The 136,127-nt window shown below is 41.4% G+C and overlaps 1 protein-coding gene across 1 annotated transcript; it reads left to right on the top strand.

The window, feature by feature from the left end:
- Window positions 1-51,450: 51,450 nt before the first annotated feature.
- On the top strand, window positions 51,451-115,637 carry LOC124795370. The gene is made up of 3 exons (XM_047259376.1): window positions 51,451-51,678; window positions 93,656-93,833; window positions 114,815-115,637. The coding sequence occupies exons 1-3, from the start codon at window positions 51,558-51,560 to the stop codon at window positions 115,038-115,040; spliced, it is 525 nt and encodes a 174-aa protein (XP_047115332.1). The 5' UTR covers window positions 51,451-51,557; the 3' UTR covers window positions 115,041-115,637.
- Window positions 115,638-136,127: the final 20,490 nt, after the last annotated feature.

Raw genomic sequence — 136,127 nt, 5'->3', positions numbered from 1 at the left:
GCTGGGCTCAGATGTTTCAGCAGACCATCAATGTGTTGCTTCCAGTTTAACCTATCATCAATGGACACACCTAAAAATTTTGAAAATTCTACCTTAGCCACAGACTTCTGTTCAGAGTCTATATTTATTACTGGAGTTGTGCCATTTACTGTACAGAACTGTATATACTGTGTTTTATCAAAATTTAAAGAGAGTCTGTTTGCTGAGAACCACTTAATAATTTTGTGAAAAACATCATTTACATTTACATCACTTAGTTCTTGGTTTTTGGATGTTATTACTATACTTGTACCATCAGCAAAATGAACTAACTTTGCATCTTCATCAATGTGGAATGGTAAGTCATTAATGTATGTCAAGAACAGTAAAGGACCTAAGACCGAACCCTGTGGGACCCCGTACTTGATAGCATCCCTAGTTTGAGGAATCAGGTGTTGTTTTAACATGTATGGCTCTGTGGCATTGTACTGCATCTGCAGCAGCAATTTGAGCAGCAGTTGGCACCTCAGTGACACAATAAGCTGTTACAAATCGGTTACTTCAAGGACTGCTCCGATCCAGACGCCCCTTACTGACCCCAGATCATCGCCATCTGTGACTGTAGTTGTGTCAAGCGATAGCTCATTGGAGGGCAGGGTGGAGCTCCGTTGCGTTCTCTGATTAAAGCTGGTTCTGCCTCATTGATAGTGATGGCCGTGTGTTCGTTAGGAGGAGACCAGTTGAGGGTCTTGCAACCTGTTTGCGTACTAAACACTCTGGAGTTTATGCGACAGCAGGAGCACTCTCGTGGTTACCCCACGCATCCTGATTGCACATTTGTACGTTAGTCTGGTGATTCGACCTGTTGTGCTGCCATTCATGAACAACATAACAGGATAAAGCCCGCCCACATACCGCTCTTGTAACCACACATGATCCGCAGAGAGCCTACTCGATCACCACATCTGTCTCCAATCGAGCACATAAGAGACGTCATTGGACAACTCCAGCGTTATCTACAAACAACATTAACCATCCCTGTATTGACCGAAAAAGTGCAACAGACATGGAACTTCATCCCACAAACTTACATCCGGCACCTGTACAATATAGCGCATGCACGTTTACATGCTTGTATTTAATACTCTAGTGGTTACGATTGTTAATGTACCAGAATTTCACATTTGCAGTGGCTTATCTCGTGTTTCATTAAACTGTGAGGATAACTTAAATATGTCACCTACACAAACGTATTCCCGAAATTTCATTACCCTACCTTCATCATTTTTTGGCATTGCAATTTTTTGCTGTCAGTATACCGAAACTGTCAGCAATCTGTTGCATAAAAGAAATTTTATTTCATTAACTTCTTTCCAGCACTTAGTGCCCTTCTTCAGAAGCTTATAGCTATCACATCATTTGTGATAGTTATAGCCTTCTGAAGATGGCACTAAGTGTCTGAAACATCTGGTTTCTGATAACTTCGATATACACAACTACAGTGGCTGAAGATGAGTAAAACACTCATTTGCTACAAATACACACATAGATTACGAGGGACTCCTCCCAAGTATTCAGAGATAGGGGAACTCAGGGCGGAACGGGATACTTAATGTTTAACAATTTCTATAAAATAAGGGAACACAAGGAAACACTTCTTAAAGTGTTTAAAAAACACCTTGTAATGTAACCTAATGTACCTTATTTTAAAATCACTTAAAACAATACATTTTGCATTTTTTACCATTTTTCAAAGAAAGTCTTTCATATTTCACGTTCCGCCCCACCCACGGGGCAGAATGGGATAAGCGTATTTTTTGTTATATTATTGCATAAACGTTGAATTTGAATTACGAATATCGTATTAAACTACGACAAAATGTTGCATAATAGGCAATTCAAACTAAGGAATGTGTAATTTAAACAATTAAAAAGTCATTCTTCAAAATAAGAAAATATTTTAATATCATTCTGAAAAATGTACAATGCTTAATAACCACCAAACCACTAACTACTAGCCCTTTCGACAATAGTCACAAATCAGTATTTCCTCTTCATCTTCACTGTCTATGCCAGCACATGAATTGTGTGCCCACTCTGGCATGCGACCCAGCCCTCATTAGAAACGGAGTAGAAGTCCCCACAGTAGAGACACTCAGCATCATCTCTCTCTGATTCTCTCTTCTCCATCACTTCTTCCTTTTATTTTTCTTAAGGTCTTTGATGTCCTCTGTTTTGGGTTTTTGGGTGTACGGTTTGATATTTTTGCCTTAAGTTGCACTGCACCTGATGTCCCTGTCCTGATGTTGTTTATATTTGTACACCCTCCTCCTTTCTGTAGGCCTAGTTTACATGCGACAGCATTCTGCAGTTCCTTCTTAGAAGGAGAATCTGTTAATATGATGGTTTTTCCTTTTCGTCTTGTAGTCCGCTGAGTATTTTGACAGATTAGTGGGATTGGAATGATAGCCTCAGGCGATATCTGGAAAGCTGAGCTGTTCAGCGAAAGTAGCTGGTTGGGAGAGTCTGGTATCCATGAACATCCAGGTTTGGTTTGCTTTCTACTTGCATCAAAATATGACGGAACAGAATGGGACACTATCCCATTCTGCCCTGTTCCGTTCGCCCCAAGAGCACTTTTGAGGTTAACAACTTTAATGGAGTGTAATAACTAATGTATTTAAATGCATTAAATAACTAAAGTATAACAAATGTCATGCACTTCAAGGAAATGTGTCATTTTAGGGTATACAATTAACAATTAACAGCTTACCTGGCGTTGGAATTCACCAAATGTTAGAACAACGCAAGCCGTAACGGGACGGACAACAATTCACTTAGATTTCACATTTCAAACTAAATCAGAATGGCTGCCCTCACTTCCCTTCCATTCGGAGAAATTGTTACATGCACATACAGCTTGTTGCAACACTGTCCAGTCCAGAAAAGAGCAATTTCCCATTGTGCCCCGCTATCCCGTTCTGCCCCGAGTTCCCCTAATGCTGGTACTCCAGGGGTAGCATACCAGATTGGAAATAAAAACGTCACCAGTCCGTGATTCGAACTGCAACATTGCTTAAACTTTGAATAAAAATAATCAGCAATGGCAGCCGAAGATTTCCGGCATGAGAAGTCAAAGACAACAGAGCAGCGAACAGCTGTTCAGGGCACTCTCTGGCCCATGGAGGTAAGAATAAGGGGAGATGGCGCTACGTATCCCAGCCGTACTACGTTTTGAAGCCATGGGGGCGTGGCTCGCTGCCATGACACTCTGACCAAAACATTGCCAGTGTGTTGTAGCGCTGCGTGTATTACAGTCGCTAATTGCACCATATACGCATGTAACGTCATCAGGTTGGTTGTTTCAAAGTTTTTGTATAAATAAAATCTCGTAAAGGCGGAATTCCGCGTTTCTTCTGATTAAAAATAGTTTTTAATGTAATATTACGAATAACTAGCCTTCAATGTAAACGATACAATTTTGTTAATTCAGTAATAAACGTGTATCACAAACTAAATAATAGAAACTGAAAACTAAGTTAGCTATATCCTCCCTCCAAAGCCTCATAAATACATCTTGTTTGTAATACGTACTGGGACATTTCAGTTACGTTACACTACTGGGAAACACTGTTCATTACCACCAATATTTACTGAAATACGGTACATAGAATGGCAAATCTACACAGTGTCCTGTTTAGGCCTATACTTTACGCCAGTTAATGTAGTGTTAGCTTTTAATTTGGTACATGATGAAGACAAAGTGAGTTACTCAACACTTCGATTATCGACGATACGTACGTATTATACTGAAACGTGAACTTGAAAACTAAGAATTTAATTCTTTGAATTAACACATCTTTTGCAAATGTTTTGGGTGTGTAGGGAAAACTGATGGTACAGCATTTTCTCGGAGCCTTACTGTTGAAAGGGAAGTTCGGTCTATGTCCTCTTCTCGGAAATGCTGAGAACATATGGTGCTCCATTTAGATGCACGCCAATTCGTCCTCCTCACAGCATTCTCCCACAGAGCTTTCCGACTTTCATTTTTAGGAAATCTAAAATCATACAGGAGAAAAACACGCTATAGTACAAGTACCGATGTAGCAAACGTTCATTCACAATGAAGTTGTAAAATCACACTTAACGAGACAACTTACACATGAAATGTAATTCCCTTCGATTTCGCATCACAATCAGAACGATTCGTACATCCGAACACCACACAAGTCACCATAATAGCGCAAAATCCTTCCAAAAGCGAGCGACAAGACCATGAACACAAGTTTACAGCAGCAATGTTTTGGTCGGATTGAGATGGCTACCCTCAGCTTCACATAGCTTCACAGCTGTGACGTCACGGCGTGTCCCTCTATTCTTACCTCCATGCTCTGGCCCTTGGGATGGGAAACTGCCGCTAAAGGCGGAAGAATCAACAATGATCAACCGCATGAGGGATGCAGAAGGCAACAGATACAACTGTATTAAAGACACTTAACGTGTATCCTCAGGACATGTGGCCTGTAATTGAAAAAGTGTCATGATGATCTCTCCATTGGCAAAAGATTTCGGAATAGTCCCCCATTTGGAACTCCGGGAGGGGACTGCCAAGATGGAGGTGACCATAAGAAAAAGATTGAATAACCAACGAAAGGATAAAGTTCTACAAGTTGCAAGTTTGAATGTGGTAGGGAAGCTAGAAAATCGGAAAAGGGAAATACTAAGGCTCAGTCTACATATAGTGGTCATCAGTGAAATGAAGTGGAAAGAAAACAAGGATTTCTGGTTATAATATGAGTGTGGGGTAATATCAGCAGCAGCAGAAAATAGTAAAACAGGTGTAGAATTCGTTATGGTTAGGCAGACAGGAAAGAGCGTTAGTCACTGTGAACAGTTGAGTGACAGTCTTGTTCTCATTAGAAGCGACAGCAAACAAAACAACAACGATAGTCTATGTAAACATGCCAACGTCGCAAGCTGAAGATGAAGAGATAGAAAAGTATATGAGAACACTGAAGGGGCAGTTCAGTATGTACAAGGAGATGAAAATCGAATAGTCATGGAGGACTGGAATGTAGTTGTACGGCAAGGAATAGAAGAAAGGGTTATGGGAAATATGGGCTTGGTAGTAGGAATGAGAGCGGAGAAAGACTAATTGAGTTCTGCAATAAATTTCAGCTACTAATAGGTAATACTCTGTTCAAGAATCACAAGAGGAGGAGATGTATTTGGAAAAGGTCTGGAGATTTCAGTTAGATTACTTTATGATCAAATAGAGATTCCGAAATCAGATACTGGACTTCAGGCGTACCCAGCGGCAGATATACACTCAGATCACAATTGAATAGTGATGAAGAACAGGCTGAAGATTAGGATACTAGTCAGGAAGAGTCAAAGTGCAAAGAAATGCACTATGGAAGGCCTAAGTAATGAAGAGATACGCTTAAAGCCTATAGATACTGTGATAAGGAATAGCTTAGTAGGCATTTCAGTTGAAGTGGAAGAGACATCTCTAAAACTGGCGGTCACTGAAGTAGGAGAGAAAAACGTAGGTACAAGGAAGGTAACTCGAAGAAACCATGGGTAACAAAAGAAATACTTCAGTTGATCGACGAGAGAAGGAAGTACAAAAATGTTCAGGGACATTAAGGAATACAGAAATACAAGTCACTTAGAAACGAAATAAACAGGAAGTATAAGAAAGCTTAGGTGAAATGGCTACATGTGAAATGTGAACATATCGGAAAAGAAATCATTGTCGAACGGACTGACTCAGCATATAGAAAAGTCGAACCCACCTTCGGTGCAATTAAAATCAAGGGCGGTAACATTAAGAGCCCAAAGAGAATCCCACTGCTAAGTCAGAGTAAAGAACAGATATGTGGAAAGTACATTGAGGGCCTCTACAGGCGGATGATTTTTCTGATGACGTGATAGAAGGAAAAAAAGGATTCCATCAGGAAGAGATAGGGGATCCAGTATTAGAATCAGGATTTAGAAGAGCTTTGGAAGACTTAAAATCAAATAAGGCAGAAGGGATACACAACATGCGGTCGGAATTTCTAAAATCATTTGGGGGACGTGGCAAGAAAACTATTATTCACGTTGGCGTGTGGAATTTATGAGACTGGCGATATACCATATGACTTTCAGAAAAACATCATCCACACAATTACCAGGATTGGACGAGCCGACAAGTGCGAGAATTATCGCACAATCAGCTGAACAGCTCACACATCCAAGTTTCTGATACGAATAATACACAGAAGAATGGAAAAGAAAATTGAGGATCTGTTAGAAGATGATCAGTTTGGCTTTAGGAAAGGTAAAGGCGCCAGAGGGGCAGTTCTGAGGTTGCAGTTCAATCCCACAACCACGAATAAAAAGAGACAGACTCTAGTCTTTCGGCAATTTACGCATATGTCTAGTACCAACATACATAGTTTTATCAATATAAAAATAGGTAGACGCGTCGCTCCTTGCTGCAGCCCATGGTTGATTGATCAGATATGTCCTGTAGGTAGTAACATCTCGGGGTGAGGAATTCTCCAAACTCGTCACCAGGGATCGTAGAGCAGAATCATTTCAGACAATAGCAGCAGTAAGTCATGCTTGATCCACCACTTCTTGAATGTCTGTAAGGGAAAAGTCCACTCTGCCACCATGGAAAACAGCAGGGCCATGGATAATGTTGATGATTAGCTGCACACAGCTTAAGTCATTGACGTTCTCCATGGCCCTGTTGTTTACCATGGTGGCAGAATGGACTTTGTCCTTACAAACATTCAAGAAGTAGTGGGTCATGCATGGGTTACTGTTGCTATTTTCCGCATTGATTCTGAAGATAAATCAGGACACCTTCATAGGGTTTGTCGATATGGAAAAGAGTTCGACATAAGTAGTAGGGAGATGGGCTTACGACTCCACTTTTGATATCAAATTGATACGCAAACTAATTAAATTGATCAGTTAATCACCCCCACCCCTACCCCCCTCTAAACACGCCCATCTCCGAATGACGTCACATGTTTTTCTCAGCCTGCATGTGGGCCCCAGCCCCCTCTCCCCCAACCTATCGTATTGGCGGGAATATCGAATTTTGGCGAGAATTTCAAATTTTGGTGGGAATTTCTTTGTCCCAGGGCTAAGCTGACATCCCCTCCCCCTCTCCCAGGAATTGACAGGAAATTAAAATTGGCAGCATCCTTTCTGGGACTCAAACTCTGGTCCTCCTGGACAGACAGCCTAAGTGGACCCCTCTAACACAATTATACCGCCAGAGGCGCTGGGAACTGACAGAAAATTAAAATTGACAGTACCCTTTCTACACTCGAACCCTGATTCTACTGGACGGAAAGCCCAAGTGCAACGCCCCCCCCCCCCCCCAACACATGGATACTGTCCAGATGAGGAAGAGGAAGGTTAGGTTAGGGTACTTTACTTAAGAAATTGATGCAAAGATCGGTCCTAATTATGTAATTAATCACAAAGATCAAGCCTAACTACGCAATTCCACGCATAGCGCTACACAAGGACGGCATAAAATCGCAATTAAACTCAAAAACTGACGATGCCATACAACTAGAGTTATCATGCTGGGAAAAAATTTCGCAATACCACTCGGACCTCTACCCTGCACCTACAAGCTGGCGGGAGAAAGGCAGGGGTGTAAGGTATTATATTTATTCTTTTTGGTGGGAAATACATTCATCTGACAAGATGCTGTTGTTGGATAGAGAGGAGTTTAAAAAGTGTATTACCTGTAAGTAAACAGTATCTATCGCTGTTTGATGTCGGAGTTCACTACAGACGCCTACTTAAAAACAATCCTGCAGCCCAGGTAATCGAAGCCAATACAGAGAAAAACGCATCACAGTTCCAATTACACTTTAAAATTGTTGTGAAAAGAACCAGCACTCGTAATGAATAGGTCATAATGCAGCACATGTACGGGGGAAAATCGTTGTGCTAACAGACTGCAAAGGGGAAGGTAGTTGAATTTGCGTTCTCCTTGTTGTACAATCACAAACTGCGGAAAACCCAGGTCCTCTCCCTCCCTCCCTCCTACCTCCCTCCAGCCACCTACTTGTAAGACACATGCTTCTTCAAGAGGCCAGATGCTCCACAGAGCGTCTCTCGCTCCCACTACCACTCCTTTACGCACCAAGCGTTCCTCTACCTTCTGCAGTCGCTCGCGACACACGGCCTGCCTTGAGGCAGCGCCCCTTAGCACAAAAAGGAAATTTACCAGCATAACTCCACCCACCTGGAGAACAGTCCAGCTGGTCCGTAGCACTCGGCTTTCCACTATCTGGCCGCCGCCTTAAGGCGACGCTCCTACGCCAACACAATAGCGTGTATAGTCAACTAAACAATAGGAGATAAGAGGACGGCTCTCCAAGTGAAACCTGTTCGTCTAAAGTATAGTGACACAGACGCCGCTAATGGTTAGGGGGCGCACCTGCGGCGGCGACCTGATACAGACTAGGCAGGCCCCCAATGCCTCCAATAGGCCTCTCGTTCTGCGATGGGAAACACCTACATCTACATCTACATCCATACTCCGCAAGCCACCTGACGGCTTGTGGCGGAGAGTACCTTGAGTACCTCTATCGGTTCTCCCTTCTATTCCAGTCTCGTATTGTTCGTGGAAAGAAGGATTGTCGGTATGCCTCTGTGTGGGCTTTAATCTCTAATTTTATCCTCATGGTCTCTTCGCGAGATATACGTAGGAGGGAGCATACTGCTTGACTCCTCGGTGAAGGTATGTTCTCGAAACTTCAACAAAAGCCCGTACCGAGCTACTGAGCGTCTCTCCTGCAGATTCTTCCACTGGAGTTTATCTGTCATCTCCGCAACGCTTTTGCGATTACTAAATGATCCTGTAACGAAGCGCGCCGCTCTCCGTTGGATCTGGTACAGATCCCACACTGCTGAGCAGTATTCAAGCAGTGGGCGAACAAGGGTACTGTAACCTACTTCCTTTGTTTTCGGATTACATTTCCTTAGGATTCTTCCAATGAATCTCAGCCTGGCATCTGCTTTTTTGACGATCAACTTTATATGATCATTCCATTTTAAAACACTCCTAATACGTATTCCCAGATAATTTATGGAATTAACTGCTTCCAGTTGCTGAACTGCTATATTGTAGCTAAATGATAAGGGATCTATCTTTCTATGTATTCGCAGCACATTACACTTGTCTACATTGAGATTCAATTGCCATTCCCTGCAACATGCGTCAATTCGCTGCAGATCCTCCTGCATTTCAGTACAATTTTCCATTGTTACAACCTCTCGATATGCTACAGCATCATCCGCAAAAAGCCTCAGTGAACTTCCGATGTCATCCACAAGGTCATTTATGTATACTGTGAATAGCAACGGTCCTATGACACTCCCCTGCGGCACACCTGAAATCACTCTTACTTCGGAAGACTTCTCTCCATTGAGAATGACATTCTGCGTTCTGTTATCTAGGAACTCTTCAATCCAATCACAGAATTGGTCTGATAGACCATATGCTCTTACTTTGTTCATTAAACGACTGTGTGGAACTGTATCGAACGCCTTGCGGAAGTCAAGAAACACGGAATCTACCTGGGAACCCGTGTCTATGGCCCTCTGAGTCTCGTGGACGAATAGCGCGAGCTGGGTTTCACACGATCGCCTTTTTCGAAACCCATGCTGATTCCTACAGAGTAGATTTCTAGTCTCCAGAAAAGTCATTACACTCGAACATAATACGTGTTCCAAAATTCTACAACTGATCGACGTTAGAGATATAGGTCTATAGTTCTGCACATTTGTTCGACGTCCCTTCTTAAAAACGGGGATGACCTGTGCCCTTTTCCAATCCTTTGGAACGCTACGCTCTTCTAGAGACCTACGGTGCACCGCTGTAAGATGGCGGCAAGTTCCTTCGCGTACTCTGTGTAAAATCGAACTGGTATCCCATCAAGTCCAGCGGCCTTTCCTCTTTTGAGCGATTTTAATTGTTTCTCTATCCCTCTGTCGTCTATTTCGATATCTACCATTTTGTCATCTGTACTACAATCTAGAGAAGGAACTACAGTGCAGTCTTCCTCTGTGAAACAGCTTTGGAAAAAGACATTTAGTATTTCGGCCTTTAGTCTGTCATCCTCTGTTTCAGTACCAATTTGGCCACAGAATGTCTGGACATTTTGTTTTGATCCGCCTACAGCTTTGACATAAGACCAAAATTTCTTAGGATTTTCTGCCAAGTCAGTACATAAAACTTTACTTTTATTTAACGTCAACAACTCTTTCCTGCAATCTGTTAAAAAAAGGAAAACACAGTTGCAATGATAATAGTTGTCCTCTTTCCATAAAAATAGGCAAAGTCCACTTTCTTCTTATTTTGTGACGTCCACCGAAGTGCACCGATCACAAATGATCAGCAGAGACATGTCCATCATGTGTGAAGTCAGGAAAAAAAAAACTTTTTTGCCGTGAAAATAACCGATCACCAAAGAGTGTCCTCGTTATCTCGAAGCAGTCATCAGAGTAAAGGAAAAGCGAAAATATAAACTCCAAAGAAAAATAATCTATGTTAAGCAATTTCTTTCAGCTTTTTGAACAAATTACATGACCTGAACTTGTCTCTCGCGTTCAGTGTCTGTAAATAAACCGACATCCACGTGTGTATTGCAAAGATTTCAGACAGTCTTTCACGCCATTGGCTTACATGTCGGAAAAAAGCACTTTCATTTTACGTTCGACAACAAGAAGCTATAATTCGAGAGGACGTAACTGTTTTGTACACTGTGGCAGGCCCCCTTTCACCAGTGCTGTACCATAGCATACTAGAGTTTACGAAACAAATCGTGAGAGCCTGTCTCATCCAGTGTAGGTGGGAGATTGAAATTTCGTTAAAAGATATCGCCACAACGAAAAAAAAAGAAAGAAACGCCTGTCAAGAATCATTCCGCGGTGCCCTAGCCATTTCGTCCACCCACCAGGTGGCACGTCATTGATATCAATTTGATAGGCTAAGTAATTAAATTGACCATGAGAGTCAGTTTACATGGCTAGTAATTTTTCTTTTTCGGTAGTCAGATTACACTCACCGGGTAGGTCAAATGGGAATCCATGGAGGGAAGACGATGTTCTTTTTGAGGAAGCTGACTGCAGATGGATTCTACAGCCCACACCATATATTTCGCGTAAGAAATGCACTATTAAAAACACCATCGTATCGACTATGTTACCATCACCCCGCATTAAAAGTGGTCTTGAGTCTACAAGCACACCCACGAGTAGCTGATATTTTACGCTTTCGGGCAGAAACGCTGTCTGCGATTTGGAATCAAGTCTATCCATTCTACCACGTACTTGGGTTGGGTTTAATGATTACAGCCACTGGTGAATCATATTCGTACCACTCTCATATCTCGAAACGAGTAACTTTTTTCAAACCTATCTGCTAAGGATTCATACAGCAAAAACTCCAGCGCTATTTTTTATACAGTCCCTCTGCATGTTTGTCGTGATTGAACTCGCTTCCACAGACCAGTGTAAAGTTTCATCACCTGTACTGTAGAATGACCATATCCAACACACTATCAGTCTAAAGAGATGGTCCCTGTATTGTTCCTTTATAAACAGTTTAATACATTGTTTTTTCTGTTGTAACACACCCAATCAGTGGACACCACCGTACTCTCTGTTTTTTCTACAAGGACTTAGAGATCTATGTCAGCTGTAGCTAAACAGACATTAACACGTTGCGATCCTCTGGCTGTCACAGAAAGCTGAACATCGCATGGCATAAACTGTACAGCTACCATAACACAGGCTGGCAGAACTAAAACACAGAGGCGACGTTTCTCATTCACAAAAATGTGGAAGACGTCGCAACATATGGAAACTGGAAGAATTTGCGGTATTGTAGAGCGCTTCCCACAGCTATTCGACAGAGATGACCTTTACATTTAATCTCATCTTCCGCATCGCCAGGGTAGCGGATGTCTCATTGTTCCATTTCTAAAAGCATTGTTCCTTCATTTTGTAGTCATGTACATGATTACTGTTCCGGTGTTGACCATCGCCGGAAGGTGCTGTTCACAACACGCGAGGGGCAGTACAAATAAAAAGAGGTATTGTCACTTTCTTGATCAAAAAGACATATGGAAATGGGACCAGTCTGTGGCATTGACGAACGCTACCAAACAACTCTATGGAGGTGGTGACCTCTACATTTAATCCCATGCTCCACAGCGACAAGTAGCACATATCCAGTGTACCTCCAAGGCTCCCTCCATCTCAGCCGACTGATGTCAGTCAATCATTAGGTAATCATCAGCGTACCCAGTGGACAGTGAGAATGGGAAAGACACCATTGACGTGGGAAGATGTACTATAATACACACTGCAGTTGATAGCGAGAACAATTTTACCCATAAGTTGGAGAGAGCTATATCTACCACATTCTGCAACCCACGTAGAAAAAGAGCGAGCTGAGTTAATACTATAGGACCGTGTTTCAACCACTCCTCGGTGGAAATGGGAACATGTTGTCGAAGCTCCGCCACCTGTGTACGATGTGTAAGATCGGCACCAAACGAAGCCTGCTCCTGCAACATGATGTAGTATAAAAAACAGTATGAACAGTTATGATGGTGTTTCTTATCGGGGAAATTAGGAAGACTCAGCATCATACAGGTGCTGCAGTCTGAAGCAGATCCGTGTTCCTCATGGTCCATTCACGTCTATCACTATTAAATATTTATCCACTGGAGCAAGTGGCCAGTGATCGACAACGCTTGCCCAGACCGGTGTAAAGTTTCATCACCTGTACTGTACGAGAACCATCTCCCACAGGTAAATCAGTCGCAGAAGAGGGTCTCTGTTTCGTTGTTTGATACACCGCTTTTTCTGATGTAAAACGCTTTGTACACTACCATACATTTTGTTCTTTACTTACGCCACGACTTCGATGTCTGTGTCAGATTCTAAACTGACATTAAGACGTTTTGGTCCATTGGCTACCCTCAGACAACTAGACAATGTGTAAATCATATTGGTGCTGCTGGTCCCACAACACATCCACACGCTGGGTGGTTGAAATGAAAGAGTCACATCATAAGGAAACTGGAAGAGTTTTGAGGCATTGTGGAGCGTTTCCAAACTGCTGTCCAAAGATGACTGGTGACCTCTACATTTAAACTCATCATTTACAGTGATTGGATAGCTGATGTTACTGTGTTCCATTTAATTGATTCCTTTTATTGCTGCCATGCACGCGATCATTGTTTTGGTGTTAGCCATCCCCAGAAGGTGTTGCCTCCTCCACCAAGACTCTTTCTCCATTTCTGTGTGTATGCTTGTGAGAGCCTTTGAGTGTGGATGTCTGTGTAAATATGTATGCCTGTGTGTAAATATTTTCTGTTTTTTTTTCTAAATAAGTACCGTAATATCTCGGCACCACCATATAAGTAGTACATGCTGGAGAAAAAAAACTATAAAAATTATTTAAAAATATGCAATGTATATACTATATAAAAGATTTAAAAAATTGAGCCAAAATCATCAAAAAGTTAAAAAATGTAAATGAAGGAAAAGAAATAGTTTACTATATTTCACACATTTGCACTTCATTTGCATGTGTCATTGTATGAGTGCATGTGTAAATAGATTAGTTTTTAAGTTTCACCTGCCGCTAGCTATCCAAATCATACTAATTTTAAGTATGAGTTCTACCCAGTTCATTTTAGTGCAGCTGTTTGGGATGAACATTTTAGGGCCATCCGCTTCAGTGTATTATTAAATTATTTCAGCTGCTTGAGATGGAAAATGTTTAGAGCCACCCAGTTCAAAACATAAATTAAGTCTTCTGTTTGGGTGGAATTTCAATAGTAATAGTATTAGTGTAAGAGAAACTATACCTCTGCAATAGCTGTCAGCAGTATTGCAATTTACAGCAAAAAAAATTTTTTTTCTCTCAGTACTATTATTTTTAAAAGCTAAGAACTGCAAATAAAAAATTTCAAACAGTAACAAGAACTGTGAATTTAAGAGCAATGTTACCTTGTGTATTGTAAAAACAACAAGATTTGTGGATGCAAAGCTGTATTACTACTGTGAGTATTTATGTCTGAATAAAAAATTGTTACTCGTTACCATACGTCTTTGTTGTTATTTCACAAATCCCTACCCTTACAAATGAATTTTAAAGTCTGTGCAAAATGCACAAGATATTAGTTTAAAGTATGAGGGAGGTGATGTTTAAGACAGAGGAAAACAAAATACGGGGGTTGGAACTTAAATAATGGCAACTATTTATTCACAACCGATTCAAAAGAGTTACATGTTTGCACCTGTTACTGTCATTCAAAGTAGTCACCAGCCATGTGTAGTCCATATACTGTTAGTAGAGCCTGTTCTGTTGATGGTGCGAATGGAGCAGTCTACTGCCGGTCGAATCTCTGGAACAGTTCTGAAGTGAATGCCACGAAGTGGTTCCTTCATCTTTGGAATCAAATCAAAGTCACAAGGACTTAAGTCCGGGGAGTGTGGTGGATGGTACAGTACTTCCCAGACCCATCGATCAAACAGAGCAGCCACAGCTTGTGCTGTATGTGCTTGCATATTGTTGTGCAAAATGATGCATGGGTTGCACAGAAAGTGTCACTGCTTCTCTTGAAAAGTTGTTCTCAGGTGATGCTCCAAAAACGAATAGTAATACTGTACATTGACAGTCTGCCGTGGAGGAACGTAATGTGTTAGGATAACACCATCACAGTCGTACACGAGAATCGCCATAACTTTAGCCTGCTTCATTCGCACCATCAACAGAACAGGCTCTGCTAACGGTATACTACCCCTTCCGCATTGTTGGCAACAGGTTCTACACAACGCTGGTGACTACTTTGAAGGACAGTAACAGGTGTAAACATGTAACTCTTTGTATAGGTTGTGAATAAATAGTTCTACTGTTTAAGTTCCAACCCTAGTATATGTAATGACTGCATGGGATTTCGCTTATCATGCTGTATGTACAGGTTTTTGAAAACAGGAGGCGCGTGATCGTGTCTGCCTCCAAAGACATGTAGCAAACATGGCTGCAATTATATCTCCTGTGCTTGAATAAAGCCACAGACATAAGATCTGGGCAAGGCTACGTACTATCTAAGTAGGAGCTAGGTAGAAAGAAAGAAAAACACAGAACATGAGGAAAAAATTCATTTATTTTCATTAATCCAACTTAAAAGTAATTTTACATTTCCACAAGCAGACACCACACCATTTTCACACATCTTCTTCTTCTTCTTGTTGAGCTTATGGATAGCAAGATACCAGTAAAATTCCAGGTTTGGAATAAATGCAAACTTGAAGATTCGCTGCATCCATGTGTATCCTCGCCTTTGACATACATGATGGTCTCAGGATGATCGAATGTTCGAATTGACGTCATCATTTCTTTATAAGGTATGCCAGGATCATCCCAATGGAATCAATGAAAGAAACATGTTAGCCACTTTGCACTCTTCTGTGTTTTAGCACAGTTCACATGCTTGAAAGGCCTCGGTGATGCAATTCTTGCTGAGAATGTCTCTATTATACCAGCATCTTCTGTGTATGCTATGAGTGCAACATCTTTAAATACTGTAAGGTATATGCAACAAATATTTATGTAATGTAGCTACAGCCAACATTGCCTATGTTCGTCGGTGAAACTGGACTTGATAAGCAACCTGAGCTATCAGTAATCGAAATCTGACCTGCATAACAATGTGTGCGTGTTGTATGAGTGTTAGCCCTCAACAGATCGATACATGAAAAATTTAAAACTAACATTCGGATATGCTATCTGATTGCGAATTTGAATATGAATTTTCAAGTGATGCAGAATCTGACTTGTGAAATGGAATTTACTGGATTAGAGTACATGACATGTTGTGGTGTATCAGTATCTCTGCTTTAGCCCTAAGTTTTGCACTCACCTCTTCAGATGACTGTTTTTTTCCATCTGGTTTACAGAAATTCGCAGCAGCATGTAGCAGCAGCGGCTAAAGCTTATTGTTACTAAGAATGTATTTAATAAAAAGGAGTTTGATTGGGTCCTGTCAACTACTAAATAACTTTTGATAATGGGTTGATTTAATTAATATTGCAGTGTTAGGCTCACGATTGTTATTCCAAGTTTGCAAAAATCCCATGGTTTGCTTGTCAGTGAAAGAAGCCTCATTATTTTCCAAATAATAATAATTATTCTCCACATCTAAATAATATGCTTTGATTACTAAATGTTAATGTAACTTTGAAATTGAAATAATTTGTTAATCTGGCACTCAGTCATTATTGACACATATATCATTTGTCATTGTCATTATTAATATTTGTTCATGGTGATTCTGAAGTTTTAAATAGCCTTAATTAATGAAATTCCTTCTCAAAAGCTATTTAGTAGTTAACAGGACCCAAGCAAACTCCTTTTTATTAAATTCATTCCTAGTAACAATAAGCTTTAGCCGCTGCTGCTGCATGGTGCTGCAAATTGCTGTAAACCAGATGGAAAAAAGGCAGTCATCTAAAGAGGTGAGTGCAAAACGTAGGGCCAAAACAGAGACACTGACACACCACAACATGTCGTGCATTCTAACACAGTAAATTCCGTTGCACAAGTCATATTCTGTATCACTTGAAAATTCTTGTTCAAAAACGCAGTCAGATAGCTTAGGATTCATTTTACAAGTTTATTTGTTCCTGTTGTTGTTGTTGTGGTCTTCAGTCCTGAGACTGGTTTGATGCAGCTCTCCATGCTACTCTATCCTGTGCAAGCTTTTTCATCTCCCAGTACCTACTGCAACCTACATCCTTCTGAATCTGCATAGTGTATTCATCTCTTGGTCTCCCTCTACGATTTTTACCCTCCACGCTGCCCTCCAATACTAAATTGGTGATCCCTTGATGCCTCAGAACATGTCCTACCAACCGATCCCTTCTTCTGGTCAAGTTGTGCCACAAACTTCTCTTCTCCCCAATCCTAGGTGTAATAGGTGTTCCTGTAGTTTTTCATATTCAAATACATAGTCAGTTAGCTTATCCATATGTCAGGTTTAAGTTTTACATGTAACAATCTGTTGAGGACTTAAATGACAGTGAAACTGACACTCATACAACACGCACACAGTGTTATGCAGGTTAGAACCCATTTACTGATAGCTCAGGTTGCTTACACAGACGAAAATTTATTATTTAAAAGTGGAAGGACAAAGGAAATTGTTGTGGAGACAACAGTGACCACTTCCTTTCACAAGGTAGTAAATCTGTTTCTCTCTTTAAAGGAACGCTTCAGCGTGGATTGTGACGTATTTACGAGCCCTCAGCTGCCACAAAAAAGGTGAACTAGTACAGCGTCCTAAGCTGGGCGACGAACTCCTGCTAATGCCTTTGGCCTTGATCGACCTTGTGGCCAGCTAAAGAAAAAAAAGCTAAAGAAAAGCTAAAGAAAATAAAATAAAAAGCTCGCTGTCTCTTGAAAACTTATTGTGGCATCGTAGTTTCTTTCCTTGAGTGGGTACTTGTTGTTAACATAATGAAGAAAATACATCTTAAAACTAACACATAATACAGAAAATATACATAGAAGAATACACTTGAAAATACACAGCTTATTCAATGAATGGTATTATGTGTGAAATATAATGGAGACCTTTACTCTTGTGAGTACATAAAGTTTCCAGTAAAACCGCATTGTCATGAACAATGCAACGAATGTGATATGGTCCATTGTACATCAGGAAAAATTTCTTACTACGAGAGAGATGATGGCTCTTAACCAATACCTTCTGATTAATGGCAAATTTTATTACTCTGATCCTTTTAGACAGAAATTTAATTCTTCATTCTGCTGCCTCTCTTATTTTGTAGAGTGCAAGATTTACAACTTCTCTGTGCCTTAACTTCCTTGTTGCCAGAAAGGGTAGTATTTCCATGATCCTATCCAGTGGCTGTTAAGTTCTGAGAACTAGGATGGGAGGCAATGATGTGGAGTCATGTGGTAACTCGATTATTTGAATTTCAGCTTTAGCCCTCCTCTATAGTGTGCATGAATGATATATGGTGGCACTCTAAATTTATGGTGAGGTTTGACCTGGAACTTATAATTAAAGCCTTTAATGGTGACAAGACGATAGGTGAAGACTTCAGCATGATTTGTGCATCGTCCTCTGGCCATGGTTATGCGCTTTCTACTTTGTCATGGATTATAAGATCTATTTCTATGACCTTATTAGTGTTCTGCCACGAATCATATTCTAAATTTAATTCGTCACAGATCCTAATCTGTGAGGTGTAAGGATTTTGTTCTCTTAGAAACATAGACAATTAGCATCTTCCTCTTGAGGAAAGATCCATTCCTCAAATTGTAGACAAACAAGTTTACCCTCTATTTCTGGTTCTACTTCTCCTGTGTTGAAGTTTATGTGCCCTAAATAGTCTACACCTAAGATCGTTTGAGTGGACAGGAGGGGCACAATTAAGAAGTTTGCTGAAAGACTATGACCCTGACACTTAAAATCTATGATCGTTTGTCACCTCACATTTGTGTCTTTTGCAAGGAAAGTATTGGACAGTCTGCTACTTTACAACACTGACTAAAGATGACGTGATTTACAATGGAAATAGGACTGCCTGAGTCTAAAACTGCTGAAAAATTGGTATCCCCAACAGAAATTCATATAATTGTCCTCTAATAGAAAATCCCTTGGATCTTCGAAGAGTACAAAGTTTAGTGTTGTAGTGTCATTGCCGTTTCTACTATAATGTCCTATTGCTACTGGCTGTGCTAGTCACAGGATTTGGTGACCTCATTTCAACAAATTCACGCAGATTTTGCTGCTTTACATCATCGTTGGGTTGCCAATCTGTTGTTGACGGTGGTAATTGTTTTCTGTGAAAATTGGGAGCAGAATTATTATGACTGTTACTCTAATTAGACATTGCCCGACCTCGATATGCGTTGCCATGACTATCAGATGGCAAACCACATTGATTGTTGTAGCTATCTGTAGATGGTTACCACCATTGAGAAAACTATACTGATTTGCATTATTATAATGCATGATCTGGGGAACATTGCTTCCCTAGAAACTGTCACTTATAATTGTTCTTTCTATTACCGTTGTTTCTAAAATTTTTCTTACCATTAAAGTCTCCATTCTCGATATTTCCATTGCGTCTGTTTCTTTGGAAATTGCGGGTTGCCATTGAATTGTTGACTGGGCACACTACCTTGATCATAATGTGTTTTCTGATGGTTTTGTTGTTCGAATTTTTGCGCTTGTTAGGACTAATGTTAAAAGCTTGCTTCGGCTGATTGTTATGTGAAAACTGTGGGTTCTTTGCAAAGTGTTGCGAATAATCTTGTTGGTATGTATGATTTTCGTAATTATAATGGTCATCTGAATGGCCATTGTTACCGTTCTGGTTCACAGAAGCTTGCATTTGCTGATTATTTCTACTTTTGCTATTATTAGAGCCGTGCCTATTGAAGTGATTGTCATCATCATCTTCTAGCTAGTTCTTGCAAAAGATCTGTGAACTCGTCAATATCGTCTTTGCATCTGCTAGCTACAATGAAATGTTTTACGTAGGTGGGCAGTTTTGTTATGCAAATACCGATAAGTTCTACTAGACTGCTCAGATTACGTACTGGTTTCTACGCACCATGTCCTCAAAGTACAATGTTGGGGTGGTAAATTCCGATCTTTCGAACGGTTTCTGGTTCAACATTCTCGTTTTTACGCGTAACTGCGTTGTGGGAGACCACTATGTCGTCAAGAAGGCGTGCTTTAAATCTGCCTTGGGAACTAGTTCACCAGTGATCGCTCTTTTTTGGGAACCGTTTATTTTTACTCGTTCACCGTTCATTGTGTTTGGTATATGATTCTTATGAAAAATTGAAAATTAGTAGCATAGGTGACTGAAGATGGAAGGCGCCAAGAGGGGACACTTGCCTCCCCCCTAGAGTACATAGGTTTTATTCATAACAGAATTCTCACACACTTGTAATTTTCGCGATTCTGCAAAACATCTCGTTTAGCCAACTGTAGCGTTATGTGCCCGATCGCAGTGAAATAATACTGTATAAGGTGGCGCACGAAAAACCGGCCCCGAGTACAGACTGCTCGCCAATTACGCACGATTTGTTGTCCACTACGAGCAGAATAGACAAACATGTTATAATTAGACAGTGAAGAAATTAAAAATAAGCTCATGCAAACAACTTCGAAACAATAGTTGACGACTGGTAAGCGACAATGAGCAGTCTAATACTCGGGGCCGATTTTTCGTGCACCCACCCTGTATCACTGAAATAATATTGTAGGAGTATTCTCTTTGCAAAATGTGACACCACACACTCGATTATGAAGTGCAGGCTTCATTCGTTTGTACGTCGGTCTGCCTTCCGTAACAATGAACATGCTCTTTTACCTTGGATAAAAAAAAGACGGAAAATGGCCACTCGTGTGTGCCGTGCCGACGTCCTTTGCATGTGCAATAACAAAAAATCTTGCCTTTTTACAAGTATTTCTTCTACTGTTTATAGAAATAGTGAAGTAAGCTGATACGCCGTTTTGTTACCTGAAAAGATGTACGTATTACATGCCACGTAATTTTTATGTAGTTTACTTAATTATAAAATACGTGTTAATTAGCGGTCGTGGACGCTGAATAGAATACGAAAAGAATCAGAAGTTGAGAGTTCAAAAAAGGTTTGAAATAAATCTAGAATGGGCGTGCGAAGCGAACGAAACGAACAACAAGAACTCAATACTGAACTATGAGTAGTCGGCAGAGGAACTGCGACGAGTGGCCACGCGAAAAGGACTATAGTTCAATTCTTTTATCTTGGCGGTTCGTGCATGCCCGCCCAGACGCGGGGGACTGCTGCGTTGCCAGTTGCACACGCCAAGAGAAGCAGCGCCATGGTATAGTACGCAAACTTACGTTTAGGGGGGAGCGCGCAGTTTATGAAGTAAAGCCACCACGGCCGCATTAACCCTTTCGCTGCTGCAGAGACGTGCTCCCCTCATTCCGCGCCGTGCGTGATTTTGCCGTCACTGCACTGCTGTGCAGATACATGGTGTTCCGACTGCTTTGACACACTTTATAATTCGATTTCATAAAAACTATTTGGCCCAAAAATTTGATTTTTACACATCTTCTAGACTGATACTTTCCCCCCATAAATGACTTAATTTTGTTTCGATGTTCAACGCAGTTATTGTGCAGCATTAAATGTAGTAAACCATTGCACGCAATTTTGAAGAGTTTGCAGAGGTAAAAGTCCATAGCGTATACTTTCCATATGGTCGATTTCAGTTGCCACTAGAAATTTCAAAAAATTACATTCAAACGAATAAAATTCATGAAGTAAGACACTTCGATATTGTTTTTCAATAAAGAAAATATTAAACACCAAACACGGTTTGAACTCAAAACCTTTCACTTAGCATCCCAACACTTTAACCATTACGCTAACACACCTCATGATTCAATGGTGTTCCTGGAGGACTTTAAAATGTTACGCAAAATACCGACAAAAACTGTTGGTATGACTATGAATTAATCACGTTTCCTCGAAGTACAATAGGAAATAAACAATTACCGCTGTTCTTTATTGCGAAAAATCGGTTAGTGAGAATGATACAAATACCTCTCCTTGCTATCGCCTGAATTAGGAGGCTTATTGCTTCTTTGGTTTAATTAATTAATAGAATATGAAGCAATTGGTATAAAGAATGCTTTTTCCAAACTTTCTATAAAAGAAAGTCTGCCATCAAGACATTGCTTTTGTTCAATTACTTTATTTATGACTGAAAGTTCCTTAAACTGAAGACACTCTGTGCTCTGCACTGCAGTCGAGCTCTGGAAACATCGTTTTCTGTTCATTGGCTGACTGTGTTTTGTGACGTCAGATGCGCAGAACGAACCTAAACTCGGCCGCCGTCGTAAATGACGCGCACTTTAGTCCGGCCGAGCGAGACCGAGACTGACGGGAAAAGGAACGCTGGAACGATACAGGCAGACGTGCCGTTCCGGAACGAGACCAACCGTTTCCTGTTCCTGGGAACTATAAGTAGAAAGCCGCGACCCTGACCGACGCGAACGGGACCGAGGCTGGATCGAGATCGACAGTTCCTCGTTCCCGGGATCTATAAGTAGAAAGCCGCGACCGATGTGGACTACGAAAGACCGTTCCTTAGAATTCGTTCCATTCATCTTGTTGAACTGTTGCTTTGAACCCGTTAGTTCGCGAACGGCCCATGTCTAATCGGCATTGTAGCGCTATTGAACGCATTCTAGAAGCCGGCTCATTTTCCAAATAAGAGCACATGAATTACAACTTGTTTGCAATCGGCCATTCAGGGGGTAAGGCCGGCCCTTGCGTATATTTCTTTACTAGCATTACGAAATATTTTAAATTTTCGTACCTGAAGGAAGAGTTTGTAATCGATCCTATCGTCCCTTCTTGGTTCAAAATCATGAAGATGGAATCTCATCGACTGTTCTGGTTGTTTCTTATTGTAATATTCAGCTTGATACACACTAGTGCAAATGCATTCTGAATGAGGCTGTACTCTAATATTGTCGCCTATACGGGCAACGGGTATCTAACCACTGACGCAATCCGATTGCTGCGTAATTTCACAATCTGCACTTCAGCAGGAGCTGGTACTTTTTCAGTGTGAAGAGTTTTTCGTTCTAAAGAATTTAATCTACCTTTTATTTTCACGTTGATGAGCACTTGCCCTTCCTGCACATGTTTCATTTTTAAATACTCCTCTGTTTGGGAGAAGTGTACAGGAGCAGTGACGTCAGAGCTTGCGTCTACATTGTTGGACAAATCTGTAACTTTTGTTGTTAGGTCGTCAGTTTTCTAAGAAATTGTGCCTAGCTGCTCTACAGAATCTGTTTTGGTGCAAATTTCTGTAATTTTACAGGCATTTTGATCGCAGTGCTGCTTGAGATCCGTGATCAAAGTGCTGAGTACTGCTACTTTAACGGCAGTTAACACATCCTGTTTGTGCTTTTGGAAACCTGTCTCAATCCTTAAGAGTCTTTCTGTCTGTTGAGTTTGCACATTCTCAACGGTATTAATTTTAGTTTCTAAAGTCTGCACTTTAGGGAGCAATTGTTCATGGAGTGTTTTCGTTAGTTCATTCAAGATTGTTTTAGTTTACGTTTGCGACGTATTAATCTGCAAGATTTGAGTTTTCACGCCTTCTATTATTGTTTGTGTGTCCTCTTTAGACTCGGGAACATGGTTTGTGTCACTTGTTGGAATTTTGTAACCAGGACTTGTTGGCACATTTGTGTATCTTGTTGGAACTTGTTAAACATGGTTTCTTACAGTGTCTGCAATGATTCATTCGTACCATATTGAAAATTTCTGTTATTTGAAGCCGTCTGAGACGCTGCTTGTACCTCAGAATGACTTACGGAACCTGAATTTACTATGGCTGAAAAGATGTGACGTGATGTTCCACTGTGCTGTGATACTTCACTATTTGCTAATTCGGCAGTGCTTTTCTGCATTGCCGCTGAGATCATCCGTTACGTTGTTTGACACTTGTAATGGGGCAGTAGAAACTTGTGTCTCATTATTTTTTGTGAACATTTTTCGCTTCAGTCTCTGAAGGCTGGGAAGGTTCTGGACAGATAAGCTCTTCATTAGCGCTGTCTGCATTTGGAAGTTCCCTGAGGCCCCTAATGCGACTAGCGGATCTCATGTTGTGAGCCATCGTTAGTAATAATCAGAAAAGAATGACAGAAAATAATTTCTCACCAACGAATCTATCTCGTTACAAAATCACTTACAAAACAGAGATAGTGAGTTATGCTAACGCAAGATAAATTGACTGCCACTTAGCATCATTCATGTCACACGGAAAAAAGAATGATGTTCGTAACTCTCAGTCCTCGACAATGACTCGTGAAATATGTCACACGCAATTCTTATAATTAACATAGATGGACAATAATACACAGTTATTGCCGTAAAAGAAAATACATATATAATTAGTAACAAGGCAGCCCAGCTGTAACCACTGTGTGTGTAATGTTGATCTGACAGCGTTTTTACAATTTCCAATAGTGTCGTCTAGCAACAGAGTTCGCCATATGTAACGTATGTGCAACTAATTCGCAACAGCAGCGGCTAAAGCTTATTGTTACTAACAATGAATTTAATAAAATGGAGTTTTCTTGGGTCCTGCTAACTACTAAATAACTTTTGCCAAGGGATTTCATTAATTAAGTCTATTTAAACCTACACAATCATCATGAACGAGTATTAATAATGACAATGACAAATGACATATATGTCAATAATGGCTAAGTGCCAGATGAACAAATTATTTCCATTTCAAAGTTACATTAATATTTAGTAACCACAGCATATTATTTAGATGTGGAGAATAATTATTATTATTTGGAGGATAAGGAGGCTTCTTTCACTGACAAGCAAAACATGGGATTATTGCAAACTCGGACTAACAATCACAAGCCTAGCCCTGCAGTTGCTTTTTCGCTATGCTTGCGAATTGTACCTACTCCATCTTCAAGCGTAGTTAAGCCATTTAGATCTCTCCTGGCTATATAAATGAAATCAGGCCTTGAGTGTGCTAAGATCTGCCATCACCGACCTGAGGGCAGCGAGACAAGTCTTCTGCCTCCGAATTCTCGACCGATACTCTACTTCCACTCTCACAGACAGACCTCACCTCACAACAATGCGCTCCCATGTTTCGCCCTCAGATTGTTACTTTCGATATGTGAGTGCTTACACAAGGGAAAGAATAGCGTCAAGTTGGCTATGTTGTTTTATGTTCTGGAGAGTTATGACACACTCCTTACAATACGAATTGTCTACACTCATCATCAGGGAAACCTTGAATGTCGGCAACGACCTTCACACTGCAAGTTATCATAGTGAAATCCTCTGGGCATGCCACAGTACTTGGCCATTTATACAACACGCTGTACAACACCGGTAAGTGGTCAATAGTTAATCACACGGTCACGTAGAACTAGAGCATTCACTGCAGTGTGTTCTGGGAAATTTGATGAAGATACACAATCGATATGTACATCTATTAGTCCTGATTTAATTATCTCATTCTGGTTAGTACAGCCTGTCTCGATGACTGATGCCAGCTCTTGAATTTCCGTGGACTGAGTAGGTATCCTTCCTCTTCAACACCTTCGTAGTAAGAAGCACTGAACCTCGCATGCATGTCAAATGCTAGACTGTATATATTCTGATCCCACTGTAGCAGTAAACTGTCATGCGGACAGAAATACGGAATTTATGTAGTCTCTGGCATTACTTAGATTACAGTTGTCAAATAGGGTGGAATCATTTGCTAAATTCCTCCTTCTATTGGTCTGGAATGCAAGTATGATGAATCTTGGTGTTTCCAGCTGCACTTAGGTTCTAATAGCCCATGTTTTTCTGTTCGCTGTCGGTAGCACCGGGTACTCAAAAACCTCTCATGAGCGGAAAGTTAATGGCAGATATGTACCGGTATTCAGAACTTTTAAAAGCTTCAAACGCTCCTCGTCTCCCACAGTGATGTGTGGCATTTTCCACATAATTTTACTGATGATGATCTGATTCTCCTCTTGAGCTCCTTGACTGTATGAGACGCTATCTGTTGCGTACCGTACCAGAATAAGTTCCTGTTTAGCATTCATAATAATTCCAGCATGTCCTCAAAGTACATTACAAGCATTTTTTTAGGTATGCATGCAGTAAATCGGCGGTACTCTTCTGCTGTTCTGCCCACAGGCTCGTCTGTGATACATCCTGCATTTTATAATCCATTCAAATCCTAAGGTAAAGATGACGCATATGTTTTAAGGGTTGATGCTATGCCAAGATTATGTGTACTATCAGTCTCTATCCCATTAAGTTCATAACGTATTTCCTGGAACAAATGTGCCAAAGCATTAAGTGTAAGCCTTGATCCCACTGCATGACTACCATCCTTTTTCATAAAGGATCCATCCAAATGTATGAAACTCTTGCATGGAAGAATTAAAGCGTCTTGATGGTAGATAACAATCCTAATTTCATCGTTCTTGTTAAATGTCGTTGAAGCATAAGTTTTATGAGAGAAGTATTCCTGGCGTATGATTCGCTCGTCATATTCCACTGGGTGAGATACGTTGAGCGACGACGGCATAGCGAGGTTTCAAGTCTGTTAATTTAAGAAACTATTAGTTCGCACGTGTTATACCTTGCGGTTCTGCTGCGAAGTGCTATGCTATGCGTGGTGTGCGCTGGTTTTATACCTTACGCCCCTCTTCTCGTAAATGTTGTCGTACAATGATTTCATCACCACGAAAGTCAACAAGTTGGTTATTCTGATCCACAATACGCAGCTCCAGATAGTACAGTGTCTGAAGTGTCACTGGAAGGTATATAGCGTTGGTACGAGTCTCAACAACCTTATACCCTGTTCCAACTGATGAGAAGAATCCGTAATTTGAATGAACCAATCTATCGTTGAGATCTGAGTTCGTTGTAATGTTACACTCAACACGGATTGTACTGTAAGGGAGAATATCCACTGCCTGATCAGATTTGTAAGATTTATTGGGACCCGTCTTCAAAACCTGTCCCTTTGTGAAACACAGTAGTGAGCCTATCAATCGAAGCATTCGCCGTCCTTATTTCAGATTTAAGTGTACTGGTGTTTGTAAAGAGCTCAATCCCTTTTCCAGACTGTTTTAAAACTTCGTTTATATTGTCAATATCGTATGCACCAGGTTCAATTTCTACAATTTCTTCTTTACCATTAATTTCCAGATGAAGTTTATTGTTAGCCTCCGTGATATTTGGGATGGTGTTGTATGTCTCCAGTCCAGTCAGTGCGATGCTTCAATCTGTTATGCTCAAATAAATTGGTGGGAAGTAATTCGCACATAGTACAGACGATCGTTCTTTTAATGTCAGAGTGTACGACATTGCATCCAAACACCGACTGGTGAATGAGTGCTTAATACCCAACCTTATATATCATTCGTAATCGTCAGGAAGAACATGATGCACAGATGACCACACAGAAATGTATTAAAATCTTGGTAGCGTCGATAATTGTAGAACACATGTCTTCTGCCTGTGAAGTATCATTGTAATTCTTCTGGGGGTTGCAGGTCGCCGAATGAGTCGAAATAGTAGGCGTCATTTGTATTTCTTTTTTTAACGTGTGCTACCCAGTGAGTTCCAGGCCCTCCTGGTACATCCAGATTCACAATTCCGCATTCTTCTGATTTCTACATAGTCTTCGGTAACGTATGCCGCATAAACACACCTCGGAATGTTGAATTTCTTTGTAACAAACTTAAGCAGATCTGTATTTGTAAGCGCCCTGTCTGGTATGGCTGCTAGGGGACTTTTTTGTTTGTGATGAGACGTAGTCTTTTCTTGTATGGTTTCAAATATAGCTCTTTTCCCATGGCTGCTGTCTCCATCATGTGGTTATGTCTTCGTGCCTCCTGCACTTGCTCCTGACAGCTTTGTTCATTCTTGACTGTCCTGGCAATAGCCAGTAAACCCACCGCTGAGAGACCGGCTATGGCACGAATGATGAAGGGAATAATTCCACCCAACGCCTTGGGTACTGGTTGAACCCTGGGTGGTTTAACAGATATTTTTTCACTCCTTTCTGCTTCAGGGCGCTTTTAGCTTCATACAACGCTGTCAGGATGCAGTTTATCATGCACCCTTCGGTTTTCATCTTCTTCCTTAGCGCCTTACATGCAGCGCTCATAACTTCGCTGTCCTTCTTCACACCCAAGTCCAACTTAACTTTACCACACATAACTTTTTCTACTGAAAATTATGCAATGCGTTGACCTGTACCAATATCCTTTCTCATACGTATTGCCTTAGCTTTATCACCTAAAATTCGATCGGCGGTGTGATGATCTTTATTTGCTGCGAAAGCGATGTCGTGTTGGATACAGGCTTCGTCGAGTAGATTTATCCCCTCAACACCGCGAGCCAATCGTTTTTGAAGTTTTGTTCCAGGTCCACACTAGTTATATCCAGGAATGTGTAATTCGACTGGCAATTTGTCGAGAATACCGCCTCCTCCTCTAATGCGTGTCCTATCACGCATGTTATGCTACTGAGGTGCTTGTGGTCTGCGCTCCCTGTTATATAACAAATCATTAGCGTCGATCTAGCTGTTTTGTGATACGGGAAAATCAAGCCATTTAACCAACGCTCTATTCCCTCGACGCCGTATGACCCTCTCTACGAGGTACACATCTGGTTCCGAGCTCTTCTGTAACTCTTGTGTGTAAAAGTATCCTGCACTATCAGTACCGCTGCTGTCCTTTAACAGGTAGGTTCTAGGATTCGTTCTGTGCAGTTTGTAAACTGTGAATATCTCGGTTGACCAGTTTGGTACATATGACTTCTCAAATATTGTCTTGTGTTTTGAAATACGTACTAAATCACTTACAAGAAATTGCTGTTTGCTGGGATCTACCATTTTAATACGATTGTATACTGTATCTAGAAGTCTATTATCACGAACATCGATTGGTCTCATTTTTATTGTGCGATGTTTGGTTCAATAATATTGCGCAAATATTTGCGGGAGGATATCGATCCATCAGTGTGAGCCACGAAGATTAAACTGCATCCATATTTGGGTTTTCACTGTTCTGTTCGGACGTTCCACGATACTCGCTTATAGGTGGGTGAACGTCGAGTAGTGATGTATTCCATCAAGGCCATGAAATATTTATTGTAAAACTCCTCGACGTGATCTGTTTGAAGGTTGTCTGGGGTTCGGTTCGTACCCGTCTGCAGCAATCCATCAAACACATGCGCGACTTCCTTCCCTGTTTTCGCTTATACGGGTAATGCCCAGGCATGTTTAGAATAAGTATCAATGATCATTAAAATATATTTGAATCCGTTATTCATACGTGAATGTTCCCTTATGTCGATAATGTCCGCTTGCTACAGGTCGCCCAAACCTTTAATCATAACATATCTTCGAGGGTATGTTTTGTATGCTGGTTTGTGCAGTTCTCGAACTACCGTCTCCACACTTATTCGATGAAAACTCTCTCTCTAAGCTCAGAAATTATTGAAACAAATTAATTCGTACGAGCTGCATTACCAGCGGCAGCTGATGCCATGAGCAGTCGTAGCCGGTCTATTAGCTCATTCGGGTCTTTGTAATATACAGGGCGTTTCAAAAAGAAAGAGCAGATTTCAAACATTTATTTCTCAAAAACTACAAATGATAGAAACACAATTCCAACGGTCCTTCACTCAATATGAGTACCAAATGTTACACAACAAATATCAAAACTGTACCTCAATATGAGCACCATTTGTTACACGACAAATATCAAACCGGTATCTCATTTCTTGCCACACACGACGCAACTGGTCTTTAGTTACCGAATTCACAGCCGCAACAATTCGATGTCGTACCTCTTGAAGAGTAGCGGGCATAGGTGGGACATAAACACAGTCCTTTATGTACCCCCACAAATAAAAATCGCAGGGAGTAAGGTCTGGTGACCTGGGAGGCCACAGACGATGACATTGATCTTGTGCTCCTGCTCTTCCAATCCACCGTCCTGGAATGGTGTTATTTAGGTACCGTCGTACAGGTTCAGAGAAGTGTGGTGGGGCGCCATCTTGCATGAAGATGAAGTGATTTGAATCTTCCTGAAGTTGAGGAAATAGCCAGTTTTCTAACATGTCCAGGTAAATGGTTCCTGTGATAGTTTTCTCCATGAAAAAGAAAGGTCCATAAACTTTGTTTACCGAAATTGCACAAAAGACGTTAACCTTTGGTGAGTCTCTTTCATGTTGAATAACGTCCCTCGGAGTTTCACTCGCCCAAATTCGTACGTTATGCCGATTAACTTTACCAGAAATGTGAAACGTTGATTCATCTGAAAAAATTAATCGTTCGGCAAAATTGTCCTCTTCCATGTCCTGTAGAATTGCAGTTGAAAATTCGAACCTTTTGTTGTGGTCGTCAGGACGCAATGCTTGCAATAACTGCAGTTTGTACGGCTTCATGTGCAGACGGTTACTCAGAACGCGCCATACCGTTGTTTTAGACATGTTTAGTTCGTGACTTGCCCGTGTCGTGGATTTTCTAGGGCTCCTTTCGTAAGCTGCACGGACACGCTCGACATTTTCATCCGATGTGCGTGGACGACCCGTGCTTTTTCGCTTGCAGATGCAACCATCTTCTACGAATCTGTGATGCCACTCATAAATTTGCTTATGACGAGGCGGCTGTTTGTTGAATTGACGGCGGAATGCACGTTGCACACCAACAATGGACTCTAACTTTGCAAATTGCAGCACACAAAATGATCGTTCCTGTGGTGTCGTCGCCATTTTCCTACAAACAAACGCCAGCGCCACTGCGGATTTGCATGGAACTTCTGCGCGGACCATTGAAAAACTTTGAACCTTTCTCTGACAAGAAACGTTTGAATTGTGTTTCTATCATTTGTAGTTTTTGAGAAATAAATGTTTGAAATCTGCTCTTTCTTTTTGAAACGCCCTGTATATACTGCGGGAGTCGATTGCTCACTCTTTTGTGTTGAATGTCAATGCCATCACCACTGCTATTTTTTTCACCATCCAAAATTGTTTTTATAATGGATTTGTATTTCACATTGCTTCGACTTTTTGCATTCTTATGCAGATCAGACAAAAGTAATATTTCACGATACATTCCCAGATCTTTAGGCGAATAATTTACAGTTTTTGTGGGTCTTAGGAAAATAAGGTTCAGTAGACCAGGTGTTCTTTGAAATTGTTTATCACCGATCTCTATCGTTTTTTCATTTAAAGTTATAGGCTGTGTGCCAACATATATGGCTTCTCACCACTGACACCGAATTTTTTTTTTTTTCTAGCGTCGCTGTAACGATTAATGAAATCGGCAATAGCGTCATCGTCGTCGTGGAATTTCGCTGAGAGTTCATCGAGAGATTCAGTAAATGGTTTAAAGGTTTCTCGCAGTGTCTCCTCCCGCTTCAAATACCGTAACCTCAGCAACCGTAACTTCTAGCGAACGACCTTCCTTGCCTCAATGACTTTATGCTTAGTCGACATCTCGGCATATATTAATCGGACTTCTGTGCAGCGTGAGGTTTTATATATCCGTTTTTCTTCTTCGTATGCTGCTCACCCCTTCTCGGTAACAGCTATTTTCCCTTCAGTTAAGTTGCCTATTGTCTTTTCAGTTACTTTAACCCATTTGCACAATGTCCCATTCTCAATGACAGCTATTCCCCTTTCAGTTAAACCATTTACTTTCTTCTCGATTGCATTAACCAGATCATTCAGTATATTGTTCAGTCTCAGAAGGGTTTGAGAATACTTCTCTAGTTCCTTGAGTACAACTCCAGCTTTCTGTACGAGAGTTTGAATTTTCGCGTCCATGTACAAGCGAATGTTTTGTCTATGTACACCAATCCTATCAAATTGAGCTCCCGGCATGCGTGCAAATTTATCCATGGTGATGCGTATAGTGATGTACTCACCTTTTTGCATAGCTGTATACTATAGGAACTCCTGGAAGTTCCGTCTGTACCTACCATCATTCAGTTTTCTTGTTTTACCAATAACGAGAAACCCATACTGTGATTGATTCCAGCAATCTGCACATATCTTTACAAAATCATTGAACGACACTTCGGTTCGAACATGAGCCCAGAAAATGTGTTTAAAATTCAGATTGTCCTGTTTGAATGCTATTATTATGTTTGCATTATCCCTCGCCAGCTGTTTTGGTTTTCTGGAATATTCCTGACTCAGATAAAATATACGAACAGCCATAGGCGACCGAAACAGAAATATCGCCTAGCTTGATCTTGGTTTTCCGCAGCAACATCTTCGAATATGAACACTGTGTTTGGCTTTACTTTTCCCGTTGGAGGGATATCGCTGCGCTCACTGACTGTCGTGTTTGTCATACCATCTACACCCTGCAGAATCTCTTGCATTAGTTGGTTATTGGGCTAAAACAGTGTTTTTGAAAATACACATACATGCTCAAAGCAGACTCCATCCGGATGTGTTAGCAGAACATTTGTGTTGCCGCATTTGGATGAACCTGCAATTATTACACGTATGCTGTCGGGAAGGAGTGCGCCAGTCTTCTTATTCCAGTCTTCTTGCACACCGTCACAGCTCCAGTCGCTTACCACAAAATCTTGATCCTTCACCCAGCCTGCCATGATACCTACTACGTCAGGTACTGGCATGCAATGGGCTTTTACAGATAATTTAGTTAAATGACACAATTTTCTGTTGTTGCACGTTTCCAGTGAAAATACAGGGTCAATAGCTTTAGTACTTGCTATATAATAAGAGGTAAGAAATAAAAAACACATACATGGTTATATACTTTTTTATTCAGTAATCATATACAGGATGCACTACATCAGTTCTTTCTTTATCTTAACGCCAGTACAGAATATAGAAAATAAAGCCTTCTTGTAAGCACAGAATTCAGCATGTGTTTCTCTCAAATTTATTGGCAGTACATTAGTTTTGGCTGGCATCATACTGACCCAATGTTTGAAGTAGTCTACACTATTCATGCTTAGATACTCTGCAGTGTCTCTATACACAGCTTTAACACAAGGCAGCCATCTGTTAATTCTTTCCAAAACAATGGATAGCACCGTCTGTAGATCGAAAAAGTTTTGAATGGTGGAGTGCTGTAGATAAACGGATGTGTCACCTAATTTCACATGGAGTGCAGAAGCATTGTACACTGTTGCAATGGATAGAGTTAGAGCAGCACGGTAAATATCCAGAGGAGGACGACTCGGGTGATATTCGGCGGTCAACTGCTGCTTGATATACGCTTTTACACGACAGAGTTCATCCCATTCCACCTCAGTAAACCGCACTTTAATACTTTTAGCTGCATTCTCGATCTCTATCACAGTATGCCAATCTCTGTCTGTGGTTCCTTCTAGACAAATATCTAAATGTTTTGAACATCTAGCGGTTAAATTATACGCTGAAGAGAAGAGTAGTGGTGCACAGGGCTTAATTGGTATCTTCTCATCCACTACATCCTCACTCCACGCAGTATCACTGGGATATTCTGCGGTGGGGCGTATGATGGAGGCCGGTAACGATCTGCGTCATGCTGATTAGGGCTCCCAGTGCACTTCAGCGAGTCAGGGGCAGGCTGGGTGTCTTCAACTGACAATAACAGCTGATTGTCCTGCTCCATCAAGTTGACCAGGTGCGCGACAGGATCCCAGGATGCTGCTGCTACTGCAGGTCCCGATGGGCTGAGACACGTCGCTGTTGCAGACCCCGACAGGCTGGAGGATGTCGCATCCACTAATGAACAAAGAAGAAAAACCGTTACAAGCGATGATAGAGGCACAAACACCCTCACATGGCATTAAAGACAGACATTAAGGAGGGGGCACTTACTGTTGTGCGGCTTCTTCGTATTCCGCTGCTGCCGTGGCTGGATGGCAGTGGACGATCTTGACTGGTGCTTTATTCTGGGTGACTGCAACTGTGGCTGCAGACGACGACGACGCACATGATGGAGGGGTGAACCCTCAGCTGTGAACGAAGTTCTAGCGCTTTTAATGCGCTTCTCCTTCTTAATTGGTGTGGTGAGAATGTGGGTGTGACATGACGGGTGTTGTTGTCCTTGACTGTTGTGCCGGTTTTTTTTTCTTTCTTTTTTTTTTATATATATATAAAGTTGAAAGGATAGTGAGAGTGATAGTATAAGAAGTGGGAAAACGAATGGCCCAATTGACTGGCCTTTTTTTTTTTTTTTTTTGAAAGAAAACAGGACAGTAGAAGGGACAGTAGAAGGGTGGGGGAAAACGAACGGCCCATAGACTAGCCGGGGCTTACGAGTACGTTACAGGATTAAAGAGAGGAGGAGGAATAGTGAGAGGTAGTGAAAACGAAAGGCCATTGTCCTGGCCTCTTCTTCTTCTTCTCCATAGCGGCATCTTGATGGTGATGGCAGTTAGTCGTGGAGTGGTGGGTTGGGGGGACGGGGAGAGAGAAAGAAGTCAGAGGGTGACAGATGAAGGAGTGAAAGAGGAAAGGCCTGTCGTGAATTAGGCCGACAGTAGGGATTGGGGTGTGGGGTGGTGGCGTGTGGGGGAGTGGATGACATGACATGTTGGGGAGGAAGGTCTATGGTGTGAGAGAGTGATTGTCATGAGGTGAGATGGCTATTGTATGTGAAGTCATGGGGGGCGAAATAAGAGGTCAGGCCATCGGGTGGTGGCTAGACGGTGAACGCGGGTACCCAGGGAAAGGATTAAGGGATTAGGAGAGAGACGGGTTTGTTGGTAAAAGGAATGGGCTGCGGAGAGGATGCAGGTACGAAGGAGCGGCACTTCAGCCAGGAGGTGGAGCTCGTGGGTTGGGAAGTCGAAGGGGAGGCGGAGGGCACGCCGGAGAGCCCGGTTCTGGACGGTTTGGAGTCGGCGGAGGTGGGTGGGGGCAGCATTGCCCCACACCACCACCGCGTATTCAAGGATGAGACGAACAAGGGAGGTGTACAGTCTAACAGCAAGGTGTGTGGGGAGTGAAGAGGTTGGGTTGATGAGAGGGCAGAGCAGGCATAGCTGCCCCATTGCCTTACGACGCACTTCGTCGATGTGGGGGCGCCAGGTGAGGCGTTGGTCGAGGGTAACACCCAAGTACTTTGCAGTACGAGTCCAGGGGACTGGGGTACCAAGGACCGTCACCTGAGGGAGCCGTATGGGAATACGGCGTCAGCAGATGATAAGGGCTTGGGTTTTGGAGGGATTAAATGCCAGACGCCAGGTCCTAGCCCAAACGGTTAGGGAATCTGTAGCCCCCTGAAGCCGCTGTTGAAGAACTGCCGCACTCCGAGAACGAGAGAAGAGTGCAGTGTCATCTGCGTAGAGAGCTAATTGTACCCTCGGCGCAGAGGGCAGATCGGCTGTAAAGAGGGAGTAGAGTAGCGGTCCAAGTACCCTGCCTTGTGGTACTCCTGCTCTGATTCGTCGTCGTGTAGATTTCCCATCTGGGGTCCTGACATGGAAGGTGCGGCCTTCCAGGTATGTGGCTATTAGCCGTACATGGGACACTGGGAAGCCAAGGGAAAATAATTTGTAGAGCAGCGCTTCGTGCTAGACCAAGTCAAACGCTCTGGACACGTCGAGGAGTATGGCCCCAAAGTACTCCCTACGTTCTATGGCGTCCAGTGCCTCTTCTACAAGGCGCAGGAGTTGGTGAGTGGTTGCGTGTCCCTGCCTGAAGCCAAACTGCTCATCAGGGAGGACTCGTTCTCGGGCAATGTGGATGAGCAGTCGTTTAAGGTACAGCCTCTCGAACACCTTGGAGATGGCGGGCAAGAGGCTGATGGGGCGGTAGCTGGCAGGGGAACGAAGATCCTTCCCAGCCTTGGGTATGGCGACCACTTCAGCATGTTTCCAGGCAGTGGGATATTGCCTGGTTGAGAGGCTGCAGAGCTGCTGGGCCCACCTTATATTTCCATTGTATTCGGATGCTGCGTTCCTATTGGCTACTACCAATTTCAAGCGCCTTTACTGGTATAATTGTGAACTATATGAGTTGTTTGGTCCTCTGGATTGGAGGCAGATGTCTCTTGTGAGCTGGAAAACGGACTGTGAATTTCAAAAATAGCTGGCAGTTATAAGAACGGCATTTGTCTGCCTGACTTACAGAATGCGTCTTTGTACCATTTTGTTGCATAGCCATTATCTGCTGAACAGTATTCTGCTGAACAGTATTCCTCTTCTTCTTCAAGCACTCCTTTCCAGTCTGCATGTAGGACACTATGGGTGCAGTCCTCGTCGGCAGTAATCTTACAGGTAACATGACTGTTAAACTCCTCCCAGTTAGACACCAATAGCTCTTCGATAGAACACATTCCTCACAGCCGCGAGGTTGGTTTGGTGGAGGGGAACTTGATGGGGATGAGCAGTTGCTCTTCAACAGTATATATCGCATATATGAGTATGCTGTGAAGTTAATTAGCATCAACTGGCTGCCTCTTCCGTTTTGGAAGAGTGAATACTTTATGTGGAATACCTTGGCAGTTGGCAAATGTGCATGAGTATGCATCAGTTGCGACATGTATCTTGGCTCCATCCCTCTGCATTGTCGCAATCTGCTGAACTGAATTCTTCTGCTTCTTTCTTCAACACTCTTCCATTATCATAGTCTTCCGTTCTTCATGTAGTGAACTGTGGCTACAATCTTGCTCCGAATGTGTAAATGTAATACAGCTATCGAAATTTGCTCTATCCTTCACATTCATCTCGTTGATCGAACACATCATGATGCTTCCACAACGACAGCTCAGCATAGACTGAAAGTATCCCACCAACTCTGGTCACATGAGTTGAGAAAAAAGTTCACACTCAAATATGTATTTCCCATCAATTCCCAGGTGAGTGGGTGGGTGGGGGGGGGGGAGGTGACGGGAGAGGCACATCAGCATAGCCCTGGGACAGTGAAATGTCCACCAAAATTCGAAATTACAGCCAAAATTCAAAACTCCCACTAAAATTCTAAATTCCCGCCAGTAGGGTAGGTTGGGGGGAGGGGGAGGGGGAAGGTGAAGAGAGGCGGGAGGGTGGAAGGGGCCCATGCGCAGGCTGAGAAAAACACGTGACGTCATCTGGGGCTGGGGGTGGGCGTATTCGGGGGCGGGGGCGTGGTCGGGGAGAGGGGGTGATCGGGGGCAGGGTTGATTAATTGATTAATTTAATTAATTTGCATATCAATTTGATATCAAAAGTGGAGTCGTAACCCCAAATCCCTACTATTGACGTATTTTGTTGCAAGATATTCCAAATCCTGAGGAAATAGGGGTAAGCTATAGGGAAAGATGGGTAATTTGCAATATGAAAATGAAGCAAGAGGGCACAATAAGAAGGGAAGACCAAGAACGAAAGCAGGGATTAAATGGGGTGTAAGACAGGGATGCAGTCTTTTGCCACTGATGTTCAATCTATACGTCGAAGAAGTAATGGCGGAAATAAAAGAAACACAGATACAAAAGATTTACAAGTCTGTCACTCTCCAATACAATGTCTATTCATATATCTTGAGCGCTGGCCTCTATTAAAGTCTGTAAATATTATGAAGCCGGAAAACGCACAAAAAATGGGTCAGTGCATGAATGTTAGAATTTAAGTACACCCGCCTCTGGATCTCCAGAGAGGGCGTGCTTGCATATCATTGGCAGCGGCGTAATTGTTCGTGGGAGCGTCGAGTGTCGAAGTACTGTATCCTGCCATTACCGAGCAAGCTGTCCGCAGCTCGTGGTCTTGCGGTAGCGTTCTCACTTCTCGCGCACTGGGTCCCGGGTTCGATTCCCAGCGGGGTCAGCGATTTTCTCTGCCTCGAGATGACTGGGTGTTATGTGTCTTTCATCATCATTGACTCGCAAGTCGCTGAAGTGGCCAAACACCCCGCATGGGGTCTCCCGGCCAACAGTGCCGTACGATCATTTCATTTCACCAAGTAAACAATTAAAACTTCAGATTTCCTCAACATGTACACATCTAGTTAAAAAGTACGATAATAATGTATGCGAATTTTAGGAGATATAACCAGAAAAGACGTCATGATGAACACCATCTGAGTCAGTATTACATCTACATGAGAAAAATCATAGAATGATCTTAGGGTTACATACATGATAATTTTAATGAGTCTGTTCAATGCAAATTGCCTCCTTTACGTATCAGGAAGGTATAATTATTCTGTATTTCTGTCAGCAAGACAGTCAGATCCTATAAAGATGTAAAGCCTTTCTGTGCATTCTTATATTTATGTTCAACGGAATTTCCATATTCTTAACACTATAAAAAAAACCCACTGAGAAGCTACTGTATCCCATACTTGCTTGCTTACTAAAAGTAGACGGTCATCTAACCTACATGTAGTTCATGGCAGAGCTGCTAGCATCGCTGTTTGGTGCTCATGTAATCGATTTCTGTGTTAAATAATTAAAACTATAGACATACAGAGCATAGCATTACAACCAGTTATCGACTTTGACCATATGGAATGTACACACAGCCAGACAACTTCTCTGGAGGATGTCAGGTTAGACCTCACATCAGTCAGCTATGGTATTCATAGGACAAACAGAAGATTGCATCACAACATGGCAATATGACCACCAATAGCAAAAGCTTTTTTTTATTAATGATGATTATTCACTGTAGTAGCAAAAATCCATCGGCTAAGGTCCATGATGGCAACAATTCCAGTTCTAAATTACAGTTCTAAATGTGATTAAACTTGCGCTACAATGTGTGCGCCATGATGTGGATACACCATGATCATGGGGTTGGAGGAGAGTGTGGGGTCCAGCAATGACATGCAACATGCATAGTGCTACTCTGCACACAAAAAACGCCTACTTAGCAGTGTATGTTCATTAATGTATCAGTCCTTATGTCTATAAAAAATGCGAGAAGCAGGTTCCAAACCTGGCAACTATAGTGCAGATTGTGATAATGCAACCCAGCATGGAGGGTCCCAAATATATGGATAATTTGGATATCATTTTAAGTAAGTGTAAGACAGGTATTTCTATAATATGCGTCATCTAGACTTAGGTCCTCAGTCTACATTTTATGCACCCACTGTAGAAGCAGTAGTAAATGGCTCAGAATACTTTATTCTTTATATAAGCACATATCAGCAGCACAAGTTTATGTAATCGATTCCCATATTAAATAATTAATAGTTATTGACAGATGGATAATATTCTGTACACATCATACACAGTTATCAGATTATCCACATTGATAAAAAAAATATCTTAGTAAAGACTCCACATGGCAGCACTTTTGCTTATAACATCTAAGTGTGGTTGTAAATACACTCTTTGATGTGAATACCACAAGGCTGGGGACAGGCTGGATCCTGTTACGTTTTCTGTATGCTTGACGGCATACTAACAGAGGCAACTTTAGAGCAGGAGAGTAATTGCTTATAATTTGAAATAATAATAATGATAACGATAATAATAATAATTATTATTATATATCTCTCTCTCCAGTGGCACTGTATTTGTGTCTAGAGCAGTAAATTTGCCATAAATGAGAGAGAAAATCGAAAAAGGCTTAAATGTACGATAAATGGGTTTAAAAATTAGACAAACGCCAAGCAATAGTATTAGGATCTAATCTAGTTCATGTAGGTAAAAATTAAGCTATCCACATTGTCCACAGAGTCCCTTTATATCATCTATCAGCAAACTTGTCATGGTTTCATCTATAGTAACGTCAATGTACAATCAATCCACATTACACTGCATCCAAATATTTCTTTACGAGTCCAAATACGTATTACTTGAGACTAACAGTTATTGGATGAGGAATGTCACAGCATTCAGAACAAAATACAAAATAACACTGCTGTTTCCCTTCTCTCTCTATCTTCTCTCTCTCTCTCTCTCTCTCTCTCTCTCTCTCCCACACATACACACACACACATACAGAGCAAGAGCGAGAGAGAGAGAGAGAGAGAGAGAGAGAGAGAGAGAGAGAACTATTGGCAGTATGACAATTTCTTATTGTCTCTCAAGAACGCACTATCATTACACTATGGTGGCTCTTAACCTTTAGCACAGTTCTCCATCAGTTTGCAGGCAGATGTTATCATGATTCTAATAGATCACTCATCCATTTAGCTTTCTAGGAAATTATCGAAGATTTATACAATACTTTGATGCAGAGTCACAACATATTCAGGATGTCTACTTACTCCCCCAAGTGTCAGTTATGTAAGCAGACACTTACGTTGAACTTAGCTCCATTATTAAGCGTCCGTCACCATTCCGCTTTTCTGATGCACGACATGAGGAATGGATGGAGTACTGCCAGCAGCCAGAGCAGTATTTTCAAGTGTATAACATATCAGGTGAATTCAAAGTTATGTATAACTCAATAAGCCTCACAATAAAGACCTAGATTATGTAAGAGGATATTACGTTGAATGTAGCTACATTTGCGATTAAGTTCAAATTTTTACCTGCAGCAAAATATACAGATGTGTTCTTGACAGATACAGACCAGTATCTTCTCATTGACTCAGGCCCTAAAATAAGCACAATCCCGAAAACAGGTGCCGTGTCTCCCACTTTAGGTTCTCTTCCCACATCTCCAGGCAGTGAATAATACACCTACCGAGCTGTATGGGATTACCACCTGCACTATCAACTAAGGTCTGGAAACACTGTATAGATGGGCATTCATTGTGAAAAATGTAGACGAGCTATTGTTGGGCACTGATTGTGTACCTCATTTCCATCTGTGGCCCAATTTAAAGGAGGGGATACTTCACAACAGAGATTTTGGTAATTCAGTTCTTGGTATTAACCACAGGTTTCTACTCCTCCGATATCGACAAATTCCTCATTATCGACAAAAGGGCTTCAAGACATATACTATTCAGCAATTAAACAGCTGGCTATGGTTGAGCAGATATGGCGGCGAAACCTTTGTGATACACAACTTTTTATGTCACAACAGCATCAAACTAGGTGAAGTTAAGCTCCAGGTGTCATTTTTAAGGATTAACGCAATTTTCGACACCAAGCATCCTCCATCTTCCGATCCTCATCTCCATGGTATCTTACAATCTGCAGAGAAACTGCAGTGGCTCTTCCAAGGAAGATAAAGAATTTGACTACCTGGATGAGAGAGTAATTCTAACCTGGTTAGAGTTGGATGCTGAGAACTCTGGAGATAATGAGGAAGTAAAACGATTATGTAAAGAAGCAGTGCATGATATTCACAAATGTATCACCCAGTTGGAATTGTCGGTTACTACATCTACTCACCCCAACCATGGACTTCAAGTAGTAACCACAGAGCATTTAGTGTGAATCACCTCACCCTCCCACTGTTATTAGTGTTTTGTTTAGTGTTTCGACATTCTCTACATGTTGTTGCATTAGGGACAATACGATCTACAGAGTAAACACTTCTGAAGGACTTCAAGTCTTCCACAAAGCTCAAAACCTAGTTCTAGATAAGATACATGTTGATAAAGCAACTACCAAAGAACTATAAGGACCTAGTGTGACCATCAGATGGTGAATCGGCCTAAAATGGATGGCACATACAGGATGTGTGGGGCTATAGCGTTTTGAACCCTCAAACAGTAACAGACAGATATCTGATCCCTAACATCTACATACATGTATGTACTCTCAAACTATTATACAATGCATGGTGGAGGATACCACATAGCACTACTAGTCTTTTCCTTTCCTGTTCCACTCGAAAACAGCGCAAGGAAAGAAAGAATGTCTAAGAGCTCATATATTTTGGTCTTCTGCCCAGTGGAAAAATTTGAAATATTAGTGAACAATGCCAGTTATGCAAGAAAGAGATTACAATCCAGGGACACTCAGTGACATGAGATGGATTCAGTCTAATGCGAGAACATATAGAATTTGTCAGACAAACATCACACTCTACCACATTCCGTGAACTTTGAGGATTTTTTGGGAATGGTTAACTTTTATAGGAGTCACACCCTTCATGCTACAAAACTTCAGGCCTGCGTAACTAACACTTTGGCAGGTTAAACTACTTGAGGTGCTTCTGCAATGGCCTTGAAGATGCAACATGTATTTGACATTTTTGACACTGTCAAAAAGTGACTTCACAAAACCATTGCTCTGGCATACCCATCACCTTTAGCGTAACTGTCCATAATCGTGGATACCAGTGGTACAGCAATCTGGGCAGTTTAGAAACAAAAACCGAAAATGGCCAACATCAGCCACTTTGATTCTTTTTGTGAAACTTACTGAGTCACAACAACTATGATCGGCTTATGCCCAGGAGATTTTGGCCCTGTGCGAAGCCATAAGTATTTCTGGGAGGTTATTGAGAATTGTCTACTTATCACATTTACCAAAACATGTGACATGCAACCCCTGTAAGAATTGCAATTCTCATAATTTTTATCATCGGTATTACCTTGGACCTTTTACTTCTGCAATTTACCACATCAGCAGGGCAGATAATACGGTTGATGACTATCTGTCATACATTATCGTACTTAGAATGGTGATAGATTTCAGTGATCTGGCAAAGGAATAAAGGAAGGATCGAAAGATGACAGTGTTCTTGATGGGCAGCGCTATAAAATTAGTAGTGAAAAAGAACTGATCTTTAGCACAGCTTTGCACCAGTGACGCAATACTTTACAAGGCAAATTATGTCCACTGGTCACAGTTAAGTTTCACAGAGCTATTTTCAATAATGTACATTACCTGTCACACCTTGCCGCTTGCCCACCTCACAGTTAGGGACTGAACGTTTCATGTGTCCAGTGTTAAGGCCAATTGGAGGAAGTGAGCCATGCTCGCCTCAGCTAGCAGAGCAGATCATGCCTTCCTACAACATGGAAATTAGACATTCCAAAACGAAGACTACATTACATCCACTTGGGCCTGATGGGACCACTACCAGAATCGCATGGTTTCTGATTTATGTTACCAGCTACTGATAAATTGATGTGCTGGGTAGAAGGAAATCCATTGATGGACATGACGACCAAATCGACTTCTCTTGCCTTTGTACAATTGGAGATTGCATGTTTTGCCTGCCAGTCTTCAGTAACTAACGACCGGAGCTGACAGTTCAAAGTATCATATGTGGTTTTCAACATTTTAGAACTACAACAAGTCACCTGCAAACTTAAGGACTAGTCGATCATCAGTACCATACACTTCATGCTGCTCTCATGTGCCATTCCTGACCCTAATGTGTATTGTGGGCATACATACCACTTGCAAAGAAGACTAGCAGGCATCTTCGGCAGAAATTTTGGATAGCAAAATGCCTGGCTCTTTCCACCGAGTTTTGGCTTCTGTCTCTATATCTGGTGGGCTGCGAGTTATCACTTTAGTGACTAAGGTTAAACAACATATCGCTCACATCCACGCACTTCTTTCTCAGGCACACATCATGCAACTAGTATTTACCCACAAGATATTGATAGATTGTAACCACGTAATTCTGTATGATGAAACTATCTGGGCAGCGCTGCATCAACCGTATTCCACGTCTTGTAAAGTGTTATAGTGCGGTGATCAAACATTCACTATTTTGCTTAATGGAAAGCTCTCAGTCTTCTCCAGTCAAAGCCTTAAGCCACTATGGGTATTGCTGGATCAAAAAAGTGACGAAAGACTAGCCTGTCAACAAGACAATCTCACATCTTCCTCTGAAACATCGCACAATGAATGGTCTTCTTATCTGCTTCCCTCCCCCAAATGGAGAGAATGATGCACTGAGATCACCACTTCAATGTAGTGCCGACACCCCCCCTCCCCCCCACATTGAGGGAATGACTTAGCAATGTCCTTAGTTGAAGACTGCATAGACACCCCTCCCACCTCTTGCTGGCTGGCTCCCACGGACCCTGCCATTCCTGCACAAATACATTCAGGGATAGTCATGCTTCTACCTTTCCCCCCTTTGGTGCTCTTTGCATGGAGACAACGACCTTAAGAAGTCATTGTAATTACTGAAATTATGACCAATGACCATAATTTGTTTCTTGATGTCTTTGCCTTTGAGCTCTTTGGACTGTACATATTATGCTATCTGAGTTAAACATATGTGTACTTTGATGACTTTTGTTTAAGCAAATAAAGATGGTTAATTTCGTATAAATGCAAGCACAGAATTTCCCAAGGATTACAACACTGTATGGCCATCTTCTTAAATAGTAATTTAAAAATAACTAGGAACAATGTGGGTACGTTACCAAAAAGTATTTTGCTCTGCCGACACAGGTGACTGGACAGTATCAATTAATTAAGTCATGTATAAAAAGACCTTGAATATGTAAGTGGATATTATGTTGAACTTAGCTACATTTGTGATGATCTCCAACCTTTTCCACACAGCAAAATTTATAGATCGCTAATCCAAAGGCAAATGAGTAACCTGATTAAGCTTAATTACAAAGATGTTAAATGGAAACTAGTGGGAAAAACATCTTGCACATTTTCAGCCTTGTATGATGCGACAAATGAAACAATACTGACAGGAGAGAAATTACATAAGATAAAATTAAGTCCCATACAAGACTACAAACTGATAGATGCCATAGCTCGCTGATTGATCTACATCTACATCTATACTCCGCAAATCACTGCGAAGTGCATGTCGGAGTATGTCGCGTTGTACCATTTATTAAAGTTTCTTTCCATCCCATTCACATATGGAGCACAGTAAGAAAGATTGTTTGAATGCCTCAGTGCATGCTGTAATTATTCTAATCTTGTCCTCACAACACCTATGTGAGTGATATGTAAGGAATTATAGTATATTTCTAGAGCAATCATTTAAAGTCAGTTCTTGAAACTATCTTAGTAGACTGTCTCAGGTTAGTTATACCTATCTTCAAGAGTCTGTTAGTTCAGGCTCTTCAGTATCTCTGTGACACTCTCTCACAGGTCAAACAGAGCTTTGACCATTTGTGCTGTCCTTATCCACATATGTTCAATATCCCCTGTTAGTCCTATTTGGTATGAGTCCTACACACTTGAGAAATATTCTAGAATGGGTCGCATGAGTGATTTGTAAGCAATTTGCTTTGTAGACTGATGGCACTTACCCAGTCTTCTACCAATCAACTGAAGTCTGCCATCTGCATTACCCACAACTGAGCTTATGTGAAAGTTCCAGTTTATATCCCTACAAAGTGTTACCCTGCGGTATTTGTATTAGTTGGCCGATTCCAACTGTGACTTTTTGCTATTATGGTCACAGGATACTACGATTTTTTGTTTTGTGAAGTGCATAATTTTACATTTCTGAACATTTAAAGTAAGGTGCCAGTTTTAGTACAGCTCTGAAATCTTATCAATATCTAACTGAATATTTATGCAGCTTCTTTATAGATAATTGCCTCATCTGCAAAAAGTGTGAGGTTACTATTAATATTGTCTGAAAGCACACTTCCTTGGGGCGCATCCAAAGTTACTTCTGCATCTGATGACGATTCACATCCAAGTTAACAAGCTGCATCCTCCCTACCCAAAAGTCCTCAATTTTTCAAATTTCACTTGATACTCTGTATGGTTGACTTTTGACAATAAGCATAGGTTTGGTACTGAGTCTAATGCTTTTCAAAAATCAATATATACTGCATCTACCTGACTGCCTTGACGCAAAAGTTTCTGTATGCCATGCGAGAAAAGTTTGAGTTGGGCTTCACCTGATATATATCTTCAGAAAGCGTGCTGATTGGCATGGAGGAGTACATTCTGTTCAAGATACCTCATTATGTTTGAGCTCAGAATATGTTCTAAGATTCCAAGAACTCAGTGTCAAGGATACTTGTGCACTGTGGCAGTGCAGTCATTGATACAGTGCAATTGATATATAAAACTACTGATTTTTTATCTAATTTTCTGAACATATTTATATTTCTGCTTGTTTTAGTTGTCCTTTGTACTTTGGTAATCATTGTTGTCACAATCACGTCACAGTTGCTGTTACCAGTATGAGTGTTGACATCAACAAAGAGGTCAGGTTTGTTTGTTGTCATTAGATTAAATGCATTTCCATCATGAATGGGGTTCTGAACTATCTGTTGTAGGTAGTTTACAAAGAAGGCCTTTACCAATGTTTCACAGGATATCTTATCACACTCACCTCTAAAAAATGTAATTTTCACACTTTATTGTTGGATGATTAAAGTCTCCACTGATGATTACTGTATTATTAGGGAACTGACTTACAAATGAACTAAGATTTTCTCTTTAGGTTTTCAGTTACATCAGTAGTTGAGTTTGGTGGGTGAGAGAAGGATTCAATTACAATTTTAGGCCCACCCCTGATACTGGGTCTTGCCCAAACAGTCTCACATGCTGATGGAATTTCTACCTTGGTGGATTTGAGTTTCTTGGCTACTATGACAAATAACCACCTCCATCTCCTAGTAGCCAACCCCCTTTCGACATACACTTAAAAACTTTCGCAAAAATCTCACTACTGTCAATTGCAGTTACAACCAGCTGATATGCTGTGATAATATAGATCTGGAAATGGAGAAGAAAAAAACTGGCCACTATCGCGATGACATCTGAGGACGCAAGACATTTAAAAGATGTAATCCATTGCCTTCCCAGAAACAAAGAACAACAACACGATATGGCTCATAGGACAATACGTAGGCGACTCTTTCTCCTCACTCATAATAGAACAACAATGCAGGAATACCTACAGAATATCGCAGAAGAACATTATGTCGTAAAAGGACAGCCTAACTGCAAGAAAAGGTTCCAAAACTGTTTCCGCTTGACCTGTTCAAGCTAATACAGATGAATGTATATACGCAAACATAACACAAAAGTTTATGGTCTACATCCTCTTAAGTTCCAATATTTCGTTTTAAGCAAAATATTTTTAAATGAATTATTCACAGAATTGTCATCAGAAGTCTATGAACAGTACTGAGAATAACACAGTTTAGTGAAAAAATGGTTAGAAACGAGGGTTACAGAGTGGAAGGGAGCAGGTTTGCGTGCTTCTATATTCTGATTTTTCTTTAGTCTTCGCATTTGTAACGGATTTTGTGACTATCTTATTAATGTAATAGAAGTATAATCTGTGGTGTGTGCGGTGTGTCAGCAAGATGGCGGCCAAGTTGAAAGTGCATGATGTGCCTCCACGAAAAAACGTAAATTTCGGTAGTAAAAGGAAAACGTGTGCAAGTTGTAAGACTGAAATACAGAAGCTGAACGAACGGCTATCCAGTCTACAGTTTACAATAGACGCTCAAAAGGTGGAAATAAGTAAACTACAATCTGAAAAACGTGAGACGCTAATGAAGAGACTCGGTCTCGGGAAAATGGAAGAGAATGACTGAAGGAAGTTGTACTCAGAAGGTAAAAGATGCGAAAGACAGTGAAAATTTAGTGCAAAAAAACTCTTTTGAAGTGCTTTCTGCCGTGGATTCAGTGAACACGTCGGAAAGGGTTGAAAAGTTGGAAAATAAAGTAGGCAAACCGTTGCTCGTTGTAAGTAGGTCAAACAGCGAAAATACTGCGTCAGGAGATATTCTAGAAGCTCCGAAAATAAGTGCGCACACCTACACTACCATAGACTTCAATGCAACAAAGGAAACTACGTTAAAAAACGTATCTCCAGCGAAACTGCGAACTGAAGAACATCTAGAATACGTGCGGCAAAAAAACAACACTAGTAGGTGAGAAGAAGAATCTTAAATCCTCCGGTTACAAAAAGTGTGAAACACAAAACAGTCTGTGTGTTAGGTGATAGTCACGGCCGTGAAATTTCTGCAATGTTGATGAGACCATGTAGTTTCAAGGCATCTGGTTTCATAAAGCCAGGGGCTCCATTGAGTGAAATAACGGACCTTAGAACACCAACTGACGTAGCTAGTTCGAATAAAGAGGATTTCGCCGTGTTAATAGGAGGATCAAACGACGTCTATAGAAACGAGACACACAAGGTGATTACAGAAATGAGGAAATGGTTAAATAATTTAACCCACACAAATGTACTCATTGTGAATATCCCGCATCTCATGATTTACCACCCTGGTCGTGTGTGAACCGCGAAATTAATGTTGCAAACGAGTGTATCACTGAAATATGCACTAACTTTAAGAATGTCGATTTTGTAGACTTAAACAGATTGGAGCGAGGGTTCCATACAGTCCATGGACTTCATTTAAAAACGCCAGGAAAGAAATTACTAGCCGAAAAAATATGTACTCGCATTTCGAAGAAGGGTGAAGAAAAAAGTATAAGTGACAAACAAACAGAGATTAAGAAGTGCTTTAGCCGAGTTCCAAGCTGTGCCATCGGCCAAACGCAAATTACGAAGTGGTTTAAACCGATTAGGCAAGAAACAATCAATCAAGTCGTCAGCCAAACGAAAATTACGATATGGTTTAAACCGAAGAGGACAGATGTGGATGAAGCAAGACTTATACAAGCTCCAGAAGTTAACTCACCTGCTGATTGCCACCAGCGAACAGGAGCCACACACAAGAAAGATACAGCACATTTTTTAGGGTAAGTGCTGTATTAGAAATGCCATTAAATAAAGAATCAGAAACCGTTTCAACTAAAGTTACTAAGTACCCAGATTTTGCTATACTACACCATAACGTTCAGTCACTCACAAATAAAATTTCCATGTTGGAAGGACTACTCCAGTATGCACTAAACATAGACATAATTTGCATTACTGAACATTGGCTACGAAATGAAGAAGTAAAATTATCGTCAATCTCAGGATATAGATTAGCAAGTCATTTTAGCCAAGAGTTTTCAAACATGGTGGCTCTGCTATCTTAAAAAGTTCTGTGATGTCAGTAAAAGTTATATTGACTCAAATGAAAAAGACTTTGAACTTTCCATTACCAAACTGCCAGAGTTTAATTTCATAGTTATTAACATATATAGAGCACCAAGTGGAAATCTGTCAGTCTTCATGAATAAACTAGAGGTTCTGCTGAACAAGATCAGTACACTAAATATGAAGATAGTGCTTTGTGGGGATTTCAATATTGATTTTTCAAGAGACAGCAGCAGCAGAGATGCTTTGATAAATATAACCAACACATTCAATATGATCCCCACAATACACTGTCCAAGAGGATTAACAGAATGCACAAATTCCATTATTGACCAAATATTCATCTCAGAAACAACTTACAGATTCACAAGCAGAGTACTGAGCATGGGTTATAGTGATCATGAGGCACAGCTGCTGTGTATAGAAATGCCAACAAGTAGTAGCAGTTCTGGAAAAGTAGTTGAAAGAAGAACCTTTTCTGCAGATAACATTAGAATTTTTAATCTCGTACTGGCGAAGGAGAACTGGGAAAGCATCGCGACTCAGAACAATGTTGATAGCATGTACATGAGTTTTCAGAGCATCTTTCTTCACTATTTTAATGTAGCATTTCCAAAAGTAGTAAAAACAGTAAAACCTAACAATAATAAGCAATGGGTAACTAAAGGCATAAAAATTTCCAGTGAGAGAAACAGATTTCTGCAGTACTCTTGTAAGAAATATAGAGTAACCCAAGAATTTGCAGATTATTCAAAAGCCTACAAAAGAATCTATGGTAGAGTAGTCAAAGAGGCAAAAATTATGTGGAATGACAATTTGATAAGAAACTCAACTAATAAAATGAGATCCACGTGGAGAGTTATAAAGAAAGAAACTTGTAGTTCAGTGCCAAAGAAAATGACTGTGTCATTAACACTAGAAGGCTCAAAAGTCACAGACCCAAATTCAGTGTGGAAAAATTCAATGAATACTTCACCTCCCTAGCTGAAGTCCTTATTCAAGTACACTGTCAAGGACCAGTCCCAAGTTTCTCCAGCAAGTCAGTGACCCTCAATGCTTCTATGTATGTGTATGAAACAAACCCCAATGAAATTATAAGTAAAATTAAATCATTAAGCAATAAAATGTCAAGTGGTCTTGATGAAGTACCTGATTTCATATTTAAAAAAAATGTGCTCATCACATAGCAAATTTTCAACCTCTCTTTAAAAACTGGTGTATTCCTAGATATTTTTAAAACAGCAAAAGTTTCACCACTGCTAAAAAAAGGTTCTTCTGAAAAAATATCAAACTACCTACCCATGTCACAGTTAAGTTCCTTCTCAAAAATTCTAGACAAACTCTTCTATGACAGGCTTTTAAGTTTCATAAATAAATATGCACCTCTTACAGTAGAACAACATGGTTTTAGAAAGTCTAAATCTACACAGACAGCAATTTTCGAATTCTTAGATTGCATTTTAAAATCCCTTGATCAACATAAATTAGCTGCAGGTATTTTTCTAGATCTATCAAAAGCCTTCGACGTCCTGGACCATAACATTCTGCTCGAAAAATTAGAAAGACGAGCAGTAAGAGGTATAGCACATAGCTGGTTGTGTTGGTATCTAAAAAACCGCAGGCAGAAGGTATCACTTCAGTATGAATTCAACAAAATGAATAAAACGAGAAACAACTCCTTTCTTTCTAGGGAATTACCAATAAAATATGGTGTGCCACAGGGCTCAATCTTAGGTCCACTACTCTTCTTGATTTATGTAGACGACTTAGTTGAATATATGAGTCCTACAAAAACTGTCTTGTTTGCTGATGACACCAGCATATTGCTCACTGGATCCAGTCCAGAAACTTCGCGGTCCACAGCAGAAAGTTCTATGAAAAGACTTTCTGAGTGGTTCACAAAAAACAAACTCATTATAAATACTGAAAAAACTGTGTGTGTCGATTTTCATTTAATTCCTCCAACTAATCAAATGTCTATTCAAGCCCAATCAAAAAATAATGCCCTAGAAAATGTAAAAGTCACAAAATTCTTTGGTCTTTGGGTTCAGCAAGACTTAAAGTGGGACACACATATAAATAACTTGTGTAGAAAACTATCATCTGTGTGCTATGGCCTAAGAATTTTAAAGGTTACAACAAGCAAAACAACAGTACTGCAGGCATACTATGCACAGTTCCACTCACTAATCCGATATGGGATCATTTTCTGGGGATACTCAACTCACAGTGTAAAGGTTTTTAGAATGCAAAAAAGAGCTTTAAGAATAATTTGTGGCCTTAAAAAGATGGAGTCCTGTAAATCCCATTTTACTGAGCTTGGTGTTCTAAATGTTCCAAGATCATTCATTTTTGAAACTATCTTGTTCACTAGGGACTACCTCCTGAAAACAGGCAAACTACTACAGAACAAAAGCGTACACAGCTATAGTACCAGAAGGGAATCAAATATACATCAAAAATATCACAGAACAACCACCTATCAGAGGAGCAAAATTAACATTGGTGTAATACTACATAATAAGATACCAGAGGAAATAAAAAATACTACTCATCCACTATTTAAAGCTAAACTAAAGGCATTTCTAATAAAGCACTGTTTCTAATCTGTCAGAGAATTTCTGAATAAGTAACAAAATTAATTGTAGTAGGTACCTAATTTTAATTGCTAATACTATGTATTATTGTAACTTAAGTTTGACCTGTCCAATATCAATTGTACAATTTGCGCTATATGATAAAACTGGACCAATAAAAAATCAAATCAAATCAGATATTGGATGTTATTTACACTAAAAGCAGTCTCTCTCAAGACTTCATTCGGTTTTGTAACTTCAGTCTGATTAAAAAACGACTGATTAAATTGACATTTATATTCTTCCCTGTCACAAATATTTGGCTTTTTATCAGAATATGTCGCGATTTCCGAGAGCCCACTCAAGCAAGCGAGAAGCTTGTTTCTCTCGCGACTTACTGGGTCGAGTGTTATCGTCTTTAATGGTCACGTGATCCTGACTGCATAACAGATCTTTGTATTCACGGAACTTCATAGGTGCGTTTGAACATGAGAGCGCGAAAGTGACGGAAAGAGCTAAAGGTCAACAATAAGTGTTAAACATAAAAACTGCAATTTGAAAGCCATATAGTAATTAATGGGAGAAGCAATGATGGAAACTGGAGCGTTGACGGTTTATCAGTGCAAAGAATGTAATCATATAGTAAGTGACAGTAGTGTGCGTGTTAGTGAGAACGGGAAAGTACTGGTATTGACAGGTGAGTCAATTTACGTTGTCTGGAAGTATAAATTTTTCTTCCTTGACATTACTGTTTATTTGCTCGTAACACTTTACAGCACCTTAGATGAATATAATGTCATTTCTAAAGGCTGTGTAAGAACATCCCCTATGTTCATTTACTGTCACCGGTACCATTTTTTGACGATTGTCGACATAGCGTTGTGAGCAAGGTAAGGGTTGCTACACACTGTTGCCAGTAATCATTCGCGTAGAGATTTGTGTGCACATTTATGGATTTTGAATTCTACGAGTGCCTCAGATAACGTAATTTCTGCGAAATTTGCATGTGTAAAGAGAAGCGTGTTTTATATGTCGTGCCTTGTTTCCCATTAATTTCGTTACATATGATGTATATATTTTCACTGACGTTCGGTTTCGAATGAAAATTCATGTCGATTTTCGAAAAGTAGATTCGTAAACCTGCTGTTCTTAAAATTGAAGTTCGTTTAGTGATTTGCTCTGGTTCCATGCAAACACTTCTAGCCTATGCATTCAATTAAAGTGCAGTGTTCGATGCTAAATTATACGCTTTTGTTATTTTTGGTTCTTACTGCCAATGTGTGTCTGGTGGTATTTTTTTTTTTTTTTTTTTTTGCTTTGATTTTGGTATTGTGTTGAAACGATGCAGCTCGGTAGAGTTAAACAAACACCACCTCGGACTTGCCAGTACCAGACGAAACTACATCAGAAATCAAGGCCGCGTAATTGCAGTGTACTTCTGTGATGTCAGTTTGCGGGACAAAGTGACACAGAAATGATTGGTTTAAATGTACGGAAACATATGACTGAGCACTTCACAAAACTCAGAAAAATAGCATCTTATAACATCTTTAATGGATTACAATTGTAATCGGTGAGCTCATACAAATGCCATGTATGAATAGAACAAGATGTGGGGATATGTAATGGAATGGAAACATGCTCACTTGTAGGTAAACCAGTTGGTAGACTTCAGTTTATTAGGATAGGGCACTGAGAACTGCAGTCAGTCTACAAAGTAGACTGCTTATAAAACACTCGTACAGTCCATTCTAGAATGTTGTTCTAATGTGTGGGACCCATACCAGATAGGCTAGATCTAACACAGGATATTGAACGTATCCAAAGAAGGGCAGCACAAATGGTCAGAAGTTTGTACTTCTCTCCAGAGACCTCATAAAAATGCTGAGAAACTTTAATTTCAGACACTTGAAGATAGGTGCCACTTATTTTGTGAAACCCACATAAAGTTTAAAGAACCAGATCAGGCCTAAGTGAAAAATGTAGGAATGCAACGTACTTCTGCTCCTAGGAATCAAAAGGAATTTGTAGTTTTCATTTCAGTGTATAATACAATACAAAGTTACATTTTGAATCCAATAACCAATGAAATTTTTTTTTTAAACCACAGTCAACTTAGTGTAATTGTTTAGCAGTATGTTGAGAGAGCAGTACAGTATACAATATACTTGAAAGATTTTTATGCACTACTGATCCACAATCAAATTATTGAGCATGCTCTGTAGGCTCTGCCACAGGAAAATGTTGATTTATTTATTAATTTTTTTTTTTTGAAAAAGAACTTTGTCAGTATTTTATTTGTTGCAGCATAAATGTAAGCTACAGGGTACGTATTTAACATCAATAGAGGGCTACCACGAATCTCTCCAGTTAGTTGTGTGTGTATAATTGTTTCTACTTTTGTCAGAAAAATCCACAAACTGGATAATCTGCACTGGCTAATTGGGAAAACAACTAGATGAAATGCTATGCCACCATTACTTTGCCAAGGAATCACTAATTCCCCTCCCTCCGTCCCCCAATTTCTCTACAAACTGACAACTCTCCCATCAGATAACTATTTTCCTAGAGCAAAAGTTATACAAACTACAATAAATTTAAAAGTCTGACTCAATTTGAACCAACAGTACATTTTTGTCTGTTGAAATGGCATTAACAGGAAGGATAATAAGAAACAATGTTTTACTTATTGTAGGTATGTGAATAGGTTGGTGAAGGCATGATTAACTTTGTAATTGATTTGGAGGTGTAAAAGTTACAGAATTTTACACAGACAGCTGCCACCTCTGACAACAATGATGACATTAATGTGGCAGAGCACCAGGGTGAACTGTGCCTGGATGACAGATATGGGTATGTTGTTCCATGCTGCTGAAACAGTACATTAGAGTTGATCAACTGTAGTGACTGGTGAGTGTTGGATGCCAGTCTCTTGGCAGTCAATTACCAGATGTTTTCAGTGGGTGAAAATACCTGGAGAATGCGCTGGCCATGCCATCAGTCGAATACCCTCTGTATCGAGGTAGACAAGGCAACAAGAGCAGTGCGCTGTCTTACTTTGTCTTCGTGAAAGTTGTTGTGAAGGCTTCAAAGATAGGGCACACCTATTGGCTACTGTCTAAATTACTGTCTATGAAAACCAGATTTGATTGTATTGTGCACAAAGTGAGCAGTGGTGTTCTTAAAGACATGGAGTCCACCCCTACCGCCACTTCCTCCTTTCAGCTAATAAAAAGATGTACCACCACCACATCCAATATCAAAGCACCAAACAAAAAATAGAAAATACACACCAAATAACACCCCCCCATAATTCAACTGACAGCCATCTTTCCAGCAAGCTTCATGAAGCCTTGAACAAGGCAGTAATTCTTATGTAAACTCTCCCAGCCAGGAAATAAGATAGAAAAGCAGAAGAGGACCTTCTGTCCCTCCCAAAAACATATTTAACAGCCTCCCCTGAGCCAAAGCAGCATTTTTCTATTCATTTTCCATGTGAACATTTTACTTTCCCCCTTCCTCTCCTCTAACTTTCTCCTTTCATTTTTGACTAATCTATGACCCCAGCATTAGGCCTTCATGTTAATCTGCCTGATCCTTATGTAATGAGTCAGATCTTTTACTTTCCTTGCATCTATCATTCTTTCAGGAAATTAAAATCTAATTCCTGCTTGTGGGTTCGACTCACCTTTTTTCTGTTTTCAAAATTTTGTTGCTAGTTCATGTCATTTGTGGAAGGGCACTCTGTCTGTAGTGCAACATCCACTTATGGGTCATTCCATGTCAATTCAACCAATTTGAGAAAATGTTCCAGTTGGTAATCTCAGATTTGGCTGAAATTTAGCACACCAATGCTACCAAGTGTGGAACACTCATGTGCAAAATTTTAAGGTCCCCTGCCAATTAATTCCAGAATTACGGCTTGTGAAAGAAGGTGGTGTGACCTGGAAATTGCAACCCGCATCTGGCAATCTTATCTTCAGACCCAACTTCAGGTCTTAATAACTTCGGAACTATTCCGCACAGTCCAGTTAAAATTCTTACAACCCAGTAACATCCATTTAGAGAACACACTCTATGAATCAAAACACCAACATATTTCTGAGGGAAAATAAAAAATTCCAAAATGTGATTTAAAAAATGTAATACTTTAAAAGGTACATATTGTAGGTGCCCTCTATGCCAAACGAAATTCACTCAAAAAGTTGACAGAGATGTATTTGGTTACGTTTCTTTTAACACGATTTAGCAAGTAATAGTGATGATGCAGAGAGCTTGTTTCAGATAAAGCTGCAGCAATTGTTGGGAACCATTAGGCAACAGAAAGTTAAACAGTGGTAGTTTTCAGGGACAGAATGAGGCATTTTTAGGTGGGAACAACAAAGGAAACAAGCAACAATTACAGGTTACTCATGTTTTTAAGACTCTAGTTCAGACTGCTCAGTACTGTTGTGGAAAGTCAGTATGGAAGCAGAAGAGTGTACTAGTGGTGCTTTTGTTCAAATACGTTGCAGTATTGGTTGAGCACAAACATCTGAATGTCATAAAACAACATATGGAACAAAATGTGGCATTCGCTTTGTACAGTATAATCTGGATGAATCGGACCAAGATTTGTTGCTATGGAGATCCGGGATACACCCTGTGGGCCCAAGAAGTACAGTTACAGCGGGTCGACAGAAGTGTCAGATCTCACGCGTTGGCTTTGACCCGTGACGTAAGGGTGTTGTGGTGTGTGACGTCATTACGGTGCGGAGTTTGGGTTGTGAGTGTGGCGTTTTTGTAGATGTCGTCGTGTTGTGGTTTGTTGTGCCCTCTGGTGGTATATTCAGGGTTTTCGTTTGTTTGGTGTATTGGGCTCAGTTTGATGTTGCTCTGTGGCAAGTGCTGCTTGTGTATTTTTGAAGCGGAATTTGTATCAGTGAGTTAACGGTTTTGTGTGAAGGTTAATGTAGTGATGATTGCTGTACGTCGGGTGGTTTTGTTATTAAGTTTAATCGGTTGTGGTTTTTTGTTCAGGAATGGATATGAAAGACAAGATCAATAGTTCTCGGTTGAGGACTATGATGGGGGACACAGCTTTAGAGCTGATTAAGTTCCTACAGCTTTTCGGCTTAATTGCCGAGGTGGTGAAGTGCGGAGTGTGCCGTGAACCAATGAAATTGGTTAAAGTTCCGGCCTCTCGGACCAGGGACGGTTATATGTGGCGCTGTCGCAAAGACGATATATGGCGTTCCATACGCCGCGGTACCTGGTTCGAGAAGTCTAGGTTGGGCATGCGCGAGATTGTGCTTGTTACATATTATTTTTGTTATCGATCCCCACAGAGTTTTTGCGCGCATGAGACTGGTGTGAGTGAGAGGAGCGTTTTAGATTGGTATTCCTTTTGTCGTGAAGTGTGTTCGGAATTTATTAAGTACAGGGGTAAGTTGGGGGGCATGGGGTTGTTGTGGAGGTGGACGAGTCACAGTTTGGGAAAAGGAAGTATGGGAGGGGGAAGTCTGTGGCTGGTCTTTGGGTGTGGGGGGCTGTTGTTCCGGGGGGGGGGGGGGGGGTTTCGGAATGTGTTTTTAGGGTTGTGGAAGGGAGGTCCAAGGCTGAATTAGTGGGGTTAATTGAGGAATATATAGAGCTGGGGTCGACAATAGTTTCTGATGCTTTTTCTTCTTATAGGGGGTTGGGTGAGAGGGGATTTAATCATTTAGTAGTGAACCATAGTTTAGAGTTTAAGAATTATGAGACCGGGGCTTGTACTAATACAATAGAGGGGATGTGGGGGGCGGTTAAGTCAGTTCTTGGGAGGGGGAAGAGGCGCTCTTCCAGCCTTCAGTCTCATTTAGATGAGTACTGTTGGCGGAAGAGTGTCCCAGAGGGCTATTGTATTGTTCGGGTTTTGTTAACGGCTGTGGGTAAAATGTATAGGCCGAAAGTTGTTGGTTAGGGTGATCTGGGTAGGTGGGTGGATGGCTGTGGCTCAGGGTGGGGTGGGTGGTTTATTTTGTTGTATAGTATTTGTTAAGGGGGGGGAGAGGGGGAGTGAGTTTGTTTTTTGTTTTAGTTGTGGAGGATCTATTTTGTTGAAGTTTTTGTTGAGTTGTAGTGTGTGATTGAGATTTTTTTTTGTGTGTGTGTGTGTGTGTGTGTGTGTGTGTGTGTGTGTGAGAGAGAGTGATTGTGGTGCCCAATCTAGTTTGTGGGGCTGGAACTTTCTTGTGGTAAGTTCTCATTTTTTTGTTTTTGGCGTACGTGTTGTGTATTGGACTATAGGGAAGTGTTTCATTGAAATTTGTGGCTGTGAAAGTTGGTATTGTTATTGGGAGATGTTTTTGAGTTACATAGGTCAAGGGTAGTGGTTGATCCTAATTTATGGGATCGGGAGCTGCTGTAGATCTGTGTAGGTCAAGGGAAGTGTTTGTTCGTAATGTTTGGCGGTGCATTTTGATTTTTGTATTGGGAGATGGGATCGGGAGTTGCTGTTGAGCTATATAGGTCAAGGTAAGTGTTTGATCCCAATTTATGGGATCGGGATCTGTGTAGGTCAAGGGAAGTGTTTGTTCGTAATGTTTGGTGGTGCATTTTGATTTTTGTATTGGGAGATGGGATCGGCAGCTGCTGTTGAACTATTTAGGTCAAGGGAAGTGTTCGATCCCAATTTATGGGATCGGGAGCTGCTGTAGATCTATATAGGTCAAGGGAAGTGTCCGGTTCCAGATAATATTGTGTTTTGTGGTATTTGGTGAGTTTTGTGATGTAGATTTTTTCGTCGTTTTGCATGGTTTTGTATGGGGGTGGGTGGCTAAATTTGTTTATATTTAGTTTCTCCCCACCCAAAAACCCCCAACTTCCCATGCTTGTCCCATTAGAGTCATTAGGCTTTTTGTGAAACGTGCATGTTTGTGTTTTTCGATGTATTTTCGTCTTTATGATACATATGCAATGATTTTATATCCGCCATATTGGAATTGTCGTTTATGGTTGTTTCCGCCATATTTGTGACGTCATGGGTCAAAGCGGACGGGTGGGATCGGATGCTTCCGTATTTCCGTTACAGGAAACTTTAGTGTTTATCATATGAAAGTGTTTCTGGATAAGTATTCTTTCCTACAAAGAAGTTGTTTTGATCCATTTCGGATTCATAAGAAGACAGTGAAGTGTAGCCTCAGAGAAATTGATATAAAATCAGTATTGAAAGTGAATCAGTGCATGGGACTTAACATGAAACCAGGACTAAAGTTATGTTCCCGGTGTGTTACACTGCTTATAAATGAAGAATATTCTGATAATTTACATGACAGTGGCGAAGAGTATCAGCCACCTACAACTACAGCGGATGAGCAATTAAATACTTCAGTGACTGCTCTTGGTTTGTCTCCCATGAAGACACAGAAAGTTGGGAAAAGAGACAGGCCCAGCTATGGTAGAAGAAAACTACAAGAAGCACATATGGAATTAAAACACAAAATAGCTGACACACTAATGGTGGAAGAGGAAGAACTATCGGCTCCAAAGGAACAGAAATCATGCCAGAAATGATGCGATTTGGACAAAATTGTGTTTGATTTGAAAGAAAAATGTGCCATATCTACACGCCAGAAAAAGTAGTTATTCTTACCCTTGCACCTTCCAGCTGGTCTATTGACTACACTGCAAAGGAATTCAGTGTTTCTACATACATGGTAAAGCAAGCTAGGAAAATAAAAGCGACCCAAGGAGTGCTTCCACAACTTCAGAAGGCTCAGGGTAAGCAATTGAGTTCAGAAATAAAGGTACTAGTGTTGTAGTTTTATGAAAATGACGACTATAGCTGAATAATGCCTGGGAAAAAAGACTATGCAACGGTGAAAATGGGAAATGTATCTGTACAGATGCAAAAAAGACTGTTGCTATGCAACATATCAGAACTATATGTAGAATTCAAGGAAAAGTATCCTAATACCAAAGTAGGTTTATCATCTTTTTTCAGTCTTCGGCCAAAATGGGTTGTGCCTGTAAGTGCAAGGGGCACACACAATGTTTGTGTATGAGAGATCCATCAAAATGCTAAGCTGATCTTTGCTGCTATAAAGGATTCTGGTCGTGATTACAAAGGTACAATGAAGCTGCTAGTGTGTGACATCAGTTCCTACCAGTGCATGATACTCAGGTGTGAAAAGTGTCCTGGTAAGGCAAATCTTGCAGAAGACATGAATAACAAATTGTATGGTGAACTCCTTATGGATGATGATGATGAACTTGTTTCTTATAAACAATACACACACATGGATCGCAGAAGTCTTGAAACAGAGCAAAGTACAGTGGAAGATTTTGTTGAAATGTGTTGTCAAAAAACGGACAAACTGACCACACACAGCAACAGCACAATCGGCTTGTCTCCAGTTTCGTAAGGATAATTTGAAACAAGATGAAATTAAAGTAATACTAGACTTTTCTGAAAATTATGCATTGATAACTCAAGATGCCATCCAAGGATGTCATTGGGACGACAGTCAAGTAGCTCTCCAGCCATTTGCGATTTACTACAGAGGTGAATCAGGTGATGTGTCTGTCATGAACCTGTGCATTTTTAGTGACCGTTTAATTCATGATGCCATTGCAGTTCATGCCTACATTCGCACTGTCATGGCATATGTGAAAAACAAGCTGCCTCATACATTTTGTGAAATACTTCAGTGATGGGGCTGCTAGTCAGTACAAAAACTGTAAAAATCTCAAAAATTTATGCATGCATTACCATGATTTTCAGATTCACACAGAATGGAAATTTTTGCAACAAGTCATGGTAAAAATTTATGTGATGGTATTGGTGCTACCATTAAGCGCATGGCATCAGGAGCTAGTCTGCAGCACCCTACAGAAGGTCACATTGTAACACCTCTTCAATTATTTACATGGGTAGAGAAAAATATCTCTGGCGTACAATGATTTTATGTTTCAAAAGATGAGGTGAAATCAGTCGAAGAGTTGCTGAAAAGCAGACTAGAACACGTTAAAACTGTTGCAGGCACAAGGAGCCATCATCACTTCTCTCCAACGGACTCTGACCTTGCGCAGATGATCAGACTGTCCAGTTATAACTATAGGTTCATGCACAACCTGTATCTTCCCAGTATGTCTGATTCAGGATACAGAAGCAAAAGCAGCAACATACACCCAGGTTGCTATGCTATTGCTGTTTATGATGACAAATGGTACTTAGGATGTGTTGCAGAGTGCTGTGAAGCAGAAGGTGATGTATTTATGAACTTCATGGCACCAGCAGGACCAGCAAGATCATTTCATTGGCCATGTTTGGCAGATAGGTGTTCGATTCCTTTTGAACATATTCTCATGACAGTTCCAGTTCCTACCACAGTGTCAGGAAGACAGTACAATTTGCCACTCAATGTACAGAGTACAGTAGCTGAAGTGTGGGAGAACTTCTGTTCGAAACACAATAGACTGGTTTTTAGCAGTTAAGGTGCAGTAATCATTAATGATAGGTTGTGTTAATCTGTCTATATGTTGTTGCTTAGTGATCAAACAGTTGTGGGAGAGGATAAGAAGAGGCAGAACAGTTTACGATATGTTTTTACAAAATTGTGTTGTGGAACAATGGCCACATCACCAAATGCATCTGTCAACTTCCATTGTACGCAAATGTCTTGCAATAAAACGGTGAAATTTTGAGATATATATCATTATGGTCTACTTATGCAGTGTGTAAAATTTGGCTTGGATACCACTTGTCCCTTTTGTGCTACCACACTTAAAAAGTGTATGGTTTTCAGGTAATTTTTCAAATTTTTGTATTTTCGTGTGCATGTAACTCAGTTTTTGTGACTGATATGGGCATGATGAGTTCTGTGTGTGTTTAGGCCACATTAAGTTTGAGTGAATTATATCTGGCATAGAGGGCACCTACAATATGTACCTTTTAACATATTACATTCTTTTAATCACATTTTGGAATTTTTTATTTTCCCTCGGAAATATGTTGTTGGTGTTTTGATTCATGGAGTGTGTTCTCTAAATGGATGTTACTGGGTTGTAAGAATTTCACTGGACTGTGTGGAATAGTTCCAAAGTTACTAAGACCTGAAGTTGGGTCTGAAGATAGATTGCCAGATGCGGGTTGCAATTTCCAGATCACGCCACCTTCTTTCACAAGTCATAATTCTGGAACTAATTGGCAGGGGAAACTAATACTTTGTACCCGACTGTTCCACACATGGTAGAATTAGTGTACTGAATTTCAGTCAAATCTGAGACTATGAGCTGGAGCCCCCGGTTAAACTGACATGGAATGACACTTATGCGTCCTCAGTATGTACAGAGCTACACTTGCCAAAAAAGCCAACACTGTAACTAGGTCTATGTAGTGTGGTCGTCATGTACCCTGTAGCCCCCTGGCGATACAGAGCTTTCACTGCCAACGTAACCCAAAAAGCAGCGCCCCTTAAAGGCATCCGGACTCTGAGCATTGACTATCAAGCTAGGCGGCGGATGTTACTGTGGCTGAGTGGCATGCATAGGGAGAACTCCCTACAGAAGAGGCAGTATCATGGTACATGCTTCACAAATGAAAGGAATTAAACTTGCACCAGATAATGGCTATTTAGAACTGATTGTCTCAGTGACTGGAAGAAGAAAATTTAATGCTGAAATGTATAACCCCCTCCACTGTTCCTTTTGTAGCCGCATCTTGGGATGGTCAACAGGCCAGGAAACAAGGAATGATACAGTTTACCTAGTACTTGGTTTACACTAGGGCAGATGGTGATTCGTTCACAGCAATGAAAGCTATATTTTTTCTGGAAAAGATCAAGTTTGCCCAATTTTTAAAAAGAGAAAGAAGGTGCAGGAGTGTATATCGTCATTCGGTTGCCTGTAATTCTTTGAAGCCCAAAAAAATACATATGGCTTCCTCCATTGGATACAGTCACAAGGACCACCTTCGAATGCAACCCGTACTATGTCAGGGGACACAGCTGATGCAGCCAAAAGTCTTCAGTCCTTCCCTTGCTTTGCTCTGGAGAAAGACGATGTCCTCCAGTATTTTAATTGATTGAGAAATAACAGTAGGAGAAAGGAGTAAGAACAGTGAGCTGCAGTATCGTTAAATCGTCCTTTCACACGGATGTACATACTGTTAAACTCCTTAAAGAATTAAAATTTTCTTAGGCAAAAGAGAGAGAGAAGAAAAAGGAAAAAATGTAAATCAAAAACCTCTTTGATGGTATTGTTCGACCTTGAATATCCCTGTACAGAGGAACTGTCTGCCGAAATGGCTATTAAACTTGGTGTAGAGGAGACAGGGAAGGAACAATGACTTAAACAAGGTACCTTTCACTTTCACTGCCCCTCTTTTAACAATGACATAAATGTAATGGTTATTACTGCCATGTAGCTCCACTTCAGCAGTTGGTGTCCCTTCTCTTTGCTGTATGTTGCATTACAAGCAAAGTGGTTATTGGAAGATCACCTGGCTACAGTTGTAAACTCCATTGTTTAGCAGTAATTGATCTATTGTAAAGAGGTCTTCAGAAGGCATTTGCACATAGGTACAATCATCCGTATCTAGTGGACAAGTGCTACGGAACACGACACCAAAGGCTGTAGCTGTTAGATCCCAACTATCTGCCTTGGTAACAATTTACAACTTATCTTCTGCCAGATACAGATGTATACCATCAAGAGATGGAAGGACTATTGTATCATTACCTCTTCGTTTGATCCTGTTGGGAGATTTCAACACCCACATAGTCTATGTGATCGCCGTAAGCTTATTGACACCAGTGCTTACTAATTTAAGTTATATATTACAGCACTGAAGATGGTCACTAAGTGACCGAAAATCGATTTTGCGATAATAAACAAAAATATACGACCAATGCTGTCTCCTTTCAAGTCCAGTTGGTGTGTTAAGAAGGCGGTGAAACAGCCATGAAAACAACTAAAGCATACCAAATTTTTCTTTCTCCCATCAGAAAGATAACTACAGATGCCAAAAAAGCATGCAAACCTCCCTAAAGCAGACAAGTCATACAAGGTGGTCGGTTGTCAATCTGGACCTTCGAAATCCGCACTAAGAAGGTAAAAGCAAACTACTTGTTTCCAGACATCAAGAAGGTCTGTTATTGACCGTCCATTTCAAGAGCTTGCTTAGGGTTGCCATTAAACCAGTCAGTCTGTAGCTTTATCATTTTACAAGGGTTTGTACCTGTTTTCAGTATTGTTACAATGACACTTTCTATCCAGTGCAGGAGAAAGGAGCAGGGGATGGGGAATATACTGCCTCTTGACACAAGCTGTTCAACTTCTTCAGTATGTTGGTGAAGTATTTGGTTGTGATCGCCGTAAGCTTATTGACACCAGTGCTTACTAATTTAAGTTATATATTACAGCACTGAAGATGGTCACTAAGTGACCGAAAATCGATTTTGCGATAATAAACAAAAATATACGACCGGTGCTGTGTCTCCTTTCAAGTATACCCATTATCTGGTCGTAGTGCACAGGACACTATGGAGTCGCCAATCAACCAACTGGACTTGTTATGACTTGTTAGATACTGATCATATGTTGTTATAAGTATTTGCGAAATTTGACAAAACATGTTCGAGGAACCTGCTTTGTGGCTTGGAAGCCTTAGAGCAAAGGATGTGGGTGGTTATGTCAACACCAGAACAATTGAAGATGATACTTAAGAACTGCAACTCTGAAATGTCAAATATTTCAAATCAGTGCAGTGATTTGTGTCACAATCTATTTGCGAGATCTGTATCATCTGCAATTGTAAATGGAAATAGTTCAGAGGCAAAATTGTGATAATACGGGTAGATCAAAAAGGAAAGTGTCAGCATGGGGAAAAATGATAGTGAAAGTGAACTATTTTTCAGTGTATATTGTTGCTCTATTAATTTTGAGACAGAATGTTTTCAGGCAATTTTTGACCATTTATTTTCAACATAATGTAAGTGTAATTCTAAAATTAAGTGTGGATGATGACATTCATATTTAGAACTTTCAGATCAGACACGTCCTTAAAGTTGGGTAAGTGTGTCAACACTGCAGATGTTAAGTACCAAGGATAGTTCCACCACCACTAGATTGATTTGGACAAAGAAGTCAGTGATTTCCAATTACTTAATGGATTTGTCGAATGATATTTGTATTGCTTTTAAGATGATGATCCTTGACAGTGTTTCTGAATATTTTTTCACTTTGTATAAGACTGTGAGATATTACACATTTAGTTTCGATGAAACTGTCAATATTAAAGGTAAAGAAGAATTACAAACAACCATTACATTCTGGTCAGAGAGAAAGTGTTACACAACACCATGTCACCTAAGAATTGTATTGGCAAAGATAACAACGAAACGTTACATCAGAAATTATGTAAAGATCTTTCTGAAGCCAACTTGTCGCTAAATAATTGCCTTATGCTGGAATCAGATGCACCTAGCCAAAGAGCTTAGAAAACTAGAAGAATGTGGAAAGTGTGGTTTCGAAAGAATGTTAAAACATTACATCATAGCTTTCAAACATGTGATGGAGAAGAAATGCTTGTTAGGTGCATGACTGAAAAGTTGTAGGGTTTTAGACCTCAAAAAAAGAATAAGGACAGAAGCTGCAGTGACATGTTAAAGGTTGCAAAAGTGATACTGTTCAATTTCGGGCAAGATTACTTATTAGACAAGTGGAAAGTTCTGTGGTCTGAAAAAGATGACGTAGTTTTAGAAAACATAGGTATTGACAATTACTGGCAGCAGCACATCTTAAAAAAAAAAAAATCATCATTCATAAAGTATCAACATTTACTGAAACTTGGTAAGGCTTTTCTTACATCACCCCATGGAAATGTGGACGTACAGAGAAGATATTCCATTTAAAAGCACACATTAGGAGAAGACAAGGTAGCACTGACTGAAATATTTTCAGTGTTTCGACTGTGAGGGATGCTTTGGGTGTACACTCATATTTACTTTCTGTGCCTACTGACACTCAGCTGGTTAGGCATGGACAGTAAGCACATAATTGTACTGCTTAAAAGGAAAATTGTGAAAGGAAAAAAAAACTTAAATTAGGAAAAAAAACAAAAGCTGAACAAAACCATCTTGAACAGGACATTAGGAAGATAACATGAAAAAATCAATTGATTTTCAGACAGCTGCTCTGAAAGAAAAGAAAAAAGAACAGCAGCTATATGAGGAGGCACGGGTAGAACTTCTCTGTCAAACTTTTATAAGCAGCAAAATTGGCACAGGTTAAGCTTGAGGGTGCACAGATCATGAAAGTGGAAGAAAGAGTGAAAGAAAGGTAGGTGGAAACCATTCAGAAAAATCTCTAGAAGAAAAAATATGAAAATACACTTCACCCTTGAAACAGAAACAAACAAGAAATAAATATCCTACACATCACAGTAGTAAACAAATCACAAACACTGGTTCTCGGTGTACAGAAAATCTACGTCAATCAGTAGAGTTATTCACAATAGGCCAAACCACCCAACAGCCCACAAACATACCAGCCTCAGTGCCTCCTATAGAGACTGAACAGAATTTAAGTGGATGAAGCTTGCTATGTGGATGAAGCTTGCTATGCACAAACATTGAACATAATCAGATGTATTGCCACAGAAAATAGTTAAAAAATAAACACTGTTGACAAATTGAACAATAAAATAAAATAAAAACAAAACTGACACTGAACTCTCACAACAGTATCACAGCAAATTACCAGTAACAATCTTGCAACAAAAAACACACAAAGCACACGAGATAAAGAAACCCTCGAAAGGAAAACACAGCATACACTGACATTTGACAACAAAATCTCTCCCTCTCTCACACACACACACACACACACACACACACACACACACAGGAAACGTTACAAGAAAACAAGACATACACGTGGCTTATAAAACAAACGTCCACCTGCAGGAAAGATTAAAAATACCTAACATCACCACAGATAAATTCAACAAAGCAGGTATACACTAGCTAACCTGCAAAGAGGGTGATTCAGTAGACATCGGACAGACGTGTAGAAATTTCAGGATAAGATACTTCGAAATTCATGAGCACTGAAAAGTGATAATACACATTGTACATTTGCAGACCACCTCATTGAAAGCATCCACCACCCCAGTGGCATAGAAGCAGAGATCCAAATCCTAAACATCGGTAATCATCTGTACATTGTACAGCAATAGATGAAAATTACTATGTTAAAGAAACTGTCACATGGCAAAAAATAATCAATTACCAAACAGTACTGTACAACAACACATTATTCGACACATTAAATGAACTATCAGAACACAAAAATTACAAACACACAAATGAGAAGGAGAAAACGTGAGTGCACACTTTCAAAATACGAAACACAATGCATTGAATAATAAACCACATCAATAGATTTCCATACCAAAGCTCCACAACTTTTTACCAATGTCCATGGATCAGTTCAGCTATACACAAACATCAAAAAAACATTTGATACACAAATATAAACCAGTCATAGCTCAGGACAAGCCAAATAAAGCAATGGTAAGGCCAAAAAGAAGGGGAGGAGGATGACAGTTGGAACTATTTTAAACAAGGTTCTGAGTGGGCCTTTGGTTGACCATTGTCAATGGTGTGTGTGGTGAAGAAGTGTTCTTGCTGCAGAGAATGAGTAAAGGAGAGAATATTCTTTACAAATGCACCATGATCGAACTTAGGTTGTGGGCTAAAGATGAGGCTTTTAAAAAGTACTAAGTTTTCTGCAGAGGTCAAGTTTTGGCACAAAGGTAGACTGTAATGTTAAGGGATGGACATTCAGGGGCATTATGGTTCTTGGTGGTGGGAAAAGTTTTTGGTGGGGTGTAAGGTGGAGTAAGTCAGCGAGGCACAGTCAGGGTTTGGCAAGAAGGCAGGGTCAGTGTGTGGTGTGTTTTTTATTGGCTAGATGTAATCTCATGTGGGCATAAGATAGGAGTGGTTGATACAACTTCCTCAGACAGTGGTAGGAATGTTGTTCCAAATGTTGAATAGCAAGAGCTTCTAATGCAATGAAAGCGTTCAGAAGTTGTGGTCAGAGTAAAAGGGTTTGTGAAAGGAGCAGAGGCTGTCAAGTATTGCTTGAACTTAGATTGTATGATTATGGAGGACCAGATTGCTGATAGATAGGGACTGATGCAACATGCAGTAAGGTGAGTGACAGCCCTAAGATCTTGACTTTTAACAGGAAGCCTGTCAGGTGGGGTACCATGTGCCAGACAAGCATTTCAGAAAGCGAGTATGATTGGAGTTTAGATAGTGAGAAGGAGAGTTCTGGAGCTGGTAGAGGTAGAATAAGCAGGGATCCTGGGTCATTTTCTTATGGACAAGTCACTTGTGGGACCTGTCTCATGTCCTCCCATCACTTTCTACTGCAAACCAGCCACAGACATTTCCTACCATATAAAAGGCAGAGACGTGTGTGAGAGCAGTGATGTTATATATCAACTATGTTGTAATTACTGTCCAGCATTCTATGTGGACATATAGGAACAAAACATCTACTCACATTAATGGGCACCGTGAAACTGTGGCCAACCGCAAACTTGACCGTCCACTTGCTGAACATGCTTCTTTCACAACACAGATCATTTATTGCCTTCTCCCATCACTCTTCTCGCCTCCTCTCTAACCCCCGTAAAGTCAGCAACTCCTCAAGGCCTCAGCTCTATCCCAAAACTTGACATCTGTATGCATCTCCCTCCACACACTAGGAATTAGCCTCCTCCCTCTGCCCCCACACCTACCTTTTATCTACTCCAGAAACCCACTGGTTGCACCATTGTGGCTGGTTACAATGCTCCCACAGAAAGATCATCCAAGCTATTGTCCATAACCTCTCACCCTACATCCAAGACACTGCTCAGTTCCTTCACAACCTTTCCACAGTTCCTGTCCCATTGCCAACAGATTCCATGTTGATCACTGTTGATGCGACAGCCTAGTACATAAACATCCCTCATGTCCATGATCTTGCAGTCATGGACAACAGCCTTTCCCAGCATTGCCCTGATACCAAATCCACTATTTCTTGCACACTCCTCCTGGCCAGCCATATCCTCACACACAATTATTTCACTTTTTAAAGCCAAATCTATAAACAGATCCGTGCTACTGTGAGGGGACGTACATGACACCATCCATTGCCAACTTATTTATGGAGCGCACGGAAGAATCCTTCCGTCTGTTCAACACCTGAAACTCCTTGTCTGGTTCAGATTCATTGATATTTTCATGATCTGAACTCATTGCAGGGACATCCTTTGCTCTTTCGTCCATGACCTCAACCCCTATTATCAAACCACTTCACCTGGCCCTTCTCAACTCAACAAGCCACTGCCCTGTACATCAGTCTTAACATCTCGTCAACATCTACTATATCTGAATTCTCCAAATCACTGTGAAGTGCATGGCAGAAGGTATGTCCCTTTGTACGTACTATTAGGGCTTTCTCCCATTCCATTCACATGGATCGTGGGAAGAATGACTGCTTAAATGCCTTTGTGCTTGCTGCAATTAGTATAATTTTCTAAGTAGGTTTTCGTGGGATAGTTTGCATCTGTCTTGACACATTTGCCAGTTAGTCTTTCAGCATTTTCATGACACACTCACCGTAGAAACCGGTGACCATCCACACTGCCCTTCTTCGTATCCTTCCAATGGTCCCTGTTAGTCCTATTTGGTATGAGTCTGGTCACACACACTTTAGCATTATTCTAGGATGTGTCGCACACGTGTTTTGTATGCAGACTCCTTTGTAGACTGAGAGCATTTTCGTAGCATTCTGCCAATGAACCACAGTCTGCCACCTGCTTTATGTACAACCGAGCCTATGTGAGCGTACTATTCCATATTCCTACAGATTGATGATGGATAATTTAATCTCAAACCATACAGGTTAAGAGTGAATGTGTCACGTTATTTATTTATTTTCTGAAACATATGCATGACGAAGTTCCACAAGATACTTATCAAAAACTAAAATATTTTGATTTGCTGATGTTTTAACAAATCATGTTAGACCTCTCTAAATAAGAGCATTTATGAAAATGTTGTAATTAAAGGAAAAATAAAAAAATTCAATAAAAAACAAGCAACAGAGATTAGTTTTTATATTATAATTATTTTTAATGTTCATGATACTATCAGGTGTGATTAACACATACACAGTTCTTAGATTTTTCATCTTTAATTGGGAAAATGAACTACAAAAATTTGTAAATTTTAGCAAACATCAAAATTGTTTTGAAAATATGAATAGTCACAGGATGTTAACACTCTTGAGAAATGGTAAAGTGGAAAGACTGCTAACTGTCAGCTGTGACTTTAATGCCTCAAATTCTTAACCTATCAAAATATTTCTATATAAAGATAAGAGCATTTGAAATGTTTTGATTCTCTATAAATTATTTTTGCGATAAACCCTATCCTGACTATTCTAAAAATTGCATGGTATGTTAATTGGCCATTGTACTTACGGAAAGTATAATCAGAGTGGGTAATATTTTGTGATAAAAATTTGAGAAATTTTTGTCAGGCATAACTACTCAAAAGGTCAAAAAATTCTGGATATGTAAAGATTTAAATTGATATCTGTTGTTGAGTAAATGTAGTGTTGAACTGGTATATCTTAGTCAAAATAATTATTCTACGACCTTGTAAGCGAGAGGGAAAATGATTGTTCATTTTGTTCAAACATTTTTTAGAAATTTTATTTATAGAAAATAGCTTTGTATATTCAGTTTTCTTTTTCTGATATTATTCACAAATTTTTATTGTCTTGTATCATGATATTACTTCCTTATGACATGCTATGAGCCTACCCTGTAGCAGTATAGCATCAACAGTTCCACGCATGAGGTTAAATCTGGTTGCAAGATAGTTTACAGAGACCTCCTATCACATCACATGTGCTTTTTCCATGACCTGTTGCTGAAACTATCCATTTTTTGTCTTAATTCCTATGCTTTGTTTACCAAGCTCAAAGCTGAAAGTGGTTTTTAAAGAGATGCTTGACCATCAGTCACATACACATGTTTAGAAAATGTATGACATCTAGATGCTTGCTATGTTATCAGTTACCATGCTGGCAGCATAGCATGGATATGCACTGTCATTAATGAGATCATCACTGACAGTAGTGAAACAGTGTGGTGTTGCGAGGAGGTGAGCAACACAAGTGAATATTGACACTTGTGTAGCAGTGGTAACTTTGAACTTCATTCAGCAAAGTCAAAATGAAGAACTAATATGTCAGTATTCTGAGATATGGTTGATTAATTACTTCTGCTATGGCCTGTCTCTGAATCCTGTGGATGTGATAATGAACTGCTACTTCCATGACCCAGTGCCTAACCTCTTGTAACAAAGTACCCTAGCCCTGATTTCTTCTCCACAAACCTCTCACAATGCATAGGTTATGTCATTGTCAGTATCCTGAAGGTGTAATGCTTCAGTACCAAAAGGCACAGCACACTCCTGCAACTAACATATTGTGGCTCTTGACATATGCACAATAGCATCAGGTCCAACTCTGTTTATTTCTTCCCTGTGACACTGCTTACGATGAAACAAATAAGTTTTAGATTAGTGCAGTAAATACATGTGCATACTTCCTTCAGTGGCTGGCATTTTACCCATTTTGTTTGTAAGGAGTAGAATTTTGTGAGACCAGTTCCCTGTTTTCCTTAGTATATACACTTCTCTTCCTCATCTTGCCATAAATCTTTTTAACTTTTTCACCATTTTTCACTAACAGAGATAACATTAGACTGATTAGGACTTTGCCTGCTGCAATCTTTGTCATCACTCAGGTAATAGTCCAGAGCAACATTAAGTGTATGATTTTGCAGTGGATGCCCACAGTAGGAATCTGGACATGCCCAAATTCTTTTTTTCATTCTTTATTTTATAAGCTTTTGAAATTAAATAACATGAGGAAGTGGGTATGTATTTCTTTGTATATGCAGCTTGGAGTAGGTATCTGGTATAGTGTCAGTAATTGTACCTTCTCAGTATTAGCAACTTCCAAGATAGTTGTGTTTAGGTTTTGAAATCACACATCACATTGGGAGCACATGTCACTCTCTTCAGGTTCTGCACAAAGTGCATCTACATTATACACTTAACAAAGTTTGGAAAATGTTGCTTGTGTAAAACTCATCTCAAGTTCTTCTAATTTTTTTATGTATTGTTTTCATCCTGTGCTGCTTATCTTGTGTGAGTGTTGAGTAGGGGATGTATTAGGGGGTTCAATAGACATGCTAACATTCAACGCATCAACTGCTTCACATCCAGGAATATAAACATGTGCCATCTCTTCTACGGTTTCACATTCCAGTGACGGTGATCATTCAGGTGAGTTATCAGAATGAGATTTCCACTCTGCAGTGGAGTGTGCTGATATGAAACTTCCTGGCAGATTAAAACTGTGTGCCGGACCGAGACTCGAACTCGGGACCTTTGCCTTTCGCGGGCAAGTGCTCTACCAACTGAGCTACCCAAGCACGACTCACGCCCCGTCCTCACAGCTTTACTACTGCCAGTACCTCGTCTCCTACCTTCCAAACTTTACAGAAGCTCTCCTGCTTCTGTAAAATTTGGAATGTAGGAGACGAGGTACTGTCAGTAGTAAAGCTGTGAGGACGGGGTGTGAGTTCTGCTTGGGTTGCTCAGTTGGTAGAGCACTTGCCCGCGAAAGGCAAAGGTCCCGAGTTAGAGTCTCGGTCCGACACACAGTTTTAATCTGCAAGGAAGTTTCAGGTGAGTTACCATTAAATTTTTTGTTGTAGTGAATATAGCGATTTCTGCATATTGAATGTGATGGTAACACGCTGGACACAGTGTTGCTAACAAGCATATTTTGCACTAGAAATTCAATTATGCAAAATATGTAGAATGTTTAAAACAATTCTAACACTTTACACAAAAAAAATATTGACCATTTTGATGGCAATAACTACTAACGCATTAACCATACAATATATTGTGCAATTTTCAGTAGTTTTCTGATGGGGCTTTTCGAGTAAACAATTTTGTATAACTTGTAAAAATGAGTTTTTTAACCATTTCTAGTAATAAATACTTACACAATATAGGTAGCTGGAGCAGAGAAGATACTCTTTATAATTATATCAGCTGTGTCTGGTGACATAACAAGGAATTTAACATTCTGTGACCTTCCAAATTGGAAATTTAAGTAGCAAAAATTAAATTTTGTAAATTCAAAGAAAGCCCATTAGAGTGTGTGTGTATGTGTGTGTGTGGGGGGGGGGGGGGGTGAGGGAGACTAAATATTTAAACATACAAAGATGGTGCTTTAAAGGAAAACGTGATCAATCTTCAGTACTTTCGGTTTTTCTTTCTGTTGTCATAGTACGACAAAAAGCCAGCATGGTAGCCATCACATTGTGAGGGAGGGGGGAAACAGATTACTCGACAGGAAGTTGTTGCTGTGACTTGGTATTGCCCATGGGGAGGGCTCCTGTCTGGAGTAGAGCGCATAATGAACGATAGTTTGTGCATGAAGCCACTTACAACACTGGTGGTCATACGGTCCCAGCAGTCTCTTTAAATGGAAAGGCCTCATACAATGCGACGAAGTACGATCACAGCGCGTTCCCTTACCTGGCCATGGCAAGGGAGGAAAGCAGGGCTAGAGGACAAGGAGCAAAATCCTCCCCCCAATACCTGGTAGTTGTGCCAAGACTGATGGCGACAACTTTTTCTCCACAGTTTTTTTTAAACGTTGGATACACATACCAGCCAGAAGCTTAAAATGTCAGATGATATGTTAATGGCTTCTTTCGATATTGTGAATTTGTTCACCAATATCCCAATCGAGGAAACCCTTTCCATTATCAAGAATAACATTTTTGCGTAATGCCACTATGAGCAATGGTGAGCTAGTTGAGTTTTTTGATCTCCTTCAGTTCAGTCTCATATAATTACTTTGGTTTTGATCATGTCTACCAGCAGCCAGATGGCCTTGCTATGGACAATTGCCTCATAGGCTTATTGGCTGACATTTTTATTAATAATTTGGGGAGTAGAATTTTCAAACTGAATCAGGATTTTTCAGATGACATTGTTTATTTCTAAAAACATATGTTTATGAGTTTCATGATTGTGAAGGGCACTAAGACAAAGTTATGTCCATTTTTAATTTATTCGATGAGCAGCACCCGAAGATTATGTATACATTCGAAGTTGAAGTGGATAGAAAATAGGATTTCCTGGATTTGCATATTATGAGATATGATGAGAGCCTTGGCTTCTCAGTGTTTCAGAAGCCAACACAGTCTGATGCTGTTGAAGTAGGTTGCAATGACTAATGGCTATAAGCAGTCACTGGTCTCCAGTTTGTACAGGAAGCATAGGCATGTGAAACCACTGTGGACAGATGACGTAAAAAAGTACCGAATGTTGCAATATATGGGACCAATCTCTGAAAAGTTGACCTGCTCCTTCCCAGCAAGGTTAAGGCTAGGATTTCGTATGAGCGGGTAATTAAAGTGTAAGTTGAAACATAGGATTGGCGAGCTGGGATGGGGACAAGGGTGGTAAATATAATTCCTATGGCATATATAAGTTGCAATGCGGACCCTGTGAATCATTTTATATCAGACAAACGGGTAGAAGTTTTGTCACCTGCTTTAAAGAACATGTGGGTGCTTCTTAAAGGACTGCATTCTGACAGCATTTAAAAAATTAGGGTCATTGGGTTGATACCAGAGACAAACACTAAACGCAATAATTTTGCATCACACATGGAAAGGTATGCAGTTGGATATTTTGGAGAAACTTGAAATTTGTAAGTGCAAAATAAATGAGCCTGATAGTGACAAGTGAACAAGTTGATTTTCAGTTTGGTCAGTTCTTTGACCTGTTCCGAAATGATGCATAGTTTACTCACTCCTCCTACCACCAGCCCCATTGTTACTTCCAACCACCCCTGGACCACAAACTCCTGTACACTGGTGCTTTGCCCACTGACCGTGTTTTCTTCATTCCATTTCCGCCCTCCTTCCTTTCTACCCATTTTTTGATATTCTTATAGCAGCATTTTGCTCCTTAGGTTCATAGTCGTGTACTGAGTTCAGTTTCCAGCATTTTTGTCTGGCTACTATCTGCTACTAGTGCTTCCCCCACCCCACCTCCCTTTCTCATTTCATAAAATACATTACATATTTTACAGTAGGTGTTACAGTTCTTAATTGTTATATTTTATTGCTGAATAACGGAGTAGGTGTGATAATCCATGTTGGCGGGAACTCTGTTCGAAGCAGCAGCGAAGAAGAAATCATAAACGATACAAGAAATGTAATTCATTCAGCGAAAAAATTGTTTACAAGCTCTAGAATTGTAATCAGTGGAATCTTACATAGAAGATCGGCGAGTAACACTTATGTAAACTGCGCTGTCAGGGAACAGTGCGACGAACTTGGTGCGATTTTAGTCGACCCTAACAAATTTCTGAGTGACAAATGTCTGGGCAGGGATGGCTTGCATTTGAATAGACTAGGCACAGTGACCTTTAGTAAAATGCTCATGGACATATGTAAAATTATTAAAAATAAGGGAAACTGATATGTTCTGAAAGGGGTGAAGTTCCAAGGATACCGTTTGAAAATAAAAAATGTGAATGTAAACGAAATAATGAGGTACTTGAAATAATTCACAAGGACAAAAAGACAGTGAGAACTGACAATGCTAAATACAGTAATAATAATTTCACAATTGTTCACCAAAATACCAAAAGTTTAAGAAATAAAGTCCAACAGCTAGAAGTCGAGCTGGAGGCTATAAACAGCTCAGTTGTTTGTATCACAGAGCATTGGTGCAATGAAGTGGAAATCAATCAAGTAGTCTTAAAATCTTACAATTTAGCATGTGCATACAGTAGAAGTTCTATGAAGTGTGGAGGTTGTTGTATTTATGTTAAACAAAATTATCCATATAAAGTCAGAAGTGATTTATGTGCAATCAGTGAAGACAAACATTTTGAGTTGGCAGCAATAGAATTTAGAGACCAGTACAGATGTAGAAAATTAACTATTTTGTGTTTACACAGGTCTCTTAGTGGAGACGTAAGTAAGTTTTTGTCTAAACTAAATCAAGTACTTGATACGATATCCACTCCAAAGAGCAACATTGTCATATGTGGAGACCTAAATATAGACAAACTGAATCCAGATCCTATCTGGGAACCATTAATAGGTGTCACACAAATTTTCAATTTAGTGCCAAGGGTTAACAGTGCAACAAGAGTAACAAACCATTCAAAGATAGCTATTGATCAGGTTTTAACAGATTTAGATAAAGAAAACTGGAGTGTAGATGTTGTTGAGCTAGGATTATCTGACCATGCTGATCAAATTATAAATATAAAAATGACTACAGAAATAAAAGAAAATACAAGTATATAGGCGAAATTTTTCCAAACCAAAAAGGCAGGAGTTTGCTTAACAAATGGCAGATGAAACATGGGAAACAGTATACTTAGAGGTATGTGCAAATGATAAATTCAAGAACTTCATGACACTATTCAAACTAAAATTTGAAGAGATCTTTCTTAGTGTTACGTCCATTCTCAACAGCTGAACAAAACAAATGGGTGACAAAAGGTATCAAAAAATCATCTCAAACACTGAAGCACCTCAGCTCTATCAAACACAGTCAAACAAATCCATCTTTCTCACTCTTTTATAAAAGGTGTAGGAAAACATACAGGAAAGTGTTGTGTGTTGGTAAGAGGGCTCACAACTTCAAACTGGAGCTGAGTGCTGAAAACAAAAACAAAGCAGTCTGGAAGATTGTAAAACAGGAAACCGGCAACAGAAAGGTGAATGTGTCAGACAAAAAAATAAAAAAGAAGGGATTCTAATAAAAGATCCAAAATATTTGACAAACTATATAAATAATTATTTCAGCAGTATAGGTACAAAATTATAGCAAAAATTGCAAAAAGTCCTTTAGATCACAAAGCTAAACAAGTGTACCACATTCAATGGTATTACTGCCCACAACAAAGGAAGAAGTCTACAAAGTAGTTTGCAAACTGAAAAATAAAAATTCAGCTTGTTTAGATCAAGTTCCAATTTTTCTAATTAAAGACTGTATAGAGAGCCTGTTATCACCATTAGTTAATATTATAGACCAATCATTCAAGCAGGGTTACTTTCCTGACTACTTAAAATATGCTAAAGTACTGCCTCACTTCAAAAAATGAGATACAAAAAATTATAGGCCACTCTCACTGCTCTTGTGATTTGCAAAAATAATAGAAACTGTTGCGAAAGATAGACTTATGAGCTACTTAAATATGCACAACCTCCTAGCCAAGGACCAGTTTGGATTCCGAACAGGGAAAGGCACAGAAGCAGCAACAGCATATCTCACTAAATATATCCTAGGAGCACTTGATAAAGGAAACTATACAACAGATATATTTCTTGATCTAACCAAAGCTTTTGACACTGTGGATCACAAAATACTGTTGGTTAAGCTAGATGAACTGGGAATAAGGGGGATTGTAAAAAATGGTTCCAGTCGTATCTGGATAATAGAATACAGATGACTGAAATAACACATTTATCATGCAACTCCAACTGTATTGAAAAACATATTTCTGACCCCAAACATACAAATATAGGTGTACCACAGGGTAGTGTCCAAGGTCCAGTACTATTTCTAATTTTTATTAATGATTTCCCACAAAGTATAAAGCATGGGCATACAATATTGTTTGCAGATGACTCAATGTGCTAATCAGTGACACATCACATGTAGATCTACGAGAGAAAGCTGAAGAAACACTAAAAAGTGTATATGAGTGGGCAGTTAACAACAAAGTGTCACGCTTAATATTAAGAAAACAAGTGCTATGAACTTTTATGTAAACAAAAAAACATATCATAATAACCTGAAGGTAGGTAATGAAACCATACAATGGGTGGAAAGCACAAAATTTCTTAGCATGCAAGTTGATAGTCAGTTGAAGTGGGAAGACTATGTAAAAATACTTCGTAACGGAATCTCTACAGCATGCTATGCCCTCAGAGTTCTTACTTCAGCATGCGATACTTCATGTATTAGGTCAGTATCCTTCGCGTATATCCATTCTGTTATTAGTTATGGGGTAATATTCTGGGGAGTGAACAGGAAAAATATCGAAGCTATATTCAAATTGCAGAAAAGAGCAGTACGTATAATGACGGAGTGGCAGCATGGCTCGCTGCCTTGAACTTTTCAAAATGCTGGGAATCTTAACTGTCCCATGTGAATATATTTTTCAGAATGTTATGTACATTAAAAAAAAAAATTGGACACAATGTTAACAATGGTTCTGTACATGGTTATGAAACTAGGAACTGCAATAATTTGCATCTGGATAGAAAAAATAAAGTTAAAACGCAACAGAGTGTACTGCACAATGCCATCAAATTATATAATAAATTACTGCAAAACATAAGACATGAGACAAATTTGCTCCTTCAAAGAAAAACTAAAAAAAAATTTACAAAGTAATAGTTACTATACAGTAATGGAGTACTTGATTTAGAAAAGGTTACGTAAAATCTGAAAGTTCTGTGTTAAATATATGGAAAAATAATAAATATATAAGACTGAAAAATTTAAATTAGATTATAAGAAAATTTCTTTGTCAACTATTGTATATGAAACAAATTTACACTGTTAAATTGTCTATTATTCAATGGTGAAATCCATACAATGTAAATTGTTCACGGATTAATAAAGAAATCAGATCAAATCAAAGTACGGCTCTTGTTGAAATTGTGCATTATTGTCTGTGGTGCCTATAGTCTGCTGCTGGTTGGATAATAAAGTTTCTGTGTTTGTTGTGCCTTTATGCTGCTTTTGGTATGATGTGTGTAGCCTATTATGAAGCTTGGTTACTGGTTGATTATGTGGTTTTTTCCACAAAATTATTTTAAAATGTTCTTGGGTTCCTTTCTATTAGTATATGTTATCTGTATGATTACTCCAGAGTACAATATGGTTTCTCTTTTGTACATGGCAGTTATTATTTATTAGATTGTAAAGAAATGGTGTACAGTCATTTCTAGTCCAGTTTTCAGTAATTTTCTCTTATTATTACTGATAATACACTCCTGGAAATGGAAAAAAGAACACATTGACACCGGTGTGTCAGACCCACCATACTTGCTCCTGACACTGCGAGAGGGCTTTACAAGCAATGATCACACGCACGGCACAGCGGACACACCAGGAACCGCGGTGTTGGCCGTCGAATGGCGCTAGCTGCGCAGCATTTGTGCACCGCCGCCGTCAGTGTCAGCCAGTTTGCCGTGGCATACGGAGCTCCATCGCAGTCTTTAACACCGGTAACATGCCGCGACAGCGTGGACGTGAACCGTATGTGCAGTTGACGGACTTTGAGCGAGGGCGTATAGTGGGCATGCGGGAGGCCGGGTGGACGTACCCCCGAATTGCTCAACACGTGGGGCGTGAGGTCTCCACAGTACATCGATGTTGTCGCCAGTGGTCGGCGGAAGGTGCACGTGCCCGTCGACCTGGGACCGGACCGCAGCGACGCACGGATGCACGCCAAGACCGTAGGATCCTACGCAGTGCCGTAGGGGACCGCACCGCCACTTCCCAGCAAATTAGGGACACTGTTGCTCCTGGGGTATCGGCGAGGACCATTCGCAACCGTCTCCATGAAGCTGGGCTATGGTCCCGCACACCGTTAGGCCGTCTTCCGCTCACGCCCCAACATCGTGCAGCCCGCCTCCAGTGGTGTCGCGACAGGCGTGAATGGAGGGACGAATGGAGACGTGTCGTCTTCAGCGATGAGAGTCGCTTCTGCCTTGGTGCCAATGATGGTCGTATGCGTGTTTGGCGCCGTGCAGGTTAGCGCCACAATCAGGACTGCATACGACCGAGGCACACAGGGCAAACACCCGGCATCATGGTGTGGGGAGCGATCTCCTACACTGGCCGTACACCACTGGTGATCGTCGAGGGGACACTGAATAGTGCACGGTACATCCAAACCGTCATCGAACCCATCGTTCTACCATTCCTAGACCGGCAAGGGAACTTGTTGTTCCAACAGGACAATGCACGTCCGCATGTATCCCGTGCCACCCAACGTGCTCTAGAAGGTGTAAGTCAACTACCCTGGCCAGCAAGATCTCCGGATCTGTCCCCCATTGAGCATGTTTGGGACTGGACGAAGCGTCGTCTCACGCGGTCTGCACGTCCAGCACGAACGCTGGTCCAACTGAGGCGCCAGGTGGAAATGGTATGGCAAGCCGTTCCACAGGACTACATCCAGCATCTCTACGATCGTCTCCATGGGAGAATAGCAGCCTGCATTGCTGCGAAAGGTGGATATACACTGTACTAGTGCCAACATTGTGCATGCTCTGTTGCCTGTGTCTATGTGCCTGTGGTTCTGTCAGTGTGATCATGTGATGTATCTGACCCCAGGAATGTGTCAATAAAGTTTCCCCTTCCTGGGACAATGAATTCACGGTGTTCTTATTTCAATTTCCAGGAGTGTATATTTACATTCATGCCGTGCTGCCCACTTAGCCTCCTCCTTTATTGGCTCCTTCATTTTCTTGCCCCTACCACAACCCGTTTCCCAGTACTTCATCTCCCCCCCCCCCCCTCCCCCCCCCTCCTCCTCACCGTGCAACCACACTCCTGTCCTACATGCCCTTGGGTATTACACGGTGTCTTGCTCTGGATGGCAAGTACATTTCTGGTGCCTTAAGGAAAGACAACTTGTGGTTTAGTGTTTGTTTTTACGTGGGACATATCATGAGGAAGTTATTTTATCCATATGGAATTTGTAAACTTCGTTGCGATAAAAAGCTGTTTATGCTTGTAAATGGTCAGAAGTGTTTAGGATTTTTAATCTATTGTTTTCTTGTTTCTAATTGTTTGTAGAGATCTTTGTGCCTACACGGCATACAGCTTTGTAACATGCGCCGTAAATGGTACTGTTTTGTTTCACTGTTCAGTGGTTCTATATAGTCGACTGTTTTTGGTGAAGCATTTAAAAAGTAATAATTTTATTGTTGACTTGCATGATTTCACACTTAATGATTTTTATGTGCCAACATGGCATACAGTTCTGTAATACGCATCGTACCTGGTGCTGCTGTGTACTACTGGTCTCTGATTTTAACCATGGTAAAATTTTTTTAAAAGTATTAATTTTATTGCAGGCTTGTACGGTTACTGTGATTGTAAAAAAAGTATAATTTTATTGTGCACTTGTGTGGTTATTGTATGAAGTGTTGTATTCTTGATGATTGAAGAACATTTTAATAAATAAAAAGGTTTAGCATGTCCTGATAGGGTACCCCCCTTCCTGAGGTTTCCTTACGACAGAGAAATGAGTAAACTGCCAGTTCTCTGTATGCACTGTGAATGTAAGTTACACATTTTTTGACATCTTTGGAAATGCCATTTTTGACTTTGTTATGTAAGTTTAAAAAGATATGTTCTGTATCTTTGGCATATGCTTAAGAACGTGCTAGTAACTGTATTATGCACAAGTGTAAATTTGGTTTTCTGCCGTGCAGGTTGATTTGAAAATGGGCCTCAGCCCGAAACTAGTCATTGAATGAAAAATAAAATATTTGCGACTTGAACTGGTTTTTCATTCTGTTAAATACTGGGAAGTTACAGCCATCTCTGAAATGAAGAGCAGTTCCCTCCTCATTAAAACATCCATCTCCCACCCGGTCACAGGTGTAGGTATCTTGTAAACAGTAGGGTGATACTCCCATGACCGTCACTCCCCATAAGGGTTTCAGTATAACCGTGATATTCTTCTGTAACCTGACGATGAGCTGCAGGCCAACTTAGAGCGATGGGGTGTGCACTTCCTCTGTTGTGCCCTTAGTGGACGAAGGGAAACCAGAGTTGCTACTAGGGCCTCCATCTTGGCTTTCAAAGGTGATACATTGCCTTAGGTCAAGGTGAGTACTGGTGTCATGAAACCCTATGTTCCACTTCCTAAGAGTTGCTTCAGTTGTATGAAGTTCAGACATACGTCTTCCCATTGACCACTACCCCTGTCTGCAGGGATTGTGGACATCCACTGCATGCGAATGTTCCCTCCAGTGGGCTCGCCACTCTTTGGCAGGTTCATGCTTGGCTACCACATGGCCCCATCCTTGGCAGCATCTTTTCCCTTCCTTGCTGCATGTCTGTCCTCTTGAGATTCGTTTTCCCCTCCCTGGGGGAACATGTCTGTGGTGGTGTTGGAAATACATTCTGCATATTCAGATGCTGATATCAGAACGGTCTCTCCACTGTCTTCCGTTCTTTTTTTTCTTTTTTTCTTTTTTTTCCCCTCTTCTTCTATCCTCTCTCTGCTTTGGCATTTGAGGTTCCTCTTTTCTTTCCTCCTACCTGTGCACTCCTGAAGGCCAGCCCACCTTTCTGACGCGTTGCCATTGGTCCCTCTGTCAGATGTATGGAAAGTGTGACCTGAGGTGTGAACAGTCACCTAAGGTGAGTGCACCCCCTTCTGTGGGCGGGCCCCAGTTGGAAGGAGTGTGCAATCAGAGACTTTGGCAATCATGGGTGATTATCTCACAGTAAGCCAATCATCTTTCACACTGTCAATGTCTACCAAATGTAAATGGAATGAGGTTAACAATTCAAAGCCCCTCCTAGCTGCACCATGGTTCCTCGTGGTTTCATATACTGAAGACGGTAAATCCATTTTTTATTCAGAAGGGTGTTGATGCAATTGCTGGCCCTGTGAAATCCTGCTCTTGTTTACAAAATGGGACTTTGCTTCTGGAGATTTCTTCTGACTCTCAAGCACAAAAACTGTCTGCAGCTTCACTCCTCCACAGTTACTCTGTTCGTGTCTAGGCCCATAAAACGCTGAATTCTTCCCATGGCTACTCGATGGTCTGACTGAGGCAGAAATCCAAACATACCTCTCTGATCAGTGTGTCATTGCAGTCCATCAGGCGATGAAAAAAGTAGATGCATCCTTAGTGCCCAAACGTACTTTTTTCCTCACTTTTGATAGAGTGGTGCTTCTGTCAAAGATCAAAGCAGGTAATGAAGTTATCACAGTCAGATGCTCTGCTACCAGTCTCATTGTTAAAACCACACTTGAGTCCTGTCGACATGCAGTCAAATGTGTAGCCTGTGGTAGGTATGCTCACGAGGGTCATTGTCTGCCTCCTCCTTCCCAGTGTATAAACTGCAGTGGCGACCATACTGCCTCCTCCTGAGGTTGCCCCGTGTATCACGATGAGCAGGCTGTCCAGGAGATCTGGGTGAAGGAAAAAGTGCCTTACCCAGTTGCTCGCAAGTTGTTGGCCAGTCAGAAACTGTGCATTGTACCATCCGGCACCTACAGTACTGTTCTTGCTACATCTCGTTCCATGAAGGATTTGACCACGCAGGCATTCGACCTCAAATTTAGCACCACAATTGTGAAGTCGCCCATCATGATAGTGTCCTGCTCTCCTCCTCCAACTGTGCGACAAGCCACAAAACTTTTGCTTCATGGGGAGGAGTCACCTGTTACACAACCGACAGGCCAGAAAGTACAGAAGGAATACTCCCATGAAGACTTCCTATGTCCCTCCAGCCAACAAACATCAGGGTCTTCCTCTGCCAACCAGAAAGGTTCCAAGAAGTCTAACAAAGGGTCTTCTCCTTCACAGACTCAGATATCCACTTGATACCCTTGCCCGCCTGAACTTCGTGTCGCTGGTGCGAGGTACCAACCGCTTGTCTGCACTGGACTCTGCAGACCGACAGAAGGAGAATGCCGACGCCTCTGTAGACCTCGTGAAAGAGGATCCTCCAGCTTTTGGCAGTGAGTCTTTGAAGGCTGGCATACGGCAGCTGCTGAGGTGCCATCCCTTCATCTTTTCGTTGTCATGGCTGTCCTCCAGTGGAACATTCATGGCCTCTGATCCTGTGAGCACTCACTTTTCTTCCCAGTTGGCTTAGACTTCCACCCTCCCTCCTCCTCCCCCCCCTATCCCCCTTGTCCTCCCCACAAGGACCACATTCCATCTCATGGGGCAGTCATGATGCTCTCATCTGGGATGATGATCAGTCTCCCATCTCCCTGACTACCCGGCTCGAAGCTGTTACAGTTCTGTTTCCTTCCTCACGTGGATGGCATTTTCCCATTGTACCATTTACATCCCTCCATCATTCGATTTCACCAGGGCAAACTTCCTACAGCTTCTTTGGCATCTCTCCCACCCTTTTCTGCTACACGGGACTTAAATGTGCACCATCCCCTTTGGTGTTCTCCCAGAACCTGTCAGAGATGCCCTCTTGACTGACATTCTCAATAACTTCTCCTCATTTGTCTTAACATGAGAACAACCATGTTCCTTTCAGATCGATGCACACCTATTCCCATTTGGACCTTTCTTTCTGCACTGTCCAGCTTGCCCGTCTCAAGTGGTCCGTTCTCTCTGGCAGTCTGAGACCAAGGTAGATTCCCCAATTTCCGGCCTGACTGTAGCAGATGACGTCATAGTGAACCCTATTGCTATCTCCAGCACCTGTTTTGCGGAGATTTCGAGTTCCACCCAATATCGCCCTGCCTTCCTCTATCAGAAACGAGTGGAGGAAGCTTGGGCGATACCCTTCGCTTCTCAGAATCGTGAGTGTTACACTGCCGCCTTTACTATGAGGGAGCTAGATCATGCTCTCACTTCATCCCAATGCTCCGCCTCAGGGCCAGACAATGTTCACATTCAGATGTTGCAGCACCTATCTCTTTGGGACAAGCACTTTCTCCTTCGTATGTACAGTCGCATCTGGGCAGAGGGCACGTTTCCCAGATGCTGGCATGAAGCCACTGTTATGCTTATACCTAAGCCCAGTAAAGACAAACACCTTCCTTCTAGTTACTGCCCAGTTTCTCTCACCAGTTGTTTGCAAGGTGATTATTCATGCCAGCTGCTATGGTGGTTCGAGTCTCGTAATTTACTAACCACTGCACACTGTGGATTTCGAGGGCACCATTCTGCGGTTGACCCATCTCATCACCTTGTCAACCCAAGTCATAAATGGTTTTCTGCACAAATACCCAACTGTGGCTGTGTTTTTCATCTTGGAGAAAGCCTAAGATACTGACTGGAGGATTGGCATCCTCCGTACGCTTTACACTTGGGGCTTCCGAGGCCACATGCTATGTTTCCTTCAGGAAGCTTTAAAAGACTAAATTTTTGAGATACTTGTGGGTTGTGCCTCGTCAGGCACCTTTATCCAGGAAAACAGTGTGCATGACGGTTCCATGCTGAGTATTGTCTTCTTTGTTACAGCCATTTATTCTATAATGGCCTGTCTCCCACAAGGCATTTCCGCCTCCCTTTTTGTTGACGATTTTGCAGTCTAGTGCAGTTCACTGACTTGTCTCCTTGAGCAGCGTATTCAGTGATGTCTCGATTGTTTTTATTTAGCGAGCATTCACAATGACTTTTGCTGTTCCACTGACAAAACCATTTGTATGACTTAGGTGGCCCATTGGGTTTCTTCCGCCGCCCTTACATCTTGGGTCTGTTGCTCCACCGTTCTTTGAATATACGAAATTCCAGGTGGTCAAGCGCAATAGGAATCTTTCTCGGTCCTTTCATGTGTCTTACCTGGCAGCCCACTGTACGCGGTCCCTCAGTGCCCCACGTGTCTTCGGCAGTACTTCCGGGGGAGCAGATTCGACCACCCTCCTCTATTTGTACCAGTCCCTGGTCCATTCAAAACTAGTCCATGAGTGTCTTGTTTATGCATATACGCATCCATCCCTCTTGTGCTGCCTCAATACTATCTACCATCGTGGCATCTGTTTGGCCACTGGCGCCTTTTACACTTGCCCTGTTGAGAGTCTGTATGCTGAAGCTGCCGAACTACCACCATGACTTTCTCCTCAGCAGATATATGCATGCTGTTTGCCATGTGTGGCCACCCATCCTATGCCTTCTCTTTAGATGACTCCTCTGACCGCCAGTAGGGGGCCCATCTGTCTTCTCTGTTACCTCCTGGAGCTCGCTTTTCTGTCTTCTCTGGCAGCATAACTTCACGCTACCTCTCATTTTCTCGATGGGTGTGAACCCTTCACCACATTGGCTTCATGCCGTTCACCTTGGCCTCCATTCACTTCCTAAAGGCACTACTCCAGCCTTGCTCTATCGCCGTAAGTTTCACGACCTTCGCACAGAACTTCGCAATAGTACCTTTGTGTGCACTGATGGCTATCAGACGTAGTGTGGTGTGGTGTCGGGTGTGCATTAGTCGTTGGCACCGACGTTTTTTGGTATTGGGTTCTGGACTGCTGCTCAGTATTTTCAACAGAACTTTTTAATCTGTATCCGGCCACGCAGCACATCTGGAGGCAGGCTTTTCAACTGTGTCATCTGCTCTGCCCTCTGTGCCCTTCAGAATGTAAGTGTGCTGTGCACTGTCCATCGCTTAGTGCAATTTGTCCAGGAGAGCTTTCACTTGCTCACTCTTAATGGAGCCACTGTGATGTTTATATGGGTTCCTAGTCACATCGGTGTGACGGGAAAGCTGTAGTCTGTGTACGTCGGCCTGCTGGTTCTTCCACTCCCTCTGATGTTCTCTGTGTTGCCGTCTGTCAGCTGGTGGTGACACTTTGGCATCACCACTGGTCCTCCCTTCATGGGCACCAGCTCCGGGGAATTAAGCCTCTTCTGTCGCATTGGACAACCTGCTCTTGGCCTTCTCGCCAAGAGGACATCGTTTTAGCTAGGTTGCGCATTTGGCACTGTCTTTTTAGCCATCGCCGTTTGTTAAATGGTGCTCCTCCACTATGTGCTCATTGCCCTTAACCTCCAATGGTTCGCAATTTCCTGACGGAATGCCCCCCTTTTTTTTAACCACTTATGTTCTCACTTATGTTCTCATTTATGTTTGCCGCCTAGCCGTTTTAGTGAATAATATGCAAGCTGTTGACTGCGTTTACTTTTTATCCTTCATAGCAATATGGCAAAGGCCATTTAATCTTTAGTTAGGACCTCCATTTCTGCATGGCATATTTTATGGACCTTTCTCCAAGTCCCTGTTTTTAGCTGTCTTTCTTTCTTTGATTGGGTTTCACTTTTAGTCTTTTGTAACTCCTTTTTTTCTTAGTGTTCTATGGTTCTGAGATGGGCGAGTACAACCCTAGTTGCCTCTGTGCCCTAAAACAAAACAAACCATCAGGATTTTTCTGTATGTAATGTTTATCTCCCTCCTGATGGTGACGATGTCGGGTCCGAGGATGTACTGTCTGCGCTACTGTCAGCTATCTCCAACTTTCCTAGTTTTGGGTGACTTCATTGCCTGTAATCCTTTGTGAGGTTGTACAATGTTCACTGGTTGGGGTAACGACATGGAATCTTTACTGGCATGGCTTGATCTTTGCCTCTCTTTGGTGCCAGCTCACACACCTCAGTGAGGCATATGGAACTTATTCAGTCATCGATCTCTCCTTTTGCAGTCCTGGTCGTCTACAATCTACCAACTGGAGGGTCCATGATGACCTGTGTGGTAGTGACCACTTCCCAATATTTCTGTCCCTCCCTCAGTGTTGCTCCCCTGGACACCCGCCTAGATCGGGTCTCCATAGTGCTGACTGGGATGTGTTCACCTCTGCTGTCGTCCCCGTCTTGAGGCAGTATTGATGCTGCTGTTCAGTATACAACGGCAGCAATTCTTTTGGCAACCAACCAAGCCATCCCCTCTTCCTTGGGATCCAATCATCAGAAGATAGTACCCAGCTGGGCTCCAGAGATTGCTGCAGCCATTAGAGATTGTAGGTTGGCTGTCCATTGTCATAAGTGGCACTCTTCACTGGAGCACCTCATTGCCTTTAAACGGATCCATGCCCGTGTTCACTACCTCATAAAACGATGAAAGCAGAAACCCTGGGAATGGTAGGTTTCCACCATTGGATCATATACCTCGCCATTACAAGTATGGGCAGAGATCAGATGCCTGTATGCCTTCCAATCTCCTGCAGAAATAAGAGATATTTCCTTAGGTGGTGCTGTTTATCTTGGTCCAGGGACTATCGCCTAACATTTTGTGAGCAATTATGCTAGTGGATCTGTGTCTGAGAACTAGCAATCCGTCTTTCGGCTCATTGAACAGTGGGTAGAGCTAAAGCACTTATCTTTTACTATTGCTGATAATTTGATTCATCTGGAGTCCACCATCCAGTTGTCTTTGCATTTCTTCTATTGAAGCTGTTTGTGTTGTACCATAATTGCTGACCATGCACTGAATTGTTTCTGTAGCTTTTAAACACAAATTGCTACAGCTTCATCTGTGGTTCTTTGAAATGTCCTCTTTGTAAAATAACCCTTCAGTACCTGAGTGAGGCTGTGGGTAGTGAAACATGTGGTCACCTAAATATGTGGTTAATTTTGTTTTATTTTATGTAGAGCTAATTAGTGTAACTACCAACAAGGGGACAAGCACAGTAATGTTTCTGTGCTTTCTCTGCAAAGGGCAGTTCCTGTTATGTGTGAGAACTGTTCAGAGATTTTATGATCAACTTTTAATTTTTTCAAATTTATTTTTGAGTCTCTGTTGTACACTGTAAGCAGTCAGTGAGGAAGCATTTATGAAACATTTACTTATTTTTCAGTTTCAACTAAAGGTAGGGTCCATGTTTGTTTTCTTTTTCTGCTCTAATAAGTTCATGCATAAAAACATGAAAGACTGAGTTACTTGAACAAATGTAACCTCGTCAGCTTGACACAATTTGGTTTCTGAAGTAGTAAAAGTACCAAACTGCTGTTAACAAAATTGAAGTACTTCGCACTTCAGTCGTGGTGACAGCATGACAGGCATTTTTTATACACGGTCTTTAAAGTATAACATAAGCACATGCCTTCAGCTGATACATGATTTTCGCCGTGAGTTCCTTCGGCAGATGCTGCATGATGGCTCAGCACGTCTTCCCTGAGATCAACATAAACCAAAATACATTGTGGTTAAATTATGATTATTGTGCACAGAAGGTGTTCAGGACGATGTCCCAATGTGGAAAGAGAGCCTGACATTTGCTGGACGTATTGTCAAACACAAAAGTTTTCAGCTTCTAAAATTCTTGAAATTTCAGGCGTTTTGCTGTCTTCTAGCTTGTTGAATATATGGCAATTCTTTGCACACACATTTTCTGCTAATGTAGTTTCACGGTCCTCCTACCCAATTCTGTAGGTGAACACGGCAGTAGCATGTGAACATTCGACCAGCTTTGCTGTTTTTGTGATACTCATTCATAGGCTTTGCTTGATGATGATGATGATGATGATGATGATGATCTGTGCTTTGACAAAGTCGCTTACCTCACAGGATTTCCTCATTTGCAGCCCATATCTTCGTTAGGGTGACTACCATCAGTCTTTGCTGCGTTTACACACTTTTCATAGGCATGTCACATGGCTGCAACGTCACCAGGCAGCATCCAACTTTGCGGAAGGCAGTGGTCATAATGTTTCAGCTTACCAGTGTATATTGACAGAAAAAATTAGAAATGGAGGAAAATAAGAAGAATGAAGCAAAAATAAAAGAAACTCACTATCATAGTACTCCTGTCAATATTCTGTTACAATGGTAATTTGCAATCTTCGAATTGCTGAAGACTGTTCACTATGCAGCTAACTACGACTGTGTTTATCCCTATGTTATACTACTATCAAATGATCAAGTGTGTGTCAGCAGCACTCAGGGCTTCACATTGCCATTGCGATTCATCTTACTAAACTTTTTTGTGCAGTTTAAACAATCGAACAAATGTACACATTACATTGTTGATTAGTGTACTCATCAGCAACTCATTCTGATTCATCATGGTGTCCCTCTGAACTCAGAAAGCTCATTAAGCTTACCTCCTCATTGTTCCCTTGTTGAATTTCTTTTTGAGGTTGTCATGCTGCTGCTGATGCTTCTGTTCTTCTCGTACCTTCTCGTACACATGTGCCCCAAACCACCTTGATTTTGAGCCTTTTGGTTTCCAGGTATATTAGTCTTTGCTTAGTCATCAGTATCCTTATCTTCACCATTGTAAAGCAGTGCTTCTGGAATTCTGTTGGCAACAGAGTTAAGTAACTTACCCCCCCCCCCCCCCCCCCCTCAAGTGCAGATTGCCCAGTCTGCACTCCACTTTCTTGATGGTGTAAATTACAATCGCGCATTACATGTTCAGGTGTTCTGTTTCTCCACAGCTGCAGAGAGCAGTTGTGTGTCTCCCTATTCTGTGTAAGTGGTCAGGGTAAGGACCATTTTTATTAAAGAAATACACTGTTCCCTTAGTTTGATTTTCTTGGCACACTTGTAGTCTGTTTTTAATGTGTGGGGCTGATACTAATTCTAATTGCAGGGTTTCTGGCCTGAGACAGTTGCCCTTTGAATACTATGTGGGTAGTGCTATAGCTAGTTTATTATATGAACACCAATCGCACGTGGATCCAGTTTCTCAAAATTTCTTAACTACTTTATGTATTTTTGAATCATTGGCAAGGTGTACTCTGGGAGATATCCATATCAACGTGAGATGACATCATATTATTGCTTCTACTCTGCACAAAAATCTCTCATTGAACTCATTGATCTCTGGTATAGTCAATGGGAACTATACAAAATGACTAAGGAAATATATAATTTCCTAGTAAATGAGGACACACACACACACACACACACACACACACACACACACACACACACACACACACTTCCTATTTGCTGAAATAACTATAAATTAATACAGTTGTACGAGGTCTGTTCAAAAAATTCTGGAACTTTGTCCACAAAATTTTCCTAAGTTTATATTTTACTTATTGTGGATGATCTCCTTAGAAATACTCTTCTTCACAATTGAAACACCGCTCCCAAAGCCATTTCCACTTCCAGAAGCAGTCTTGCTATGCCTCGTGCTGGATTGTGCAAACTGCAATCTGCGAATTTTCTTTTATCTTGTCTATTGTTGCAAATCTTCATCCTTTCACTGGGGTTTTCAACATTGGAAATAACGTAAGTCCGCAGGAGTAAGGTCTGGAGAGTACAGATGATGAGGCAGCACAGTGGTTTCATTTTTTTGTGCAACAGTCATGCATTAACAGGGATGAATGTGTGGTTGCATTATCATGATGCAAGAGCCATGAACTGTCTCACCACATTTCAGGTCGTTCCCTTCTCACATTTTCTCGCAGGTGTCGCAACAAGTCTCGATAGTACCATCGATTAACAGTTTGTTCCTGTGCCATGGATCCATCATGAATTAATCCCTCAAAGTCAAAGAAAACTACCAGCATGGCTTTGAGATTTGACCTGTGAAGACTGCACTTTGGTCTCAACGCCATAACTGTAGACATACATCTCACCACCAGTTATGATTCTCTTAAGGAACATCTTGTTCTCATTTGTGCAATCCAAAAGTTCTTCACAGATTGAGAGGCAAAATTCTTTCTGGTCTTGACTCATGAGCCGTGGGATGAAATTGGTGGCAAAATGATGCATTCCAAGATGCTGTGTCAGGACTTCATGACGTGATCCAACTGAAATGTTACATTCTTCTGCAACATCTTGGACAGTCTGTCTTTGATTGACACGCACAATTTTGTTGACGTTCCTGGCATGACTGTCATTAGTAGACATAGAAGGGTATCATCTTCAACTTCTGTCCAGCCATTTCTGAATTGTGTGAACCATTTGTAACACTTGAGTATGACTTAAGCACTCATTGCCATATGCTTCCTGCATTTTGGTGTGTTTCTGTAAAGGTTTTCTTGAGATTGATGCAAAATTTAATGCAGACGCGCTGCTCCTCTAACTCTGCCATCTTGAAATTCGCAGACTGTGTTATATGACGTTCTGCTCAATACAGCTCTGATCAATAACTAACAGATGTTCAACAACGAGACTTCTGGCAGTTACACATTAAACACATGCGTGTGCAGGAATCCCAACCGCATTTCGCTCACACACACACCATTGGCGTGAAATTACAACTGTTCGGAATTTCTTGAACAGATCCCATATTAGTAAATAAACAATTTAAGTTCAGAAATATTTGTTGTTGCATAGCCTACTTGTTGTAAACAACTAAGATGCATTTTTATTTAAATTGCAGTTAACAAGTCTGCAGGGAAATTGTAAATTTCTCATGTTTTTTTAAAACGGGAACTGTTTTCCGCAGTGATGTGTGGTTAGTCACTGTACTACATGTTTGAGCCGCAGTCGGGTAAATCTGAGTGTGCGTTTATGTTCCCTTCCCAAGGTACTTGTATAAAAACTGGGTAGCTAGCAAGGGTTAACATACACAAGACAGGCAATATGCCACACACTCTGGCCCATTTCTTGGAACATTATGTAGTGGTCAAGGCTTGCCTATGGGACAGGAGGGGGGGGGGGGGATGTGTGGTTTCTGTGCAACACCAAAGACATAATTTTTACTGTACTTGAAATACCCTATATCTCTCAAAGGCCTTAGACACAACTGACCGTTAAATTCTGCTAATGGAGCCGGACGCATGCAGGATAAGTATTCCAATCATATCTTCAGAACTACTAGTGTTATGCTGTGTTGTTTTGTGTGGTGGTGTGAGAGAAGGGAGATGATGGAAAAACTGGGTTCCAGTATATGTTTTACTCCATTGCAGTAGCACAAGGGGAAGTACTGGTTATAAAAATCCCCACATATCTATAGTGTGTGACCTCTGTAGCCAAGACGCCATCAGAAAGTTGAAGGTATAATACAGGGAAGTGTGACGTGTGGTGGTCAGGAACTGTGTAACAACCTTTTTCTTATTCTTGCTGACTATCTATGGGTGATGTATAATTTATTCTGCAACTGAATACTTCGTAGTAGACTGCCATTACAAACTATCTTTGCCCTGCACAGGCATGTGGAAGATGAATTTTATTACGTAGTTCTCGTTAGCCGTATGTTTGCTTACTGTAAGTTTTGATGACTACTGTTTGTTGGGAAGAGGATGTGTTCCATGTGAGTGCATTCGCCTTAATGCAGTTCACTATTTTGAGCTTACTAGTGCCTATACTTACTAATTTTGTATATTAATGTAGATAGCTCAGATGGTTGTCTATATTTTGTGTTAATGTTGATTGTAGGCCCAGTAACAAAATATGCAAAACACAAAAATAATACAAAATTAACTGTTATGATTTGTAAACTTTGTGAGCAACCATCCCCCCCCCCCCCCCCCCCCCCCCCCCCTCCCTCTCTTATGCCATTGACACACGGACTGTGCCTCTCAACACCAACATTGAGCGTGCTGAGTTCAACATGCTGCTGAACGCTCAGAAATGATGCAACTTTTGCAAATGCTATGTTGGCCCCAAATTGGTATATGTGATCACAATACACTCCAGTGGCAGTTATTGGCTGTATCTGGCTCATAATTAACACTGTTTACGAAACGGGTGGGCCTAAAATTCCCATATTTGCTCTATTAAAATGGACACTTCCTCCCGTGCCTATATAATAGTCAAGTTATTCTGTCTGCAGTATACGTAAATAAAAACTTCAATATCTGTGAAGATGTTACAAGGCAAAGTTCCGTTACTAATAGTGAGATACAACTTTACAATATTTCTCCAAATTAGGCAATAATTCTCTCATCATTCTGAGTTTTTAGTAAAACTCTAAGGTCTTCTCACTTGATCACTCTTCCTATTCAGTAGTAGAGTCTTTACAACATTAAAAGCAGAAAGTGCAAAATATCTGACTGCAAGTAGTGCAAGTTACTTAATCTGTAGATTAAGCAAATCAGACAAAATCACTCTTCAGAAAGAGTGCACTTATATTTACATAACATTGAATATTGTAGTCTACACTTATATTAAACTAATAAAAAAAGTACCAGAACCTATTAAACACAAATTTTAGTAGAAATAAAAATTCGGATGTATTGGCATGCGAACCACCAACACATCACACTTTTCTTTACAAATCTGTGATTCTAATCAATGCACAAAATAGATCAGGAGTAAGAGAGGACTGTACCTAGCATGTTACATCTCCTGAAAGCTTTAATCATAGCTGTGTTACTAACTGAAGTTATACCAAGAATGATGGATCATCAATATGCTATTTCCTTGAAATGGCATACTCTCATAATACACAAGATACAATAATTCTTTAACCTTGAATATGACATTTCTTGTCATTTTATTACAACAAATTGTACAATTAATGAAAGGTTTCCGAGAGATCCTCAATTTACTGGTGCTCAGAAACAGCATACATGCATTTGGCTTCAATTGAAATCCAATACGGCACCTTCTGACTCTGTATTGCTGGGAGATAGCATGCATGTGACATAGGTGGCATACTACCATCTCATTGGTCAGTGTTCAAATGCACATTCAGAATATCTGACATGCTAGATATTGATTTGTACAAAGACTCCACAATGTGCTATTCCACGCTACGTCAGAAACTTGGAAAGCTCAGCACTTAAATGTACTGTCCGTGTGCTGACAGCTTTACTAATTTAATTTCAGTGGTAAATTTAAGATTGGAGAACCACATTATTGTATCTGAATTTTATTTTATGAACAATAGCTTTTCTAAATTTTCTTATTTAAAGCTATAAGATAATTTATGCAGTTTCTCTGTTTCAGATGCAACGATAAAATTAGGCCCTGAACAGGAAATTGAAATACCTGGCAGTCATCCTAGCAAGGTACATCCAGTACAGTGTCATTGTAACACTGTTCTTGGTGCTTATTGTAAAATTCCTCCTGCTAACGATCAACAGTTTAGAGAAAAGTATGTCCTTGATGGAGACAAACTACTCAGGTAAAGCAAAGTGTGAAGTGGAGACTCCCAACATAAATAGTTATTTATTCATTTGTTCATTTACTCATTTGTTACATAAATCCCATCATGAAGGAAAGCCTTCTGGGATGTGGAATGATTCAAGTTCTGCACTAGTAGAAAGAAGCAGCTACTGTAGACTATTTATGTAAAGTAAACCAATAACGAATTATGACTAGTGCTTATGTACTCATACTGACAGGATCAGCAGCAGTTGCATTATAGTGTATATATTTATGTATATTTTGAGAACAGCAAATGCTTTTGAATTGGCTACTACTGCTTCTCGTATATTGCGACTCTGCTGCTGTTTTTATTCAACGTTTCAAACAGAGCATTTCTTTAACTTTATTCAAAACGCAATCAGCCATCTGCGTGTTGGCTAAGTCAAACCTTGTGTAATGCAAACATTACTTACATAGCATTTACGTCTTCAGTGCAGATATTTTGATAATATGTGCGAGCTGTTGTTAGTGATGTATTCGCTTACTTCATTTTTGAGTATGTGGAGATTTTCAATATTGTCCCCAATGTTTACTGAAAAGATGCCATAGACTTTTAAACAAAATGTAAAATTCAGATCTAAACCCTACATAAAGGTGCATAGTCTTCTTACCTCTAATTTTCTGATTGTGAACTGCATGGTTAGTCATAAATTCATTCCTTTTTTTTTTTTTTTTTTTTTTTGCCTACAAATGCCAATAATAAATATTGTCTAGGCACTTTAGTGTAAGAATCAGTAGGTCCCTGGAGAGAGTTCTGGAAGATATTTGGTTATAAACTTCACACAATATTCCTACTGCACACTTTGGTAGAACATATTTTTTACATTATCTGCATTGCCCCAGAAATAATGCCACAGGACAGTATCAAGTGAAGGTGTGCAAAGGATGGCAGCAATCCCATCTGCAGAATAACACGATGAGGAAATAGAAAGAGAAGAGCTTTATGGTGAACTTATCTAAGTGTTGCTATTGAACACTACCTCTTGCAATGACCTACTGACTCCAAACCTGCTACCTCATTTCTTGTATGCCAGACAAACTATATCTTTAGCTATAACTACTACTTTCTTTAAGATGAAGAGATGCTAACAAAACTGCAACATGGCTTTGGGCACTTGGTATGCCAACCTTTATAAGGGCCAACTAAGAAACCTTCCTTGCCACCCAAGATTCCAGACCCCTGTCCACTTTAGATTTGTTGATATCTTCACGACCTGGACCCAGGCCAAGACACTGTATTTTCATTCTTTCACAGCCTCAACACCCACTTCACCTGGTCTGAATGTTGAACACCTCTCTGATGACTGCATAAAAATCTCTGTCCCTATCAAGACTAATGACAATCAACACTATCTCTGTTTTAATAGGTATCACCCTTTCCATACTTGAAATCACTCCCACATAATCTGGCCACCATAGGATGGTGGGTCTGCAGTGACCAGCAATCCTTTGCCCAGTATGTTTAAGATCTTACTAAGGCCACACAGACAGGCAGTTCCCTCCAAACCTAGTCTGCTAGCAGATATCCTATGCACAATCCACAAATTCTTCTAACTCACCAACTACCCATATGAACTAGTTGCAAAGTAACAACCCCATCATTACCTCAGGCAAACAATGTAACCACATCCTTTGGCAAGGCTTTGACTACTTACTGTGTCCAGAAATGAGGAAGATCCTATGCACAATTTTCACCACACCACCAGCCATTCAGTCTAAATATCCTCGTTCATTCTTATGTCACAGCCACTACACTTCTTACCACATGGGTCATACTCCTACGGAAGACCCAGCTGCAGTACTTGTCCCATGCACCACCTAGCACACCCTATTCCATTTCCCTCACAGACACCCTTGTGGTGTTGGGGACTAGCATAGATCTGCATTAATTCTTTGTTTAAGTCATAAGATGCAGCTAAAAGGAGTCTTGTACCTAGTCAAGCCTTTATGCTGGCAACTCTGCTGTTATCAGGACATCTATGTCCGTCCCCGGTAGCTGAATGGTCAGCGCGGCGGACTGTCAATCCTAAGGGCCCGGGTTCGATTCCCGGCTGGGTCGGAGATTTTCTCCGCTCAGGGACTGGGTGTTGCGTTGTCCTAATCATCATCATTTCATTGCCATCGACGCGCAAGTTGCCGAAGTGGCGTCGAATCGAAAGACTTGCACCAGGCGAGCGGTCTACCCGACGGGAGGCACTCGTCACACGCCAGTGAGTGGGGCCATCTATCACTTTTAACTCATCATTTCACAACCTCTGCCTCAGACTTTTTTGGCTTAATTAGTTACGGTCTCCTTTTACGGTTTGAGCTTCATCTCCTTAAATGACACCAAGTGTGGGCCATTTGGAGAGCCATCCCATCCCACCCCTCCCACTCCCAATGTATGCTGAAGAATAGGTACCTGTCTAGCTTGGGGCCAGGGACTCTGGGAAACAGTTACTCAGCAAGGTAGCTTTTGCTGTGGCACGGTGACATCAACCAGGAGAGCTTCTGCTAGGAGTGACTGGCATCAGTGGATGATATGCAATGAAATGGATGAAACTTACCCATACTGGTGGCTGTGCCAACACAGCCATCACAGTAAATAGCAAAGATGACTACAGGATAGAGACTTAAAACTGCATGGCATTTCCATCTTTGTCCACGCCATGGGATGTAAGTCAAGTAAGGAGAAATGGAGGTGGACAGTTCACTCAATTTTTGGTATTCTCCAAAACTGATGGAAAAAATCTTTTGCAGCAATGAAGCTGCTGTTTTTGTTGGAAATGTTGAGGATAGGTTTGAAGAAGTTGCTGCAATAGAGAAAATGGGAAAACAATCTCTCTTTATCAGACAAGGCGCTTCAGGCCTATGACAAGCTTGGTTATCATCTCTCATCATAACAAACTCAAGAGGATTGAAGGTCTCATCTTCCACTGGGACCTAATGCTACAAACAGACTAAGAACTACACAATAAACTAGGGCAGTGTGGAGTACATTTTGTTTACCACATTAAGAGAGGACCTAAGGATAATGGGGTAGTCTCCTATGGAAATGATTTACGTGAGAAAGTTAATGTCATGGTCACATGTGCGAGGTCAAACCCTCTTTTCCTCCTCCTGTGAGATGTTTTAGGTGCCAGGCGTTTGACACTACACGTTGTCCTGCTGTACTAATGATGCTGCTTATGGGATGTGCCGGAGGACAGGGCATGAGAATGGACTTTGAGGAGTAACCCCTACATTTGTTAACAGCCCAGAATACCATCCCCCCCATTCATTGGCATGTGGGAGAATAAATAACGATTCTCCATCTGTCATATCAACAGGCTAAGAAAAAGTTCAAATTACCCCACCCAGTTTATGACATTGAAATGTTGTGACAAAATCCGCACTGAGCACAATGACAAGTCTCAAACACCAACTCCTGACCCTGGCCATGTGCCGGTGCCCGATTTTCATTTGTGGAAGGGGACACCAGCTCCCTTCTGTTGCCCAATCTTGTAGCACTGGTGGCAACCACCCCATCAGCACTGCCAGGGATGTCTTGTCCTCTATGCACCACCAGGGAAGAGAGCACCTGCCAATCTGCTCTCCTCCCAGGACAAAACATACCATTAGTCCGCCAACACCCAGTGGCCGAAAGAGGGGGCACAGAAATGAATGTCTCCAGAAATCGAATGTTTACCCTGATTCTGCCGCTCTGACTAACCAGAACACCACCTGCCCCCTCCCCTCTCCCCCCTTCTCGCCTCCCAAGAACAAGCCGATGAATACTGACGAAGAATCACACATTCAGGGGAGCATGACCCGGTGGCAATGTAATTTATACTCCTGTTTCACATTCATTGCTTTGTCAGATTCCAATCTAATCTTCCTTCTGTGGAATTGTAAAGGCTAGCATTACCACTTGGGAGACTCCCGTCAATTGATGGCTACTTAACTCTGTGAACAGTGTGATGCTTCAGGGGCACAGTTCTCAGAACCCCAGGTCCCTGCTGGTGGAAGCTTCAAATCCTTAATGCCAAGAGGGCATCTGTAGGTGTTTGCTCGCTCATACGCTCTGACACTTTCAATGAGATGGTGCCACTAAACAGTGCATTTAATGCTGTGACTGTTCATGCCCACCTGTCAGTTAGGGTAACACAGTGTAATGTATATCCGTCCCCAGTTAGATACATACCTTATGAGCTGGCAGAGCTATTGGACCAGCTGCTCCACCTTGCATCATACTCACAGTCCTCTGCGGGGTAGGGAAAACTCATTAGCAGAGGCAAAGTAACAGAGCAGTTGCCTTGAGAACTGGAAGTATGCCTACTTAATAATAGCGGTGCAACAAATTTCAGTATAGCCTATGGAAAATTCTTGGCCAGAGATATTACAGTCTGCATCCCGACATCTCATTTCTGATCCAGTGAAGCATCCATGGTGACCTCTGCAATGTGTTCTTCTTCTTCTTCTTCTTCTTCTCTCTCTCTCTCTCTCTCTCTCTCTCTCTCTCTCTCTCTCTCTCTCTCTCTCTCTCTCTAACAACCGACCAGTGCCGGAAACCTGTGTCATGGTAGTCTAAAGAAATAGCTGCAGCTTTAGAGTGCTTAAAATGGCACTTTGGTGACACAATTGCTTTCCCTTTGTGGAATATTTAATAATTTCCAAGGGACTTTGAATGAAGGCATGGTTTTTAATAAAAAGGAGAAAGCAGTATTGTTAGGAAAAGAATGTATCAGCCATGAGGACCCACACACAAATATCTTGAGTATGGACTGAACACTGGCAGCCATCAACTGACTGCAGTAGTTCTTGGTATCTCCCTTAGTGGCAACATGTATACTGATCCCATGGTCATTGCTGCATGTTTCGTAGCACACTTTGCTGAAGTGTCCGCATGCAAAAACTACCATCCTAATATAGTCACCCGGAAACACTTGAATGAAAATAGTCTCTGTGCCCATGTCAGATATATGAATGATTTCACTCATTCTCTGGGTTATAATGGTTTCACTTAACTTGAGAAACAAACTGACACAGGTCTCTGACACTTAAGGCCGTTATGAGTGTTTTCACTGTCTCTGGCTTAGGATGGTTTCATTTAAATACTTCATCAGCCTTTTCAATTATACGTAACCCATCAGAGATAATTCTGTTTTGGAAAATGCTCCGGTGATATGAACAGCAATCATATGAGATACAATTTTTTAAATCATTTGGTGACTTACTTGATTTCTAAGTACTATCATGTACCGAAAATTTGTTTTATTTCTGAGAAATATTTGTCATTACAGTAGAGTCCCACTATTGTGAACCCAGCCATTCCAAAAATTTGCCTATGCCAAACAGAGTTAAGAAAAAGTACCGATTTTTTAAACTTAAAAACAGGAGACATAAGATGATGTCCATGCAAAAACATACATTTATTATCATAGAAAGAAGTTAAATAGAGACACACATAGGGCCTAAGCCTGATGAAAATTTCTGAAACCATATGGGAATGAAAGCTAGTAACTTCCAGTACAGTACAGTACATACAGTATGTGTTGGCTACTTTAATACAGTTCTGTACAATCATATGTCATCACTGCTAAACACAAAAACAGTTAATTTATACACATTTAAGAAGGAAAATCAGTCTCTCATTCTGACGAAGAGTACTGAATCCACTTGAGGATGCAATTTTCCGCCATCACCAGATGAACATAACGTTATTTGGTGTTGATGAAGCATGCTGTTTGACATAGTGCAAGGTGAGGTCAAGAGCATTGGCCACATATATGTGTAATAGTTCAGTTTGAATGTTCACCTTCTCCTCGCTTTCCTCTGAGTCGATCTGAACTGTTGGGTTTTGCACCATTGCTATGACATGGCCAGGGGTTTTTGTGACTAGTGGAAGGGGGTCACATCTTTAACTGGTGTAAAGGTTTTATCAATAAATTCCAATGTAGGTCAGAGGTTACCTTTAGTGGCGTTATCCCAACCAGTAGATCACATCTTTTATTGTAATTTCCTTAAGTTTTTGTGGGATTGTGATTTCATTTTCATCCTCTTCAACATTTTTTATTATTTTTTATTTATTTATTTAATGGCCACAACAAACCGTGGTCCATAGGCGAAGAATTGAAGTTACATTCAGTGGCAGAAAAACTGCTTTGATGTCTCCACAAACAAGTTTTGTTCCTTTTGTGTGAAACTGAACATTGCCTATAAATAGCAGAGCACAATTAGGCAATCCATTTCCTCTATCGAACACTCCATCCAAGCATTTTTTTGATTCTTACAAAACAAAGGTCGTATGTTGTTGATAATGTTTTTGAACACTCATGGTTTTGCCAAGTTGCATATTACCATCAGTGGAAGTTTGTTTGTTGCCGAAGTGTTGCTGCAAGCTAACACTGTTAGATCTTAGGCCATTTTAAACCCTGGGGGAGATTTTTCTTCTTGCAAAGTAAGGCGTTTTGTAGGCAAAGCCTTAAAATACAGTCCGGTTTAATCTGCATTGTGAACTTGCTAGGGTCGGCAGGTTTGAGAAGAAACAAGATCTTTAACTTCTTTTAGATAATTGACAGGTGCTTCGTTGTCAGCTGACGGCTTGCCCCTTCAATCGTGAGCTGTCTAGTTCATGTCTTCCTGCCCAATAGTAAACAAAAAAATGAAAAAAACCACAGCTAGCTGAAAATTGAGTCACCATTCATAATCTTTTTCAGTTGAAGTGCCTTTTCTTTTACCCAAGGACCGGAAATGGGGACTCCTTTCTGTCTTTCTTGAGTGACCCACAAGAATAATGTGAAGACAGTCGCTTTTTGCAGCTTTTCAAGTGTTATTTCACTTGAAGCAGGTCAAAACTACTAAATTTTAACACAATTTTTTTTCCAGTCACTACTCGTTGCTTTTCGACATCATATTTGAGTGATAATTTAGTAGCACTTTCTCCCGTGTTCAAACATTCAAAGTTTTTGTTTTAAAGTACATGAAGAATGACTTTGTTTACTTGCCACATTTAATGTTTAACAGTTGACTTTAGGGACTAAATAAATAAAAAAGGCAGAGTGACTTGGTAAAGTAACTCAACACTTACCGGACAAAGCTTAACAATAAATTTGGAATAATGTGTTTGGAATGCGGGAGGGAGAGGGATAGGTAGGGTGTCTGCGCTATGAGTTGTCAGAGGTCATTAGCAGATGTCCTTGCACTTAATTTACACCTTAACAAGTCAGTTATTCATGTAATCTGCTTATTCAGAATTCCCGCCAAACTGAATGTTGTTCAGTTCTAATTAGTTCAGAATAGAGTGACATCTACTGTATTTGTCAACACAGTTTCATAATATGAATTATCCTTGCGCTTGCTGTATATTGCGTTGACTTTATCCAGTCATATAATTTCTTCCTTTCTTCTTCTTGTTCTGATTTAGACACAAAGTTCACTACCAAGAAAACCCCTATTTATAAATTGGGATGAAACACTGAACTAAAAGCTAACTATTTGCACTCAGTAAAAAGCAAATATTGGAAAGGCAATGACAGTGATGACAGGGGCAACCTAGTACAGTCAGCAATAATTAATTATTTAACAATGGAATAACAATTGAATGTTTCTGTTCATAACAATGTGCCAGACTGTGTAGACTGTTTTCATTCAGTTGGTCCCATAAACTGGTTTCACGTAAAAGAAAAAAATGAATAATTCAACTGATACGTAAAACTACAATTGAATGAGTCAACTGTTTTCCAACAACTGACTGTGTAGAAAGTACATAACTGTGTTCTGAATTGTGGATGTCATTTTGCTCCCATGGAAACTCATATCGTACACTTCTATTGAGTAAGGACGGACACAGGTACCCATAACTTTACATCGGTAACCAGTTACTTGAAGTCATTGAAAATTTCAAATTTTTAAGCTCTTTGACCACAGCTGGTGTATATATGGTAACCTTGTTGACTTATAGTGATTTTGTAAGAGGAAACTTAATAATCTAATTTCTCAGCAGCACTTTCCAGGGCGCAGACTGCAGATTTCTTCTCAATTCTACAAACCTTTGATTTAGCCCACCTGAAGAATGAATATGTTGCCTATGGGTAAGCAGCACCATCAGTACAGAGCTCATTAGACTCTGTCCACCACTGTGGTGTGCAGTTGGCAACTGGAGCCTTCTGTACAGACCCCATAGACGTCGTCCTGATGGAAGTTGGTGTCCCGCCACTGAGGGTCAGATGCCAGAAACTTTCGGTAAAATAAGCAGTGACTGTCTGTCAGATGTCTACGCATCTCTGTTATGCGACTCAGTTTTACAGCTAATAGTTCACAATGTTTATGAATCACCCAAAAATATATTGGCTAGCTGGGATACTATAGGAGCATCTCTGCAAGGACCTCCAAATGTCAGATGCCTTTTCTCTTGGCCCCTCTGTGGTATATACCCAGTTTGATGACATGGAAGGGCCTCTTCTATGTCCCCTAAAGAAAATACCGTCCCTCACCATTCTTAGACGCCTATTTTGTTCCTTTCTCTGTGACTATCCCAATCGATGTACAGTTTACTTCTCCCTCTGCACTGGCCTGCATTTTTAAATTTTATGTGCATATTTTATCCGACTGTTCAAGGTGATCAGCTCTCGAGTCTGTAAAGTCTTCATTTTTTCACCCCCATTTTAGTTACATTGAAAACGATGAAGCTTCTTGGTGTATCTGTCAGTGATGTTGGTGTGGGACAGAAATAGAGGCTGGGTTTTAGCTCACTTTTAACCATCTGACTTGGGCACTGTCATGCAGATTTTCACCCACGATAACAAGGTTGCAGTCAATGGAGCTGATCATTCCCCTTTTCTTGTTTTACATCATTTTATGTGATTCCCAATGAGATAACGACAGATAACAAAGATGTTTAGTCCCTTCAGGCCCATAATCATCATTTGTCACAGGTTTATCTTATCTTATCAGAGGCAGGACCAAGTGTGAAACCAATTGTATCAACTACATAGGTGGGGAATTGACCTTACAAGAAGTTCTTAGATCCCTCAATCCTCCTGGCCTTAATCTGTGCCAGTGTTGTCTCGCACCTACCTCCATCCCTGTTTCTGTGCCCCATCCGTTAGCCCTGAAATGCTACTCACATCGTCCCCTCCACAGTCTTCCTGTTCCTCTGATCATCTATCCCTCTCAGCCCACTGATCATTGTGTGTCATCAGACACAATTTCCCCTACTTGAACAAGATCGAGCTCACCAGTACCTCATTCATATGCTGTGTACTTGTTCTCCCACCCAACCATCAGCTATTGTTCCTTGCAACCCTCTCTCCCCTTCCTCAATCCACCCAGTATAACCATTCGCCTCCTTTGAGCTGATGGTGACATCATACTGGGAAAAGCAAAACAGAGTCCGGGCAAATAGTTTTGTTCAATGAATTGAGGGAAATGTACATTTGTCTTTGGTATCATACACTAGGTGTACATTATTTTTATCTGCTCATTCTGACAATTTCATTCCACTTTCATTAATTTCATTGTAGCCACAGTAAGAAAGATAACTCAAGTCTCGAAGTGTTAAGACTATTTTGAATAGATACCACAGTAAAGTGATAATACACCAAATTTTTATGGCAAGTGAAAAGAAGTCCGATGAACTTATGAGAAAATTTGACACAATACTCAGTCAATCTTAACAAATTTGCCTTTCCTGTATTTGACCTGGTGTTGTGCTACTGTTGTCTTGTATGCAGGTATTCTTCCTCTAGCTTGAGTGCTGACCATTGTCACTGGTGTACGTTTCTTGTAAAACTAAGATATTGACAAGTGTGTGTGTGTGTGTGTGTGTGTGTGTGTGTGTGTGTGTGTGTGTGTACTGCTTGAAGAATTGTGATTGTCATAGTTGTGGGGTTGAAGCTATGGAGATGGAGCAACTTTGCTCTTCAGTGCCTTTAGACAAAACATGACTGTTAATCCATTATCATGTTCTAAGTCAACAATCTCCTCAGGGAGTACCTATACAGCATCTAACAATATGTGTATTTGTATATATGATAAGCCTTTTCAAATCTTCCATTATTAACATTGCACAAAATAGTGATTGGAACCTGACAAGACTGGGAATGACTCAAGAACCAGTAAAAACAGGCTGACCCTCTGAGAATGCCAAAGTGGGTTGCGAGAGTAAACAGGTGGATAACAACTAGATCATGACAACAGAGATGGCTTGGAAGAATAACAAGTCTAGTGAGTAAGCAAAGATGAAGCCTAAGACATACTGAATTCAGAAACAAGATGACAACATGTAGTGAGATCAGTGCAATAGCTCAGAGAAATCACAAGCGACTGTGGAGCTGCTGTGCTGCTGGCATTAAAGGGGGGCGGCCTCAGGCAGTGATAGGCTCATGGTGGTAACTCATGCACCTGCAGATGTAGCAGTACCATCTAGCAGTTTTCATAGAGTTCCATACAATCCAGTGAGCCTTCACACTTGCCAGCCCAAGATATGAAACCCCTTCTCTCTGAAATAGACATGTAGTGCTGGAAGTGCTCTGGATGATGCTTGGGTTCAAATGGCTCTGAGCACTATGGGACTTAACTTCTAAGGTCATCAGTCCCCTAGAACTTAGAACTACTTAAACCTAACTAACCTAAGGACATCACACACATCCATGCCCGAGGCAGGATTCGAACCTGCGACCGCAGCGGCCGTGCGGTTCCAGACTGCAGCGCCTTTAACCGCTTGGCCACCCCGGCCGGCGATGATGCTTGGGAAAGCTAACTGTTGGCATGGGTGGAGGCCCTGCACAGAAGCCCGCTGAGTGGGAGAAAGGAACTAGGATGCCTTGCAATGTGCTAGGGCGCAGCAGCAGAACCAGCGGCAATGTCGTCGATGATGGCAGAGACAGCGGAGACTGTACTGAGACCACAACTTCCATACTTGGCTTCAGTGGGAACTGCTGTTGCTTCCCTGGGGTGCAAGTTGTACATCTGCAGATGTATGTGTGACAAGGTTGTCACTTCCAGTCACATTGAGTGGACGGTGGTGGTGCAGTTGGTAGGAGCTGGCTGGTATGTTGGCACTCAGTTCCTCAAGAGTGTCAACTGTAGTAGAGTGCCATCCATGGATGGGAATCATTATGTATGGCATCGACAAGGATTTTGCCCCATACAAGTGTGCCCACGCAGCTGAGCCCAGCAGAAACTGCCTGGCTTGCTGTGACGAGTGTTCCATGAGCTGTGGGGCCAGGAGATGGAGGAGCGTACATGGCTGCTGCTTATGGAAGATCTCAGTCGTACCGTGGTGTAGGTACGGATGGTTCTGTAGGTGCCCAGAGACATTGTGATCTTAGCTAGCTAGGATGGTGGTAGTGCCCACGATTTTCAATTTTTGTTGATCTGTTGTTCAAACAGCTGCGTCCTATGCTCAGCGTCATGCTCAGCGTCATGCTCAGCGTCATGCTCAGCGTCATGCTCAGCGTCATGCTCAGCGTCATGCTCAGCGTCATGCTCAGCGTCATGCTCAGCTTCATGCTCAGTTTCACCACTGGAGGAAGGGGTGAAATAGTGAACTAAACGGATGCCTGATGCCATTGTAGGTGCAGAACAGTTTGAAAGCTGTTGCCATGAATTGTGACCCATTGTCATATACAGTAGTGTGGGCAAGCCCTTCGGCATGTTTTGAAAAATAAGAGGGTCACTCATGGAGCAGATAGTGTGTGATGCACTGCAAGATAAGGTTGTTGCATGTCTCTGCAGTGATGTGAGTAACTGTAAGGGGAAACCCATCAAAGTCGTTCCATGCTGATGTGAAAATGAGACTTCCTGTTGGTCAAATGGTGGGTCAGGTCCTGAGGGTAGACAAGAGAAAGTATCCGCATTTGCCTGTTGTGGTGTGGGCTTGTACTAGATGGTATAATTGTATGAGCTAATAAAAAGTGGTCAGTGCTGGAGCTGTGGGGCTGTTCACTCTGGAAGCCAAGAGATGGCCCAAAGAATTCTACCATCAGTTTGTGGTCTGTAGTGAGGGTAAACTTGATCAGGAATAGGTAAACATGGGACTTCTTAATGGCAATATAATCACCAAAGCTTCTTTTTTGAGTTGCTAGTAGTTCTTTTGACTGGGGTCACCATCTTTGATGCACAGACAATCAGTTTCTGAGTACCATAATCTTTCAGATACGGCAACACTGCAGCAGTGCCAAAGAAAGAAGCATCAGCAGCCAAAATTCACCTTTCTCAAAATAGTCTGCCGCTCTTGTAAGGTTTGGAAGCGGGACAAATACTCAATATCAGAAACATTGTGGTCAATGGACTGGATCCAATCTTTATTGAGCAAGTGTCTGAAATATTCCACTTCCTCTTGAAGATAACTGGCATTTGTGCATGTGGCACTTGAGTCCCACATACACAGTGTGGTAAAGTGGGTACAAAGATTCCACATGTGCCCCTGATGTGTAGTGCACATGATAATTAAGTCATTAAGAGATCGAGCTCCTGGACGGGAACTTTCTCTGAGATGAGCTGAACCTCATCAGTGATGGAGAATCCAAACAACGTGAAGGCACCCATGCCAAAAATGTTACCAGGAGTGTGACTATTGACAGCAAATAGTTATGAGCTGTCTGACCTTTCTGTATGCAGCGTGGATTGTGATTTGACTGCAGAGGGGAAGAGAACTATCACCATACATGACAAGTAGATGGGAGAGAGGAGTGAAGATAGGGGAACCCAGATGAGCACACGTTTGGAGTTTAACCAAAGAAACTACAGCTCCAGTGTCCGCTTGGAAACTGACATTCTGGTTCACAATTTTGATGCTCTTAAACAACTCAATAGCTGAAGTATAGCCTTGGGGAACAACTGCCTGAAGTTCGCACGCTGCCCTTGCTGTATACGTGGAGTGGGATCCAACTGCCCCAATGGTTTTCAACAGATCTTTCAAAGATGACCATCTTTTCCTCAACGGGCACAATGTACCCAGCGACCTCGACAGCCTGCACGTGGATGTGCTGAGAAGCAGTTAGGACATGGCAAGACACCACACTGCCTAGGCTGACAGGGTGTAACTGGCTGTTAAGAGGTTATGGACACATCCGAAAGAGGTGAATCATGCTGCCATCTTTGGGAAAATTATTTACTCTCGTAAGCCCCCCATGCTCGAGGCAATGGCTGAACTATTGCCACTTAGGGTTGGACCATGAGGTGTTCATTTGCTGCCTTTGTGATACCTTGGAAAGAGTCTGGGATTTTCAAAATATCGTGTCTGGAAGGCTTGTCCAGTTTGAGAGCTGCTGTTTAGACTTTTGGATTGGGAGCCAGATGGATCACTGGTCTTGGATCAAAGAATCTGCATATGAAATTTTGCAAGGTGGGTTCAAACAAGTGGAATTGCAGTGGTAACTCAATCCTTTCAAATCCGTCACTCACAAGTGGTATGACTGATTAGGTTGAACTCAAGACACAGTGCCCCCCAGGGGGCCCACAGTCTTTTTGTGGGTACGTGTGTGGTATGCACGGGACCCCGAGCTATTGCAGTCTCCTTTCCTTTCCTTTGAAGGCTGCATTACCATCCCTGTTCCTCTCCGTCCCTGTCCTTGCTCCTTTGACCCTGCCCCTCTTTTCCCTCTTAGTGGACCTCATGTCGACCTGGCTATCCTCCTGACTTTGTTTTGGTCTGTGCTATTGTTTAGTTTGCTGTTTCCATGTCCTTTACGGCGTTTTTGGTCCCCTTCGGGTTTGACCTCCATTTCCAAAATTTTCCGTTCTGTGAGAGCCATTTCGGGATGAACTCCCTCCGAGCTTCCGTGGTGCAGGTTCCTTTACCCCTCCCCTCCCTTTTCCCTTTGCAACCTGGCCCCCCTCCTGCTAGGTCACCAGCATGATAGCCAGTCCATGTGGTGGGGCTATTAAGTACCCACTTGGCTGAGCCCCCTGAAACCACAGGGATCACATTACTAGTACCTGAGCTGTTAATGCCTCGTGTATGCCCAGGAGTCGATGCTCATTGCTTTGGGGCACCAGAACTCCCGACAATGGCCGCCATGCCCGACGGCCCTTGTTGTGGCTGGGTGGCACCCACGGGACGAGCCCTTGATTGGACTGGGTGGTACTAGGGCGCATGCCTTGCACATGAAGTGACAACTGGCCATTCTGTGGCCATCTCCAAGAGTGGTAGCAGACATGACACTCCTTCTGATCCTTTGGCCTTCTCCTCCCTGGTCACCCCTGGGAGGAGGGTCAAGCTTGCCGGCTTGGGTTGAAACCTTTTCCTCGGTACCTGGTTTGTAGCACAACGGATGGCGGTAGTTTTGCCACGACCAAGGCTTTGTTTTTCTTGAAGACTATTGAAGATAAGTATGGTGAAGTTGAATCGACGAGTAAAATTCGGTCCTATGCTTTGCTCATCAAGACATCATCTGCTGCCCAATCTGATGCCCTGCATGCTTGTGACCATCTCAGTGACATCCCAGTCACACCCCACCAATCTTTGAACTCGGTACAGGGCATTATTTTCCACCGAGATCTTCTTCTGCAAACTGACGAGGAGCTCCATGCTAACCTCGAGCTGCGAGGGGTTTGTTTTATCCGCTGTGTGCAGCGAGGCCCTCCATACAATCGCATTGCTACAGGCGCCTTTAACCTGGCCTTCGAGGGGGATGTCCTCCCAGAGAAGGTCAAGGTAATGGTGTATAGGTGTGATGTAAAACCTTATATTCCACCACCAATTAGATGTTTTGAATGCGTAAAGTTTGGACACGTCTTCCCGCTGCACGCTGATCCCCTCTGTGGTGACTGTGGGCGCCCCCCTCACATGAGAAGAGTGGCTGTGCTCCCCCACCAATGTGTGTAAATTGTAATGGACAGAATTCTCCACGCTCGCCTACATGCCCTTTGTTTGTGAAAGAAAAGAGGATTCAAAAGTACAAAACCTTAGATCGGCTCATCTACACTGAGGTTCGTCAAAAATAAGACCGGCCCCATCCCGTGTCTATGACCTCTACTTTTGCTTAAATTACGTCCATTCCCACTCCTCTTCCCAGCCCCACCGCATTCACCCCATGCCTTCAGCCTCCTCCTCCCACCCCCCTCTCCCACTCCCCCTTCCACTCGGTACCCATACCCACCCCTTCGGGAGCTGCTCCCCCTCCCCCACCAGAGAAGTGTTCCCTCCTTCAGCGGCTGCCAGTACTGGAGCTCCCTCCCGGGACTCCTCTTCCCGGCAACCCCCTGAAAGGCGATCTACTGCTCCACATCGGCAGCGTGATCCACGGCTAGTGGGCGTCAAGTTTGCATGGTGTAATTCTGTGCCCGCCCTTGCTGAAGTCTGCCCTTCTCTTCCTTCCCAAGAGAAGAAGCAGAAACGCAGGAAGAAGGGCAAGGCCCCTCTGGTACCCCCAGAGGTGCGGCCTTCCCCTCCTACAGTCAATGAACCAACAGTGTCTGAACCCACCTATATGGATATTACTCCTTATCAGTGACGGATAGCAACTCAGTGGCGTGACCGACTATGGTCCAATCGCTTCTACTTTGGACTCTGGCTTGAGAATCCTCCAGTGGAATTGTAATGGATATTTGCGTCACCTTCCAGAGTTGCAGCCCCTTCTTTCCTTCTACTCTGCTGCTCGTATTGCGCTCCAGGAGACCCATTTTGCCAATTCTTACTCACCCTTCATGGGTTCCACACTTTCTGTCTGAACTGAATTGGCCCCTTGCAGGATTCTGGTGGTGTTTGCACCTTGGTCTGCAAGGACACTGTTAGAAAACGGGTTCCCCTCGATACCACCCCTGAAGCCATTGCTGTCAGGGTCCGTCTGGCCACTCCAGTTGCAATCTGTACTCTCTACCTCCCACCTGACAGGCAGCCCACATCCCATGCCCTCTCCACCCTTCTTCAACAACTCCCTTCTCCATTCCTGTTATTAGGGGACTTTATTGCCCACAACCCACTTTGGGGTAGTCATATGACTACTGCCCTGGGCAGGACAGTTGAAGCTGTTCTGGCAGGGCTTGACCTCTGTTTACTAAACACAGGCGCTCCCACACACTTTAGTGTGGTGCACGGCACTTTCTCAACCATTGACCTCTCCAACTACAGTCCCGGCCTTCTTCCCTCCATTCAGTGGGGTGTCCACGATGGCTTATGTGACAGCGACCATTACCCGATTGTTTTGACCTTCCTTCAGTGTCTCTCGCTCAGTTACCCTCCCAGATGGACTATATCTAAGGCTGATTGGGGTGCCTTCTCCTCTGCTCCCATCCCCCCTGTATTGCAACAAAACTGTGTTGATGACTCTACTCAGACTTTGACTCTCTCCATCCTTTGAGCAGCTGTTTCAACAATCCCTTCTTCAGATTCCCCACCCGCCGGAAGATGGTCCTTTGGTGGACTTTGGAAATTGCTGCAGCCATAAAAGACCACCGCTGTGCTCTTCAACATGTCAAGCAGCACCCTTCTACTGCTCTTCTTGTGGTCTTTAAACGACTCCGTGCCCGGGCCCGCTACCTAATCAAATTTCAGAAACGGATTTTCTGGGAGCAATATGTAGCTGCCATAGGACCCCACACCCCCTCTTCACAAGTCTGGGCTAAACTCCGGCGAATTTTTGGTCACCGTCCTCCCACCAGGGTTGCAGGAATTTCTATGCATAGTGTTGTCCTTACCAATCCATACTTTGTGGCAGAAAATTTCGCTCAACACTTTGCTCAAGCTTCGGCGTCGGCTCAGTATTTGCCCACATTCCTCCTCCTGAAAGAGCATTCAGAACGACTGCCTTTGTATTTTGTTTCTCGCTGCTCAGAACCATTTAATGCCCCATTCAGTGAGTGGGAATTTGCCAGCGCCTTTGCCCTTTGTCCTGTCACGGCTCCTGGACTGGATCGGATACATAATCAAATGCTCCAACACTTATAGGTGGCTGGCCACTGACGTATACTGACCCTCTTCAACTGTCTGTGGGGTGAGGGAGTATTTCCTACCCAGTGGCAGGAAAGCATTGGTGTTCCAGTGTTGCAGCTAGGGAAGCCGCCTCTTCTGTTGGATAGCTACCGTCCAATTAGCCTTACTAACATTCTCTGTAAGCTTCTTGAACACATGGTGAGTCAGCAGCTGTTTTGGATCTTTGATCCCGCAACCTTTTGTCATTGACTCAAAGTGGCCGTTCTGCGGTGGATAACTTGGTCCACCTGGAATCTGGTACCCGGTCAGCTTTTGCCCATCAGCAACACCTCATTGCAGTCTTCTTTGATTTGCATAAAGTTTAAGACACCACCTGGCGCCACAACATCCTCACCACCCTTCACAAATGAGGCCTCCGTGGCGTTCTGCCCGTTTTTATCTGCAACTTCCTTCCTTGTCGCTCTTTTCGGGTCCAAGTTGGTTCCTCCTACAGCTCTCCCCATCGGCAAGAAAATGGGGTTCCACAAGGTTCTGTGCTGAGTGTCTCTCTTTCTCATAACCATTAATGGTCTGGTGTCAGCTGTTGGGCTGACAGTGTCTTCCTCTTTGTATACTGACGATTTTTGTATCTACCTCATCTCCTCCGTAATGGGGGGCTGCAGAATGCCGTCAACAGGTGGCAATCTGTCGGGCACACTCATGCGCTCTTTCCCATAGCTTTCAGTTTTCGGCGGCCAAGACTTCTCGTGCATTTCTGCCATCGCCATACAGTCCATCCCCATTCGAAACTGTTCCTCGATGGCCAGCCCCTCGAGGTGGTGGACACTCACTGCTTCTTGGGTCTGGTCTTCGATGCCCGGTTGACATGGCTCCCTCACCTTCACCAGTTGAAGAGGACCTGCTGGTCACATCTCAATGTTCTTAGGTGTCTGTGCAATACCACCTGGGGTGCAGACCACTCTGTTCTCCTGCAATTGTGTCAAGCGTTGGTCCAGTCTCGTTTAAACTATGGAAGTCCTGTCTATGGTTCTGCGTCGCCTTCGACACTGCAGATACTAGACCCCATCCACCACTGTGAAGTCCGACTTGCAACAGGTGCTTTCCGGATTAGCTTCGTACTTAGCCTTCGCGCAGAGGCGGGGATTCCACCACTGCGAGTTTTGTGCCAGCAACAGCTGATATCTTATGCGCTCCGCATTCGCTGCACCCCATAGCACCCTAATTATGGTCTCCTTTATTCAGACACGGAAATCACCCTGCTGCAGCGGCGACCATGATGTGGGCTTACCATGGCTGTCTGCATTCAGTTGCTCTTTTCTGAGCTCCAGCATATTGCCTTTACCACCTGTCTTCTCCGCTCATGCATGTACCCCTCCGTGGTGCGTCTCTTGGCCACAACTCTGTCTTGATCTCTCAATCGATTCAAAGAATTCTGTCCCTCCAATGGCTCTTCGCCACCAGTTCTCCTGTCTTCTCAGTTCTTTCCAGCATTCAGAAGTGATCTATACTGATGGCTCCATGGTTGCTGGCCGCACTGGATTTTTCTTACACCTATGCGCGACGCATGGAACTTCATTCCTTGCCAGATGGCTGTAGTGTTTTTACAGTAGAATTGGAAGCTATTTGCGCGCACTGGACCATATCCGCTCCTGCTCAGGACAATCCTTCACTATCTGTATTGATTCGTTGAGCGGTTTGCCCACTTTCGGCCAGTGCTTCCTTCGCACCCATCTAATGACCATTGTAGTTGTGCGCCACAAAAAAAAAAAAAAAAACCCTCACACCCATTGGTCATCGCTATCCAGGACTCCCTTTCTCTCCTCCCTCAACGTGGATGCTCGGTGGTTTTCATTTGGATCCTAGGCCATGTTGGGATTCCTGGCAATGAACTTGCTGATCGACTGGTTAAATTAGCTACTACCAGGCCATCTCTTGCTATTGGTATTCCGGAAATAGACCTTTGCTCATCATTACTTCGTCAGGTTTTGGGCCTTTGGAATGAAGAATGGATCACTCTTTCTTCGCCGAACAAGCTCAGGGCAATTAAGGATTCTAAAACTCCATGGTGGTCCTCCTTACCGGCCTCTCGTAAGGCCTCTGTCGTCCTCTGCTGGCTCCACATCGGCCATACCTTTTTGACTCACGGTTATCTCCTCCATCGTGAAGACCCCCCCCCCCCCTCTCTGTTGTGGATTGATGTTGACTGTGGCTCACATCTTATTGGACTGTCCAAATTAGCCACCCTACGACGGGCTTTTAGCTTCCCAGACTCGCTACCCCTGGTGTTGGCTGACAATGCCTCAGCGGGGGATCTCGTTTTACGTTTTATTCATGATGGGGTTTTTTATCAATTTATTTAAGGGAGAGACATTCCACCTTATCAGTGGGTGGAGGGGATGGCAAGCCCTCTTGCTTCCCCCTTCACCCCAACTGAATTGGCTGCAACTGGGCTTGGTGGTTCTCCCCAGCCCTCTGCCTTCCCACTCCTTTCGTTACGGGGTCTGTTATGTCTTGAGCATTTCTCTTGTCTCCTGTGCTGCTTACTTCCCACCCCTGTCATTAGTCACTTTCTTTACCTCACATCTTCTTCCACCCTTTTCCTTCCTTCCCTTAGTTTCTCATTTTATTGACATTGTAGTTGTCTCTCCTATTGTGGGATTTTATTGGTTTTAGTTAATTTAAGGTCGGAGGGACTGATGACCGCGTAGTTTGGTTCCTTCTACAACCAACCAACCAATCAAGACACAGTGTGACCACATGGATTCATTGCGGATAATTGTGAAAGTAAGGAACACATCTCCTTGAAAGTGATTGTGACGGATTCAAGAGTGGAGCCAACATCTTTAGTGAGAAAATCTCCTGGGAAGTACATGAAAGGAAGAATGACCATTGGAGTCATTATCAGAAAACAAAAAAAATTGGCAAAATGCTGTTTCAGCTGCTGCAGATACGTGTCTGTCGTATTTGGCATTGTTAAAGGGTGGAAACGTGGGTGGATAGATCTCTGCTGAGGAACAACCACAGATTGTGTGAGTTGGGTACTTTGAACCCGTAATTGATCCTTCAAAAGCTGAATGTCCTGATGGAGCAATTAAGCATGTTGCTGCAGTTGTTGGCGGTATTGTTGTTGTTGAAACTGTTCTTGGAACTGCTGTTGAAATTGCTGCTGCAGGAGCAGTTGCTGTTCCACGAGTTGCAGAAGTCTGGCATCCATGGGTTCTGCTAAGCTTTTGTCTCATCACCAGTAATAATTATCAGAATCTGACAAGACCAGGAATGACTCAAGAACCATTAGAAACTGGCTGATGGCAGTACAATGAATTGCCAGAGAGTAAACAGGTGGACAACAACTAGGGAAAGACAAACAATGGAGAAGGCATGGCAGAATAAAAGGTCTAGCAAGTAAACCGAGATTGAAAGCCTATGAAATAGTGAATTCTAAACAAAAACAATGGTGTATAATGAGATCAAACAGTAACATAAAGAAATCATGACTGACAGTGGAGCTGCTGCACTTATCGCCTTAAAGAGCAGCCATGGTTACTGATAGGCCGGAGGAGTGGCAAGTCCTTGCGGCAGCACTTTGCAGCAGTGACAGCAGCTTTTATAGATGTGGCAGCACCGTCCAGCAGCTGTCACAGAGTTCCATACCTTCTGGCAAGTCTTCAAACTTGCTGAGCCGGGATACCAGACACGTTAGTATGGCTTTTACTTTATCTGCTGTACACAAAAAAATAAAATAAAATGAATGAATGTTTCTTATGTACCAAGTATCAGTATCTACATTGGCCAGCTGAGAGATTACTATTGAAAAAAAAGGCTTTTTATTTTTGTTAATTTATTTATAAACTTTTATTTGGAGGTCAATAACTTGACTGTAAATGGTTATTATGCTAATATGTTAAATACTGATTCTAAAGATTTTTTTTTCTTCCACTTGTAATACCATATAATGTTTCTGCAGTCTACAAATCGCCTGCGTTTTATTTTTTGTTTCACTCAATAATTATTAGTGGTTATAGGCTTTTTGAAACCACGATTCCGTGGTTTTATGTTCCTATTTTATTTTTAGTTTTACGAGGAATAATGTTAGATTAACTTACTTGGGTTGTTTGTTGCAGGCGTGCTGCTGGAAATGGATTTACTAAAGTTCTAAAACTAAACGAGAAGATAAAAAATCTCAATGAAAGATTATTAGATTTGAACTACACAGTTATGTTGTCAGCCAGGGAGATTGTGAGAATGAAAGAGGTGTTGTGTCTTTTGGCTAATGATCCTAAAGTGATAAACTTGCTCCAGTTAGATTCTAATTTTACAGATGCATCCAGTGATACAGATAATATGTAAGGTTGGTTTGTGGTAATATCTTGTTTCCTGTGACCAACGATTCTGATTTTTATGATTGTCAAGAAAATAAACAGGTACATTCAGCATCTTTTCACTTGTAATCGAACTCTGGCAGATTAGTTAAGATATTGTCATGTTCTCTTAGTTATGGTAGTATTCTAATCAACCTGCTATAGCTTTTATGTCAGTACTTGAGAATACACTCAAGGGGTACCTGCATGGAATGTATCTGTAAATGACTTAATATACATAGTGAAATCTCTTCAAGGGTTAAATTGTTAACTGTGCACAGTACCATGGCTTTAATTTCATCTGGTGTATGATGGAAACATTACCTAGCTTTTGTTGTTTTGTTGTGATTCTCCTGTTGGAAGGGGATTTACTGAAAAATTCTCAGTGACATATTATTAGATTTATACTACAGATTTGTGTTGTCACTCAAGGATATTAACAGTGCAAAAGAAGCGTGTTTTTGTGACAAATGATCGTGAAGTGATGAAAATACTTAAGTTCAGTAATTATTGTACAAATGCATCTAGTTGTATGGATATTATGTAAGATTTGTTTGTGGTAATACATTGTTTTCTATGACTGACAGCTAGGCTGGCACATTGTACTCCTTTATAGATACAACAGCAATATCTGGAACCTTCCAGAGAGTACCAGAGTGATGCATTTTATTTGCAGTGAAAAGGCATATAAACTGAGAAGATTTAATTGAATGTTATACTTTCATTGTCCTCAGTTATTAGCAGGTAAATGTTAAACTGTTTCTTGTTCTTGTGTGTTAGGACAAACTTGACTCAAGAACTTGATAAATGATGATTTTGTTCTGTTGAGAAGTCACTAAGATAAGGAATAGTAAGAGTATGCAGGTTACAAGTGTACAGTGAGTAATCTCATGCAGTTGGCAACACTACTGATGGTGTTGGTAGTGATATTTTATTGTACGCACAACAGCATTTGGAGAATCCATATTGCCATCAGTCTGCTCAACTACTTTAGAATTCACAGGATAAAATACATTTTTGTTGTTTTACTTATGTTTTGGAACTTAATACTTATGGTTTTTTGAGTGACTTGCGAGATAAATTTTTGCTCATATCGCTGTACAGTACAGTTTGTTACAAAACGACACTAGTCAGAGCTCTTTGAGTGGTGTTGGCATCTCACAATAATTCTCTAAAATGCTACATGCTTGGCCAAGAGTATATAGCAGCAGAAAAAAAAATCAGTGAATAAGTAATGATTTATTTAAACCTGATGGAATAGTTAGTTAACTTTTTTCTTTGTAAATGACTGATAGCTGGAGTTTCATTTAGTGGCCAGACTGCTGCAAACTCTAATGAAGCTGCTGACCAAAGGGACTGGAAATGGTAAATCCGTAGACATGTCACATACAATAGTCCTAAAAATAACAGTTTGTATGCTAGACTTATTGTAGGTATTCATACAATTCTTCCACTTTCTCAAAGAAGGTAAAGGAAGGGGAGAGGTTTAAAAGAGCAGACCCACACAAAAATTACTTGGAAGAAAAGGAAAAAAAGAGCCACAGGAAGTAAAATTGAAAAGAATGGCTGAAAGAAATCCAAAGAAAACTGTAAAAATAATCACTAAAAGTATTAGGGAGGAAAAAGAAACCAAATGTAAATAAGATTTTACAACTGAAAAATGAGAATCACAGACTTTCTAAATGTTCATCCGAAATCAGGACCGGATGGTATGCAGTTTATGCAAGGACTGTTGACAAGACGAATGCTCTGCCTTTGAAGGCAGTGGGCCTTAGTAACTAATGCTTGCGTATCCTTTAACTACATAGGTCATATTGACAAAGATATCACAAAAATCCACTAGGTGTGTGCTCCTGCCTTCCCCCTCCTCCCTTCCCAACACATGTACAGGATGTCCCATTTATCTTGTCCACCCTAAATAACTGTTTGAGCAGATGCAAATTACAAAATGTTTCAAGCAAATGTTCTTTAGCCGTCAGAGGGACGTCATTCAGCATGATTGCCTTCGTTGTAGCTTTGTTTTTTCTTTTTACAAAGATATGAACACCAGTAAGACTTTTTTAAATGATACCCTGTATTTTTTATTTGGTAATTCATTTCCTCTCCTAAAGACCTATACAAAAATGTATCGCAGTGTACCATTCACTGAAACACAACGTTATTAATTACATAACACAACATTGATGTTGATGCTCGCAGCCCTTAGTGCAGGTATTCAGGATAATGGAACACACTTCATGTGCTGACATTGACAGAGGACAGTGTAAACATAAAGAGAATGCACACCGTCAACCATCGTCAGTTGAAGAATTGTGAGAGTAGAATTACGCAAACGAAGAAAAGGTAGAAATGCTACTCACCTATGGGCAATGTAAGTTATCAGAACAGTAATTGCAATAATCATCTTGTGGTGCAGTTATTCTTGTTGTCTCCGTGGTTGCTAAGAAAATGGGATGAGAAGTTCCACCTTATGCAAGACACCTTTTTTTTTCTTTTTGTTTTACCAATACATGTTTCAGCACTTTTGTGCTATCGTCAGTGGGTTCTATTTTTTATTTTTAACTGTAAATTTATTGTTAACATATTAACATTTGTATTGTTTACAACATTATGTAAAAGTTGCATTTATAACTTAATTGGTGAAAAGTGGGTGTAAGCATAAGTAACATACCTTACATGATGTTATTGTCCATTTATTTTGGTAGCTGTTCTGCTACACAATATACAACTTGTCATCTGCAAACAGCAAAACGTAATTTATTTTCTGTTTGTTATGCATTTACGAACGGAAATAAGACTGTATCACGTTTCCTTTCTGTAACTTACAGTTCTGAAGTTGTGGTGCATTCTCCTGTGTTGTTGGCGAAGTAAATAGGCTTACTTCTTTGCCTGTGTTCGCATGACAATGCACTTTTTCCGATTACTCAAAACATAGGTGGAGTTTTCGCTGCCATTACGTGTTGTTGTGGCTGTGTGTCGTTCATTTGTTTTGTAGCGTGTTCTGCTGGGTGAGGCGCGTGAGTTTGGATTGTATTTGGTGTTAGTGGTGTGGGTTTACGTGTGTGTTGAGTACTGGGGCAGAGAGAGAGAGAGAGAGAGAGAGAGAGAGAGAGAGAGAGAGAGATTTTTTTTTTTTACAGAAAAAAATCAACACAAGAAAATGCCATCATCACAAAAACTGACAAAGGTAATTCAATAGTAGTCATAAACAAACAGGAATATATTCACAAAACATTAGAATTCATCCAAAGCAGCAACATCACAGAATTAATAAGTGACCCAACAAACCGATACCAAAGTAAGTTACAGAAAACCCTGAGAAACATAGAAACAATTTTCACTGAAAGACAGATTGAAAAAATTATACAGAAAAATCCCAAGGCCCCACCCTAAATTCATTGCCTGAAGTTCACAAACCCGGAATACCCATACGTTCATTAATAAACTTCACCAAAGCAGCAACATACCACTTAGCCACACACACACACACACACACACACACACACACACACACACACACACACTGCTACAGACAATATACAAATACACTGACAACAGAAGTCTAAAGAACTCAAGTGACTAATAGAAAAAATAAGAAATTAAAACATACCAAACACAGCAACATTGGTTTCATTTGATATAATTTCAATGTACACACACATCCCAACAGAAGAAACCATCAACATCATAGAAAGAAAGCTCCAACTGCAAGGAAACATACCTACAACAAACATACAAGAAATATTAGCCATACTCACTCATCACAGAACAAAACTGCTTCACATTCAACAACAGATTTTACTCTCAACAAGATGGACTACCCATGGGATCCCCAATCAGTGGCCTCCTAGCTGACATTTTCCTCAATCAGATTGAAAAACAAATCTTTGACAAAATAGTAATACCAAAACAGTACAAAATAATACATTGGTACAGATACGTAGATGACACAATATGCTTAATAGATGAACCACTGTCTCGCATAAAAGAACTTCATGATAACATAAACTCCATCCACCCACAAATACAATTCACCATTGAAACACAAACAGATGAAAAACTGAATTTCTTAGATCTCACTATACACAAGAGAAACAACAAACATGAATTCACAATCTACAGAAAACCCACAATCACCAGCACCATTATTCATAACCAGTCCAATCACCCCATAATTCACAAAGAAGCCAGCTTCAGATATTTACTTCACAGGCTGAACAAAATACCCATGAACAAGCATGACTACACACAAGAACTTAACACGATAAAACAAATTGCACAGGAGAATGGATATGACGCAAAGAGAGTAGACAAAATAAATCACAAAATACAAAAACAAACAGCTCATAACCATGAAACACACACACATACAAACACAACTCATCACACAACAAATCAGCAGACAGTAAGCAACAAATGGCACATAATGACTTACAGCAACAAAGTCACACACAGGGTAGGTAATATACTAAAGAAACAAGGACTCAACATAGCATACAGAACCAGCAACACAAAACTGAGCAGACTAGAAGGAAATACCACCAACACTGACACATACAATGTGGGCCAAACATGTAGGACCTTCAGAACCAGATACAATGAACACATCAGAGCACTGAAAAGCAATAGCACACACTCAACATTTGCGGACCACCTGGTAGCACACCACCACCCCACAAACATTGAAACTGACGTGTCACATCCTAAAAACTAGCAGCAGCCTGTACCAAAAATTAACTATAGAAGAAAGCTACCACATCCAAAAATCAATAGCCCAAGGAAAGAAAGTACTCAATGAATACACATCACTATGCAACAAAACCATCTTCGCCACAATAGAAGAACTATACAAGTAACACCTACCCCACAAAAAAAACTCTCTCTCTCTCTCTCTCTCTCTCTCTCTCTCTCTCTCTCTCTCTCTCTCTCTGCCCCAGTACTCAACACACACATCACACACATGTAAACCCACACCACTAACGCCAAATACAATTCAAACTCGCGCGCCTCACCCAGCAGAACACGCTACGAAACAAATGAACGCCACACAGCCACAACAACACGTAATGGCAGCGAAAACTCCTCCTATGTTTTGAGTAATCGGAAAAAGTGCATTGTCATGCGAACACAGGCAAAGAAGTAAGCCTATTTACTTCGCCAACAACACAGGAGAACACATCACAACTTCAAAACTGTAAGTTACAGAAAGAAAACGTGAGACAGTCCTATTTCCGTTCGTAAATGCATAACAAACAGAAAATAAATTACGTTTTGCTGTTTGCAGATGACAAGTTGTATATTGTGTAGCAGAACAGCTACCAAAATAATGGACAATAACATCATGTAAGGTATGTTACTTACGCTTACACCTACTTTTTGTCAATTAAGTTATAAATGCAACTTTTACATAATGTTGTAAACAACACAAATGTTAATATGTTAACAACAAATTTACAGTTAATAATAAAAAAAAAACCATTGACGATAGCACAAAAGTGCTGAAACATGTATGGGTGAAACAAAAGAAAAAGGTGTCTTGCATTAGGCGGAACTTCTCATCCCAGTAATTGCAATACTGTTTCCTTATGTACAGGTACATTTAGTACAGTAGTTTAGTCCTTTTAAATATTGTTGTGTAGAGTAGGCATACAGTAAATGCTATCCTTCCTACAAACTGCAACGATATAACGTTTTTTTTGTTGTTGTTGAAGGTAGGCGAAATGCTACACAGGCAGCGGAACTGTACAGAGAGCAATATCCTGACAAGAACCTACCTTCCCGACGGGAAATTTTCCCGTCTCGTTGCGACGCTTCAGGAAACTGGAAGTTTCAACCCACAACAACGCAATCGTCGTAGCACTCGCACAGACGAAGCCGCTGGAGTTACTATTCTCGCTTCTGTTGCTATGAATCCACATGTGAGCACACAACAGCTTGAAACACGAGATAGGCATTCCTTAAACCAGTGTACATCGTTTTCTTACACGTCACTGGTTCCATCCTTGCCATGTACATCTACATCAAGAATTACATGGGAATGATTTCCAGAATCGTGTACAGTTCTGTCAGCAAATCCTCACCAACCCGAACTTTTCCAATGTTCTGTTTACCAATGAATGTTCCTTCTCAAACAAAGGACAGGTAAGTACAAGAAACATACATTATTGGTCCAGCGACAACCCACGATGGATTAGACAGGTGGAACATCAGCATCAATGGAAAGTTAACGTCTGGTGTGGGATGCTTGGTACTACAGTTATTGGCCCTTATTTCATCAATGGTATCTAAACAGCACAGTGTATGCCAACTTCCTCAGACAAATTCTTCTTCCTCTTCTGGATGAAGTGCCGCTAAGAACCAGAGTGCTTATGTGGTATCAACACGATGGATGTCCAGCGCATAATGCCTTGCTTTCACTTTGTGTTCTGAACCGAAGGTATCGTGCTAGATGGGTTTGGTCGAGGAGGAACAGTTACTTGATCTGCTGGGTCTCCTGGTTTAAATCCTCTGGACTTTTTTCTTTGGGGATGCATTAAAGATGTTGTCTATCATGATATTCCAACAACTCCGGAGGACATGCAGGAACATATCATGCTTACTTGTAATTCTCTTCAGCAGGCAACACTGGAAGCACTAAATAATTCTTTCATTCAACAAGTGCACCAGTGTATCGGTGGCCAGGGTCACCACTTTGAGCACCTTTGATTGTCCTACTCATGGGCAATGGTACAAGAGAGTCAGTCAATTTTGTATTATGTTTTTGCTTGGTTTTCATTTGTTTTCTGAAAACTCCAGCAAGTGGACGAGTTCGTGATCCCGGGCTCAAAGTCAATGTTGTGTTATTTAATTAATAACGTTGTGTTTCAGTTAATGGGCACTGTGATACATTTTTGAATAGGTCTTAAGGAGAGGGAATGAATTACCAAATAAAAAATACAGGGTGCCATTTAAAAAAGTCATACCGCTGTTCATATCTTTGTAAAAAACACAAAGCAACAACGAAGGAAATCCTGCTGACTGATGCCCCTGAAGGCTAAAGAACATTTGCTTGAAATATTTTGTAATTTGCATCTGGACAGTTATTTAGGGTGGTTAAGATAAATGGGACACCCTGTATAGTTATAGTGGGAAAACCGAGTACAGTATAGATATACGTAATATAAAAATTTAATGATCCCCCCCCCCTCCTCCCTCGCCCCATCAAGTTCAATTGATCCACTAATTATAACTGAGAATTGCGTGAGGTTTAAAGTGGATTACTGTCCTAGTTTCTAGCAAAAGTATTATGGAAATGGTTGCAGAATTCAAATGTGAGCAGCCAAATGCCCTACATTTGGTTAAAGTAATGTAAAAGCTAAAACCGACTCATTTATAGAAGACTGGTAAAAATCATCCCTAAAAGCCTGGATTTATATGCAATATCAACACACAAAAATGTACATATTTGTCTTGTAAATGAGTATAGTATGTAAAAAAAAAATTTGCAGTATTACAAAAATTTAGCATAAAATAGTAATTTCAACAGAAATCAACTTGTGATTTACACCACAGTCAACTATATTATCCAGGGTTGACACACACACACACACACACACACACACACACACACACACACACACACACACGAGAAAATCTTGTTTTTGTATCAGTATATGAAATGGTTTGTTTACTGAGGTGTTACGCATCATCGTTGGGTGGGTGCTGCTTCAGGGAAGCATTCCTACTGCTTCTCCCCTTCCTAAAACTCCTCTCATCTCCCAGTCGGCACTGCCACCACTTCTTGCTGCTAGCCTAGCAGCTACCAGCGAGAGGCAGGGAGGCGTGAGGTGTGGTTTGTTAGGACCTCATTCTCAGAGATTGTTGATGCAGCAGTCGGAGATGGTGATAATGTGTGTTTGAGTTGTGTCTGAATGACTGTGTGAATGTGTGTGTGCTCTCGTTTTCTGACAAAGGCTAAGGCCGAAAATTTAGTTCTGAGTGTGATCGTCTTTTCTACATGCCTGTCTGCGACTCAGCAATCATCTTTACAATGAGTTTCTACCTATCCTCATCAATACTGATTCTCAGAATATTTGCGCATGTTATCTGTTGCATGGCTTGATCACTGCAGTACCGTTTCATCAAATTGGTGTCTGTGACACGTGAATAGCTGGCCACATGAGTGGATTTCCATGATGGGCTAAAACTGCAGGTCAATTCTGTGTGTATCTCTAACGGATCAGGCCTGCTGATCTTCTGAAGGCTGTCGTTTCCCACTAATGTGCGCAGGTGGGGGTCTGTCTGTTTTTGGTGTAATACGGTGGACTTTAGTGCTTTATCCATGGATCCAGGACTGCGGTGATCCTTGGCAGGTCAGAGGCCATGGGCAGTGGATTTCAGGAATTGTGACTGTCTCCCCGAAAGTACGTTGTACAATGTGGCGGGAGCTTATGCGATAAAATACGGTGTACGGAATGCAGGTATCTTAGTTTTACTTGGGTTAAGTTTTAGTCTCCGTTTATGGAAGTAATGACAATTTCATCAGATCACTTGCCAGCACATTCTCATCTGCTTCTTTCTTCATTCTCCATCTCCTCCCCTCCCATCCTAAGGTGGGTTAGCCCTCCCTGTGGCAGCCCCAAGTTGGAAGAAGTGTGCCATGAGAGGTGCTGTCAATTGTGGGGGGATTTTTTTGCGATGAACATGTCATCTTCATCTCAGCCTATGTGTACTAAACATAAACTGAATGAGGCTAAAGATTCAACTCTCCCAGCAGGACCTTGGTTCCTCATGGTGTCAGGTAGTGAAGGAGATCAGTCTTTTGCTACAGTTAATCTGTTTATTATTCAGGAGGAAAGGTGTTAATGCTATTGCAGGCCCAGTGAAATCCTGCTCTCACTTATGTAATGGGACTTTGCATCTGGAGACCAATTGTGATTTTCAAGCTCAGTGACAGCTTACACTGTAGTTCCTCCACTGCTATCTTGGTTGTGTCACGGACCATCGTACACTGAATTTTTTTTTGTGGTGTTACTTACACTTGGCTGCTTGATGGTCTGACCAAGAGGGAAATCTAAAATTATGTCTGATCAGTTTCGCTGTGGTCCATCATGTAATGAAAAGGATTGCTGCAAGCTTAGTGCCTAAACGTACACTTTTTCTCAGAATTGATCGAGTAATGCTTCCGCTGAAGATTAAGGCAGGCCATAAAGTCATAACTGTCTGTGACCCTACATTCCAAACCCGATGGTTGCCACCAGTGTCAATGTTATAACCACACCCACGTGTCCTGTCAGAACACTGCCAAATGTGTTACTTTTGGTAGAGATGCTCAAGAGTGTGATAGCCCGCCGCCTTCTCTGCACTGTGTCAATTGTAATGGTGACCATACCACCTCATACTGTGTGTCCCCTGTGTATCTCGATGAGTGAGCCACGCAGGAGATGCAGGTGAAGGAGAAAATTCCCAACCCTGTCACAAATTGTTAGCTAGTTGAAAGCCCTGCATTTTACCATCCAGCACTGATAGCACCATTCCTGCTACACCTCGCTCCATGAATGGACATGGCCGCACAGACTTAAGACCTCCAATTCAGTACTGCAGTTGTGAAATCGCTGAGTCTCATGGTAGCATCCTCACCTCCTCCTCCTACAACTGCACAAGCCACCAAATCTTTGCCACCGGCGATGAAGTAACATGCTACACAACTGGCAGGGCAGAAAGGACAAAAGGAACACTCCTCCGAAGACTTTTTGTGTCCCTCCAGCCAACAAACATCTGAGTCATCATCTGCCAACTGTAGACTAAGAAATTGAACAAAGGCAAACGGTCTTCTCTTTTCCTGATTAGGAGATCCTCCTCAAGGGGTCACTGCATTATACCCTCACCTGGCCGATCTACATTGTGCTGATACTCACCGCCTACAGTTTTTGTGTCCTGGAGCTTTCAGGTTGACCCAGGGAGAGTGCTAATGCCTCTGTACATTTCATGGAAGAGGATCCTCCAACTTCTGTGTCCTGTAGTAGTGTGTCTTCGAAGGCTAGCACTACAGCTGCCAAGGTAACCCCCCTTTCATTTCTTCCCACCTCCGTATTTCCTGTTGTGATTCCTCCAGTGGAACATTCATGGCATTAGAACCAACAAGAAGGAATTACAACTGCTCTTGGAATTGCAGTGACCGGTTGTTTTCTATCTTCAAGAAAGAAATTGCATCCTCACAACTGCTTTGACTTTTGTGCTGAGGAAGCTTTCCATCTCATTGGGGTTTCATGTTGTTCACTTGGAATGATGTCCATAGCCAAACTATCACATTAAACACCCTGTTTCAAGCTGTTGCTGGCCGCATTTTCCTTCCTTGTTTTACCTTTTCTCTTTGTAACCTCTACGTCCTTTCATCATTCGCTGATACCAGGGTAGACACTCAGCTTATTGGTCAGCTCCCTCACCACTTTTTGCTGCTTCGTAACTGTAACGTCCACCATCCCCTTTGGGGCCCTTAGAGAACCTGTCGAAGAGATTTCCTGTTGGTGGACTTTCTCAATCCACTCAACCTCATCTGTCTTAACACGGAGCACCCATGTTCCTTTCAGACTCAACACACACCTACAAGATCTGTTCCAAAAATTCCGGAACTTTGTCCACAAAATTTTTCTATGCTTACCCCTCCAAAATTGATACACTGCTCCCAACGCAGTTTCCACTTCTGGAAGCAGTCTTGGTATGCCTGTTGCTGGATTGTGCGAAGTGCTGTCTATGAATTTTCTTTTATCTTGTCTGTCGTTGGAAATCATCATCCTTTCACCGGGGTTTTTAACTTTGGAATTTAAAAAAGTCTGCAGGGGTCTGGTCTGGGGAGTACAGAGGCTGAGGCAGCACAGTGATTTCATTTTTTGTGCAACAGTCATACAGCATCAGGGGTGAATATGCGGGATAGTTATCATGATGCAAGAGCCATGAATTGTCTCGCTACATTTGAGGCTATTTCCTCCTCAATATATATATATATTTTTTTTTTTTTGCAGATGTTGCAACACTCCCGATAGTACCATCGTTTAACAGTTTGTTTTTGTGCCACGAATTCATGATGAACTAATCCCTCAAAGTCAAAGAAAACTATCAGCATGGCTGTAACATTTGGCCTGACTGATGAGCTGCTTGTTGTTGTTGTTGTTGTTTTTGTTGTTGTTGTTGTTGTTTTTGTTTTTGTTTTTAAAGAACCTTTTCCAACCCACTGTGAAGATTGAATTTTGGTCTCAAAATAACTGTATGCTTCCAGCATGACTTGGTGTGTCTGTGAAGGTTGTACATAGCTGAACAATAACTAAGACATAAAACAATGAAACATCCGTCAGTTACATAACATAGTAAACATGGGCGTGAGCAGGGGTACCAACCGCATTTCGCTCTAACACACTATTGGTGCGTAATTACGAATATCCCGGAATTTGGACCTCTCATTTTGCACTGTCCAACTTGCCCGTCGTGTTAAGTGGTCCTTTCTATCTGATGCATAGTCGAGCGACCATTTCCTATGCACTATCCATTTGCGGAGTTATGCGTGTAACCCCATTTGGCAGCTTTCTAAGGCCGACTGGAGTCTTAAATCCTACCTGGCAGCCTTCGACGAGCATTTCTCCATTTGTGATGACCTTACGAACGTTATCCTTACTGCCACACAATGTTCCGTACCCTCACTTCTTCGTTGTGCTGTGTCCTGGTCCCCTGATGGACTGAGATATACCGCATGTAGAGAAATCTCTCCACATTTATGATGGCGAACTGTATTTGTTATATACAGTTGCGTGCGAAGTGTCATCGCAGTCTTCGGGATAGCAAAAAAGCTAGCTGGATTTTCGTTACTGTTTCCTTTAAAAGTTTCACTCCCTCTTCTGTCATGTGGGTGTCTTGATATTGATTAGTTGCGGAGCATCGACAGTGACTTCCGCTTTTCCAATGACAAAACCATTTGTATGCATTTCTGGTGGTGCAATGGGTTTCTTCCATCGTCTTTACATCTTGGGCCTGTTGCTCTTCTGTTCACTGAAACTACGAAATTCCTGGACCTCATGCTTAATAGGATAGTTTCTTGGTCCTCCCATGTGTCTTAACCGGTCCCTCAATGTCCTAAGTGTCCTAAGCAGTACTTCCTGAGGAGCAGATTGGATCACCCTCCTCCGTTTGTACCGATCCCATGACCGTACAAAACTAGACTATGGGTGTTTGTCCGTCCAACACAATCCACCATCACGGAATATGTTTGGCCACTGACACCTTCTACACTGGCCTGTATGAGAGTGCCTACTGAAGCTGCTGAACAACCACTTTCATACTGGCATGATGTCCTCGTCAGATGATACACATGCCATTCGTCTTTCACTTCTGGCTACACCTAGATGTAGAACGGAAGAAAACTACAATCGCTTAGTAGTGGAAAGGTGTCAGGACCAGCTGAGATACGTAAAAGATTCTACAAAGATTATGCAAAGAGCTTGCTCCCTTCCAACAGTAGTTTTGTCACAGATTGCTTCAGCAACAAAGAGTACCTAGTGCTGGGAGAAAGTGCAGGTCATTCCCATTTTTAAGAAGGGTTGTAGGACAGATGCACAAAATTATAGACCTATATTGTTGACGTCAATCTGCTGTAGAATTATGGAACATGTATTATGCTCAAAAATTATGACGTCCTTGGAGAAGGAAAATCTCCTGTATAAAAATCAACATGGATTCCGCAAACAGAGCTCCTGCTAAACTCAGCTTACTCTGTTCCTCCAAGAGATCCACAGTGCCTTAGACAATGGCTCTCAGGTTGATGCCATGCTGCTCCAGGAAGGCATTTGACACCGTCCTGCACTTCTGTATCTAGTAGAAAGTGTCGGATTCTCTCTAAGGCTATTTGCGGATGATGTCTATAAGAAAGTAGCAATGTCAGAAGATAGCACCAATTCGTAGAATGACCTCCAGAGAATTGGGGAATAGTGCAGGCTCTGGCAGCTGACCCTGAACATAAATAAATGTAATGTATTGTCCATACATAGAAAACGAAATCCACTACTGTATAGCTACACTATTAATTACAGACCATGGGAAACAGTATCTGCCACAAAATATCTAGGAGTAATTATCCGGAGGGACATTAAGTGAATGGATCATATACAAGGCCTGCCCTGAAAATAATGCACCACTTTTTTTTCTTAAACAATTATTTATTGACCATATTGAGAATTACACACACAAAATAATGTTTTATCTACGCACTCTATTTTTCCACGTTATCTTCATCCCAGTTCTGTGCCCTTGCTCCAGTGTGAAACAACTGTGTGTATGCCCTGTCGGTACCAATCCTTATGGTGAGGCAGCCAACACTTCACTGTGAATTACCACCTCATCGTCCTCAAAATGCTTTCCACTCATGGCATCCTTTAATGGCCCAAACAAGTGGAAGTCCGAGGGAACTAGGTCAGGTGTGACAGATGTGGACGGTCTCCCGGACCGCTGCAAATAGTGTTCTGCCGAACCACCTTCTGATGACCTCACCCTCTGTGCCCAGCAACTAACTGTACTTCTTTCGCCGGTCGGTGTGGCCGAGCGGATATAGGCACTTCAGTCTGGAACTGCGCGACCGCCACGATAGCAGGTTCGAATCCTGCCTCAGGCATGGATGTGCGTGATGTCCTTAGGTTGGTTAGGTTTAAGTAGTTCTAAGTTCTAGGGGACTTATGACTTCAGATGTTAAGTCCCATTGTGCTCAGAGCCATTTGAACCATTTTTGTACCTCTGTCGACAGCAGGTGCTCCATAGACTATGCACAAGCATTTGTGTTATGTTTCCCACAGTTTCTTTCTCTGCAGTGAGAAATTCAGTGATGGCACATTGTTTGTAATGTACATCACCTACAGACGCTATTTTGAAACAGTCCTGCAGCTGCACTATCTGTTGGAAGTGACGGAAACTTAGCATGTTCAATCAGAAGACTTCAAATAATACATACATAACGTTTCACATTCGTAGCATTGTTTTCAACTGAGAAAAAAAAATGGGGTGCATTACTTTCTGGGCAATGCTCATGAAACAAATAGTGGGAAAAGCAGATGTCAGAGTCAGATTCAATGAAGAATTTTAACGAAATGTAATTTATCCATGAAGGAAGTGTCGTATAAGGCGCTTGTTTGACCGTTTCTCAAGTATTGTTCATCTATCTGGGATCCCTACCAGATAGGAATCGTAGAAGAGATAGAAAAGATTCAATAAAGAGCTGCAAGTTTTGTCATGGGATCATTTAGTTGGCATGACAGCATTACGAAGATGCTCAACAAACACCATTGGCAGGCGTTACGCGTTGTCCATCCTGGAGAGATGTACTATTGAAATTTCTAGAGAGCACTTCCTGGGAAGAGTCAGACAACATATTACTTCCCCTACTTATGGCTCACCTAATGACCATGAGGAAAAAATTAGAGAAATGAGAGCCAATACAGAGCCTGATTGCCAGTCATTCTTCCCACGCGCTATTCGCAAATGGAGCTACGTTACGTTCTGGAGTTTCCTTTCGGTTACTGCTCTGGCAGCTTAACTTCATGCTACCTGCTACTTTCCTGATGGGTGTGAACCTTTCACTGCCTTGGCCTTGTGTTCATGTTGGAATTAATTTGTTTCCCAAGGACACTACTTTGGATTCGATCTATCGCTGTTAGCTTCTCGACCTTTGCACGCAGCTTAGCAATAGCACCTTTGAGTACACTGATGGCTCTGACACCGATGACTGTGGTGTCGTGTGTGCCTTTGTCATTGGCACTGGCCATTTTCGGCATCAGCTTCCGTAACATTGCTCGATTTGTACAGCAAACCTCTTTGTTCTCTTATCAGGCCACCTAGTACATCCAGTGAGATGGGCTTTGTAATTGTCATTTGCTCCAGTCTCAAGTGTACACAGAATCCCATGTGCTGTACATAGTCCATCCCCTAGTGCAACTGGTCCAAGAAAGCTTCCACATGCTCACTGTTGAGGGAGCCACCGTGATGTTCATGTGGGTTACTGGTCATGTCAGTGTGACGGGAAACCAGACTGCTGATGCTGCTGCAATGGTTGCAGTCCTATCTCGGCCTGGTAGCTCATCCATTCATTCAGATGATTTCCATGTTGCCGTCTGTCAGCAGATGATGTCAATTTGGCATCACCAATGGTGTTATCTTTGCAGGAACAAGCTCTGGGGAATCAAACCACTCCCAACAGCTTGGCCGACCTCCTCTCAGCCCCCTCGTCATGAGATCATTTTAGCTGGGTTGTATGTTGGAAAATGTCAGTTTAACCATCGCCATTTGCTATGTGTTGATCCCCCACCACTTTATGCCCAATGTCGTCAACCTTTGATGGTTCGCCATTACCTGACCCATTACCCCTTTTTTAACTGCTTAGATACTAGTGTATGTTAGCCGTCTGAGCTATTGGCTCTTTCTCTCTAGCTTACTTTTTAGTCCTCTCTCCTTCTGTCGATTGGGCTTAATGTATAGTCACTTAAAATTTGTTTTACTTGTTAGTGTTCTAACATGGACGCTTATGACAGTTGGTTTTGCGCACACACACACACACACACACACACACACACACACACACACACACACACACAAAATATTCATTGCTCAAGTGACATATGTCAAGTTGTTACTGATAAAGACTGACGAGTGTTCCGTGCATGGTTGATCCTGAAGAGAACTGTATATAGACTGGTTCTCTTGCATACTTGTTCCTGTGTAGCAACACCTTCGTGGAAGAACTAGGCAGAATTAAACCATTTCCCAGGGATTGTCTGATTGCAGTGACCGCCATCTTTGGGGAGACATCTTCCTTGATCCCTGCCATTGCTTTATATAAAGGCCATTCACAAAATGAACTACTGTTGAATGATGTGTATGTTGTGACACTTTGCAGGAAATCAGTAATATCTTCAATGGTTCTTCTCCATCAAGTTTGCCACCAGTGAGATATACCAATAAAAATTCCACATGTCCTTTATTTTGTTGATAGCTGTCCATATGTGGTGGTGGTTACTTACATAGTGCCACACATTTTTCAGAGCTCTTGGTAACAAAAAGTAAATAGTTTTCCTTAATGTCGATTCATAAGGAATGTGATGACAAAAATATTTGTGTAGCAGTGTGTGATATTCTGCACTTGAAGTTTCTAACACTACATGTTCGGAGTAACCACAGTGGAGCACACATCAAGAAAAAATTGACGGGTGTCTGTGGAGGAAAGTGCTAGTCCACAAGAATACAGTTTTGAGTTAATGTGTATTCTATGTTTGGTTCAATCTGTAAATCATAAATCAGTCGTATTATTTGTAACTTTTTCTATGAATTGTTACACTATTTTTTAGCGATATAATCTGTTCAGTCGGTAAAAAAATTGTTAATTTGTCCTTTAAAATCGTTTATCTGTAATATTGTCTCTACTGTTGAGGACTAGCACTGTTTTAATCAAAAAGTATCTGTAAACGTTTTGAGAGCAAATATGTTACATATTATCTTACAGCAGAGAGTAGTGCAACAGAGTCGCCAAACATCAGAAAGGAAAAAAAAGAAGTCACAGTAATGGCTTAAAATAGCTTGAACTATTCACAAAATATCAATTTTAGCTTTTCTGTAGTGACTAAAGGTTAATACATAGCGTTTTCAAATTTTATGTTCAGTTTCTTTTACATCAGCAAACAGAATACTAGAGAATAAAAAATAAATTACAGTCCAATATGTGTAAAGCACTCGGGAAGAAACTGAGAGTTTCTGTTATGTATAGTCAAAACATCAATAAAGCAAATCCAGATTTGCATTTTCTTCATTTGTCTAAAAATATGTAAACTATATATGTGTTACGTGATTTGAGGCTTTCCCGGCGAACGTAGGACTGATGGCTCACTGGGTCACAGTGTGTACCAGAAGCCTACACACACTGACCTGTACCTACATGCCTCCAGCTGCCACCATCCGGCGCAGCTTAATGGAATGCTCAACACCTTGGTACATAGAGTACACTCGATCTCTGATGAACAGAACTTGCCAACGGAACTCAAACATCTGGAGACCATGTTCCGCAAGAATGGGTATGGCAACCGCCAAATCCAAAGGGCCTTCCGACAACAGAAGTGCAGCATGAACCGAGATGAAGAACGACCCGAGGAAGAGAAGCAGGCTCTGGCCTTTCTTCCGTTCGCTGAAACGTTTCGTCAAAAATAGGGAGACTGTTAAGGCGACACAAGATTGACACAGTCTTCCGACCACCAGCGAAGATTCGTGACCTACTAGGAACGGCAAAAGATGACGTAGGGCTAAAGAAAGCGGGCGTATACAAAATACCGTGCTGCTGTGGCAAATCCTACATCCGCCAAACAGTTCGCACGGTCGAGGATGCAAGGAACACGAACGTCACACGCCAACCCAGCCATTCAGCCCTAGCAGAACACTGCATTGAAACCGGACACACAGCGAATTTCGAAAAGACAAAAATCCTGACGGCCACAAGTGCCTAATGGGACAGTATCTACAAGGAGGCCATAGAAATTCGAGTAACAGATGACCTCATCAACAGGGACACCGGGTTTCAACTTAGCAAGGCCTGAAAACCATTATTAAACACCATCAAGAAGCTACGGCGCGAGCGGACGCGAGATCCTTCCGCCACGGCGGACGGAGATGTACTGAGCCTACCACCGGACGTGGCTGCAGCTACCCTCACCCATCCCACCACGCGGCGCCCCGCCGGCCGTCCACGCCGGGGTACGACTCGGGACCCCGCAGGCATAAATACCACGGACACAGCGCAGACAGATCATTCCATCAGCACCACCTGATGATGGTGAAACGGGTATTCGCCGAAATATCGTGGAACTTCGACAATCGGATCCGGCTGGACACCCGAGAACCTTGGATATACATGTGTTATCCTCACATTGCTGGACATACTTCGATAAACAGCTGCTACCTTGTTGCTGCCATTAGCAGTAGCACTCTCATCCCACACATACATAAAAATATCTGTGGCAAAGTCATGAATGCTCAATTTATACTGTAGACAATCATTTAATGCAGTTACAGGGGACCAAAAAATAGCAAGTTCGGTTTAACGAAGGTTGAATTAAGGATTTTGTTTTTTGTGAAAATATGTGACTATTGAGTTCACTTTCCATGTTTGTTATAGGTACCAACGAATGAGGTTGCTCTGTTGTCATGACCTCTAAGAAAAAATAAAAGGAAGTACACTGTATATGTACGTCAGCATTTCTGCCATCTGTTTAATTGAGGAAGTGTGTGTACATATTGTAAAATGCTTGTCCACACTCTTTTTTTATTTTTCTCCAGACGGGACAATTACATACATATTGCAGAACAATACAGGGTGATTCAAAAAGAATACCACAACTTTACGAATTTAAAACTCAGCAACGACAAAAGGCAGAGCTAAGCACTATCTGTCAGCGAATTAAGGGAGCTATAAAGTTTCATTTAGTTGTACATTTGTTCGCTTGAGGCGCTGTTGACTAGGCGTCAGCGTCAGTTGATGCTAAGATGGCGACCGCTCAACAGAAAGCTTTTTGTGTTATTGAGTACGGCAGAAGTGAATCAACGACAGTTGTTCAGCGTGCATTTCGAACGAAGTATGGTGTTAAACCTCCTGATAGGTGGTGTATTAAACGTTAGTATAAACAGTTGACAGAGAATGGGTGTTTGTGTAAAGGGAAAAGTTCTGGACGGCCGAGAACGAGTGATGAAAATGTAGCACGCATCCAGCAAGCATTTGTTCGCAGCCCAGGAAAATCGACTCGCAGAGCTAGCAGAGAGCTGCAAATTTCACAATCAACTGTATGGAGAGTCCTACGAAAAAGGTTAGTTATGAAACCTGAACGTCAACTACCCGAGGCGATGGATCGGCCGCCAGGCAGCCCGTGACAGAGCACTTCATCACTGGCCTCCAAGAAGCCCTGATCTTACCCCCTGCGATTTTTTCTTATGGGGGTATGTTAAGGATATGGTGTTTCGGCCACCTCTCCCAGCCACCATTGATGATTTGAAACGAGAAATAACAGCAGCTATCCAAACTGTTACGCCTGATATGCTACAGAGAGTGTGGAACGAGTTGGAGTTTCGGGTTGATATTGCTCGAGTGTCTGGAGGGGGCCATATTGAACATCTCTGAACTTGTTTTTGAGTGAAAAAAAAAAAAACCTTTTTAAATACTCTTTGTAATGATGTATAACAGAAGGTTATATTATGTTCTTTCATTAAATACACATTTTAAAGTTGTGGTATTGTTTTTGAATCACCCTGTATTATACCCATTGAACTAGTGTGTCACATAATACAACAAATGATAATCTTAAGAAACTCTTTAATGTACTGTTCTTTCAACACAATACATTTCAATCAGGATTTGTTCTAGGTTTCAACAATTCTTATCCATTACACATTTTACTTACATACATCAATTTGAAAAAAATTATTGTTGTTTGTCACTGCTGGTCATAATATTATGGAACACTATGAAGATATCACATCCAGACGAGCCTGAAATGCCATGGAGACATCAGAAATGACAGCAAATCTTTCGAACAGCAATCTTTGTTCTTCCCCAGATGATGACTGTAAAGCATTATCATTGCCTTCTGTTTCATAAACAGAGGTGATAAGTTCTTCAGTAGCACAGACGACGTCTGCTTCTGTCCATTTTTTCATATTCATGCTGCAAGAGGGTGTAAGCCTGTGGAGGGGCATCATCAGAATCCAGATGATAAGTTCAGGTGTTGGATGATTGATTTCCCCTCCACTTTCAGTGGCATTATCAGTTTCCATCAAGGCCTTCTTAAAACAGTTAGTTATGGTGTTTTGTAACTTCATCCCAAGCAGCAGATATGGTGCTGATAGCCTGCAGAATGTTCCAATGTGGAACTGTTTCTTGTAGTTAGATTGAACTGATGACAGTCTCAACAAGTCGGCGCCTGTAATTTAGCTTCTTCAAGGTGATTAATCCTCGATGTATTGTCTACAGATTGCTCGTGGTGTTATCATCATCAGACAACTGTGGCAAAATTTACTCAAAAGACAAAGTAGAGAAGCTTATATAAAATTTACTCAAAAGACAAAGTAGAGAAGCTTATATATAACTATTACAAGGCCAGTGTAACACTGGGAACAAAGTTCATACTGAGTACAAGTATTACAACGTGCTTAGGAAAGCTCATACAAGTGAGCAATGTAAGAAAAATGTCAGCCTTACGTGCAATTGCTGTTAAGTTTATTTTCAAAAGTAATTTTGAGACGTCACATGTCAGATTGAAGGCAGCAGACTCTAGGACAATTTCAGCTTGGAGTCAGAGGGTGTTGACCTCAAAGATCGAAGCAAACCAGGACATAGCTTTTACAACACAGAAAATGATGTAAATGTCCCTTACCACAGTTCATATTTTTTTTTTCAATAATTGCTATATTGTCAATGAAAAAGTAAAACCTAGAATATGTTTTGAGCCAAAACCTGTCATGGGACACATACAGATTGTACAGCACACTAGGCACAATATCCTAATATTTCATCAAGAGGGATAGGGAGAGCATCAGGATAAAGGAAGACATAACAATTTTTAATTATTATTTTCCAAACAAAAAAGCAAACTTTAACCTATTAAGACCACAGATGGGCCATGTCAAAAAAAACAACCTATCACTAAATAATAAATTTTCCAACTGTGTCAGGTTGGATGGAGGTCACGAAGGGCAGGGTAGGTGACAGATCAGACATGTTCAATTAGTTGGTGGGGATGGAGTGGGAGGATAGTAAGAAAATAGGCAAGGGATAAAAAGGGGGGTAGAGAACAGAACTGAAAGAAAGGGTAGCTTGAAGGGGCAGAGGGGAACAAAGGAAGAGGGAGCCATTTGTTGCTGGACCTTTGAGTGGCAGCAACAGAAGAGAGATGAGCTTTGTTGTTATTCTCATAGTGGCATGGCAGATCGAATTGGTTGACATTTTAAAAACTACATGGATTTTTGTATATCCCAACCACTAATGGTGTGAGCTTCTCAGAACCATATGGGTTACAACACGACCACCGCAAGTCCC

The sequence above is a fragment of the Schistocerca piceifrons genome, chromosome 4 (assembly GCF_021461385.2).
Source record: "Schistocerca piceifrons isolate TAMUIC-IGC-003096 chromosome 4, iqSchPice1.1, whole genome shotgun sequence".
Classification (NCBI taxonomy): Eukaryota; Metazoa; Arthropoda; class Insecta; order Orthoptera; family Acrididae; genus Schistocerca; species Schistocerca piceifrons.
This window is presented reverse-complemented; position numbering and strand designations above follow the sequence as displayed.

What these genes read in the sequence shown, in the direction of transcription:
- LOC124795370 (XM_047259376.1), top strand. Translation starts at nt 51,558, where the DNA reads ATGGGAGAAGCAATGATGGAAACTGGAGCGTTGACGGTTTATCAGTGC. An exon ending in GAAAGTACTGGTATTGACAG is followed by an intron (nt 51,679 to 93,655) that starts GTGAGTCAATTT and finishes TCTCTGTTTCAG; the next exon opens with ATGCAACGATAAAATTAGGC. An exon ending in GATGGAGACAAACTACTCAG is followed by an intron (nt 93,834 to 114,814) that starts GTAAAGCAAAGT and finishes TGTTTGTTGCAG; the next exon opens with GCGTGCTGCTGGAAATGGAT.